Here is a 144,179-nt window from a genome sequence, read left to right on the forward strand (position 1 = left end):
AAACAAATTAAATGTTCCTTTAAGAACCACCGTTCACAGTTTAAAAATATAAATAAAAAAAAATCACATAGACTCCATCTACTTTATATTTCTCAGTTTGTGTTATGCTAATGGGAATATTGTAGCGTTCATCCTCGGTTCCAGGGACTGGAACGGTGAATAAAGGGCCAGCAGGCCAAGTTATCACCCCAATCGAAGCGAGAGTGCATAACACGATCTCTGGATCATTAACCCCCCCTTCGACTCCTAAAATGGGGGGATGAATGCCATTAACAATCTAGATTTCCAAAGCAGTAACCCGTGCTACTAAAAAAGAGTATTTTTCGTCCTAATCCGGGACGCCTGTGCCGTCCCGGATTAGAAAACAAAATCCTTTTCCAAGATGGCCACCATAGAAAGGGAAAGTGGTGGTTCCATACAGGGCCCCTCTTCGCTTTCCATGGCAGCCTGCAAAAAGCAAAAAGGAAACCCTGTTAACATATTACCACAAGCACTTTTTTCTTCCCTTTCAAATGTATCCTAATGTCGAACAACTTTACCACAAAACCAGTCCCAGGTGGACATGGCCACTGTAATCCTATCTTTTCTCCCTTCTGGTCATGGCCAGTAGCCACATTGTGCGGATCACGACCTTATACCATGACCCCGACATTCTGCCCACTCCCCATGGCTACAGCCTACCCCTCAGTCAGTAAACCTATACCGCTATGTTTTTTAACTACATTACAACACTTGTCTAATACGAAAATACTCCCACATCTCATTAGATAACCAACCCTAAGGATCTTCTACACCTTTTTTGGATGACGTTCCTGTCCAGCGTAGCCAAATGCGCCCATAAGCACCTACGTGCCGTGACACAGAACCTGAAAATGAACACACAGCGGCGTACAACGTAGCACGGCAAATTTTGAAATAATAAACTGGTTTTTAAAAGAAAACATTAACATTTTAGAATTTGTAAAGTACTTTTATTTCACAATAAACTGTCCAAGACCATCGGACTATTCCCATTTTCAATCAAATAGTAACTTTGTTTCTTCGGTCGTCATTGAAAATGCTAATCGTGAGGCACATGTTGTTCTTTTGCCATACACAAAGTATCCGTTTTCGATGAAGCAACAGTGATTTCCAAGACGTCGGCATGAACTTCGGCCTACACCACCATAAAAGATTTTATGTTACTCCTAATGGCCACTGCAGCGTACGGACAAATGGGACCTGCGCGATCGTCCCACAAAACAGTGACGAATAGGCAGCCGGTCACGAGTACGTGCATCTGACGTGCAAAAAATCCATCACTTGGCATCTGGAATCCATGGCAATCACAGTAAGGCAGGATGTAGCTGTTCAGAAAACATAACAGAAAATACGTATCAATACCCAACCTTTAGCAAACAATTTAAAAAAAGACAAAAAGAACATGGAAACTGATACACAAATCGATGTGGTCATACAAGACATTTGAAAGAAATATTAGTGTTGAACATGGGTGAATCTAGTGATAGCCTACAAACACCGAGAATCTACATTCTCCATAACTAAAAAAAAAATGACAACTACACATAAGGATAGTACTTCACTTACATTGCCAAAATTAATGTTCAGGTAATAAAAAATTAAATCTCGTGATTTCAAAAAAGACAAAAAGAACGTGGAAACTGATACACAAATCGATGTGGTCATACATGACATTTTAAAGAAATATTAGCATTGAACATGGGTGAATCTAGAGATAGCCTACGAACGCCGATAATCTGCACTCTCCATAAGTAAAAGAAAAATGACAACTACACAGAAATATAGTACTTCACTTACATTGCCAAAATTAAATGTAATCTCGTTCCGGTGTAGAGTCGTCAAAAGTAAACTTACACAATATTCACTGTCTCCATTGCTTTGTGAAACTCAGACAGCAATGTACTTGCACCAAAGAATCTTCTGTAACTGATATTAAATTTGCCTTACAAACGTTTTGAATACATAACCTTATCAAATGGTATTTTGTGCAAACTTTCACTCCCTGCATTCTTACTGAATGTTCCCTTTCGCTCAAGGTCAAAAAACAATTGACCCTTATGGGTTCAGTCGGATGCGTGGGCCTATTAAGCTTGCAACCAAAAAAGCAAAGCAAGTGACCTTCACTCAGAATGCAAATACATTCTAACTTTGCAACAACATGTCTCAATGCATTCATGTGAACTGGTACTCCCATACACTTGCAGACCCGTTGTTTCCATCAAACAGTGCAGGTGACTGCCTCAGATTCCAAACTCTAGGACACCAGTCTTACTGCAATATTATTTTAAATGCATTCTAACACAGACACAGTAATTCTTCGCCTGTACTTAATGGACACTATATTGAGCAGAAACTTCCAATTTACCGTATGACTTTGGCGACAAGAAAACACCACTTTTTGACTTCCTGCTGCCACATCCCATCCCAGCCTCATTAACTCTCACCTTCCGAGACAGTATTTCATATTTTTAACAAGTGCAATGTTGTGTTGTTTTATATGTGTTAGCGGCGATGTCCGCGTACACCAAAACAGGAATGAAAGATGGCGGGCGCAGCGAAACAATCTGACGCACTTCACGCTGTTCAACATCCAATCAGTGAACGCGTCACATGTCCGTGGACATGATGCTATGGATTAGCCAATCGGTATCTTGTCCGCGGAGCGAACAGGGAAGTGTGACCGTGGAGCGGACATAGACATCACTAATTTTTTAGACATACTTTTTAAAGAAAACTACTGGACGGATTGGCACCAAATTTACAAAAGCATGCTTTCGGGACCAAGCTCCTGCCGCAAATTTGGTGAAAATCCGTCCAGCGGTTTGCGCTGTAGGCGTAAGCAAAGTTTTTCTCCATTCAGTCTATGGAAAAAAAAAAATTTGGGACCCCCCTATAACTTTGGCCTGCCCTTGACGAAACTTCACCAAACTTTGCATAGAAATTCAGAGCGGGCCATATACTTTCTGAAAAGTTTGGTGAGGATTCGTCCAGGTGGAGCAAAGTTATAAACCGCCCAAAAAGTGCTCTTCCTATGGGTGTAGCAACTTAACCATAACTACTGGGCCGCTACCGCAGGCCCAGTAATGTAAACAATCTGCAAATCTGCCATAAAGGATTATTTAGGCTGCGCATACAAGTAAGGACTAAAAGTAATCTGTAGGGTGCACAAATAGTGTGTGGTATAAATAGTACAACACAATATGAAAGGACAGGAGGCTCCTGTGTACCAAGAAGGTGAAATATAGGGAGATAAGATGCTGAATACATGGGAAGATAAATTATCATATGGCAGCTATACACAATGGATAGATGCGGCAATAGGTTGCTAATATGGAGACAGGAAAATTGAAGGGCAGCCTTTTCCTAATGCAGCATGCCTAAAAGCCAGCAAGGCCTCAGGCGAGATGCTGAATTCATTAAATGTGTTTATTTGGGAGCTCAGAGCTGCTCAGACAGTAGCTTGCAGCAGCCGCCAATGTTAGAAGGAAACAGGGAGTAATGGATGAACGGAACACAGGCACCAGATAAAAGTTCTCAAGATGAGAAGTGGAGAGTCCTCAGCTAATCAATTTTAGTAAGAGCACAAAGAACCAGTTATGTGCAAGTGCACAAGATCAGCAATACAAAATTCTTTGTAAAAAATAACTGACCAGCTCCATGAGTGGCCACAAAGAACACAACATGTATGTTAGAATTAGCTAAAACCTTAATAAATAGAAGAAAACACACTCTCAGACATGGTACCTTAACATTTGATACAACTCCTGAAGAACTCCCTCAGCCTGCGCAAAGACACCAGACACCACACAAGGCCAAGTTCAAAGAATAGGAAAGGCCTCATCACCTCAGGATAATTAGGAGTATTCTTTAACTGAAAGTATGACAGTCCATGGAAGTCTCTTCCTCCACGTATGTCTCGCTCATGTCTTGAAGCCATGTCAGGGTGCCCAAGGTTGGTAAGCTAGATGCCAACCAATGAAAAATCCCCCTCATTGTTTGAATAAAGTTGGGTTTTGACGTGCACCTGTGTCCTCCATCATTGAGTATTATTTGGCTAATTGTGTGATCCTGGGCACATTTGAACAATTTGATACTAGCACAATTTACAGAATGCAAATGCCATCATCTATCTGGACTCCATCATTGGCAAAATGTATATACAGTACTGTGTTCCCCCCTGCACTGGCTGCCAGTAGCATGGCATATCAAGTCAAATGTGATTTGACAAGTCCACAGTTCCATTAACAAACTTCTTACGAAACACATTGTGTTTAGGTGTATTATAAATACCCAATAAATAAATAAAATACTTCCCCAGTTGTGCCAGAGGATCCAGAAAATTGCTTCTGCTTTCTACAATGTACACATTGGGCAATTGTGAAAAATAAAGAAGGGTATTTCTCTTTGTGTGGGAGTAGGGTCAACCTAATGATATTAAATAACGTGTTCCCACACAGTATATCAATCAATGCTTTCATTTAAGGAACACGCCTCATTATACAACATAACCTAACCTGTTGCATTTGTGGTGTATTACGTTTAAAATAAATGTATTACTTATCTTTTAAAGCAAAAGCATTGTCTTCAAAATCAAACTCTTGCATGATTTGTCTGTATAATAACAACATGTGCCTGCATTACTGCACAGTTACATCATGACATTATATATATAGTTGGAATATATAGAATCACACACTCCAGCTTATCCATGTTATATTATACATTCTGCTGTTTCCATTTTCAGTACACATACTCATTCAGATTGCATCTACACATGTCAACAAGATGTTATATGTTATGCAGTCCTACAGTGGACTTCCTTGTTCTGTTCAAGTGTATTTTCATATTGCCTGTTACTATCTGAAGAGCATGCATTCTGAATTCAATATTGCCATCAAATGGTAACTCTGCCCAAGAAAAGTAAAAATCGATTTCCTTTTATTTCCAATATATTTTGTTATTTCCATGTATTAGATATTAATCTATCATGAATCTTTATATCTTTTAATATCCTGATAGAAATAGAAAAATCTAGGGTAAGCTGACTTCTGCCTCTTGGACAGAATCCTCCACTCCACATTAAATTCTATATGATTACCACTTTTAGTATTCATTAACACAAAGAGGCCACAATCATCAAGAGGATCTAATGTGGTAAATAAGTAAGGCTCACAGTTTTATGGTATTTACTAGCTGATCCCAGTGTAACATATGCCCGTCTAGCACATTTTAAAGGTAAATATCAGTCAGTAATTCATAAGTTCACTTCTGTCCCCCTTCTTAAATATCAGAAATTGCCACTGATCGCTTACAGGAAGGGGGGTTTAGGTTCCTGTGACTTATTAATGATCATTAAAAAGGCTAAACATATCAGATGGATTGAGAGGTATGAGCGGTATAAAAACAGTATCTACGTTCCATCGATCACATGGGCCTCTATGATGTGTCTTTGTAGATGTGTAATTGTCAACCTTCTTCCATTTCCGAGTCCACTTGATGGCATAAGATTGTTTGGTAGCATAACTTAAAGCTCCTACTTTCAGTTTTGCATGTGAGGAGGCATTCAACCTACAGCATTTCGCTCTTTAGAAACTGAAATGTGAATCCAGTAATTACATGTTCATTGACACTGGAACTGCAGTGTTTTGTGTGAAGATAAGAGTGGGTGGAAAGAAATAACTTCTGAATGATTGCGATAGTGGAAGGTGAAGGTGTCTGCGTAGAACCATGCTAATTCATTTGATGGAATGATAGCAGTTGTTGAATGGGTGCACTTTGTCATTTGGACAGCAGAGGGCAACCTAACACTGATAAATTGCATCCATATGTTGAAATGATAGCTGATGTTGAAGTGGGTGCACTTTGCCATTTGGACAGCAGAGGACAACCTAACACTGATAAATTGCATCCATATGTTGATATGATAACTGATGTTGAAGTGGGTGCACTTTGCCATTTGGACGGCAGAGGGCAACCTAACACTGTTAATTGTATCAGCTGAGTACAGAAACATACCTAAGCATTTTATACATATATAGATTTTTGCATGTTTCCATCTGTATTTATCCATATGTATTTTTTGGTACTTTATTCTGTATTTATCCACATTTATTATTCTTTTTTTTTTATGAAACAAGTTTTCAATGCACTGTTCATCACCAGTGGGGCCTGGTGGCTGGTGTGAAATTGCTGTATTTTGCCACTTCCTGTAGTAACAAAACTGCAGCACATGGAAGAAGAAGTAAAAAGACCAAACGTGATGATGGAAAGAAAGAAGCAAATATAGGAAAGTGACACACAGCCCCAACAAATTGGTAAGCTATGGTTCAGGCATGATAAAGATAATAGTACCGTGCCATACAAACTGTTTCTCTGGAGGTCTTTTGGACTATAACTCCCATTATACCTCACCATGGGCTTTCCTTGCAGAGCTGTTGGGAGTTTCTGTCCAAAACATCTGGCGAATCTACGGTGGCTGACCCTCGCAATGAGTACAGCAGGATTCTTCCTGTACAACACAAACCAACAGCATAAACCTGTAGATTATTACATCTGATAATATAATATTGGCAGAAACAGCAGAATTAAAAAAAAAATGTCAAGTAAAAATAGGCAAACCATCTCAGTTGCTGAAAGAACAAACTGCAGAGAGATGGTCTGGATGGAAATTGAATAATCACACATGCAACAACAACGCAGGGGAACATTGATTTGGAATGTAATTAAATATTTGAATGGCTACTCGCTGAACTAAACAGACTCTACTGCCGAAACACACTATTGCCATCCTGGTGAACGTCGGACGTGGCTGGTGAAAGTTCATGTTTATTTTGGTGCTGGTGCGGCCTGAAGCCAGTGGACGTCTTTGGGCTCTTTCCTCTAAGCACCTGCAATGTCGGATGATCGTGGCTGCAGAGTTTCTTTTCCAATTCCTCGCCCAGTGAGTCACGGTGGTTGGGTGCTGCTGCCTGGGGCCTCTCCCACTCCCCCGCTTTTTTCCACAACTGGCTACATTCCTTCTACTCTCCCTCTACCCACATAGGAATTGGCATCTGGGAAGGCACTGTGTAGTGGTTTGACAGAATGGAGTGGGCTGGAAAATACTGGTAATTATCAGTATCCTGGAATGCTGCAGAAATTTTCTGCAGAGTATGATGTGATATGGTTTTTAATCACAGACCTGGGGATCGGACCTGTGTTGCTCCATGTTGCCTTGCCTCCAAGGAGAGCACGTTGCTCCTGAGCTATCCTCCCGAAACAAATTGATTCCCTCTGAAAGTGGTATGCAAGTAGTCTACTTAGTTGCGCTGGTGAAAAGGACATGACTACATGTCCTCGGCGAGCAGTAGAAAAACGAATTCACATTTGGGAAGGTGACGGTTCATGGTTTACGTTTCTTTATTTTTTCTTGTTAAATAGTGAAGTAAGAGTGTTCCTCCAGCTGTATGTCGGCTCTAACTGTACTGCAATTTGTTAGAATAGCCCCTGCCAAAGCCTTCTCTTCTGGAAATTATTTCTGGATCAATATTGCACTTCTCTTGCCTGGCAGTGCTAAAGTCTTCTTACAAACTAGCACCAGTGACGCTAAATATGGCAAGTAAGGCAAGCTATTTGCTCCATAGCCATTCAGTAGCGATGGGTGCTAATAAGCAAGTACAATCTGAGCTGCAAAATCTGGGATCTCCAAAGGTTCTGGTGAGTGTAGAATTGCGCAAAGTCGTCAACCAGGTGTTTGAAACGCCTAATCAGGGCACGCCCAAGTCGTGGTTCCGGAGGACAAGGGCATCATTGAGGACAATCTGATGCTAGGTGGGTGACTGGGAAATGGCCGCTCCGAAGAAGATCTGGCGTCTGAATTGAAAGCCATTTTGGGAGAAGCCCAAAATCCTACTATAGAAGGGGGAAAAAGTGAAGGAAAAAAGGAAACGTCCTGATGTGAGTTTAATGACTCCGATAGTTGGTCGAAGATAACAGATGTATTTCCCAAACCAGGCACGAGAACTAAAGTGCGTCCACTAATGCCAATTCGGGCTTTAGTTACAGCGGACGGCTATAGCATCATTGACCAAAGTCTACTAGAGGCAACTAGCGAAATGTGGTGTCTGCGGCCCGAATTTGAATTGGAAGTAAAATGGATGTGGAGTCCACAAAATGGCTTACTTGAAAATCCAATCTCTCCAGTTTGTGGTAACGCTCGCTCCGGGACCCCAACTGTTTTTAACAGAGCTAGTATCAGCCTGTAATGATACTTCAGGCCTGAGTGTTTCAATGCATCACACTTTAAAGGAAGTAGATGAGAGAATTAAGCTCACATCGCTGTCTATTTCAGCCCTGAACTCATGTGTTTGTTCAACTATATGATAACATTAGAGATTAGGTCAGAGCACATACTCTAATACTAAGTGACATCAATTTGAAAATGTAATTATTGAAAACCTCGCCATGTTTAGAGAAGTTGCTGCCCCAACAATCTCCCTCCTTGCCCGGTCCTATTTTGTTGCCCTCTATGCGGAGTGGAAACATAAACCTGACGTTTTAAAAACAAGAGCCTTTGGAGACTGGGGCCTCACACGACATTTGTGGGAAGAAAGGGAAAAGTTGCCAAACAGTGGACGATAATGTTGAGTTAGCATCCGTGACACCAAGTCCCAGTGGGGTGCCCGCAGCTAACAAAGGAGAAAAGATGCCAGTGGAAAAACAAGGGAAACGCAAATGCAAAAATAAGAATTCACACGCGGTTTTGCGGTCGCTACATTCCCCCGAAGCTGCAGCTTTCCATACAAACTAAAAAGTAGTGCAGAACAGCTGCAAGGCATATTCTCTGATATTCAGTCTGCCCAAAATAACTCCAGCTGAAACCCCTGATACTAATCTACCCAGTGTACAACTAGTATTCCAAGGAAATGAGACTCCGTTGCAGGAGGATTGTATGGTAATAAAGTGTGATTTTGGCACTCTAACAGATCCTAAGAAAGAGGGCAGCACGGGGGGCCATATTGCCCGGTTTGTTCCCGAGGCGTGGCTTAATACTGTGGCTCAACATAGAGTCACTGTAAGTAAGAGAACTATTGGTTGTGGGGTGCAGGTAATGCCAAAGGACGGGTGTACCAACCAGCCTTGAAGTGGCAACCCAATGTATGATAACAAACCAATCGATTTAGACAGACACTAGTGTAGTGGGAAATTGAGCACAACATTTAGCAGGAAACAAAGCAATTGCAATCCAATGTGAAGAAGCATCTTTGCTCGAATCTGCAAATGTGGGTTGCCACGGAGAGGGGCACTTTAACTTATTTTATTTATTGTGTATTTATAATGTGCCTATACAACAAATGCTGTTTCAAGGAGCAACAAGACAGAAGGGGGTGGGGGACAGATGAACAATAACAAAAATGGTGTGCCGAGCAGTGTGTTTGGTGTGCCAGTGTTAGCCGTATCTCCTGGAGTCTCTTGGAATCTCAGATCACCCACTTTGCAGCTTGCAGTCTTTTTACTCTTTTTACAAGCAAGGAGATGCACTTGCATAAAATCACCACACCAGCGTGGATTATGGCGCGGTGTGCAGAGCAATGTGTGTGGTATGAGGGTGTTGGCAGTATCTCCTGGAGTATCTTGGAATCTCTGATCGCCCACGTTGCAGCTTGCAGTCTTTTTACTCTTTTTACCAGCAAGGAGGTGCACTTCCATAAAATCACTACACCAGTGTGCAGCATGGCGGAGTGTGAGGAGCAGTGTGTTGGTGGCTGGTGAGAGGAGCCTTGGGTCAAGCTACAACAGAATTATCTTCCTGGTGATGAGAAACTACTGTATTTCTAAATCTATATATGCAGCGCTGGTCAATGGTCCGGCTCTCGCCGGATCCGAGATCTGGCACCAGATGTGTGGCAGATCTCGGGATCAGGGCCAGCCTCAACGCCAAATAGGCCATCACGAAACAAAGCGCTTTTCACACTACGGTAGCGGGTGGGGGTGGAGCCGCACACAGCACCTTGGCGAGCGCTCTTTTGCCTCCACCCCCACACCTAGGTCACAGGCAGCAGGAGCCAGGGCAGACCCTCAGCGAACCTGAGGGCTCACCTCTGTGACCTAATCTGCTCTATGTGAGCGTACTGCGCACAGTCACTGTTGCCTTTCCCAAATGAATTCTGGTATTTGTAGTTTGGGGTGTCAAAATACATTTTGACACAGATGGTGCTGGCAGGAAAAGTACACAAGCCATAGCAAAGTATGCTTACTATGTTTTGTGTACTTTTCAAGCAATTAAAGAAACCGCGCCATTTTTAAAATATTATTTTAACATTTCCCGCTGAGTTCAATTGTCAGCCCAGCCCCTTCTGAACTCCACCCCCTCCTCCAAACTCTGCCCTCACACCGGCACTTGTGGGATCCACCTCCAAATCTTTTCCATTTCCACCACTGTATACATGCTTAGTTTGCCATTGTTCGTTGACTGGATTACTTGGGCCCCAAGAGTTCATGGGAGCGTGAGCATGCACCTCACTCATAGCCCTTTTCTCTACCTGCTTCGTATGTCATAGCATTGACTTTGACTGTTGAACGACCTAAAATTGTCTTGAGGCAGTCTGGGAGTGTGTGTCCTTGAAACCGACTCATAGTCCTCTCTCCCACACTGTTGTACGTTTAACGTTGCTACGGTTATTGAATTATCCGGCGTTGGGTGCGACTGAGGCTGAGTGTTCTCGCATTTGGACAGAAAAATGGTAAGGCGGACTTAGGCTTAGTTACACTTGTTCCTTTTGGTTATTAGGAATATGTTTATGTTTGCAAGAGCCTACTCATAACCCTAATTCATGGAAGTGTTTTATAATGGTGCAATCCCATAGGAAGACATTCCATGAATCAGGCCTATTAAATAACTGGACGTGCCTCTACCGTTTTTACTTTCTATGTACTTTCTTCATGGTGGGAAAGGAATGGTTCATCCTACTTTAACTAACTCTGCTCATATATCAGATTTTGACATGCTTCATCCGTCTACCCCTAGCCCCCTCGCTGATTGAAAACTGTCTCTAAGCCACGTCACTGCAAATAATCCCCTCCCCAGTTTTAATTCAGAGTGAGAAGTTATGTCAATTGGCTGCCACTCAGGAAGCAGATTGTGTGTGTGAGACATACCACCCAAATCCAAGCTACAAATTCCATCACCACTGCCTGGAGAAAAAGAATTATAATTGACTTCGGGCATTGAGCTAATAGCTCCTGATTCTGTTTCCCAGGTGGCTGTTTCATCTAACGAGGTTGGTCAGGAGGCCTTGGTTTTGGTTGAACCCCAAGAGGTGCCAGTAGATGTTTACACACACACAATGAGGACAGCTTTATGTTGGATCCTTCGCTAATTTTCCTTTTGAAAAATCTGTGACTGCTGACACCTCTTCTTCTTCTTGTCAGGGGTTTTGACCCATGTTCGAGTTATTATGCTGCAACATTTGGTGCTGTGGGCTTAGGAAATCCAAGATGGCGGAAAAGCCCACATTTGCGCCAAGATCCAGGAAAATCGCGCAGTTTTTGCGCACATCAAAATGGTCGCCTGACCTACCACCCACCAGTGCGAGCGTGATGGGCCAGGAGTGCCATGAGTGGAATGCGTGCCAAAGGAAGGACAGCAGTGCCTGTTAGCTCAAAAAGTGCTTTGAAATCACCTTTGTTTCTCTGAAATGCAAGCTAAAAATGCCTATTTTAAACATCGCAAGATATTAAAAAATCTCAATGAACACCAGCAGACATTTGGCAGAAGGTAGACTTGTGTGCATACAAAATCTGGAAAGAGAAAGAGCCTAAAATAATGTTCATAATGAAACTGGCTGAGCTGTGGATGTCAGCAGCCTAAGTTAAATTGGACTGAAAGACGCTAAAATATAAATGTTTAAAATAAATGATTGACCTACTGTTGGGTGTCACATAGTTTGCAACTGTTAAATGTCATAGTTTTGAACTTAGAATCAGCGTTCTAGCTGCATGTGTAAAAATTGTAAGTTTGATTTGGATGAAGAAAAACTGGGAACAAAAGTGACATTTAGCTGAAGCCTGGCTTAAAGAGATTGAATTCTGCCTGACAACTACCCCCGACTGGAGTTGAAACTTGCTCAACAAATGTTCCCAGGCCTGGCCTGCATTCTCCTGCCCTCACCAAAGGGAGATGACACCTCTCTGATTGGATTAGGGGAAGAGCAGCTGGGGACTGCAGGAAACTGAACAATGAGCCTTCCTTGACTCAGGCAAATGTTAAATGAGGGGGGGTCGTAAATGGCTTCCTCTTGAGAGAAACGGGGAGGGGCAGTGCCTCTGTGAGCAACTTGAGTTGGAGGAAGTGGACAAACCAGAAATGCTTTGGGAAACCACACCCCTCTGGGCCAGAGCATAATTTTAAAAAGATGGATAATTCATAGTACGGACATGTCAAAATTATATAATTAATATCATTATTCTTGTGATTTTCCTGTGCACATTTTAAGAGGTGTTAGAACTCTGCACCATGTTCTGAGGCAAAACCCCATGAATTATGGAGATTGCAGACACGGGGTTGACTCTAGAATAATGAAAATTAACTGGAATATTTGTCGAGACATGGTGTACATCTGGGTAATTTTTGGTAAAAATCCAATATTGGTAAACCAACTAAAAACGAAAATAAGTTGCCATTTTTGAACCCTGGCTCTTAGAAACATCAGAGTTGGAACAGAGACTACCTTATGTGATATATGATATGTACATGTAATTTCAACGCCGTGTGTATCTGGGAAACCTGCTAGTTATGAAACATTCATTTTCTAATTAAAAGCAAAGGGGCGTTTCTTCAATAGACTGTAATACTCTGACTCACTCTGACTCACTGCTCCCTTCTTAAATTAGGTAAAAGAGAAATCCTTGACCTATCAAATCGTGAGGGGGTTGGGCAAAGAAAGTTAGCATCCACACCCATTTTCAAAAGACATATAAAGAGTCACTGGAAACCAGACAGGGACATTCATTTTCCAACCTTCAACTGAATTCCTGCGCAGCACGCTGACGGAGAACTCCAGAATAAAGAACTCCAGAACCAGAACTCCAGAGATCCAGACTAACTCCAGAACAAAAACTCCAAAGAGCTGAACTCTTCAGCAGGCCTCAAAATCTTTTGCAAACTATTCAACTGCCGGGCTGTGCGGTTTGCTGCTTGCTAATAGTCCTGTGTATCCAGAACAGAACCAGTACCCAGAAAGCAGTGCTGTATCCAGAGAGACCAGACCAGATCGCTGTGAGCAGAACCAGAGACCCAGACCAGACGATTGTGAACAGAACCGGTGCCTGATTGACCCGCCGAGCAGAGAGAACCGCAGCTAAACTTGTTGACCAGATCCGTGACAAGGCCATTCCTTTCAGATTTATAGTGTGAGTACCCAGCTAGAACTGTGCAGAACCCATCTCTTAGCTTAAAATAATCTGATTCAAAACATTTGAACCTGTCTCCAGAACTGCATCATAGAAATTGTGTGTCCCTTCTCCGATTTTAAACCTGTAAAGTGTCATTTTGCCATTTTGAATCATTATTACATTTCTGAAAAACTACCTTTACTAAATCGTCCGTATCTCTTGAACCGTGTGTGCTAGGAGCGAGTTTTAACTTTCAGAACCGACTTTCTATTCATTATACTTTTTCCGTAATCGCGCTCGACGCACTCGGAAAAAGTGCAGCGATTTGCGATTTGGCTCAAATTTCTTCACTTGTCAAAATAGCAGCTTCTTGCTATCCTTTGCTGAAATTTGTTTGCAACCTGACAATCATTCATAGAGCATTGCTAAAGTGATCCTGAACTAATTTAAAGTAGCTATCACCCACCCTGAATCTTTTATAGGGAATTAAAATCATTTTTAGCATATTTTTCCCTTCTTTGCAAACCACATTTAAAGTATTTTGCCTGTGTTTCAAAATCATCCCTGGTGCTATAAGCTTGTTAGGGGGGAACTGAATTTGTATTGTACTGTGATTGTATTCCTGAAGACTATGTGTGTTTCTTCCATCTCCTTACATTGCATAGGGGGAGTGAACTGTCAGAGAAAAAGTGATCACATTATCTTTTGCTGAAATCATATCAAGTTTATTTCTGTACTGCATTTTATTCATCTTTGCATCTCCTTGAAACCATAAAGCATTCTCAGCTACATTGTTCTTTCCATACCAACTCCTAAGTAATAAAATAAGTGTGCTAGTGTAAGATTATCCATTGTTGATCAACATCATATTCTTAAGTGTGATATCAAATATTAATTTATTATAAAAGTGTTTTATATATATATATATATATATATATTTTAATTTTCAATAAATCTTTTAAATTGCAAAACAAACCTACTTCTTGGCTCAGTGAGGTCAGGGGGATTCTAAGAGAGGGGCGTTATACAAGGGTTCATCATCCAGATTATAACTTGTCATAAAAATATATAAATAAGGGCTTCCCTTGAGCAATCCCAGACAAGGCACTGTCTTAGTGGGAATGCTTGATTGGAGTCATTAACAGAGTGGGGCCTCGTAGCCGGGGATTCTGGATTAGATCTATCACTTGTGCAGATTAATACAGTGTGCTAACTGACAGGATATATAAATTCTGTTGGATCACCACGCCGTGTTACACTGTAAAAACACCCCCCAAAGGAACGCTCTAAGGAAACGGTCTGTTTTGCAAAAGTTATAACCTTATTTGGCCTAAGAAAATCATACACTTGGGACGCAAGTTTTCAGGTAGAGATACATTTATATTTTCCTACCTATTTTACCCTTTTTGGTATTGAGGGCTAGGGCTAGGTGAAGTAATTCAAACCTGTGACGCCCACATATTGATATGTTTTTGTGTTGTTTTGTTGCACCCACAGATTTTGGAGTACTATTATTGAAACTAAAGAATAGAATTTTGAGTGGAAAAAGATTGCCACTTCAGAGCACAAGATACATGATTGCCCCTGAGGAATGTCCAAGTTAACACACAACATTTAGGACAGAAACTTATATAAGTCGGGCTATGATGGGTACAGTGTGGAGCAATAACAATTAATTTGGCTCTGTACCTTGTTTTCAGGTTCTAACCTTTGTTTCCTGTGTTTTTTAACGTTGAAATTTGCTTTTTATTGCGTTGTGTATATTGTATTGTAACATGTGCATATGCTTTTTAAGTGTTTTAGAATTCTATGTCAGGGTTTTGTAGCTTTGAGTTTTTTGAATATTAAAATATGTTATATGTAACAATTCGAGGACATATACTTTGAGAGTGTCTGGTTTATAAGGTGATGTCCAGGTACTACCATTGTGTGCATTTTGAAATGTTAATGTATATTATGGATTAATGCTCCTAGTGTAAGATTATCCATTGTTGATCAACATCATATTCTTAAGTGTGATATCAAATATTAATTTATTATAAAAATGTGATATATATATATTGTTTAATTTTCAATAAATCTTTTAAATTGCAAAACAAACCTACTTCTTGGCTCAGTGAGGTCAGGGGGATTCTAAGAGAGGGGCGTTATACAAGGGTTCATCATCCAGATTATAACTTGTCATAAAAATATATAAATAAGGGCTTCCCTTGAGCAATCCCAGACAAGGCACTGACTTAGTGGGAATGCTTTATTGGAGTCATTAACATTCTTTATCATCAAATTCGGATCAAGTGCAACTGTGTTGAGTGTCTCCATACAGGCATGAACAGCAAAGTGTATGGTTCACAGCCAGATATTCTGACAGAAATAAATCATGTACTTTGTGTTCGAGTAGCTCCATATGAGGGTCTAGAACTGGAAACTCAATCACACTCTATCATGCTAGGATCTATTTTATTTAAATTAGAAAATCTGAATGTGCAATCTAATCTGAAAGCTTTTTTACTTAATCAGAGGGACCATTTGTTCAATCCTGGTGTTGTGTGTAAGGACTTGTCTGAACAATGTGTAGCTCCTTTACGGGAATGTATTAATGATATGGGAGTGGTGGGGGAGGGGCGAAGAGGGAAATTCACCTCTAATGATGGAGGACTCGGTGTATAAGGTTGGTCTTAATACTGCACCTTTCACACGTCCCTTGAAACCTGCCAAGAGGTAATGGAGCGGGCAAATCCAAGGGGATGATACGGAATGATACAATGATGACCATGGAAGATTCTCCGTAACATACCATTTTACGGGCTTCGGATCATGTGAGAGTAACCTTGGGCTCCCCCGGTAGTATCGAGGTGGAACCCGCTCTTCAGGGCCGTCCGCCTACTGATGGCTCACAAAAGGGTTTCTTCAAGTTGGGTGGCAAACAGACAAGAAAAACAAAAAATACTCAAATAAACAGGTTGAATAAGCAAGCCACCAAGAAGGTCTTGAATTGCTTTTTAAAACAGTCCATATTCAAAAGAAACCCTTAAGTGTGCAAAGTTGTTATAAGGGAGGAGGCAGAGAATGTCGGAAGCAGTGGGAGGTTGAGAGACAGGGAGAATTATTGGATCATGGTACCAACCTGCACCAAAAGCTCTGCCCCAGAGTTGGTAGGGGTACCTCTTCCACACTGTCCTCCGAATAGTGATCAGGTTGCCATGTCTAGTGGGGTGCGACCACTAGGCTCTGTGGTGGTTAGGGATTTGCAGATCCCTGAGATTTCTGCTGCTTGGGTGTCAGGTTATCCCAAATCGCCTACAAGTGAGGTAATGATTACTAAGGTCATTGCAACACCTAGCCAATGCACTAATCCCCTTGCTGCTCCCATTCAGTGCCCAAACCTTCATGTTCCCCATTTAGAGGAAGTATCACAGGGTAAGAATTTGGCCTTTTGACTTCTTGTTTTGGCTGATAACCATCCATCTACCTCACGTACTGAGCCAAACTGTCTAATTAACAAGGGAAATGAGCCACTTTTGGAACCTCAATTGGTGACATATAAGGCTCTGAAGGGTTCTAAGGGTAAAGATATTGTGAATGACAAAAATATATGTTATACACAGGTAAGAACCCAGGAACCAAGGTCACAAAAATGTTTGGGGTCTTCAGGGGACTTGCCCCCAGATGATGAACTCAAAGTGTCCTTAGAGAGTGTGCTACAGGAAAACAAACACATAATTCTGAATCGTACTAAAATTCTTCAATTAATGCACGATATACCCGCGATATACCCGACCTTAGCACGCTGTCATCATATTGACAAGACTACTATGGTTTGTGTCTGGGTATGAAAGGGAGATGTTGTGAAAAGTTGTGTGAGGATATGAAAGGGAGATGTTGTAATGTAGTCTTGTCATGTGATGTCACTGGCCTGGAGTGCTTGTTGTCAGAATGTTGATGCATGAATGCAGCTGAGGAGAATGTTGTGTGGATCTGTGAGTGAATGTTCTGAGAGTGTCAGTTGGTGGCCTGAGCTGGGATGGTAGGATGGCCGGTGCGTTCTCTCCTATGTATGTTGGTCCAATACCCCTCCTTGTCCCTGTCCTGTACTTCAAGTCTTCTATATAGCTGAAGAGTAACAGGATTAATGTATATACTGTACATCTGTAAAATAAAGCTACCTGGAACAACTACTGACTCCACAGCAGGTCTGTGCGTGAGTGTCTGCTATATTAATCACAAAACAGACTTTATAACAGACATCTTGGTTGTTAACATTTATTGCCATCTTGGTTGTAAAGAATTAAAAAAAAAATTCAGCCTCATAATGAACACAATCCATGAGTGTCACGACAAATGGATATGTGGTTTGATCATCCTATCTGGTGATCCGAATGCCGCCCGTTCTGAAGAAGATAGCTCTAGAACTACCATCACAGGTCTCAATTGGAAGGATTACTTTGGGTATTCATGGGTAAAGGCACTTGTAGGGGTGGGATTGGTGATGCAGAATGGAGCTTCCACGGGGGCCCTTCAGAGCTTATTTACATGGTTTACTGCTTCTTTTACATCAACACTGGATTACATAGTCACAATTCCAAAACTATTTGAGAAATGCCACCTCATGACGGTTCTTCGAACTGAATTCAGTGATCATTAGGTATTGAATGTGGAGTTTGATTTGGACGGGAGTAACGAAGGAGAGTTGGCTCAGATGGACAAGGGTATCTATTTAAACACTTCGGGGACCAGGATTGGCTGAAACGCTATGAGTGTTCGCAGTGTTAATTTGAGGTTGGCACAATATTTGCAAACCATTTCTGCTGGAGAGTGCTGGTGAGTGGAAGCATTGTTTATGGATTGAGAACTTTGAAAGATCGGTTGGGTACTTAATAGATATTTGTTTGTTAAGACCTGGTGCCCACACGATAGTGGCGTCGTGTAATCATGCACACCTCTATGATTTAGAGGTAGCTACCGGAAAACGACATCTGCGAGCACATATAAAAACTATTAATAGAGCCCCTTTATTTTCAGTGAAAGCTGAAGGGGTGGCTATTGACAAAGCCAGGCAGTCCTATAAGAACTAGCTGAAATCCTACCGTGCCATCAGATGCCAATGGGAAGCAGAATAAATGCTTCAAGCATTTTGGCACCTGCCTAATGACCCTGGGAATCTCCTATTGATATTGATATTTTATTTCTACCGCGCTGGTACACAAGTGTTTCAGAGCGCGACAAGGCAAGGGAGGGGAACAGGGGAGAACAAAACAGCGATCTTACTGGCCCAGTGACATTGAGAAGTGTAAAGTGCGAAACAGAGGAGAAACAGATAAATAATAATAAATAAATAATAAAGGCAACAAACAGTGGTAGTGCAGCCAGCAATTCGCAAGTGCTAGGTTTAAGGCAGCAGACAGGGTAGGTCTAATAAGTGCAGGAAGAAAAAGGGGGGGCTGTTTGGGTACGGATACAGACTCCAGTGCAAGGGGTGGCCCGGAGGCAGTGCGTTAGGGTGGCAGGGTGAGCAGGTACCTGGGCCCAGAGGACAGAGGGTGGCCAGGTGCACAGTGCAAAGAGAGAACAGATCAGCAGGGGAGAGGATGAGCAAAGGCAGAAGAAAAGAGAAAGGTCTTGAGGTGCTTCCGGAACCGGAGATGGTTCTCCCCAAGTTTTAGAGTGGCAGGTAGTCTGTTCCAGAGAGAGGCTCCAGCCAAAGACGGGGATCTACCCCCAGCTCATTTCTTTGAAAAACGACTGACCCTGAGGGAGTTAGAGGTAGAGGAGCGAAGAGCTCAAGAGGGGAGGTGTTTGCAGAGGGATAGCTGAAGGTATTTTGGACCCAGGCCCCAGAAAGCCTTGTGGACAATGCAGAGGGTTTTGAATTTAATCCTTGCATCCACTGGGAGCCAATGGACAGATTTCAGAGCTGGAGAGATACAATCCCAGGGCTTGAGGCTAAGGACAAGTCTCGCAGTCCTGTTCTGGATTAGTTGCAGAGGGCAGAAAGTAGAGGCAGGTAGATTTAGAAAGAGGCTGTTACAATAGTCCAACCTGGAGAGAACTAGAGCTTGGGATACCATCAGCTTCTGGGGGAAGGAGAGGAAAGGCAGAGTACCTCTGAGGAGGTGCACTAGGAAGTTTGACTTTTTAGAGACCTCAGAAATGTGGGCGGAGACGGAAAGGATGGAGTCAAAGATGACCCTGAGGTTCTTAGCCTCGCAGGTGGGGGTAGGAGGAGGGCCAAGGGAAGCTGTCCAGAGAGTGAGGGGAAAGGATGGTGAAGGTGTGCCGATGAGGAGGATCTCCATCTTGCTGGCATTCAGACAAAGATCATTGTTGGCACACCAATCTTGAATGGCAGTTAGGTAATCAGAGATAAGAGAGGGAAAGGGTGTGACTGAGGGCAGCCTGAAAATGAGTTGAGTGTCGTCAGCGAAGCACTGGAAATTTGAGCAGGAAATGGCAATGCAGTGGGTGAGAGTTGCCAGATATTGGTTGAAAAGCCAGGGCGAGAGGTTAGACCCCTGGAGAACACCACAGGTAGAGACGAAGATAGATGATAGGAAGGACCCAAGTTGAATCTGGGAGGGTTGATCAGAGAGTAAAGAGGTAAGCCAGGCCAGAGCCTGATCAGTGATACCCAGGTTTTCATGGAGACGGTTGAGCAGGATGGTATGGTTGACCGTGTCGAAGGCAGAAGAGAGATCGAGGAGGATGAGGACAGAGGGAATGTTAGAGTCAAGGTTGGGGAGCAAATCTTCACGGATGTTCAGGAGAGCAGTTTCCATGCTTCTGTCAGTTCTGAAGCCAGACTGGTGGTCATGGAGACAGCCAACAGAATTGGAATGAAGGTTAATCTGAGAGATGGCCAACTTTTCCAGGAGTTTGCCCAGAAAGGGAGTAATGGAAATTGGGTGATAGTTAGCTGGACAAGAAGGATCAGCTGTGGGGTTCTTGAGAAGAGGATGCACAAGGGAGTGCTCAGAGGGGAGGGGAAGGATCCTGACGCAAAGAAGTGGTTGCAAAAATCAGCAAGGGCCGGAGCAAGGGTGTCAATGTGGTCCTTGATGGTTTTAGAAGAACAGGGATTAACCTTTTTTTTTATTTTTATAAACCTGTTATTAAGGTGATTAACCTGTTTTGACCAGGCTTTCATAGATCGGACTAGTCTAGAGACCTCGACAAGAAGGATAGTGGGGGGGTGGCTAAAGGAGGGTCAGCAAGTACAGATGGAGAGGGAAGAGGAGGGATGGGAGTGGAGAGGGTGGATAGGATAACCGGATTTTTTAAATGAAGTGAGAGGCAAGGGCCATGCAAAGAGCCTGGGAGGCAACAGGAGGGGTAGAGGCTGCAGCAGGGTCGGACAATTGTTAGATGCAGCAGAGACACAAGCTTGAATGTGGGCTCTCTTCTTGGTGAGGACAGAGTCGGTATTACCTTTGTAGCAGGTGACAGGCCCGTTTGTCAGAGGATGAACAGGAAGCCCTCCATATCCTCTCAGCATCCCTACACTTATGTTTAAGTGTAGCTAGGTCAGAGTCATACCAGGAATTGGACTTGGCTTTGAACTTCAAATGGATCCTCAGGACAGGGGCAAGAGCATCAAGAGTATCGGAAATTGAAGAGTAGAGCAGAGACAGGGCTGTGTTGGGATGTGAGACACCCAGAGGTGGGGGGAGAAAGTGGCGGCAAAAGCCTCAACTGACACATGCTTCAAGGGACGGATGTCCGAGAAGGTAGGTGGCAGTGTTGGGGTAGGCTTGGCTTGGGGGGAAGAGAGGGAGATATGAGAGGAGAGGAGGGAGTGATCACTCCAGGAGAGAGGAGGGGTCAGAAGGATGGAGAGGGGGAGGTCAGAGGAGATCAAGACATCAAGTGTGTGCCATGCAGAGTGAGTCGGGCCAGAGGGGAGAATGGACAGGGAGAGGGAGTCACAGAGGTTACGGAAGAGTACCGAGGAGGAACAAGGAGAGTCTAAATGTATATTGAGGTCCCTGAGGAGGAGGAGTTGAATGGTAGAGGCCAGGACGGAGGAGGAGAGGTCCACCCCCTCAGAGAGTAATGAGGTGATTTGACCAGGAGGCCGGTAGATGGTAGCCACAGAAAGAGAATGGGTAGGCGAGAGAGAAAGCCTACAGACAAGGCATTCAAAAGAGGAGTAGGTCTGAGTGGGAATGATAGAGGCAGAATTCCTCTCCGGAAACATCAGGGCTACCCCCCCCCCACCGGACCAGGAGGATCTGGGTGCGGAGAGAATCTTATAGACATCAGGGAGGAGAGTGTCAAAGCTTGTGACAGAGCTGGCCGTGAACCATGTCTCAGTAAGAGCAAGGACATCAATGTAAAGTTCTTCAAGGGGGTGGCAGATGTCAGAGGAGTGTTTGACAGCAGAGCAAGAGTTGAGAGTGGCAATATGAAGAAGGTTGCCAGACTTAAAGACCTTCCAGGGAAGTGTACAGATCAAAGGTACGCCCTGCGGAGGAGAAAGAGCCCTAGGAGGGGCAGAGGAGGAGGAGGAGAGAAAGGGCAAGGTAGCCAAGGAGGGAGAGAAGGGGACAGCAGGAGATGAGAGGAAATTGATGAGGCGAGGGTAGCGCTAGGGTAGGGTAGGTTGGCCTGAGGGCCTTGGACCATGACAGTGCCATTTAGGTAGACATTAATTATGACTTTAGAGGAGTCGAAGGAAGCCATGAGAACTTCCCAGCGAGTCCACCATTAATGGGAGAGGAGGAAATAGGACAGAGCACAGAGATCATATGAGGAGTCCATAGATCTGGTGAAGGAACGACAAAGAGGATGTCAGTGAGGGTCTCTCTGGAGGAAACATTGGAGTAGGTGTCGGCGATAGGAAGACCAGGGTTAGAGGCCAAGATATCCTTTTTGAAATTCTTCCTACCAGGCTTAGTGAGAAGGGAAGGATAGTCAATTAGCCCAAGAAGGCCATTATATATACTCTGGAAGGAGTAAATCCCTTGACAGCCTGATCAGGCCCACCTCATCTGGCCACCTCAGGTGAGTGCAGCCAGGTACAGTGCAACCCTAACCACGCTATTTAGGTTTCACTTTTATAAAGCTTTTGTATCCAATGCTCTCTGGTGCTCGTAGCCCCCTCTCTGCTCCCACTGCGGCCTGCTTCCTGGTCTTGCTGTATTGCCCACCCCCATCCCACCCAATACAATTCAATTGGCCCAATAAGGACATTTAATTTTATTTTATTTTATTTTATTATTAATATACATTTAGCCAAACCGGCTTTGTATATATAGTAACCAAACAAAACAAATTACAAAAATAATGTATGATAAATAAATATACATACTGTTAAAACTAACAAGTTACATCAAAGAATAACTTATAACAGATCTACAATAGACTACCAGACAATTCTTCCAGTATTTCAAAACATTTAAGATAATACTTGACCATGTGATATATACAATTCGCACACCCTACCATGGGCATAACCTGCCCGGACTGCCCTTGGTGAGGAGAACTAAGGCAAAGGGCAGCTCCTGAAAAATCAGCTCCAGTCCAAGTTTGCCTGTGTACCCCAGGGAATCCTGCTGCAGTCAACAGCAGCGACTGATAAGGTAAGTGTGGTCTGGTCAGGAAGTACAGCTATTACTGCGCTCCAGTAAAACCCCACCACTCTTATTACCGAAAATCTCATACCTACTTGCACTTAGTGCTTATTAAGATTAGCCTCATCTGGCATGTAGCCCCATCTATATACATAAAATGCATAGGTATGTATCCGTACTCTGCTGATGCAATTTATCAGTGTTTGGTTGCTGTCTGCTCTCCACATGGCAAAGTGAACCTACTTCAACAACAGCTATCATTTCAACATACAGATACAATTTATCAGTGTTAGGTTTCCCTCTGCTGTAAAAATGGCAACGTGCACCCACTTCAACAACAGCTACCATTTCAACAAACAAAAGAGCATGGTTCTACGCGGTTACCTTCCCCTTCCAATATCGCAAAAATGTCAAAGTTACTTCTTTCCACACCCTCTTCTCTTCACACAGAGCATGGTGGTGCCAGTGTCAATGAACAGTGAATTACCGGCTCAACATTTCAGTCTCTAAAGGGCAAAACTCTGTAGGACAAATGCCTCCTCATGAGCTAAAACTGAATGTAGTTGTGGAAGTTTGCTACTATGCAGTCTTTTACCATCACAGGGACACTGCAATGGAACAATTAAGCGTCAAGTACACGTCTACAAAGACACATCATAGAGGCCTGTTTGATTGATGGAACTTAAATACTGTTCTTATACCATGCATACCTCTCATTCCATCTGCTACATTTTGCCTTTTCAATGAACATTAGCAGGTCACAGGGACCTACGCCCACTTCCTGGAAGTGACCAGTGGTAATTCCGATATTTAAGAAGGAGGACAAAATTGACCCTATGAATTACCGACTGATATAGACTTTTAAGATATGCTAGAATGGTTTATGTTACGCCAGGAACTGTTACTTACGTAAATAATCCATATGTGCCCTAACCTGAACGTGCCTAGAAACACTGGTGTACAGGTGTGTTATTAATGACTTATCATATAATATCAAGGCACTCTCACATCTACTCCCTAGGGATCTTCTGTTCAGGTGGCAAGGGAAGGACCATCGCTTTTGGATCCCGACCCTGGGTTGAACAAGCGAGGTAGGATCACCTGGGTTGAAGGTCCTTGGGGATTGAGGAGAGGGTGTCAGAGAGGGAGACATGGTATCCCCTATTTACTGACAATGATTCACCTTAACCTCCCACAGTCTTTGCAGGTTATTGCTACACAGATCCAACTTTTCCCCCTTAAGTCAGACCAAGTACTCAGGAGAAGAAACTAACCCCAAGAGTAATGAAGATTACCTATAGGAGACACCATTATAGTAGTGAGATCAAGTAGAGTGGCACCCTGAAAACTATAGAGCTGAATGTCAGACATGTCCTGTTAATTGGACTAATTGTGGTCAGGCAATTGAACCTGGGATTTCACACCTGCAGCCTGTTAGAGACTCACAGGTGTATAAAAGGTGGAGTCCACAAACATTGAGGGGAGCGAGAAGCCTGTGGAAGGTGAGAGCAGGAGGAGAGCCACCCCAGCCCTGTGGGGTGCATTCAAAGGCCCAAACGGAGGTCTCTTTCACATTAAAAGCAGGATTTTTCAATACTGACACACAAACTGCTTTGCATGTGTGATTGCAAATAAAAACTGGTGGGCCATGTGAAAAAGGCCTACCTTTCATTAGCCAGGGAAAAGCAGCATTTTTATTCACAAAGCAAGTAGAAAAACCAAAGGTCCCTTTCAAATGAAAAACTGGATTTTTAAACACTATCACAAAAACAGCTAGGCATGTGTATTTGCAGTTTAAATGTGAAAATTGTACCACTGCTAACAGGAAAAATGTCAGGGAAAAAGACATGGGGCCTCATTACGACCCAGGCGGAATGGGTTTAACGGCGCTGGTAAAAATGCCGGCGACGTTAAACCCATTCCGCCCTATTACGAGGTCCCCTTGTGGGACCCTCTCTGGACGTCTGGTCAGACCAGACATCCTTTGCGGGTCCCGCAAGGGACCAGGAAGCTAACAACGGGCCCGTTATTAACAGGCCCGTTGTTAGCTCCATCCCCATTCCCTTTGAGCCCTTTGGGGGCTCAAAGGGGAATAGGGATGGGTACATTGAATGAGGAATTACCGGGTCCTCCAAGGTTGGAATGGCCCGGTAATTACTCATTCAAGGAGCCCAGACCCGGACCCGAGTTTGGAGGCAGCCATGCTCATATTAAGGGCATGGCTGCCTCCAAACTCGTAATGAGGCCCATGGTGCGTGTTGACCAAAAGTAATACATATTATGATTTCATACAAAAAAACTGTGACATTTGAAACTCACTTTGTTTTCCATGGGAAATGTTTTGCATGCCAGAGCCAAACCCTTTTGCAGGCTGTTGGACACATGTCACAAAGAACTTAAACACTGAAAGGATGGCATCCTAGTGTTTATAACTGCAATAGAATTTGGCTTCCTGAAAGGTGTTGTCCCTGAAGGCTTGGGTCTCTGCAAAGAAAAGTGGGCTACGTTGGAGCATGACCAGAATGTAGACAGTAGGTGTGAAAAGGGAGGCTGAATCTCCAACTTCAAGCAAGCAACCAACTTCAAAGAGCAAGCTGCAAACACAAAGAGAATAATAAAAACTCTGGTTACAGGCTAACCCAATGAGACCATATGGCCTGACGGCAATGAATTTAAAATTACTATTATAACTTAGGCTGTTTCCACAGCAACTATAAGGCAGATTTTCTTCATTTATTTACAGTATTTTAGGTAATTTCCAGGAAATTTTGGAGATATTCAATTCACCCACCTGTGACTCAGTGAACAGTAATGGCCATCTAAGATGTGTTTCTGGCTGATCTGAAAATGTTCCAAATGTGAAAGTTGGTGACCTGGTGGAGGGTCAAATTTGGAATATGGGCAATAAATTATATATTCATAACTGTTACACTTTTTATGGAAACGGCTGAAAAATTGCCACATGGCCGTGCAACATGGTGCAGACCTTGCTGTCAACTTATTTAATTCCCCATGATTAGCTGAATCAGAGAATATGTATAATATGGCAGTTATTAGTAAAATTATTATGTTTTGCAACATAACTAGTTTTTGCCAATATGTGACATGAAAACAAATGGGGCTTGTAAATTAAGCTGCCCTATGTCTGCTCCAGACTCTTAGATGAATCCGTAGAGAGGGGCTGGAATGGGGAGAAGAGAAAAGTGTATGTGTCCAATCCAAGATTCAAGAACTCTGGCAGGGTACTTCCCCAAGATTGTAAAATTGGTGTTGTCATTGCTGCTATAAAAGGGGGAAGGTACTAGGAGGAAGAGACAGAGCTTCTGAAATTTACCATCAAAAGAGTGCTGCTGCAACTTACAATCTGACAGCTGAAAGGAAACACCAGAGGAGATTGCTGAGAGTTCATCTGGGTGAAGCTTTATTTCTAGGAAAGCCTAAACATCGACTGGGTCCTATGGTGGGGAGCGGGGGGCCATCTTTGAGAGTGGAGTGACCAGACCCCTGCCTTATCTTCTCAGAGGGTCCGGACATGCTGCTGGCTGTCCTGAACTTTAAACAGAGGCTTTCTATAAAAGCATACTTGAGCCCTGGGAAACCAAAAGATGGGAGAATCTGCCGCCCTTAAATCCTTTCCCTTTTAGTGGGCGAGGAGGCAAAACAGTAAAGATCCTTAGCCTGTTTAACCAAAAGGATTAATTTAATTAAGTCCCCATTTGATGGCTATACAGCATAGATCCTTAGCCTGTTTAACCAAAAGGATTAATTTAATTAAGTCCCCATTTGATGGAAAACTAAAGGGTGATTTTTGTTAAAATATGAAATTAACCAGAACTATATCCTATAATTTAATTGGGTAATCATTTTTGCCCTGTTGATCCTGACATCTTTAATGAAGAGGGGTGCCTTTGTTCTTAAACCAGTACAATCTTTTTTGCCCAACTTTTCCCTAACCCAGGCCTTTCAGTGGAGGGAGGTCTGAAATCCAAAATTCTCCAAATCATTCCCATTTTTCTGGCCGACTTCCCCAACACTGACCAAAGTAGGGAGGGGTCTGAAAAACAAACCGCTAAACCACCTTGTGTTTATTTTAAACCAAAAGTGTGGGTGAACTCATAATTGCCATATGTATTTGTTCCAATCTTGAATCCCTACAGCTGGCCTTTTAAATTGCACAGCACTACATTTATAATTGTTTTGATTATTGTTCGGTTTAATTATTTCTTGAAGTGAAATTTGTAGAAAGCAAAGAATTGGGATTTGTGTTTTTATTTCTTAACTAATTTGTATAATTGATTTGTGTAACAAGAAGTTATTGGTGAGCCACAAAGAAGGTAGCTTGTGTAGTTGTGTGATTTCTATTACATTTAATTTAAATAAATACAAAAATATTTCCTGTACACCGGCCTCGTTCTTGGCTCATTGGTAGCTCAGGGGGAGGAATCCAAGGGACATGTTGTGCATCTGAAGTAGAGTTGAATAAAATAATCTGTTAAACAGTTTCTTGCATGACACCTTGTGTGGGGAGGGAAGGAACTCCCCGTGTTGAGGGTGGTGTCTCAATAAACCATTACAGCCTGCGCTAAGCCAAAGAAAAAGAGGATGCTGAGACGGTGAAGGATGACAGAGTGAGAAAAACTGTCATTGTGTGGTGAGGGAGCCATGTCTGCAAGGAGCCGGAGAAGGGTACTGTGAAAGGTACCGGTCCCTTTGCTGTGGCCAGGAACTGCCCGTTCCCCTGAATGGCAGTAACTATCCAGGGGTGTTGGAGGAATAGGAGGTGAGACCCTGACCTCAAATCCCAGAAAGCATCTTACTGAGGAACTAAAGAAAAGTATGTTGGAGCTAGTGAGTTTCAAGAGAATGCAAAGAAACCTGGTGCGCCTATAAATGTAAATGAATTACATTGTAGCCAAGTGGTCGCATATGATCGGCACATTCTCGAAAGTCTCTGAGTAGAGTAAAAGAATAAATTAAGACAAATGCAATACTTGAATTGGATTTTGCAGAAACATTGTGTTGAGTGGTCATGTTTTATCTATACGTGTTCAAAAGTCTCTAACTAACAAAGGACATTTTGAAAGTATCATGAAATAAGAATACACTGAATAAGAGAGTGAATGCAATGAACGAGCAACCTGAGGGGATCCAGGGAAGTTTGAGCAAAATGATGATTAGACAAAACTAAGCTGTAAATGAAAGTCAAGCAAGTACATTATAGAAAAGTGAACAAAAGTAGTATCAAGCAAGGCAAACACTGAATCAAAGAACTGGAGAAACCCTGTAATTCGCCAAAGTGGTACAAAGCTAGGTACAGACAACTGGTTGCGTGACCTGTAACTGGTGGGCAATGCAGCATGTTAATTGCGCCTAGACCAGGATACCCCAAAAAGAAGAAGTACGAAAGCAACTTTGTAATACAATAAAGCTGAACATTGGTGTTTTGAGAATCAGTATTTTAAGCTTGGGGAAGTGAACCCCTGAGCTCCTTTGGAACATTGTTGTTTTGGAAATCAATGCTTGAAGCTTGGGGAAGGGAACCCCTGAGCTCCTTTGGAACATTATTGTGTTGGTGAAACAGTGCTTAAGCTTGGGGAGGGGAACCCTAAGCACCTTTTTGAACTTTGTGGTTGGAACTGTAACCTGAACTTGGGCTAGAGAATGGTCCAGACTTTATGTTGAACACTTTCTAAGTTATAACATCCCCACACTACATTTCTGTATTAGACGTGAGGACAAGCATAGGGTTTGACACAGACAGACTTTTGAGTTGAACTTACAGACTTTAGGTAGGGCTATTCCCACCATAGCTGTAGGGCACGTTAGGCATTACACCCATCCTGATATTTTAATACAGTTTTTTGAACTGTTACATCTGTTGTCTGTGTCATCTCTTGATACCATGCCTATTTCACATACGGTGCCAGGAGTGGGAGGCAGCTCAATTGAGACAGGTTAGGGAACCTTATAAATATAACAAACTGAGTGACAGGGCATGAGACTCTATGGTAGCCACAAAAGGCTCCAATGGATTTGACATCTGTAATAGTAGGCAGGAGACTATTCATCCAGGGAAAAGGAAGTTGATACCTACCGATTTAGTCCTAATACCACCTCCTGGGACTTACATTCAACTGGCACCCAAGTCAGGATTTACCTGGAAGTTCGGGCTAGATGTTCTGGCTGGGGTTCTTGACCCAGATTTCAGAGGAGACATAAAGCTGTTGTTGCAGAACCATGGGAGGGATACCTTCCAAGTACAGCCCAGAGATATAATCGCTCAAGGCATACTTGTGAAGGCAGTATTTCCTAGGTTGAGATTTCCCTCTACGAACCAACACCACTCTGCAAATCTTAAAACACCTGCTGCCCTTCTTTTCCCAGGTGGGATTCCCCAAAGAAATATTAACCAATCAAGGGTCTAATTTTGTGAGCAAGCTTATGGAAGAAGTTAAGGAGTTACTTCACATCACCACACTGCAGACCTCTGTACATCATCCCAAATGGATGGTCTTCTAGAGAGGTTTAATAAGACACTGAAAACCATCCTACGGAAACCAGTGGACCAAGATGGGAAAAACTAGAATCAAATGATTCCATGGGTATTATTCACCATCAGAAAAACTCCCTAGGCCTCCACCGTTTTTTTCTCCTTTTGAATTGTTATACGGGAAAGAACCCATGGATGTCCTAGACATGCTAAGGGAAACAAAGGAGGAAATGGAAGAGGCCCCAATACCACTCTCTCAAACCCTTTCCCACCTCAAAGAGCACATAGCCACTGTTCGATCACTGGTACAGACACATATGGCTAATGACCAGGAAAAACAGAAGATGTCTTATAATAAGAAAGTGGTACTACGATCATTCTCTATGGGGCAAAAGGTGCTAATGCTCCTACCTACATCGGATAATAAGCTAGTTTCCAAGTGGCACGGTCCGTATGGGGTGGTAGAGCAAATGTGTCCATGTAGTTATAACATTTCCCAGCCAGACAGCCAGCAAAAGACCCAGGTTTACCACATAAGTCTTTTAAAAGAGTGGAAGGAGAACCCCTCTGAGTCCAACGCTACCATATTATCCTGCTTGATACCTGAGGCTGTGGAAGAGGTCATTTTAATTCTGCCTAATCTCACAAACAATCAGAAACAAAATCTTTCTGATCATGTGAGGCAATTTCCTGATGTATTCTGTGAAGAACCTGGCAGGGATAAAGATATATATCACCACATCTGGACACCCACATGCATGGTAGTGCATCTTAGACCCTTGAGGTTACCTGAATCCTGAGAAGATATCATCATAAAGGAAGTGGAACAGATTCTTGAAGCAAATATAACCAAACCTTCAACCAGTTGCTGGTGGAAATTCTGTTGGTGGCAAAACCGGATAAGAGTTGGCGTGTTTGTATTGATTTCAGAAAGGTAAATTCCATCTCAGCCTATTAGGCTTACACAATGCCATGTATCGACAATTTGATCGATAGATTGGGTAATGCTGTCTATTTGTCAACACTGGATCTTTTGAAGGGGTATTGGCAGCTTCCACTGTTTGTACCCAATGAGGAAAAGACTACCTTTGCTACTCCGATAGGGCTGTTCCATCTCAAAGTCTTACCATTTGGCCCCCATGATGCTCCCGCAACATTCCAGATACTTATGGATCAGATTTTACAACCTTACTCAGTGTTTTAAGGAGAATATATTGATGACATTGTTATCCAAATTAGGACATGTGAAAACCACCTATGACACCTGCACCCTGTGTGAGAAACCTGACGGTATCTCCCTAGCTAGTCCCTGGGGATCTGTCATCCAGGTGGTCAGGATATGGCCATCGCTATTGGATCCAGCTCCTGGGGAGGAACAGCGAGGGAGAATCACCTGGATGGGGGGTCCTTGGGGAGTGGGACACTGACGGGTGAGATGCTGTAACCCCCTTCTTTTAACACCTTTTCCCCATCCAAAATACTGCTCCCCTTACAAGACACATTTTCGCACTACATGAAAGACAATGGACTAACACCAGAGCCATTTACTTCACATGTCCCAATACACGGTTCAGGCAAAGTCAGGCAATGGACCAGCACCACACACACCTGATGGCCCGTTCCCTTCCCCACAGGGATAAAAGGTTTGAGCATGAGAGCACAGGAGGAGCAAGGCACACGGCACAACGTGAGGGCTACCTCAGCACAGCAGTTCAAAAGGAGGTGAAAGACGGCGAATACCGACAGGGTGACAAGGAGAGATGTGACCTTGCCCTTTCTGATCCAGGCCCATAAAACCTCTGTGGTCGGAACATAAGACCGCAAACAAAGGCCAGTGTGTGTGTTGCAACAGATGTCTACGGTACGCAAGACCCTCCTCAGCTGATAACCAAGCCGGGGAGAAAAGCTTCTATCAGGAGTACCAACCTTGACTCGAAGGAGACGAAAGCCAAGCGGTTCATCACATCCGAGTCGAGTGGGGAGTCAATAAGAAACCGAACTGTGTTGAACGAAAAGTAGCAAGAGCTGATTTGAACTTTGAAAGGAACTATTGAGAAAATAGGACGGAAATCCATAACAGAGGTGACCGGCACCACGCGGGTGCTCACGCAGGAAACTCTGGGTGATTACCCAATGATAAGAGACTACCGTAACCAGAAGGCCTTGGGAAGAGGCGAAGAGAAGTCAAAGTGGTCATACAGGGGTCTTATAAAATCCCCTGTACCGTTGAAAGTCTTTGACCAACCAATAATTGTGAAAGAAGGGAAATTAATCCTGCATGTAGAAAACAAGTTCATGAACTGTTTGTTAAACGTTGGCAAGAGTGAACCCGGTGGAGGGATGCTAACGATAAGGGGTGAAGTCTGAAGTCCCATGATGGTGAACTGTGTGTAAAAGTTGGCAAGAGTGAACCTGGCGGAGGGAAGCCGACAATCAAAGGCAAAGCCTGAATAACTGTTTAAAAAGATATTTAGACCCGTGAAAGTAAGAAGCATTTGATGGCCAGGGGAAGTGAATGGTCCCCCTTGTCAAGTGGGTCCGAGCCCGGTCGAGGGAGATCAAAGGGTGAAAAGTCCTCACCCAAAGTCCATTGAGAAAGGAACTTTTTGTGTGTTTGTTTGTTGTTGACCACATCAGGCCCTCAAAGGCAAGAGACTTTTTTATTGAAAAGAGACTTATCCATCAAAGACCCTGATAGCTGGAACGGAACTGTTAGACTGTGCTGAGAAAGCTCAGGTGTGTTCTGTTTTCCAAAGTCCCACCTTGTCCTGTGCTAAAAACGTGGGCAATGGAGACCCCCGGTAATCACATTCTTACTTATTATTTGTGAACACTTCTTTCTTTATTGAACTCTTATCCCACTTTTTTGTAATTAGTTGTAAGGAATTGGCAATAGGTTTTTCTTAGTATAGGCCCTTTTATTTTGGCACAACACCACAAGGCTGCCTTTTTTTTCATTTGGTGGTCGACGCTTGCTAGGGTTAAATGGGATGCAGAGGATTAACTGTGTTAAACAATTTCTCGGTAATCCAATTAGAACCTTTGGCAATAAAATGGGTAATCTTAAAACTGAAATACTATTTACTGTGTCGAAAATTCAGACTGGTCACAGACCACTCTCCCTTTGTCTGGATAAGCCAGAGTAAGGAGTAAAACCATAACATTATGTGGTGGTTCTTAGACCTGCAACCATACTGCTTCCCAGTAGAACATTGAAAAGGGCGTGACCAAGGTAATGCAGACTACCTCTCGAGGTTCCCCTGTGAAGCACCCAGGTCTAACCTGCATAGGGGAAGGCTATGTCAGAAACCTGAAGGCACTCTCATACCTACTCCCCAGAGTGTTGCTGTTCAGGTGTCCTGAGAAGGGCCATCGCTTTTGGATCCTGACCATGCGGGTAGACTAGCAAGGGAGGATCACCTGGGTGGAGTGTTCTTGGGGATTGGGGAGAGGGTGCTAGAGGGAGAGACAAGGTATTCCCCAATTTCCTGTCAGTGATTCACATTACCCTCCCTCAGTCTTTGTAAGATATTGCTACCCAGATCCTACTTTTCCCACTGTAGTCAGACCAAGTACTGAGCAGAAGAAACTAACCCCAAGAGTAATGAAGATTACCTATAGGAGACTGCACTAAAGTACTGAGACCAAGAAGAGGGAGCCTGAAAGGTATAAAGCTGAAGGTCAGGCATGTCCTGTTATTTGGATTAATTGTGTTCAGGCAATTAAGCCTGGGACTTCACACCTGCATCCTGTTAGAGACTCACAGGTGTATGAAAGGTGGAGTCCACAAACAGCGAGGGGAGCTAGAAGCCTGTGCGAGGAGAGAGCAGAAGGAGAGCCACCCCAGCCTATTGGAAACCGATGGAGAATGGGATGCCGAGCTGCAGAAGGACAGCAGAGTGAGATAAACTGTCATTGCGTGGTTAGGGAGCTGTGTCTCCAAGGAGCCGGAGAAGGCGGGAGAAGGGTACTGTGGAAGGTACCGGTTCCTTTGCTGTGACCAGGAACTGCTCGTTCCCCTGATTGGCAGTACCCATCCAGGGATGTCTGAGGGGCAGGCGGTGAGACCCTGGCCTCAAATCCCAGAAAGCATCTTACAGAGGAAACCAGAGAAAAGTATGTTTCAGCCGGTGAGTTTCAAGAGAATGTAAGGAAACCTGGTGCACGTATTAAAGTGAAGGAATTACATTTTAAGGGAGTGGTGGCATGCGGTCGGCACGTTCTACAAAGTCTCTGAGTGAAGTAAATGTACAAATTAAGACAAATGCAATACTTGAATTGGATTTCGCAGAAACATTATGTCAGAGTGATCACATTTTAGCGATACATTTTGAAATGTCCCTGACTAACAAAGAGCATTGTGAAAGTATCATGAGCTATGAATGCAATAAATAAGAGAGTGAAAGCGATGAACAAGCAACACAAGGGGAGCCAGTGAAGTGTGAGCAAAAAGCTGATTAGACAAAACAAAGCTGTAAAAGAAAGTCAAGCAAGTATATTATAGAAAGGCGTACCAAAGAAATATCAAGCAAGGCAACCCCTGAATCTAAGAACTGGTAAAACCCTGTAATTCTCCAAAGTGGTAGAAAGATGGGTAAAGGCACCTGGTTGTGTGACCTGTAACTGGTGGGCCATGCCGCCTGTTCACTGCACTAAGACCAGGGCACCCCAACAAGGAGAGGTATGAAAGCAACTTTGAAATACGATAAAGCTGAACATTGGTGTTTTGAGAATCAGTATTTGAAGCTTTGGCAAAGGAACCTATGAGCTCCTTTGGAAAATTGTTGTTTTGGAAATCAATGCTTGAAGCTTGGGGAACGGAAACCCTGGGCTGCTTTGGAACATTGTTGTTTTTGTGCAACAGTGCGTAAGCTTGGAGAAGGGAACCCTAAGCACCATTTTATTTTGTGGTTGAACTGTATCCTGAACTTGGGAAGGGGTCTAGAGGCTGCTCCAGACTTTATGTTGAACACTATTAAAGTTAGAACATCCCCACACTACAATTCTATATTAGATGTGAGGGCAAACATAGCTTTTGACATAGACAGACTTTTGAGTTGAACTTAAGGATTTCAAATTATTTGTATTTGTATTTATTACATTTTTATATAGCGCTTTACGCCAAAGCGCTCCTTAGTTTATTTAGGTGGCGCTATTCCCACTATAGTTGTAGGGAAAGTTAGGCATTACAACCATCCTGATATTTTAATAAAGGTTTTTGAAACTGTTACATCTGTTGTCTGTGTCCTCTCTTGATACCATGCCTGTCTCACAGGGGTAGGTAATGTACTGCACTTAGATGGATTGTTGGGCGTAGAAAATGTATCGCACTTTGATGGATTGTTAGGGGTGGGAAATGTACCGCACATGGATGGATTGTTGGGGGTTGGAAATGTACTGCACCTGGATGGATTGTTGAGGGTAGGGAATGTACTGTACTTGGATGAATTGTTAGGGGTGGGAAATGTACTGCACTTGGATGGATTGTTGGGGGTAGGAAATGTACTACACTTGGATGGATTGTTGGGAGTGGGAAATGTACCTCACTTAAGTAGACTCTTGAGGGTAGAAAATATACCACACTTAGATGGAGTGTTGGAGGTAGGAAATGTACCACACTTAGATGGATTGTTGGGGGTAGGAAATGTACTGCACCTAGATGGATTGTGGGAACATTAATGTACTGCACACAGATGGACTGTTGGGAGTAGGAGGTTTACCACACTTAAATTGATTATTCATTTTAATTTTATTTATATATTTATAACGCACCAAAGCTCGCAAGCATCAGGGTGCGAACAAAAACACGTGGACTGGCTGGGACACTGACAACGAGAATAGAGGACACATGTGTCCGAAGAGAAGAGAGGAATAGTCACAAGCTCAAGTGCTATTTTAAGAGGGCAGTTTTAAGATGCTTCCTGAATTTTAGGAAGCTGCTTTCAAGTCTGAGATGGCAAGGTAGCTTGTTACATTTAGAGATAGCTTTGGAGGAGAAGGCTCTGTCTAAACCCATGGCTTTTTTTCGGGGGCCAATTTCCAGCAGTCTGTGGTTTTCTGATCTGAGCCTCCGACTGGGTTTGAACAGTTTGAATCCCTGTTTTAGGTAAGATGGGGCCGTTCCATATAGGCAACGGTGGACCAGTGTTATAGATTTAAACGTAATGCGTTCCTCAATTGCCAACCAATGGAGGTCCTTTCTGTCATTCATAATATGTTCTCTTCTGGATTTGCCTGTAATGGATCTAACAGCGTTGTTTTGTTTGTTTGGCATTGTTTAATGCATTTCATGCTTGCTCCCAGGAGCAGTGCGTTTCCGTAGTCGAGACGGGACAGACGTGACAGAATAGTAGCCGAGCTATCGTGGCACTAATCCGTTTATTCAGCAGTGGCCTGATGCGGCACAACAGCCTTTGATAATATTGGCAGTTACGCTTAAGATAGGATATTTGGGCTTCTGCTCCTAATGTTGATTGTAGTAGATTCCCAGTGTCTTAACCTTGTCTGATACTTTGATGGCACAGTCTTTTATCAGAAAGGAGGAGTATGCTGGGTCTAGCTTGCTTATGCCTTTAGTTGAACCGAATGTCAAGAGCTCTGTTTTTGAGCCGTTCAGGCACATCCAGTTTGACTTCATCCATATTTCAATGGAGTTGTAGATGGCTGAAAGTCTGTCTTTATCAATGGTGTGATTTCTGCACAGTTCCATGACCAGTTGTGTGTCATCTGCGAAGTTCGTAAAATAGACCCCCAGTTTTGGCAGTAGGGAGCAGAGAAAACAAAGATAAAGGTTAAAAAGCAGCACTGAGAAGCTGGCCCCTTGTGGAAGGCCACAGTCCACAGGCTTAGATGTGGAGGAGTGGCCTCCCCATGTGATTTTTGAGCTTCTATCTTCGAGGAAAGCAGAGATCCAGTCGATAGCTTCTTTAGAGCAGTGTCCTGCTGTATTCAGGGCCTCTCTGAGCTTCCGATGGTCTACCAAATCGAAAGCTGCCGAGAAGTCTAGAAGGATCATTAGGCCTGTCTTTCCTTTGTCCAGGATAGCAAGCATCTTGGTTTGCAAATCCAGTAGTGCGGATTCTGTGCTGTGTGCACTTCTAAACCCGGATTGTTGTGAGTGAAGAAGATTGTTTTTGTCAACGTAGTCCTGCAATTGATTAGTAGCTATTTTGTCAAGTATTTTTAGCAGAAATTTACAGTTTGTAATTGGTCTGAGATTGGATGGGTCCTGTAGATTTAAACCTGTTTTCTTTACAAGGGGGGTGACTGTAACAGTCTTTATTTCCACTGGGACTTTACCATCCCTAAAAGAGGTGTTTGTTAAACGACTGAGATAAGGGGCAAATATTTTCTAATATGAGTTTTAGAGGTAGAACGTTCTCTGGGCAGGAAGTGTAGTTTATGGTAGAAAGAACAATCATCAGGTCTTCCAGTGGGATTGAAGAGAACTGGAACCTTGAGCTTGACGTGATCCTGTAATGTTGGAGAGAAGTGTGGTGGGTTTTTAACTTTACAGTTTATATTGTTTCTCTGGCTTTTTTGATCTTGTTTTCAAAAGATGGTTTCACATGTTCACAGTCTTCAGAGGTGGGCTGGAACGGGGTAGAAAGTGTAGGTGGTTTCTTGAAGGATTTTAAGATTTGGAATAATTTCCCAGTGGAGTTTGTGTCGGAGGATATCTGATCGTTATAGTAGTTTTTTTTTTATTTCAGTTAGTTTAGTTCTAAATTAAATCACAAGTGGCTTTGTCCGTCATGGTATTCATAATGTGGGTGATTCCTTGTGATAGAATGGCTGGTGTGATTTGTTTTTAGATGTCTGCCTTGGATTGTCTTAGAAGTGTTGTTAAATTTTATATTCCTGTTTATTAGGGAGAGACTAGCTTCTACTTTGTAGTGGTCTGTCCATATACAGGGTAGGGTGTCTGTCACTGATAGTTCCACCTTATTTGCTATGATTCAGTCCAATTGATTTCCTGATTTGCAAGTGGAGGCTTTATTTGCTACAATAAAGTCGATGTTTTGTAGATCCCTTTCTAAAGGTATGGCTTTCTTGTCTGAGACATTTCCCCTCCATCTGTTTAGCTCGCCTATGAGCAGGGTCCCTGTATTTGGTCCTTTAAGGTTGTTCAAAATATGACAGAGCTCATCATTAAAGTCTGTCATTATCGATGGGGGCCTGTAGATGACAATGAAATTGATACAGTGATTTTGAGTGGCGGTCATTTCTAGGTGTAGTCTCTCACATTGTGAGCAATGAATAGTGGAAGGAAAGAGCTTGAGGTTTTGTCTGGCTATTATGGCAACCCCACCTCCCATCCCAGACTTCCTGTTTGAAAAATAGATATTATAATCTGGGGGAACTGCGGTATTGATGGTGGGTCCTGTTGGTTCTTGTTACCAAGTCACAGTGAGGAATAAAACATCTAGGTTCCCCTCTATGATGTAATCATACATGTCCTGAGCATGTTTGTTAAGAGATCTTGTGTTTAGCAGTGCGATTTTACCGTGTAGGTGAGGCTTATCAGTGTCTGGGAGGGATTGCGAGGTTGTGATCACTTTTTGGCTACCTACGTCAATTGCAGTGGTGACTGATATAGTGGGTGAGTTGTCTGGGGTACTTTCAGTTGAGTGTAGATGTTTTATGAGCACTGTGCTGACAGCCGTGAGGGGGTTTTGTTTGAACCCTGTCACGGATGCCGCACCGGGAGTGTTCTCTGGGGCATGTAGGCAGGGCGAGATGCTTTTAGAGTGAATAAATGTTTGCTCTAGATGTTGATTGTGAATCTGGTTTGCTTGTGCTACTAGGTGCAGTGTCCTTAAGTAAACCATTTCTTACCGGGCTGTGCTGATATGGGAAGGAAACTGAACAGGGTGGTGTGCCAATATGCCGATGTCCGCCGTGGACCGGCGTAGTCCAGCTTCATCGCGGAAGCACAGGTGCTGAAGCGCCTGATATTTTCTCTTTATGCAACGTTGGTGCTTCTGGGAACAGTAGTTCCAAAGTGTTTGTATTGAGCGCCGCACATGTTCAAGCCTGAACGGATGGTGGTTCTGTGTGCAAAAAGCTTCAAGTAAGTTGAAGGGCAAAGAAACAGCACATGATGATGGAGTTTAAATCTCCTCCAGCATTCACTCGTGAAAGTCTAGAAATACCTGTAAATCAATTCAAAGTGGCCGTAAAGACAATGGTAATCACAGAGTTACGCAATTCACAGATCTGATAGCAATTTTCAAGTAAGTTACCAGAACGTGCTAGTCTAGCTAGAGGAATTCTGGCAATATTTGTGGAAGATGCTACCTAAGATATGGCGCGCTGCTTCGCAGAGTTTGCCTACAGCTGTCTGACAGCAACTAACCATTGTTTGGGGTAGGAGAGGTACCACACTTAGATGAATTGTTGGGAACATTAATGTGTCACACTTAGATGGATTGGTGCGGGTAGGAAATGTATTGCTACTAAATAACCACACTAAGAAAATCAACATTCTGCATACCCTCAAACTCTGAACTAAACACATTCATACCTCTACCGCAACACAAACCGCGCCAACTTCACAACACCCAACATGAAACCAAACCACACACAATCTCACCTCAGCACCTCATGATGGCCACCAACCAACGCTCAGTGACCAGTTTCTCCGAACTGAAGCTGCCAACAGCACATTAAAGCTCTGGCTCTTTTCCCGCTCAATCCAACTAACCAGCCCTGCCACCCCGCTGCCATTGCAGATCTGCTTGGGCACCAAGGGCCAATGCAGGTGGCAACGGTGCGGGGTATCAGAACCTTTAACATAACATAACATGTGGGCATTGAGGGGGTATTCGCCATCTCAGGGTTGCCTACAATGGGTGGGATAATGGCTCGATTGGGGGTTGCCTGCAATCAGTGGGATTATGGCTCAATCGGGGGATTTCACTCGATGCAACCGACTCCCCTCTAAGATCTCCTACCACCTTACACATAAACCCCCACCGCACCCTACAGCCTGCTGACGCAGGCCTAGCCATGAGCACATCAACACTAACCAAAACACAACTGATTTTTCCTCTTTAGAACTATCACACTCTCCCAAATCAGCAGCTGACTAACCTAAAAATGCTGTAGTTATCAGATTTTTGGTCCTTCCTTATGGCTAAAATACTCTCTGGGTTCTGCCCCAAACCCACAGAGAGCAGATTGACACACAGGGACCGGGTACATCCGGCCGGTACGCATCAATACCACAGGTTTCACATCTGCCTCTCACACCAAAAGAAAGATAATTTTATTATTTACAGATTTGTGCAGAAGGGTGCTATAAAAGACCACTTACATTATACTAGTTTAAATTACACACGACATGGATAGAGAGAGAGAGAGAATAAGGAGAAAGAGAGAGAGCGAGGAGAGAGAGAAAGGAGAGAGTGGAACACAGAGTGAGAGAGGGGAGAGAGAAAGAGAGAGAGTGGCAGAGAGAAAGACATTCAGAGAGAGAAGAGTCAAGGAAACTGTTCTTTTCAGTGTGTTGTTACTGCAAGAGATACAAAAAATAACCAAAGGTCACAGTAATGATTAACCTTGGCGTGCCACCAGTTTACTGTTTACTGGGTTCATCTGCTCGCTTGGCCACAGCAGAGAGACGCATGCTGGGGGAAGAGGCCCTTGCGGAGCGGGAGGTAGAGGGGGGATCTGTTTGACTTTTGCACACTCCAAGTTTGTGCAAGATCTAGTTGAAGTGCGAACTCAGCAGGAAGACCTCGAGCGGAGCAACACATCAATACGCAAGTGCCAGGTCAGGAGCAACTCGCTTCCACTGGCAGGGACGGGTGCACATCAGGGCAGAAGAAAAAGGGTGTTGTGGAGCGTTCATGACACCACTTAGGAACACTCAAGGGGAGGGTTTTACAGCAAAGAGATGGAGAGGTATACTTACCCATTCACTGCCATTGAATCATTGATATGTAAGAATAGAGGTAGACAAAATACTGAAAATATCCACATTTTTGGTTGAAATCACATGAGAGACTCCTGATGGGAAGAGAGAATTGTCCTGTACGGATAAATTGAGGGGATACTGAAAGCATAAATCGAGACACGAGACACCCTGAACAAAATACAACATAAATAGCAAACCAAGAGAGTTCTAATTACCAGAATAACTCAGCGGTCGAAGTGAGTGGGAACGGTCGGGAGCAGTGTTCCACTACTTTTCTTTCTTTTTCTTTTAACTGCTCCACTACTTTTTGCAACCATCTTCCCCATTCCAGAACTTTTCTTTATGAAGTTAAAGCACACTTCTCCACCGGATATCAGTTACGGCTAAAAAGAAATCTATTTCAACTCAATTGGCTGTCAAACAGCATGACTGTAACCCGTGAGAAATATGTTTCACGTTACTCCTTACCTTCCTACTTTGTCCCCTGCCGGAGTCACAGTTCCACTACTTTTTCTGGTACACTTCTATCACTGGAATAACTTCTGGCTGCAGCATGTGGAAAGCACGTTGTGCCATAAGTATTTAAAATGTCGAGCAAGTGAGTTTGTCCTTTACCGTATTCAAGAAGCAGAAACATATTGTGCTATAAGAAAATACATGAATTATCACTCTTTACCTGGGCACCCTTAGTCCACATCGCAGCCTCAACAGAAGAAGCTTCACATCGTGTGTGGATTGGGTAGATACAGAGGTAGCCAACCAATCACCCTCTAGATATGCTGGCCTACAACTCCCATCAGCCCCCCAATATAGTGATGAGGGACTTACGGGGTGACACGTTGGCTAGGTCTGGCCGAGGGAGCCTGGTGCAAGCAACAATTACCCAGTGATCAGTCAAACTGTGAACTTCACAAGAGAATTAGAAAAAGACACATTTGCATTTCATTTTGAGCAAAATCCCAAAACACACGTTTGTGAGTTCCGTTCCTTGCTCCACATTAATGAGTGCAATGCGTATATCTGTTTTTTTGGGTCTGTTGAAGTGTACATATGTAAAACCAATGTGACAGAAAATGTTACCTGGATCCAGACTTCAGTATATTCTGCAATGCAAAAAATCAGAACTCAGTGGACCTGATTGATGGCATTTTTTGCACAGTGCAAAGTGACTTTTCACTGGTCAAAGGTGACTTTGCACGGCCAACAAAAAACACCCTAATTCGTGGAACAGTGAAAAGTGTCTTTTTGATGTGGAAAGTCATTTTGCACTTCAAAATGATTCTTTGTACGGCTCCACACTTATTCATGGAGCAGTGCAAAGTGCATGTTTGCAGTGCAAAGTGAATTTGCACGGAAAAAGGACACTGTGCACTGTTCCATAGATCAGTGTGTTTGTTGGCACTGCAAAGTCACTTTTCACCAGTGAAAAGTCACTTTGAACCCTGTAAAAAAATTCAAGAATCAGGCCCAATATTCCTTTCTCTTATAAGTGCAATAAGCAGGCTGCCGAGTCTCTGCTGCAAATGCCACATTTCCTGAAAGGACTGGGAATGTCAGTGCTTGCTTCAAAGCCTATCTTTTTTTCCAGAACGCAGTGATATAGACAGCCTGGGCCAGATAGCTATAGACCAATGCCTGATGGGCTGGAGCCGCATGTCAGTTTGGGGGTGCTTTGTGGGCCACAATGGGCCAGTTCAAAGACCTGTGCATCTGGTAATGTTGAACGTTACCAGACGAAATGTGCTTTAAAGAGCACGCATCATTTTACAAAAAAGTTACCAAACATGGGAATCCGCGTACCCGCCTGTTTGACGATTGACTAATTTGGTCCTTTTTCTTTCTTGCGATCGAGCAAAGCTATTGTCAAAGTCCAATTCTGTAGGTAATTCATTAAACTGCCAGCCCCAGCCTTCCAGCGGCCTGTCTCTTCTCTCCTATAAATTGCAAAGGTTTACTGACACCCTTGGTTTCTGCAGTCCTCTCATGCGACCCGCGTAATACGTAAACCTCTTGCTACACAGGCCCTCACGCTCTTGTTGATGGATGGGAAGGAACAGCTTCTTGTGCTACCAGCAAGAGCTTTTCCCTGTCAGCTCGTGCTTCCAAAGGCCGCCCCTCAGCTAGCCTCGCTCCTGCTTTCTTAGCTATTTGTAAATATAGGGTTCTCTTCGCCGCCTTTGCCCCCCACTCATTGTCCTGCGCTCTACGTTCCTGTGAGTTTTCTCTTTGAGCCCATCTCCTCTTTCCTCTGCCTTCTCGTGGAGCTCTCTGCCGCAGAGTCTCTGATCCATCTTAGCCTCAGTTACTGGTTTCTTAGTGGGCTGCCTGTGCCCTGTAGCCTCCCACTAACCCTAAAGCACTCTGCCTGATCAAGGACTACTTGAAGTTCAGAAAGATGTTAAAAGCTCGGCTTTGGGGTCAAGCATTTTAGGATTTTTGGTGCAAGCATTTTATAGACTTTAAGTCTTTGATTGGTTTTATGTAAGTCTAATGTCATTTTAGACAGCGGCTATCAGGGGAAATGAATTTTAGGTTAGGAGACTATTGTTTGTATTGTATGGTGTGTTTGCTGTTTGTTATTGTGTAAACAAATAGCTTGTGCTCCCCTTTAAAACATCTGCCCAAGGCCCTTGCCACGTTCGGCCTGTGAGACTAATCTATCGCTTTGCAAGTCCACTGACTTGTTTAGATCTCGCTTTAATTGTATTCAATGTCCTTCGGTCTCTTTCAAATGCGGCTCAACCTGCGTTCATCAATTCCAGCCCTTCTTAGCTAGTTAGACTATTACACAAGGTTAGACTATGTCACACACTGCCAGATCTTGCTATGGCTTGGGGTAAACTCAGGGTCGCAATGTGTAATCAACTGGCCATGGCTGACTGCACAATGGCACCTCACAGCGATTTTCCACAGGGCGCCATTCAGTGGTGACGCAATATGAGCAGAGAATAGCAACTGGCATTGTCAATCATGCACCACATCACAACCTTCGCCATCACAACCACGATGGCATCTGTGGCAGGGCTGATCTTTGATTTGATTTAATTTTATTTATAAAGCGCAAAAAACCAGGCCCAGGGGCAACCGGGCGCATTGTATTGAATTGTATTGTGATTCATAAAGCGTGAGCCATGGGCCGAACGCATCTGGGCCATGCCTTGACCAAAGCCTATACTAACCACAAAATAGCCTTTCGGCACCAACCCGAAACAACAGCACATCCTCCGGAACCACCATAACACTGGAACACTCCATGCCAAACATCCTTGTCCGCAACCTCAAAGCACTCACCATGCATGCATGAATCCATCTAGATCACCCCTCAAACTAACACTTGATAGCAAACATACCTACGCCAGGGTATGCAGTAGCTCAGCAGTGAACACATGGGCCTCATGATAAGTTTGCCGGTCCGGTAGTAACGGCACCGGTAAGCTACCGGCGCTGTTAGTACCGGACCCGCCAACTACAAGTTGTGCTCGCGGGTGCCTTTCTGCCCGCCAGGTTTGACCTGGCAGGCAGAGCAGCAACCGCGAACACAACTCGTCGGATGCACAGGCACCATTCACGAATGGTGCCGGTGCATCCGACCTCCCCATTCCCATTGAGCCCTATGAGATTCTCTGGTATAAACCTTGGACCTCTCTACATCAGTGCTCAGTGGACAAACCAGGCTGCCTTACAGAGAATCCTGTTGGCAACAGGAAGCCAGTGCAGACTCCCAAGAGGCGGTGGCGAGTGTTGACATGAGCCCTTCTGCTCAACTGTAAAAGCAAACGGCAGTCGTGTTCTGAATTAGATGCAGAAGAAACAGGGAGTGGATGGGTGTTCATAAAGGTGCACCAATCGGAGCAAGAAAGAGGCAGCGTTCTACAAATAGTCACACAGAGGAGAGCCCACGAGAAAATGCCAGGACAGTATCCCTTAGGGTATAATGGGTTTGAGGGTGAGATTTGAGGGAATGTCGGGGCATTTTGCACTGGGAGACGAATACGAGTCAATTTACATTTGCTGTTGCACTACGATGAGAGTAAAGGGCAGTGTGTGGGAATTCATATTTCGATGAGAATTCTAGACATGTCCTACACAGGGGGTAATAGAGAGAAGGTGTGGTGAGTAAGAGGGCGTGTCTATCAAGTCATAATTGGAGGCGTATAAGAGACAGTGTTCTACAGGGAATCATAGAGGAGGGGTCTGGGGTTCCTAATTGAAGTCGAATAAGAGAAAATGCACTATTGGCAGTTAGAGAGGGTGTGTGGAGTACGAGGACGTGTCCAAGAGTTCACATTTGGAGGCGAATAAGAGTCCTACAGTGAAATATATGGGGGGGTCTCTGCGTGTTCATAGATGAAGGAGCATAATAGATATTGTCCCAGGGACGGTATAAGAGAGAAGGTGTGGGGAGTAAGTGAGAGTCTAGGAGTTCACATTGTAAGAAAGAAAAATAAGATGCCATGCCCAGTACAGAGCCATTGGGGTATGAGAGAAAGAGCCAGTGTCAAGGGGGGTTCCCTTGGAGCGAAATACGAGACGATGTTGCACAGGAGGTCACATGGCTAATAGATTTAAAAGATGCATACAAGAGGTTGGTGCATACATGGATTCCAATTTCCAATAGTCGTAAATTCCATCGAGCAAAGGCAGAGAATATGCGGTGTGGCGTGTGTCCCTCTTCAGGAACGTTCGAACAAAATATTCTTGCTCTTCTCTGGGTGAAGGTCCCATCCCATGATCCCCAAAATATTGGGCTCAAGATGAATGAGAATTTGATAAATCGCTGTTGTTTATTTTTGGCGGATGGTGGTTTGTGTCTTTTAGTGTGTCTGGGAGGTCAGCTATATGTAATTTAGAGATGGTTGCAGCCAATGGGCATCCCTGCTTGACCCCTTTTTTGTTTGTATTTCTGCTGACAATGCACCTTTGTTGTTTGTACGTACTTTTGTCGAAGTATAACTATGTAATGCTGTGATCGATTGTAGTATCTCTTCGGGACAGTTACATTTTTTTAATTTTTGCCAAAGTTTTTCACGATTAACTCTGTCGAAAGCTTTTTTTAAGTCTACGAAGGCTAGGTGTAGTTTCTCTTTTGCTTTCATCGTGTTTAACTTCAATATAGATAGTAAAAATAGGTTAAGTTCTGTGGCAGCCTCTTTCGTGAACCCTGATTGTCTTGGATCGATGATACTTGTTGTTTTTGCCCAATCTGATAGTTTTTTTCTGTAAAAATTACACATATAGCTTTCCGATCACGTTGAGAAGCGTTATTGGCCGGTAATTCGATGGGTCCTCTCGATGGACTTTTTAAAAAAATTGGAACTATCATACTCATTGTCCATGATGTTGGAATTGTCTGACACTCTTCTATTTGTTTGAAGATTGTTACAACAAATGTTGGCCACCCTTTGGGCTCCTTTTTAAATTCCAAGCTTGTTAGCCCATCCAGACCAGCAGCTGATGAGTTTTTAAGCCCTTTTATTGCCTTTTCAATGTCCTTGTGATCTATTTCTAAGGACCGTTGCTCTCTGTATGTTTTTTTCAATTTTGTTTATGTCTGGGTCGTTGCTCCCAAATACTTTAGAGTGATGGACTTTCCAGTCATTTTCTGTTACCCCATTGTTTAGTCGATTCTGTTGGTTTAGCATCTGGTTGTTTAGTAATGTCCACAAGTCTCTTGTTGTTTGTTGTCACATAGCTTTTAGCATTAGTTCGTCTTGTTCTTGCTCTCACAGTTTTCTGAATCCTATAAACCAGTTTTTATAGTGTTGACTTTAATTTGGTTCTGGTTCAGTGTAGAGTTCTCACAGTTTTTCTTTTTTTCCCCTTTTTCCCGTTTGAACTTCCCCCTTCTGGCTACAACCAGGTTGCGATATTGATGTTTTGGTTCCAATAATGGTAGCTTCATACCTGTTTTTCTTGTTTTATATTGCATCAACAACCATTCGTATGATGTATTGTCTCCATGTATTTTTGTTTGATCTTTGTATTTGTTTGTCATTGCTGTTATGGCTTGTTTGTTTAGACTCAGTCGATTTCCTCCATGATATATTTCAATACTTTCATTTTTTCTATTTTCCATTTGTTTTTTCTTACAGTTCCATGTTAGTCTTACGATCTTGTGGTTACTGTGTTGTTGAGGTGAGATCTCGAGGGGTTTTACTAGGTCTAGATGATTCTTTGTTATCCATATATAATCAATTGTAGGTTTTTGTATTCCATTTTGCCACGTTTCTTTCCCGGGAATATCTCCCATTGTCCGTCTATTTAACATGAATAGGTTATGTGCCTTGGCCATCTGCGCTCATTTTGAGTTGTTTTTTTCCCCTGTCCTCAATTGTTCCAGGCATGGAATGCCCTGCTTAATGATATGATATGATATGATAGGTTATTTATAACGCGCTTAATACCCTGAGGTTTCTAAGCGCGGACCCAGGGATCGAACTCGTGTTGCTCCGTGTTGTCTTGTTTCCTAGACGAGCATGCTGCCGCTGAGCTATCCTCCTGGGACACGAGACATTTGATGTTCAAGTCTCCGAAGGTAATGATTATTGGACTGTTCTCCTGTTGTTGTGTGTCTCTTATTAGTTCCATTATTGTATTTATTAGCATTACAATTCTTATTTTGGCAGGGTTACAGTAAATATTAATCACCATTACAAGTTTGTTAGTTAGGTGTACGAGTGCACATCGTACAAAGGGGTTTGGGTTCCCAATGTCAATTATTGCGTGTTTTATTAGGATATGTTGACCTGAGTAGGGTCTTCTCTTGTCTCCTTTTATTGCTGGGTTTATTATGACTTTGTGTCTCTCACTTGTCGGAGCGATCAGTAGCCATGTTTCTGGTAAGTATATTATTGTTGTGTTCTTTATGAGTTGATCTGTCTTATTTAATAGATGAGTGTGTCCTCTGGTATTCCAAGATATCAGTAGGTCCTCTCCTTCCTCTTCTTCTGTTGTTTGATATTCCTTATTTGAGTTTGCTGGAGCTTTTGCTAACCATTGCCAATCATTCTCCTTGGTTGCTTTTTTAAATGTCTTTTTCCTTCATGTGTCAACTCTTTTTTTCATCATTCGATTGATTGTCAAAAGTCACTTTTATTGGGTTTCTTCTTACGTGTTCCTCTGTATATGTTGTCTTTCCTGTTCTATTGTCCTCTGGTCGATAGTTCTGTTGTCTTCTGTGCTACGTCTTTCTCGTGGGGTCTCCTATTAGTGATACTTGTTCACTTCACCTGTAAACGGTGCTTTCTAAATCGTGTTTTTTCCTCAATAGTTGTGTTTTCACTTGCTGCGAGTTGAGATGTAGCATTACTTGATCACTCGTTTTTTGTCAATATATTCAAAAATTATAATGTCGTTAGACGAGATGTTATTCAAGGTCGAGATTTTGTTTAGTAGATGAACTATGTTGTTCCTGTTTAAGTTGGTAGATTTCTTTTCTTTGGATATGCATTCAAGTCTCACTTTGAGGTTAGTTTATTTATTTCTCTTCGTTTTTGTTTCGGTTTTCAAGTCGAGATGTTTTTCTTTGGGTCTCCTGGCTTGGCCACTTTGGTTCTAATTTGAATGTGTCTCACGAGTTTCTTTTGCCTTTCTTGTTTGTGGCTCTGGGCTTTTTGGTGGAATGTTTTCCGTTTTTGCGCTACGGTGAGAAATCGGTCTTCCTCAAAGGAGGTGTCAGTATCCTGGTCGCTGTTTTCAGACATCTCTTCTGAGTGGAGCTCGATTTGCCCTTTTTCATTTCTTTGAACTTCGCTCTTATCACTGTCCTCTTCATCCTCGTTGTTTTCTGTTCATGACTCATTTATTTCTATATAAAATGATGTATCTGCAATTAGGTAATGTAACTCCTCTTGTTCGTCTTCTACCTGATCTATCACACTCATTTCTTCTACTGGTTTTGATTTTGTACTTTCCACTCTCTGGTCTCTCACTTTTTCTTGATTTTTGGTCTTTGCTGTTGTTGGACCGTTTTCGGCTGTTGTTTGTCGCTTTGGTGTTTGGATATTTCACACGAAAGCTTGTGAACCCTTTGCCTTTTATCTTAGGTATGTTTTTTATGTTTTTCGTCTTTTTTTCTTTAGTATTGTCATCTGTAGTTTTTTTTTTCTTCTTAATTGTTGACCTTCACTGTTATCTGTTTCTTTGGATTGTTTTTTATTTTTTGAAACACGGAGTACGTTTAGTTAGTGCTCTGTTCAACTTCTTCCTCTTCTTTCTCATTTCCATTTTTTCTTTTTTCCAGTTCCTCATCTATAGTCACTTTTTTTTTTCTTTTGAGTTTGTTGCGTTTGAGACTCCTTCTGTTTCTGTTTTACTGTAATTGGAATTTCTCTCTTTTTTGGAAGATTTTAACAACTTTTTGGACTCACTGTCTTTTCATTTGTCTCAGCTGTTTTATGAGATTAACCAGTCATGTTTATAAACTTACTTTTTTGATTGATGATTTCTCCTGGTTCTGTTGCTTGAGTTTCCGCTAGACACCCTTTCAGTTCAGTTTTGGGTTCAGGTTCCTCGGTTTGCTGCTTTGTTTCTCTTTCCTGTAGTGATTTGTTATTAACATTTTCCATTTGTTGTTGACATGTTTGAGACGTGATCACTTTTCTCTCCTTTCGCTTTGCTGTTTTTCTCCTCCATTTTATCGTTTCCATCAAGTCAGCCATTATTTCATTTCTTTCCTCCTGTTGGTTGGTTGTCAGATCCCATCATCTTCGCTGCCACAATACTGATGCTTCTGCCTCTTGACTCAGTCTCTCAGCAATTTTCGTCATAAAATCCTCCATTTGTGTCAATTTATTTTGTATTGTAGCTAATATGTTCGTACTGTCTTTTACATTTTCATTAATGGCCTCATAGAGTTTTGTGTATGGTGCTAATGAGATGGGTATCCCTGCTGCTGTTGATAGTTGTGATTTTTCTATGGTTATTGTTTTCACGTCTTTTGATATTGGTGGTTCACATGCTTTATTCCCCCTTACGGGTGGGTCTGAGTCCACTGTTTGGTCATCACTGTCCCCTGTATATACTTCTTCTGATTTTTCTCTACGTGTTGTGCTTTTGTTGTGCTGTTCCTCCTGCGTGTTTCGGTTTTCACTTGTTTGATGTTTACTGTTCCTTGGTTTGTCTATTGATTTTAATTGGGAAGCTTTACTCTTTTGCAGTTTGCTCTTTTGTTTTCTCCCCACATCTAATGTCATGTTGTTGGGCGTGTCACACTGAACGTGTTCTCCATGTTGCTGTGGCTTTGAGGTGTAAGGAGGAGTTTGCCTTTTTGGTATCCATGCATCCCCTACTTTCATCTTCTCAATAAAGCTTGATTGTCGCTCAATTTCTCTTATTTCGTCGGCTAGTGATTTCTCATGATCATTTTCTTTTCTGGCACTTTTCCTCTTCCCCGTCGTTGGTGTAGACATGTATATTTCCTGCATGTGAGAGTTTTTTTCCATTTTTTCTGTTGGTCTTTGAGTCGTCGGTTGCTTGTTATTGTCTTTGTTTATATCCATAACATATTTTTCGAAGACTTCATCGTCGCCTTCTATCCTTGTGTGTTGACCATAATCACAGGGATTTTCGAGTTGTATATCCATGTTGCTATGCCTTACGCCTCGTGTTTTGCGGCTTCTGGCAGACTCTTTTCGAGTTCTTCAAAGTCTTAGTAATCAGATACCGTTGTTGTTTTTTTTGTTTTAATTGAGTGATTTTCTGTGCTATTAGTCACTTTGCGTTGTTTTTTCCAAAATACATTTGGATTATCGTTTCCAAGTTCATTGATTACAGGGATCTTTTCCTGTATGTTCTCTCGCTCTCTTGATATTTCAGTTAGGCTGTTTGTGTCACCTTATTTTAATCAAATTAATCGACATGGTCTATTCGGCGTTGCTCTGTCCAAGAGTTCTACTTCACTAGTTTTTTTGTTTACTTCCACGCTAGCACATGCGTTTTCTGTTCGCTTTCTATTGTCTAGATCGGGAAGATCTTCGTTCCCTTTTTTCGTCGGAAACTCGCTCGCGATCTGACTTTCGTTTAGGCTACACTCGCCAACTGTGCTAGTTGCCTCGTTCTCTCGTGCTTTCGCTTTTGCTTTCTTTTCTTGTGTGCTGGTGTGCGCTGGAACCAGTGAGGCAGGTTGCTGACTAAAGGACTCTGCTTCTGGCAGTTCTGCATCGGTAATGTCTGCGTTGTAATTCAGGACGGAATCGTGGGACAAGTGGATACTCAGGTGAGTGTTAGAGTGTGAGGCTATGTATGATACAGCTTGTTCACTGTGTATGAGCAGTCCTTTAATGCTTGGTGCTCCACAGCTGCAACCTCCCGCACTCTCACTCTCAATCACAGTCGCGTTCGCACTTACTTGGTCGTTTGTTCTCAGTCCTGGTTTCGGACGCCGCATCTTTGTGTTGACTTCAATGAGATCTGCTTTCTCCACATCGCCTGCACGAGGGTTCGCTCTCGTACATGGGTGAGTGGTGATTGCACTCAGTTCCATAATGTCTGATGCTCCAGTCATACCGTTTCAATACCGGGGCAAGACTGGGTTTAGACTGGACTCCTGCCCAGACTATGCACCTGCGATGTGTTTTTAAAGGAAGTCCTTTCACTTGTAGATGGAATTAAAGTGACAGTGAATTTCCAAAGCACACTGAAAAGCGCTAAACCTCGGCTTTCATAGAATGCTGGGGTTAGACTGGACTCCTGCCCAGACTCACTGCTAGGTTCTTCCAGCAAGCTTCTTAGGTGTGAAGTGCCAGAGAGTCTCTTAACAATTGGCAAGGCTGTTGCCTGCAAACACTCTCCTCAGCTTTGGGCTGTCCGCTTTAAGGATGACACGAGCCCTGCGACGAAGCTCAGAGGAGTGCCATGACAAGCATAAACCAGCGTTCATCTTTTAAGGACATTTTTTCAGAAGTCGAGCCCTCGAACCGTGACTGGCTGCACCACTGACTGTTGTCACGCTGCACCACTGATTGGCATTCCAGATCCACCAAACAGCACAGAGAAAATTATTCCTGACCCTGAGCCACGTTGTTAGCCAGCCTGCAGCCATCCGTCCAGCCTCCCTTGCTGAACTGCCTGCTGCCTGATACCCTCAGCTGTCTCCTGTCTTGAACTCTGCTGCAGGAGCTACAAAGCATCCTGTAACCAACTCGATGCTGTCGAGCATCAAGATCATCTCAAGCACCATCTACATTGTGGTTCTGTCCCCCTGGTCCTTCTCCGAAGGCCCCTAGTGACATTTATGACCCCTGGGGCTGATAGATGGCTTAGGAACCGATATTCATCCCTGGACCACTGGTGCCCCGGAAGTTGATTCATCACATTAAGTGAGCTGTGTTTGTCCGGTTTGGAGATCTGTCAAGGCTGAAAAGTGTCAGTTTCTCCAGTTAGTTACACTTCACAGAAGTGAAACTGACCTGAAAGTGATATTGAAGCTTCAAAGAAGCACACTGGACCATTCTGAGAAGAATGTGCTGTTTGTCACGCTGCAACAGTTTTATTTTATTTATTGGGTATTTATAATGCACCTATACACAATGTGTGTTGAAGCGCAACAAGACAAGAGGGTGAGGGAACAGGGAAGCCAAAACAAAACGATCCTACTAGGCATTGTGGCTTTCAGAACATGCAAGTGCAGTAAGAGAAGTGCAAGGGAGAGGGGGGTGGAAGGGGCCCGTGAGAAAGAAAGAATGCCAGGCGAGGACAGGTGGACAGAGCCAGAGGAAAGCAGAGAGTGCAGGGGAAGGAAGGTCCACAAGCTAAGTGCAAGGTAACAGGCTGGAAGGGCTACACGGTTCAGGCCCTGCCAGGCAAGTGTGGGGGAAGGGGCCCAGAAGGGCATGTGCTGGATGAGGGGTGGTCCGTGAAGACCAAGTGCAGGGGTAGACTGGAATGGGGGGGCCTGGCTTAAGTCAGAGAGAGGTTTGGAGGCCATTCCAGAGGGAGTCACCTAGGAGGACAGAGACCTATCCTCACACTCTGCTTGAAAAAGCGTCTCATCTGCAGAGAGTTAGAGCTAGAAGACCGAAGGGCTCTATCAGGGAGTTATTTAGGGAGGGAGAGTTGGATGTAGAGGGGTCCCAGGCCACAGTAAGCCTTGTGAATGATGCACTGGGTTTTAAACTTGATCCTCGCTGCAACCAGGAGCCAGTGGATAGATTTTAGGGCTGGAGAAATGTGGCCCCTGGGCTTGAGGCCAAGGATAAATCTCACAGGCCTATTCTGGATTAGTTGAAGGGGGCAATGGGAAGAGTCAGGTAGATTAAAGAAGAGGCTGTTGCAGTAGTCCAGTCTGGATAGAACCAGAGCTCTGGAGACATTGAGTTTCTAGGGGAAGGTTAAGAAAGGGAGAATGCTCTGAGGAGGGGCAGCTGAAAGTGGGCCTTCTTGGCAAGGTCTGTGATGTGTGGAAAGAAGGAGAAAGAGAAGGCGAAGATGACACAAAGGTTTTTTGCCTCACAAGAGGGTGAGGGGAGGGTGCCCATGGAGGGCGGCCAGACTGTGGGAGGGAAAGAGGGAGCAAGGATCCCAATGAGACGGATCTCTGTCTTACTGGCATTAAGGCAGAGATTGTTTGTACCGCACCATGCCTGAATAGCAGACAGACAGTCAGGAATGAAAGAGGCGGAGGAGGGAAGCTTGAAGGAGAGATGCATGTCATCCGCATAACACAGGAAGTTAGGAGAGAAGGTGGAGATCAAGTGGGCTGGATGAGCCAGGTAGATGTTGAACAGCCAAGGAGAGAGGATAGATCCCTGAGGGACTCCACAGGTGGAGCGTGAAATGGTGGAGAGAAAAGAGCCCAGTTGAACCTGGGAAGGTCGGTCCGAGAAGCAGGTCAACCAGTCCAGAGTCAGGTCCATGATGCCAAGGGTATCACAGAGCCGATTGATTAGGCTGGCATGATTGACCATACCAAAGGCAGAGGAAAGATCAAGAAGGATGAGAACGGAAGAAGGGATGGAATGGGATTATAGAGCTGGTCTTCACAGGTGTTCAGAAGAGCAGTTTCCAAAACCTCGGGCAGCTCTGTTGCCAGACTGGTGGTCGTGGAGACAACCAACAGATTCAGTGTAGTGCATAAGCTGGGAGATGACCAGATTTTCCAAGAGATTGCCCAGGAACGGGGTAATGGAGGTAGGGCGATAGTTTGCCATACAGGAAGGGACGGCAGAAGGCTTTTTGAGGAGAGGATGCACAAGTGAGTGCTTGAGGAGTAAGGGGAATGTCCCAGTGCCACAGAAGTGATTGTGGAAATCAGCCAAAGCTGGAGCAAGGGAGATAATGGGCCTCATTACGGGTATGGCGGTAACCGTGCTGGTGACACCAGCGGATCCCGCCAGACCTGAAAGAATTACTGGTGCCTGACTTCCCGGTAACACTGGGGTATAACAACACCAGCGGCCAGAAAGCCAGGCTCCTGTAATTCTGTTAATCCCCATTCCCAGTTATTAACGGTGCCGGTGCTTCCGTGATGTTCTGCCTACCATGGCTGCTGTGCCCAGCAGAGTCAGACCTGCCGGGCATAGCAGCTCCGGCAGGCAAACCCATAGTGTGCCGATCCGGTAACAACGGTGCTGATAGGTTTACCGGCACTGTTGTTACCAGACTGGTACACTTGTAATGAGGCCCAATGTCATCCTTAATTTTCTAGCGGTGCATGTGAGCACCTGTTTGGATGAGACCTTCATAGAGCGGACTTGTCTAGAAACCTCATTTTCGGGAGAAAAATAGGAAAGTAGGAGGGGATAGTGGGGCAAAGGGAGGCCAGAGAGTGGGTGAGGGAGAAGGATGAGGAGTAGAGGAGAGTGAGGCCAAGATGTCCTGAGTTTTAGAAATTAAGTGAGAGGCTAGAGAAGTGCGAAGTGCCAGGAAAGGCAGAGGAGAAGTGGAGACTGCAGTAGGGTTGGCGACTTCCTTGTAGATTTTGAAAAGTTCAGCAGTGTTATTAGTGGCCGCAGAGATGCAGGCTTGGATTTAGTCCCACTTCTTCAAGCAGGTAGAGAGTCTGTATTGCCTCTGGAGCAGGCGGCAGGCCAGTTTGTCAGAGGATGTGCTCGAGGCCTGCCACTTCCGCTCAGCTGCTCTGCACTTGGGTTGCAGAGCGGCTAAGTCGGAGTCATACCAGGAATTGCATTTGGAGGCAGGTTTCATGCAGATCCTCATGATTGGACAATCTACAGTATATATAGTATATACAAGTTGATAAAGGCTGCTGATTATCCAGAAGACTGCTGCCAGCAAAGCAGAGCATACTTTCAGCCAAATCATCCAGGTAGATTCCTATTTTAGCCACAGGTCCATGCATAACCATTGTCCTTTTGATTACAAACACAGAATATTACAGCTTTATAGACCCAGAGATTGGGCTGTGCCAGGCATTATGATCCCTCACATCTTGTAAAAGGACCAAGCACTTGGTCTTTGTGCACCAAAATGCCCAGAGCGACCATCTATGTTATTCTTCCTTTACTTTGAGCTCAAGGGGTGGTTTCTCTGGTTCTCTCACATTTGGTCTATGCAAACAGCATTTGCTTTGGACCTCTCTAGATGTGTGCATCGATTGGGTCCCGCACTTTGCTTCATTTTAAGAGGCCTTAACATATTATCCCTTACCCCTTGGGCCAATATCACTGGCTGCAGTTAGTGGGAAGAGCATCATTTAAAGCTGTATGCATGGCCACAGATCTTTCTGAAATCCAGACTCCAGTCTTTTTAGGTTGGAGCTACTGCATTACATTACCAGTCACCAGCTGAGACCTGCCCCATCTCATCTGATGAAATTGACCAGGATAAAGCTAGCCAGACTGGATGGACGTGCCTTCTCCAAAGAGGCCAAAACGATTTGGAATGAACTCTTTTTACCAACCACTATTGATCACTTGGATTTCAACAGTAAATCTAAAAACACTCACTACAATATCAAAGTGTACCGAAGCTTGGTTTGTGCTCAATAATTACCCTACTAATAATAATAACTCTACTCTTGATTACCTAGAAATACCAGAATAGCAGGTTTGTTCACGTGGCTATGTTAGGAAGCCCCAAAGCTGTTTACACAGGTATGTTGGAACAAATGGCTTTGGGCGTATGTCTAGTGTGCAATGCTCTGCTTGTGAACCCATGAATACTAAAGTGCCCGTCCCTTCATATCTGGGGGCAAATGTACAATCCTGCAAGCATTTTATGTAGGTTTTGTCATGGGTCGCAGTTGCTAACCATTAGCAGCATCTCTACTCCACTGACTCTCAGCTTTCCAAAGAGTGGTATCCTGTGATGGATCGATATTATGTCATGTTATGCCAATTTGTTTTTATACTGTGCCTTATGACCACCGTAGTGTCATCAGCGCGCCTTCGCTTGTCTATGGCGTGGTGCACTCGGCCCCCCAGCCGGGGTATCCAGGTCTTAGTATGCTGGAGGAAAGAAAATGGGTGAGGGGAAGATAAAAGGATGGCAAAGCAGGAAATAGAAGCTACAAACGCAGGAAGGGTGGGATGTAGCAGGAGAACAATGGTTTGTGAGAGCATGGATGCACCCCAGTCTTGCTGGAGGCCCATAGGTCTGCAAAAGCAGGGTGGTTGATGTGAAGAAACGTCTAAATCTACCTTGTTCGAATGTGTATTTTTTAACCCTTCTCTTTCCCTTTATTGGAGGGGGGGGGTGGGCTCCTCAACATGTCCCCCACCCATTGGATTCTGCCATAGTCCCACCTATTGACTCTTACTCCAATTCCCGTTATTTTTGGGACACATACAAAATTGGATTTTTTCATTTTTTTCAAAATTGTTAATAATGTCTCCCCTGTCTGACTGTAGCCCCCACTCACAGGCCCAGTGATAAGGGGTTCTTAACTTGTATAGCACCCTGTGTTCGCACCCTCCACAAGGAATGGATGGACTTGCATATAACTAATGGCATTGTTGTCACTTTGGGATCGCCAGGGCTTGTGACTACGACCCCTGTGTTCCCGCTTGTGTGGTCAGCACGATCTGATGTCACTTCTTGGGATTTCCATTGGCATGCAACGTCACATCCGCTTCCACTGTGACTGTTGATGTTGCAAGCAGCTGTGAGTATGACAGCCCCCTTTCACTGTATGTCTAGGGTTTGGTTTCTTGACTTGTACCTATAAGAAGGATGTTTCCTTGTGTAACTAGGGCAAGGTTTGTAGCTCTGCAAATAGTGCAGCTTTGTTAATATGTGGTTAGATTTTGCGAGTTTTTAACACCTGTTTTGGTTTTCACACACAGGTTGGATTTCAAACCTTTGCCTAATCGTGTAAAACGTGTGTGCAGGGTGGCCAGAATTAGGCGCGCTGAGGCTAAAGAATTAATCGAATGAAGAAGGCTATTGACAGTGACTGCTTTGTTTAAAATGGAACGTTCGGTTACCCAAACCTAAATTGAAACTAGAAAACAGACTGGTGTTCCATAAACATGCACTGTCACATGACACATTGAAGAGAGTCCAATCAAATCACAGAATAAAATACCAAGGATATACTTTCTGATTGGACTCACATTAATGTGTCATGTGACAGCGCATGTTTATGGAACACCAGTCCGTTTTATTTGCATAATCGTACCTAACATTGCCATGAATCATTACATTCTAAATTAATTCCGATTGATTGTCCAGGAGCAACCAATCTATGGACCATGTTGATGATACATTGTTTAGAGAACAGCGCATCACCTAAGAAAAAAGTCAATGCATATATGAAACAAATTATCTGGCTACGACTCTCCAAAATGACACTGTCCAAGCTCTCCAAATTTCTGTTTGTTGTTTTATTGTCAAAGTAAATATATTTTTATGAACAGCCAAAGAAAATAAACAGATTTGTACTCTGTGTACACTGCTGCTTTCTATAGTCTTGACTCCAATTTACACCATTTTTGATACTTTATTAGAAGATATTTTATAAAGAGGCATCTATGTACACTTTATTTACATACATTCATAGGATGTGAGATAAACCAGTTAATACAAGCAAATTCATGTATATTAATTTCTATAGAATAGAGGAATGCATTGCTAGATAAGATGATCTGAAAGGTTCCTATGGACGGTATTTCCCCCCTCGCCCCTCCCCCCCGGAGATGCAGTGTTCAGATACTGATCCTTCTCAAGAAACCTGAGAGGGCACCTGCCCCTGGTGGGTTTAAACCAGCCCCGCATACCCAAGTCTGGCAGCTGTTACCCTCCTAGATTGCAAAGAAGCTGAGATGAAAGGTAGGCAGGTGAAATGCATGCACATGAGTGACGCGCTTATTGATGCATTATTTCCCCCGCTGGGCCCAGAGTATTGGCAAGAAGCTGGGCACGGGCCAGCACACGCTGTCTGGTATGTTGGTCTTCCTCTCTCCCATTGGTTTATAGACACATGACCTGGCAGTCAATAGACCGAACACTTTAAGGTAGAGGTAAAGTAGTGATGTAGCACCAATCCACTGAAACCATAGGGGCTCCACATAGGCGCGCAAATGCACTGGATATGGGACACCTCAATAAGTGCCTCAATCGTTCAAGTTCTTTGTTCAGACCTTTACAATGGCAATGTCCAATTATACAATCCATCCAATGAGTGCTGGTTTCTATGAGGCACATGGAAAGCATATGAGGTTTGCTAGATCACATACACGCTGTCAGTGGGCGGCCAGGTCTCAACTTTTGAACCTGCCATGATGACATCAGTACGGTTATACATATATATCAGCCCTGAAGGACCCTAATGGCTTATGGCATATGGCATGGCTCAATTAGTGGAACAGAGAATACTGTCAAGTATTTGTGCAATTGGTAGCTAGACCAATCATGTATTTTTGGTACACAAAGATGCGGTAGGGTGTTCTGTTGGAGAGCTGCATTGGCTGCACCACAACTCCCTGGGAGTGGAAGCTGGATAGGATTCTAAGAGAAACAGGCTGAGCAGACAAGCTTGTTACAACCGTGTGCCCGCACAATAACTTCCCTGTGTGTAAAGAGTCCTTGCAGGAGCAATTGTCCTTTACTGAACTAGCAGCAACATGGCCCACACATTCGTAGTGCGAAAGAATTCAGTCACATATAAACCCCTTCGCCATTCCAAGCTGAGGTTCTGAGATAGCAAGAACATACTAGACTATGAACGTAGAAGTCCTCCGCGAACAGGTTCCTAGGGAACAAACATTCATATGTGGCGGCGTCAAGTAAGGTTGTCGTTGGATCACGAGGCAATAAGTTATCACGATGCTGAACGGACAAAGTGCTGATGGTGGCTATTCTCCATTGGATAGGTGGACGTCTGAGCTGATCAGTTCGGTAGGCGGGGGGAACGACTGCTTCGGGGGAACCGGTGCACTTTAATGTGCTTTGATAAGTGGTCGCTCCGGGCAAATTTCTTCTCACAGACGGGGCACTGGTAGGGCTTCACGCCAGAGTGAGAGCGCCGGTGTCTGGAGAGTTCGTCCGATCTGGAAAACCTGTGGAGGGATAAAAAAAAAAAGCAATGAGGAGAGGTGCTTAGGTGACAGGTTCAGATCAGACAAAATAGAAAGAGGCACATTACGTTACAGTTGGCCACACAGCAAACAGAGATATCCACTATGGTACTAATAGCAAGGTACGGAGGCGCAAACCTAGGGTCTCCCACTTTCCACCCGAGGTACTCAGGTGCGGAGAGAAACATTGATCAGGTCAACATCCCAATGAATTAAATGGTGAAGTGGGGATTTAAATTTAGCCACAATTCCAAATTCATGCCCAACAGCGACTAGACCGTATATATGCCCTAAAATGGTGTCAAGCTTGACTGCCATTTTCAAGCCCCTTCATGTTTAAGCTTTGTGCTTGAATCCTGGCTAAGAGGAGCTGCAATTGAGAAGCTGAGCTGTAGGTTCCGCGTGTGATTGACTTTAAGCTTAAAAGCGGAATGAATGCTTGATTTTTGGATTGTGCCTCTAAGTAAAGTCTATCTATGAATGGGAAGGGTACAGTGAGAAACATAAGGGGAGAAGGGAATACAGAGAGTTACTTGCAGTGGCTACAGGTTAGGGAGGGAAAGGAGGACCCAGTCTGAGTCGGGGAAGGAACAGAGATGGGAACAAGTCAAATATTATGTAAACCAGTGCAGACTATTTGAAAGAAACGGAATGGAGTGGTGTTACCACTACACTACAACATTTGTCAAATTTCTCCTGAAACAGTATGAAGACACAGTATTGAACACTGCAAGTCCGGCGGTAACCCTGCCGGTGTTACGGACGGGTTGCCGCCGGACTTGCAATATTTAACAATGCCTGGCTTGCCGGTAACACCTGGGTATTACAACCCTGGCATTACGGGAAGTCAGGCGCCGGTAAATTGTTAATCCCCATTCCCATTTGTGTCCAATAGGACTCAAATGGGAATGGGGACCACGGAAGCACCGGCACCACTAACAATGGTGCCGGTGCTTCCATGTAACTTTGCGGGCGGGTGCCGTTCACACCGCCAGGTCTGACCCTGATAGGTGGGACGTCACCCGCCTGCAGAATCAAACTGTGCCGGACCGGTAACAATGTTGCTGGTAGGCTTACTGGCACCATTGTTATCGGACCGGCACAGTCAGAATGAGGCCTTCACTGTTGCGAATTTACAGACCCAAAAGTCAAAAATGTTCAATTGCGTATCCCTGATCTCCTTTTTCTCTTTTTCTTTAAGGTTTGGCATGGAGAGGTTTTGTTTTGGTCTTCTCCAATTTGAATTGTCTTTGTTACATTGTGCCCTAAATTCCTCAAAAGGGAGAAGGCATAACGTTTAAAATGGGCACTAATACGTATTTGGGAGATTATTCTGGCAGAAGAAGAAGCATGTCGCTGAGTGGCTTGCTCTCACTATTTAGAAATATATTTCTTTAAAAGTATTTTTTTTATCTGGTCTACATTATTACAGAAAGAACAAGAATGTGTAGGACAGGGTGTAGAAACCACACACATGCCACCATTATCCAATTCATTTGGGAGACATTAGTCTAGTCCTGATTTTAACTTTGCATTCTGGAACTTGGAGACCTGAATTTATGATGGAGAATCCAGGACTACAGTCCCAGAATTCAAATTTAAAACCAGGACTGGATGAGCAGCTCCCAAATGGAATAGCCAATGTGGCATGAATAAAACCAATGTAAAAAAAACTGTAATATTATGAAAGAATAAAATAAACCAGTTGATGGGAACACGCCAATCTCATCCTGTCAAGGCCCATATCTCTTGCAAATCCCTCTACTTCCAACAGGAGTTCATTCGCAATAAGACCTACAGACACCACAACAACAAATCACAATGGTGCACCATGGCAGCCCTCAATGTCCCTGCGATGACGCAGGTCCCAGAAACTCAAGCAGGTCCTATGGAGGAAGATGCTTGGCAGTACAAGCTGATTGGCTCAGGAATTCAGCCAGCCATGTATCTTTCTAGAGGATTAGGCAGAAACTCATCTTGCCTGATCTTGTTTTGGTCACTCCCACTCCGGAATCAGTTTGCTGAACTGCACCGTGCAGGTCCATTCATTAATCCTGCTTACAGTGTGTGCCGCGTGTTACAAACATACATCTGACTGGAAAATGCTTTCTCACTTGACTCCTCTGTTTTTAAACCGCTCTATTTGCCACTTACGAATATGATTTTAATTCTGTTACACTGACAAGTGCGCGTGTGTGAGTGTGTGCACGTGCCTGTACTGGGTGTTTGCACAAAAGGAATAACACAGTAGCGCTGCGTTGAGTTGCAGATAGTCACCCCGTAGCTGGTGCATAGTCTCAGAGTCTCGGTATTGTCAAGGTGTGACTGAAATGGCCAGATTTTCAATATGGTTTATGCTGACTCACGCAGCCCTATCACTGATGAAGCAAAGATTTTTATTTTTTACATATGTAAAGGAAGCTACACAGGTGCTAATGGTATTTAAAAAATAAAACAAAAAAAAGTTTCTTACATGTGCGGAATTGCTGTTGTCCCCTCAGTCCGTTTTCTATGCCGATGACGTCAAAGTCATCAACAAGAAAAACGGACTGATGCTTTCAGCACCACTGTGCGGCCTGGTCGTTGTCACACAGGAGAGGTACTTTTTTATTTTTTATTTTAAAAAAACATTAGCACGGTGTAGGGAACTTTGTGGGTGTTAATGGCAATAGGCCCCTCTGTGGTGGGCCGGCCCTGTGGGTAACTCCCCACCACCCTCGTTAAGAGACCCTCACTATGCTCGGCCCTTAACTTGGATGGTGGGCCATTACCTACAGGGTTGGCTCGCCACCTCGGGTTATATCGCCTCATCACACAGCTTATAAAAGGCTTTTAAGACGGAAGGGCCATGATGAACGTCTTTTATGAACATCACATTTCAAGTGAATGGCTTTTGTGATAGGAAGAAGTGTCTGTCTTTTTGTGACCTCACTGTTCTCATGAATATTGTTGGAGATGTCACAGTCACAAGCGAATGGCTTGTGGAGCGTCGCAAACCTTATGGACGGCTTTTGTGATGGTATATCCCTTTTGTGAGATCGTAGCCTTCATGAATAGATTTTCCTACATTACAAGCCTGGTGAAATGACTTTTAGGACTTTCAGGAGGGTTGCTCTTGGAAGCAGAAATTGCAAATCTTTTTCCAGGGATTGCAGTGCTGCAGTGTCCAGTAATGAGAGCCATATCTGTAGGCTCCAGTTTCAATGCTGCGCTGCACGCTCCCATGATATGAAGGAACAGCCCAGGCTTTCATTTGTTCTGTGAAGGCCTGTGTGTTGGAGTGTGAGTAGTGTAAGGGAGCGGGGCAGTTTGGGAGGGGAGACGAAAAAGGACTTCATTGATCTCAAAACAAACTCTGATTCATTCAACTGCCATGGACTTCGGTACAGGTGTGCTGCGCCCCTGATTGATTTCAGTGCTGCAGGCCTCAAATAACACAATCTGGGATCCCACCTATCCACGTCCACCTTTTCAGAAAGGCAGAGCTATAGACGAGTCCCCATTTAGCCCTACTAACCAGCATTACACGCCTATGTGTTAAATGGTCATGATTTCTTTTTTTTTCATTTAGTTTATTACAAACTTTTAAAAAGAAAAGAAAAAGTAGACTACCGTACATAGAAAAAAAATCATAAAAATATCTAAACGTTACTACACGACGTATCATTTAACTAGTCCTGTTCCTTTCATTTTTTGTATTTTTTTTCCTTTTGTTGTTGTGTTCTTCCAGGAGAATTGCTTCAGATTCCAGCAGCTTCTTGAGCAGTTGTTCAAGATACAATGATAGAGCTATTGTTATATGTTGACATTCGCTGCCATGCAGTCTTTTCCACCACTCTTCGCTGCTATAGGTCGTGACTTTCCCAAGCTCTTGGCCTCAGTGGTTCTTAGCTCTCTCAATTCAGTGCAATATAGCACTAGATGTTGGTCATGATTCAAGCCCTGCCAGTGTTGCCCCTACATCAATGTATGTGTGTGTGTGTGTGTGAGAGAGAGAGAGAGAGAGAGAGAGAGAGAGAGGAAGAAAGGGAGAGAGAGAGTGTGTATGCATACACACGTGTGCGCACGTGTGCGTGCGCGCTCTTTACTGGAATCAAGTATGAGGCTGCAGGCAGTCAGGTATAAATTGGTTCTTCCTTTATAAACCCGGTTACACCTTCAAGTATATCATGCAATGGAGAGTACATAAGTACACGGGAGCACCTACCGGTTCATCTACCCAAGGGAGGTATACAGGGGCAATTGACACTCTCAGAACACTCACACCTGACAAGTGCCAAGGGTACCATTCATCATTCCAGCTGTCATATCACACACACACTGTCAAACAAGCAACCAATTGAAGCCTTGTAGAAGTCAAGGACATTGAGGACGGCTGATCATCCTGAACATGGTTAGTGACAGTAATGTACATATGGCTCGAGACATGCAATCCGTCAGTGTCAATGATGACCACCGATCATCCATGTAACCGGTTAGTAATAGTAGCATACCCATGGCTCCATGTCTTCCAGTAGTCAATGCCATTGTGAAGCTCTGATAACCATTTGCAGGGTTATTGAAAATAAAGTGCATGTGTATTTAGTGGTCAGCACCAAGGAGGACCACAAGTCATCATTAACGCAGTTAGTGATAGCAGAGGGCGCATGACTCTAGCCCTTCTAGCAGTTAGCGGCAATTTGGCCCGAAGATCTTCATTAACATAGTTACTGATAGTAATGTGCATGTGGCTTTAGTGATCAGCGCAAATGTTGACCACAGGTTATCATTAACATGGTTAGTAATAGTGGTGTATGCATGGCTCCACAGCTTTTAGAGGTCAGCACCATTGAGGACCACATATCCTTATCATTATTAGCACATTTTGTTACGCTAATGGGCTTGTGCGTTTTAATGGTCAATGCCAATAATGACCGCAGATTGGCTTTAACATAGTTAGTGACAGTAGTGTATATGTAGCTTTAGACCATTCGTTGGTCAGTGCCTATGATGATCACAGATCGCCATTAGCACAGTTAGTGACAGTAATGTGACTGTGGCTCTAGCAGTCAGCGGAAACGATGACCGCAGAGCGTCATTAAGGCTCTCGATTGATTGATTATTTATTATGTACTTAAACACAAGTGTTTCAAAGCGCACCACTGTTAGTATAGCAGGGTATGCTGGCTCATTGACTTGTAGTGGGGTCAGTGTCAATGATGACCGCACATCATCATTAACACAGTTGTGGTAGCAGGGTGAGCATGGCTCTATGACTTGTAGTGGGTCAGTGTCAATGATGACCGCTCATCATAACTAACACAGTCAATGAAAGTAATGTGCATGTGGCTTTAGCGGACAATGATGACCGCAGATCATCATTAACGTTGTTAGTGATAGCAGGGTGAGCATGGCTCTATGACTTGTAGCGGGTCAATGTCAATGATGACCGCCCATCATCATTAACACAGTTAGTGGTAGCAGGGTGAGAATGGCTCTATGACTTGTATCGGGTCAGTGTCAATGATGACCGCACATCATCATTAACACAGTTAGTGGTAGCAGGGTGAGCATGGCTCTATGACTTGTATCGGGTCAGTGTCAATGATGACCGCACATCATCATTAACAAGGTTAGTGGTAGCAGGGTGAGCATGGCTCTATGACTTGTAGCGGGTCAGTGTCAATGATGACCGCACCTCATCATTAACACAGTTAGTGGTAGCAGGGTGAGCATGGCTCTATGACTTGTAGCGGGTCAGTTTCAATGATGACCGCGCATCATCATTAACACAGTCAATGGAAGTAATGTGCATGTGGATTTAGCGGTCAATGATGACCGCACATCATCATTAACACGGTTAGTGGTAGCAGGGTGAGAATGGCTCTATGACTTGTATCGGGTCAGTGTCAATGATGACCACACATCATCATTAACATAGTTAGTGGTAGCAGGATGAGAATGGTTCTATGACTTGTAGCGGGTCAGTGTCAATGATGACCGCACATCATCATTAACACAGTTAGTGGTAGCAGGGTGTGCATGGCTCTATGACTTGTAGCGGGTCAGTTTCAATCATCATTAACACAGTTAGTGGTAGCAGGGTGTGCATGGCTCTATGACTTGTAGCGACAGTGTCAATGATGACCGCACATCATCATTAACACAGTCAATGGAAGTAATGTGCATGTGGATTTAGCGGACAATGATGACCGCAGATCATCATTAACGTTGTTAGTGATAGCAGGGTGTGCATGGCTCTATGACTTGTAGTGGGTCAGTGCCAATGATGACAGCAGATCATCATTAACTTGTTTGGGCAGTTCTTTCCAACTAGACCTGTTGGACCGATCCCCAGCTATTACTGTTGGCTCAGAACCTCTTCTTTCCCCTGATACAAACTTCACTGGCGTGTGACCATGGCCAGGAGCCGTGGTTAGGCAATGCAATTAGAGTATGGCCCAGAGTACCGATTCATCATACATGAGCTGCTCTATGAAACTCCTAAGTGATTCACTCAAATGAAGTTTTACCGCTGCCTTATATACAGAGTACACTTCCAATGGCCAGGAAGGAAGGAAGGAAGGAAGGAAGGAAGGAAGGAAGGAAGGGAGGAAGGAAGGAAGGAAGGAAGGAAGGAAGGAAGGAAGGAAGGAAGGAAGGAAGGAAGGAAGGAAGGAAGGAAGGAAGGAAGGAAGGAAGGAAGGAAGGAAGGAAGGAAGGAAGGAAGGAAGGAAGGAAGGAAGGAAGGAAGGAAGGAAGGAAGGAAGGAAGGAAGGAAGGAAGGAAGGAAGGAAGGAAGGAAGGGAGGGAGGGAGGGAGGGAGGGAGGGAGGGAGGGAGGGAGGGAGGGAGGGAGGGAGGGAGGGAGGGAGGGAGGGAGGGAGGGAGGGAGGGGGATAGAGACAATTCACTCGTCTGCAGTAATTGTGAATGGAGGATAGCACAGGGAGGGAAGGAGGGAGTGAGGGAGGGAAGGGAGGGAAACACTGCACTCCTCTGCAGTAATTGCGAATGGAAGATAGCACAGGGACAAAGCGATGGTCTTGGAAGCAAGACCGCACAGAGCAATCCGGATCTGCGCTAAGAAACCGAAATGAAATATGGTATTAGGCATGTTATAAAAAAACAATTAAATAAATAATTCATTCTGAACTCAAAACAGTCCAAGTAGAATACGCCAATATCCCACGTGCCATCTTATCTGCTCTCCCATCATTATCTCAGGGGGTTTCAGAGCAGAGCGCCCAAATACCATATCTACTAAGATCAGAACTAAGAGCCGTTCTATTGGTTGCACGTTTGCAACTCCCTGAAAAAACATTGTTATCCTTTATGGGAGTTCCGCCCCATTCTCCACTTTGCCTCTTTCCCAAACTCCTCTTCCTTTCACTTCCTCACTTCTTAATCCTCTTTTCTTTCCTCCACTTTTTCCTCACTGTTCCTTTTAATATCGAAATCTATTTTGCAATGTGATGGTTGTTGCTCTATAGCAGTTGTCTGCAACCTTTGGCTCTCCAGATGTTTTGGGCTACAACTCCCCAGTCAGCATAGTCAATGATGGTGGGTTAAGGGATTTATAGTCCAAACATCTGGAGAGCCAAATGTTGCAGATCCCTACCCTATAATTAAGGGGAAACCTAAGACCCATTGACTTTGCAAAATTTCTATTGCTAAAAACATTTTACACGTTTGAAGTAAAGCTGTTTTCTTTCCCGGGCCCCCAAAGTTTGTACATTTGCTGTAAGTGTGTGCAATGGTTTACAAATTACATGTTGAAAAAAAAATGTCACCACTTGCTTCATATTTGAAACAGGTTTAGCAGAAAGCGGGGCAGTTGTGCATTTTGGTGGTTTGCTCCAAAATCTATCCAGTGGGATTTTTGAAAAAATTGTCAAAGACATGGGTGCTCCAGCACCCTCCCCAAAACTGCATGCTCACACCAGGAAAACATGTGAGTGTCCCGATCAAGACAAAGCTGTAAGCCTCACCTCCATAAACAGCACTGCCTAAATTAGTATATGATGCATGTGGTTTGCAGATGTTTACTGTTAGTACTGTTAGGGCGAGTCTTGTGACAATGAGAAGAGAACCCAGCTTGCATTAGGCGGTCAGAAGGGTGTCATGCTTGAGTCACTATCACAGACATATGTGAATGTGGTAATTCTTATTTTCCCAAAATGCACCTTGCTATTATGCAAATTGCCAAGACCCTCCTTCGGGTGGACCCCAACAGCACTTAATTCGGTTCCTTGTGGAGACTGGGCACTGCTCGGCATGGGCAGGCTCTCCAGCCCTCGGCCCCACCCACATCCCTCTGACCACTCTCCACTCCCCAGCGCAATGGTGGGAAAGGGAGGCAGAGCATGTTTGGTCCCTTTCCAGCACTGTCATTCACAGGTCTTCCTTCCCCGCCAATCATTGCCCCATCTCTCGCTGCTTCTCCTCTCTCTGCCCTTCTTCCCCTCATTATCCTTTCTCTGAATGCCCTTCCTTTTACTGCCCCGCTCCTCGCTGTCCTTCCCCTCCTCCCACTTCTCCTTTTACCGCTCTCCACTCATGCTGCTGTTTGCATGCTGTACCATGGTTTTTTAATACAACATCATCTAATGGGGCCTTTTTGGCACCGTAGAAAGAAGCATCATTAATTCACTTATTTATACTCCAACTCATTAGTTCACCCACTCGTTCACTCCACTTGCCTCCGGATTGTTTTGCAGATTAGGGCTGACTATGTTGTGGACTTGGGAGATCACAGGGAAGGTTGATGGCACGGAACAAGGCGCCATTTGAATTGGGAGGTCCACTAAGAGCCGTGCTTTGGGTTTTGCGGGGAGGAAGGATACAAGTTAAAATTGTGAATGGTCCAACAAAATAAGGACTACATTTAGGCATTAATCACCTGGGTGGTGAGCTATACCAGCTGGTAGTGCCCCGCTTCCTGTGTGGTCGATTACCAAAGGTAGCTGCAGCATTACCATCCAATACAGTCTGCCACCCAGATGATTATCACTATTAGAACACTGGTATAACATCCAGGCTGCATTTTTTGGAGGGAGATGTTTCACACGGGCAGCACCATGAATTTTCCTTCCTCAAAATAATGAGAAATGAAAAAATTCCGAAAGGAAGGCATGAAGGGTACGAGGCAGAGTCCCTTTTTGCTTTTCATGACAGCCAGGTAATAGATGCAGAGACATGTCCAGAAGCGGAGGTTCTGGGGAACAGAGGCTGTCGGTAAGTAGAAGGGTTTTCATAACTTTTGCTAATATTGGGTGGATGGAGTAGAGCAGGCGGGTGCAGGAGGTCCTCAGAGTGAGGCCTAACCAGCAAGATGGGCGCATTAGCACTCAGACTGCTCAAAATATAAGCGTTCACCAATAAAAAATGGACTGCATTACAAGCAGCCTGATTTTCTGTCAATTTGGAATATTAATATTAAAACGTTTGTATCTAGAGCGTAATGCTGAAGTACCCCCACTTCTAAGCACGGTAACAATAGTGCTTGGTATTATAAAATGTAATGGTACTAAAGTTAATAACCTCAAAATGAGATTCAAACTGAGAAAGTGTGGGTTAGCCCCATGTCAGAGATGAGCACTTAACCCATGAGCTATCCAACCAGCAGTAGGTCAACTGGAACAACAGGAATCCTATCAGGACACCAGTTGTATGTTTTCAATTGAGGGAACATGCCAGCAAATCAGTCAAATTCTTGCACTGAGTGCAACAGTTTCCTTTGGGGGTATCATCGCACTATAGACATATAACAGATACCTGTGGTTAACCATATCAATTGTATTCATTTTCACAGCCTCGGAAGGATGAGTAGACATGCCTGGATTCCGACCGCGTCTGTGAGGTCAAGCACATACTGCTGTACTGGGAGCATTAGTCGACTGAGCCATACTCATGGATTCAGTCCACCAGGCTATAGGCTGAGCAACGACCTGTTATTTTGCCCGAAGACTCCCATAAATCATGTGAAATCCCAGTGAGACGTTTTCAAATACTTGTCTAAATTTTTAGACCAAAAGATCATCTTCAAATCTACTTCTGCCTATATTCGGAAACTAAAATAAAGATGGGTGAATTTAGGGACGTGAAGCTCTGTGACGAAGACTCATCAAGCACTCTCAAACGAGTGCCTACCTGTCTACTACCAGCTGATCTGAAAAGGGGCAAGTCTCTCACCACAAAACACCACTGAGCAATGGGACACCCCACCTCCACAAAAACAGTAAAGGTCTCCATGGTCCTCCGCTGATGGGCACGATAAACGAGAACAGGCTGGCGCTATCAGTGGACCCAGCAGTTTCTATCCCCCTTATCAGTACTAAACACCTGACTTAAAATAAAACTTGTGGAGAAACGAAAAACCTACAAAAACAACATCATAGAACCGAAAAACGGGTAACTTGAGAATGCCCATCCCCCATTCCCACGGATCTTATTAACTATTCCCTGACACAGACTTCCTTAAACCTCGCAGTGATGATATGCTGAGGGTGGAAAAGCTTTGTTTACCGTCAGAATACAGCACTGGGGCCAATCCAGTCTCTCTTTCCCTTTGAGGTTATCCTCAGTGCCAACTCCATCCTAACTAATGGTGATGATTGCCTTACGCGCCTCTACTTCTCTGTAGCTGTTGACAAGATTGGCCAGTTCACGCCTGTAAATACCCTAAAACCCTGTATAGGCACCGGCGCTGCTCTTGAATGGCTGACCACCATCCTTCAAAATGGATTCATTTATTGCCGCCTGGAGTTCCAATCTGTGCTTTTCGATCACCAGGTTACCATCAACCTATCTGAATTCCTCAAATTATATCAAATGAGTGCGTTGCTCCCATCGAGGTGGATGCCCGAACTTGGGTCCCAAGCTTGCTCTGCCCAAGCTACACCTACTGGTGTCTCCAAGTAAGGCAGAAACATAACTGGGGTAGCTTGTGGTCTCTAGCAGAAGGGATGCAACCTAGAGGTTTTGCCTGTACGTACCCCTGTTTGGGTGCCATCAGGCCTGATTCATATGTGATCTTTTCCATTATGTAACCATGTGAAATGTTTGGGGGGGTTGCCCAGAGCTACGCAGTGGAGTAAGATGTATTCAAAACCTTCCAGCCATCACTCGTCATGTTTTCTTTGGTCAGACATCTTATTTGAAGCAGTGTGTTTCCGATCGCAGCTGCAAAATGTTGTATCCCTTCTGGGCCAGCAGACTGAAGGGGGGCCCAAATAGTTCTCAGTGGCGAAGACTTCATACCGCAATGCATATCTCCACATACCTAAATGGACCATGTCTTCAGCTTGCTCTTGTTGCATTTTTAGACACATAACGGGTTGCCTAGCCCTCATGATTGAAGCACATTCCCCTCTGTGAAACAGATAAAACAATTTCAACTCTGTGGGCTCCTGACCACCACCTTCCGTAAGACCTTTCTGAACTTCCCTGTATGATAGCTCAGCTGGTTAAGCACTCTCTGCTGAGATATGTGAATAGTCTACACGTCGCAAGTTCAATCTTTTATACTTCCAAAGTCACCAAATGAGATTGAAGTTCCAGTTGGATAATAATAATTTTATATAAAAACATTCTATGCAAAGCACGTTAGTGATATCACTATATAAATAACAGATTCTGATTTGTGAGCCTTGTGCTTCAAACGTGCTTTCAATTGCTTCATTATTAAGTACATTTGGGAAATGTTCATTTTTGGTTTCCAAATCTACCATTCCATCTGTGACCGTATGCTGAATATTTTACCTTAATTTTCTTGTAACTTTTGTTTACATTAAATAAAAAGTGTTGAATCATAATGTACATTTGGAAAGGCACAGTGAGTAAAAGCAGTGGCTGCGAACTCTCAAGTGGTTAATAACCACTGAACAGGTTATCATGTCTGTTCTTGCGAGAGAGGGGCGCCCGCTACCTTTGTAAAACTACATTGGACAATGGTTGACACTGTCATGGAACAGGAATTTACTGAACCTTATTGCAATCTGGGGTGTCAAAGTGAACACTCCAGTTTTGTGGCGTATTAGGGCATGTGGTATTTCTTGGAAAAGAAGCTATTTAAATATGTACTTGTGGCTCTATTAGTGTACCTTCCAATAATAACATATAGAAGAAGTAATTAACTTTCAGCAAACATTGTTGATGCATTATACAGATATCAGAGATTACCCTCACTGGGAATAGAATGAACTGGTTGAAATGATGTGTCTCTCAATAAATGATTGCTAAGGTATGATAATGTAGAGATGCAGGTGGAGACGTCATCCTTAGCTCCCGCCCCCTCACCTTCATCATACTGGAACAGCAGGAGGAGAGCCCTATGTCGGACAGCAGGTATCATCACAGTACCAAATCGAAAGTATATGAGAGACCATATGCACTCAAACAACCATACTGAATGTACCCTTGCATTGAAGTGGTGGAAGGATGTCAACATACACCACTGGACAACCTGGGGTTATAAGTGAAATCTAACAAAGGCAGAGTGACGTCATGAAGGAGACATATGAAAAAGCACCATATGAAAATACTTAAATGACAAAGTGTAACTGGAGTAACAAGAGAAACATGAAATTGAATGTGAAGAAATCATATATGCAAACAAGATAAAGTAACCTTTTGACTAATAAGTGCATAGATGCAAAAATGCAAGGTAGTTGAGACATATAGAAGCTTGCTGCAGAAGAACATAATATGGCTAGGGCAGCCATGATGGAAAGATGGATGCCGGACTCGTGTTGAAACTGATTAAGCAACCTCAGAGGCACACCAGGGCTGCAGAGTCAGGAGACGTCGAAAAACAGCTTTGTCTGAGGAACAAAGAGGAGTTTATTGGCCTAGGGTCAAGGATGCGTATTCCAGGAATAATTGCAAGGCATAAGGGGAGTTAAATGGATAAGCCATGTACGCAAGACACATTTCTCTCAGATTAAACACAAAAGAAAACATGTGCAAAAGTCAAGTATTTAACAATTAAAGATGCAAAGAGCCTGTACGAGGTGGAGTGAGCTAGTCTCTAGAGGCCGCAAAGAGTCACAGCACCCAGTACAATTGAATCAAATAGCAGTAAATAGAAGGTCGAAATAGACAAATTCATTGTCTCCTCACACGTGATTCAGACGTCCAACACAAGGGCTATTCATTAAGCTCTAGACGAAGATAGTGGTGTACCTGCATTCCCTTAAAAGTCCATGAAAAGAGAGCTGGCTGCAAGGTCAGATCAAAGGAGAAGCCTTAACTTGGGGCCGGACCGATGAGAGATGATGGACTAATTGGGAAAGTGGGGCGTAGTCTGAGGTTACTCGCAGCACCTGGGGTTCATTCTGCTTACGTGCTTCTAAACGAGCCGAAGGTCCGAGGTTGGGAAAGCAGGCCAACCAATCAGAGGGTCTATGTGGCAACATGCTATACAATGTTGCAAAGCCCAACCCACTGCCATTAGTTTGCAATAATCAGTACTAAACGTACTTAGAGGTAGGTTGAGGCATGCCTAACAGATAAGAGGCAGCCAATGGTGTCACTAACACATATACATGTAACCAAGGAACCTGATTACTGCCTAATCTATTATGATCTAGAACCCGAGAACTGCACACTGTTTTGCCTGCACCCAAGTAAATATGCTGTAACAGTGCCGTGATGCCCTAGGGCGCTTTATAAATGGAAATAAATAAATAAAATAAATATATAAATATACATATTATAGGTATATATGTTCCCTTAACCAACCCCTCCCTTCAATGGGTTTTACAATTTTCCATGTAGGATGACGTCATAGCTGACGCACATCGAAGTATCAAACCTTTGTGTAATCAAATTTGGTTGTGAATGTGTGGACTACAGCATGTGGTTCTCAGGTTTGCCCTACTTTATTTTATGCTAATAATAAAGTAGTACTTTGCCATATTCTTTGAGTCTGTCTGGTTATTTGGGTCCAAGATCTTTATTGTAAATTCCATCTAGCACATGAGATGCTTCAAGGTGCTAGAGCACAATAACAAACCTCTGGTGATAGTACAATCGCTGACTGGGTCAATCTGCCCTGTGTGGGTGTGCATGTGTGAGATATATATGCCCGAGTGCCTCTATGCCCAGGACTGTGTTACAGTCTACCCTCTCTTTTCTCATATATATATATATATGTTGAAAACCCTGACCCAGGAAAGGCGGAAGGCACTCCGGGAAACAGTCTTGCTTGCAATAATCACAGCAAAACACTGAGGCAGGAAACCAGGTTGTGTCAGCCAAAAAATCAATACTTTAATTCATCAAATGTCCAGGAAAGGAGAAACAAACACGAAAAATGACGCGTTTCGCGGTAACAGACCGCTTGTTCACGTTTAGGGCAACAGACACAATAGAAGTACTATTTATACAGTCATCAACTCTATGACTTCTGTGTAGAGAGTGGTGCACACTTTCTTTTCTGTCTCTTATACAAGTTCGCCATCTTGAAATGGTTTAAAGCGTGTTAGAACTCATTAAGCTTAATAGCAATGAAAAACAAAACATGCTTTTTCGAACATGCTTAGCTGACCCAGGGCGAACGATTATAGTTGTCAAAAACCGCTTAATGTGAGGTACGTTCTAGTAAAAATAAATAAATAATGTCATGCAGTATCTAAAGACAAGATCTAAGCATGCCTCAGTCTGGGATCATCTTTGGCAGATCAATGTTTTGCTTAGATTGCTCTTGAGCCCTATCACGTTCCTAGGAATCTGTATAATTCTTCATCTAGGTTGTGGCCCTGGGGTTTCTTGGTCTCATAGTCCATGTCATTGTATTCATACATATATATGAGACCGAAAACAGACACAGAAACTGTGTGAAGACCACACTCAAAGGAACACTGAACATCAGTGAAAAACCACACAGAATGTCAGATCCCAGTTGATCAGGACCTTTTTATTTGATGCAGGTCTCAACAAGGAAACGGGAAAAGCAGTAACACATTTCACAACACAAAGTGCTTGATCACACGTATATATTCACTGGAAGAACCTTAGTTAAGTGCAGTTAAGTTGTGCAGATGTATTGCAACAAAACCCTTGAAATTCAGCGGATGTGGGAAGTCATGACCAGCTTAACTCAGCGTGCTCCCGTTGATGGCCCCCATAATGCCATTTCGTATGTCATTGTGACTCCCTTTTCTTATAATATGCATGTGCTCATGGGCATTGCAGTGGAGGTGTGCCAGGTAATGCTGGTCATGACTTCCCATATCCACTGAATTTCAAGGGTTTTCTTTAGTTAAATCTGCACAACTTAACTGAACCTTAACTAAGGATTTTTCAGTAAATTTCAAGAGTTTTGTTATACCGTTGTTTATTTACTTTATTCAATATCTATCTCGTCCCTCTGACTCATCTGATCTCCTCCTCTCCTCATTTCCAGTGTTATGCCGATGGCACACAACTTTAATTGAAACTTCCCTGTACCACTTTGTGCTCCCCATGTTGTATCCCTGATTGTCTGACTGCCATTGAGGGATTGTGGGTGGCTAACAATCTCTATGTCAATGCCAGTAAGATGGAGATGTTTCTTATTGGGATGCCTATGCCCTGTTTCCCTCCTACCCTCTGGCCACCCTAGTTGGGCCCTCTAACCTCACCGTCCTGTGAGGCCAAATACCTTGGGGTTATCTTTGACTCATCTCTCTCCTTCAGTTCGTACATCTTGGACCTTATCAAGAAGTCCCACTTTTAGCTTGTCCTTCTTTTAGGATGTTTACCTTTCCTCACCTTCCCAATGAAGCTCAACATCTGCAGAGCCCTGGACCTGTCTAGGCTGGACTACTGCAACAATCATTTCATCAACCTCCCCCTTTGTTCCCTATGTCCTCTTTAGCTAAGTTAGAATAGGGCTGCAAGACTAATGTTGACTCCTGGTGGCTGTAAGAATTAATTTGAAGACCCTGTGTATCATCAATAAGGCTTTCTTGGGTCTAGGTTTATGCCATCTTCAACTTTTCTCTCCCTAAATACTTCTGTGCTAGAGCCCTCCACTCGCCTAACTCGAATTCTCTGCTTGTGAAACGCTTCTCCAAATAGAGAGTAGAGGCAGGTCTCTTTCTATGGAACAGCCTACCTGCTCCTCTAAGACTTGAGCTAGACTTGGTTAAGTTCTGGACATTTCTCAAAACTCTGCTGCTAACTTATACCACTGCCACTGAGACTCGTGGCCTGGTCCCTTATGAACTTCACAGGTTCTATGCTGTATGCCTAGTCGACACCAGCACCACACACCCCTTTCAGCACTGCCCTTGCGGGCTTACAACCCGGTGGCTGTGCACCACACACTTGGGAGTCCTCCACCCCAGCACTTATCCAGTGTCCTCACACCTTGGCATTACTTGGCACTTCCCTCCCGGGCTCCCATAAGCACTTGCCCATCCCTACTACCTTTTCTATTCATGCATTTCTGTTACATCATAATGCATATGTGCATATATAGCAGCACAGTGCACACTTTATTGTATATGTAAGGGAAATACAGATAGAAAGGATCCCTAGAACATTGTTAAGTGGTGGTTGGTGTGTGGAAGTTTAATATGTTGATAGGGTTACATGTAGAGTTCTTGGAAGTGATTGGTGGATGGATGTGTGACTATTTGAAAGAAGGCGATGAGGGAGTGTTGCAAACATAAAAGTAAAAAGCGTAGAAGGACTGTCATGAGCAATGGTGTGTATGTGCCATCCAGGCTTTTAATGATGGCTGTCTTGGAAAGGGGACTGCAGAGACCACAAATAGTTATGAAGGTCCATGGATTATGGTTCTTCTTGTATGCTAGAGAAAGGTATTTGTGACAGAAAATTGTTTCTTTCCTTTTTTTCTCTAGTATACAGTTGCCCTTTACTTCATTTAGCACAGTACAAAATGTTCATGGAAATGTTGGTGAATCTTATTGAATCTAACTACTTTATTGACAAATGTAAAGCAGATGGAATCTATAAGATTTGTGTTTCTTGTTCTATTTTTAACTGTGAAAGGTGGCTCCAAAAGCAACCTTTTTTGGGGTGTTTTTTGATGTTGTATTATTTTTTGTTGCTGCAGGAGATGCCAGTAAGTACGGTGGGTGGAGGGGAATGATAGAAAGGTCACCAACCACAGATACAGTGGTGTAGGTGGACAGGGGTAGATGTTGGGCATGCTTTAAATCTAAGGTAAGGGGCAGGGTTTCTCATGATCTTTGATTACAGCCTTGAACACACTTTGAAACTGCCCCCCCAACAGAGTGGTGTGTTTCACTGTTTACAGAGTACTGTTGTCTTGGAAAGATATGGATCAATAGCCTCTTTTATGACTTGCAAGGTAGCTGGTGGGGTCTTCTGCCCCACAGGAGTATCCTGTGTGATGGTAGTAGCGATTGATGAAGATGAGGTAGAGGGAGACAGCCTACTACTTCCTGAGAAAGGAACAGCCTTTCTTAGAGCACCTCGGTGGTATGAGCGGGTGTGGCGGTGAATGGACGTGGTACTGAAAGAGTACTGCCCGTCTTGTCCGCGACTGAGTATGATTCCACACTCCATGCATTCAACATGGGTATCCCAAAGCTTTGGTACCCCTCGTACGGTCTTAAAGAACCGCCACACCTATAATTCTCTCTGGGTGCTGAAGGTAGGCATGTCCTCCATTTCATCTTCCAGGTCCACTTGATCTTCCACTGCATCATTGCGCCTCTTCCTTTGTCCAGGCCACCCATCTGGTGGTGGTGGTGTGGGTCGTAGTGGCTCCTGGGCAGGAGGAATGGCCAAGGTGGATGCCATTTTTGAAGTTAATTAGCAGGTAGGCTAATAGTCTTCCAAGCATGTGCTCTCTCCTGGATCAGTGATGTCATTAATGAAATTTGTGATGTAATCTTTGATGTGCTGGGTGATAGTCTTAGCAGAAGTTATGGTTGCTTAGCTTACCATAACTGGTGAATTTCTGGTGGTTTTGAGTCTTACTTGTAACCATAACATCCCCTTAACAACGTTTTTTCACTTAATTCCATAGGCTGTAATTAGTGCAACTTAAAACATAACGTCCCTTTCACAATGTTTCACAATGTTTTTTCACTGACTATATATGTATACATAATATATATATATATACACACACACACACATAGAGGCATAGAGGTCTAGGAAAGTTGAAGGAATATAAAGTGTATATTAAAGAGAAAGCCAAAATGGCAAAATATGTTCACAAAAGTGTCCAATTAAACAAAGTGGAAGTGATATTTAGTTCAGCTTATGAGGACTATTCTGAAAACATTTAAGAATCATTTAGAATAGCAGGAAATCGCATTTGTCAGTACAAACCACGGTGAGATAAAATTACAGCTAAACTTATTGTGCTTAAGAGAACAATTGTAAGCATTAGTCGTATGTCAACAGTCTTTGCAAGAAACTAACATCAGCTAAGGCATTGAAAAACTGTCTCAATAGAATAAGAAGCTGGGCCTCAAAGTGTGTTGAGAACCTTCAAAACAAAGGAAGGCTTTATAGCTCTGTATGAGTAAAGATAGTTGTGCTGAACCCCGCACTGCAATAACCAATGGAAAACTGGACTATGGGCAGTGAGAGGCACAGCATGAAGCATGGCAAGTTTTAAAAGATTATCACCTTGGCACACTCGCAGAACAGCAGGATACTGGCAAAGATCTAGTTACAAGGATTATATAAGATTATTCCAGCTTGCGATATGATCCGGGGCAGAGGTCTGAAGTTATTACCATAGACCGAGTTTCTATAAGCTTAATTTATGACGATAGCGGCTTGTCCTAAGGCCGCAAGATGGGCAAGGTGGTGCAATATACAACGCGAGGAAAATGGTGCATTGTGGTCTCTTAGAAGAAATCAATATATGGAAGCGGAAGAGGGCAATCGCAATTAAGGTAGACCTCCATAGAGACTTGCTGAGTAAAAAGGGAATTTCTTGTTGATATCTGGTGGTGGAAACAATTTTGAATTAACAAATCCTACGACTTCACAAGGTAGTTGTGTACTTGGGAATTGATAACAAAACTTGGGAATTGATAAGACAATGTCATAAACACTTGTATGACCTTTTTGAAGCAACAGTAACGTGACACAGGTAATAATAACACCACAATCTTCTCAATATGTATCAATACAATTTTCTTGATAAAGTAAAAGTACAGATAATTTTGAGTGCACAAAAACAACAGGTATAGTCCATATCTATCTATGCTTTTATATAAACAAATCAATGCTGCAAGCTTGTCTTCTGGTGTATTGTTTCTTACTGTTTTTCATGCTTCAATATGAATGTTACAGTCTTGAATGTGTGCTTCACTTGATATGCCTATGTGCTAAGCAACGCTAAGTGTAATTGTGAGATGATTTAAGATGGGTTTTTAAGCTAACATTAGAAATTATATCCTGATGAAATCTTTCAAGTGAAAATATAAATTGAAACATGTTGAACTTCCTCACAGTTGATTTGCACTTAGCTCTGATTCAAGAGCAGCATTAAAAATGCAGTGCCTAAACATGGAATTGACAAATAGTTTATTTAATACATCTAATTTATTTGTGTCTCTGTTTCTGTACAATTTCAGCCAATGTGAGTTCTGGTACCTTGAACATCATTGTTCTATTTTATTTGTAAATAGCTGTCCACTTGTTTACACATAACGCAACTGGTGTTATTATCACCGTAGGCTTTTAAAAGCACTGTTCAGCATTCAAAAAAACTTTGACCTCTGAATTCAGAGCTTACTATGGTCAGCGACCTGTTCCTTGAATCACTGTGAATAAATACACTTCTATGGTAGCAATATGTAACTTAAACTATTCCACTGCATAGCTAACAACATACCATCTTTTGGTGGGTATGTCCCTGAGTTTGCTCAAATATTTAAGCCTAAAAGATAAAATGTTGGATTAAAGTCTGAATTGCCTTATCCAATACATGTGAGGGCAGGATTCTAGCATTGAACAACAGTTGAGAGCTATAATGGTGTTTGTCATTTTTCCGTTCACTTCTTATTTTTGCAGTCTTATTTCTCCTTTTTTCAATAGATAGTTGGGATTATATTTCTTTGGGAATCTTGGCCCTATAGAAACCCCTAGGACTACCCCTTCTCCCTCAAGCATTAAGGACAACATTGTCTCTCTCGCCCCCGCACTTACTGATTTCTACAACCACTCTTTTGCTACTTGATCATCCCCCTCCTCCATCAAGCACTCCATTGTGTGGCCACCCCTAAAAAAACCTTCTGCAGACCTATCTTGTCCAGCCAACTACCGCCCGATATCTATCACCCCCTTCCTTGGGAAACTCATGGAGAAGCTGGTCTTCCCCCAACTGACCCAGCATGCTGAACTTGTTGATGACCTACAAACTTCTCTTCTGAACACCCGTGGGGAACTGCTCGCATCTCTTATCTCCAACTCTCCAGCTGTTCTCATTTTACTTGACCTCTCCTCTACTCTACATTTGATATGGTCAACCACTCCATCCTCATAAAACGCCTCCACGATACTCTAGGTATCTCGGAGCGGGCAGTGGACTGGCTGACCTCCTTCCTCAATGACCGTCCCTCCCAGGTTATTCTGGGCTCTTTCTCCTCTGACATCTCTATCTCCACCTGCGGCATCCCCCAGGGCTGCAACCTTTCTCCCTGGCTCTTTAACACCTACCTTGCTTTGCATGCACACCTCATTTCCACCTTCTCTCTCAACTTCCAATGTTATGCAGATGACACAACTCTTCGTCAAACTTCCCTCTGACTTTCTCCTTACTTCCTCCATCATTCCTGACTGCCCATCTGCCATCCAGTCCTGGTGTACATCCAATAATATCTGCCTCAATGCCAGCAAGACAGAGATCCTTTCTATTGGGAACCTGCTCCCTCTTTATACCCCTCACTCTGGCCATCTCCTATGGGCTTTCCCCCTTCTCCTTCATCTGAAGGCAGAAATCTTGGAGTCATCTTCAACTCCTTTCTTTCCATCCTCTCTCACATTCAGGACCTTGCCAAGAAGGTCCATTTTCAACTGCCCCTCCTCAAAGGAATTCAACCTTTTCTCACTTTCCCCTGGAAGCTCAATGTCTCGAGTTCTCTGGTTCTCCCTAGGCTAGGCCACTGCAATAGCCTTTTCCTTGATCTACCCTCTTCCTCTCTACGAGCCCTCAAGCTAATCCAGAATAGAGCTGCAAGACTTATCCTTGGTCTCAAGCCCAGGGACCATATCTCTCCAGCCCTAAAATCTCTCCACTGGCTCCCGGTTGCTGCAAGGATCAAATTCAAATCCCTCTGCATCATCCATAAGGCTGTCTGGGGCCGGGGACCACACTATCTACAACTGACTCTCACTAAATAGTCTCCCTCCAGATATTTACGTTCTTCCGGCACCAACTCTCTGTGTGTCAAGCGATTCACCAAACAGTGAGCTGGTGGCCGATCACTTTCCTCAGCAGGCTCCCTCCTATGGAACAGCTTCCCGCTTCCTCTTCGTCTTGAGTCGGATCTCCTCAAATTCTGGAAGCTCCTCAAGACCTTCCTTTTCACCTCCTCCTTCCCTTCCTCCTTCCTCTGCTAAACCCCACAGTTGCTGAGATTGGGTACCAGGGCCCTTATGTGTCCTCCTGGGTCCTGGCCTCCCACACCCAATCGCCTTCAGCCTCCGCCTGCTCCCAGCACTTGCCTTGTCACCCACTGGCCTGTGACCACCACAGGCCTGCATTTACTTATTTATTGGCAGTTGACCACTCTCTCCAAGTCACTTAACAGCTGCCTACTCCCTAGTACTTCCATTTTGGTACACGTAACACTTACCCACCATCCCCCATCCATTCTCCATCTCTGCACTTGCACGCTTTGAATGCTCACAAGGCCTAGTAGGTCCGCCTCTATCTTTCATTGTTATATTTGCCTCTCTTTCCCATGTTCCCTCCCTATAGCCCTTTGGGCGCTCTGAAACACAATTTACTTGATGTATAAGGGCCTTACAAATGCACAATAAATAAATAAATTAAGACCCTCATTGTAGATGGCCGGAAACGGCTGAAGTTGATAAATATGTCATTTGTAAACTTGTATAAAAATGAAGAAAGTGGAGCTCCAAGCCATCGGGCAAATCTAGGGTACTCAGTTTATGTCTCCTGCACCCCTGGGGGAATTCTTGAGAGGTTTGCCTAGTAATGCATGAGCATGTTATAATGTATGCTACGTCTTTGCCTCAACCTACTGAAATGCCAAGGTTGAGGGTGCACTAAGAGAACAGTCTAAATAGGTAAGCTAGTGAAATAAATCGTTATATGTGTGGTTGCAGTGTGTGCAGTAATGCAGCTTCTCATTAAGGAATTAGAATTTGCAGATCTTGGAATATTTTTACTGATCTTCTTTAGCTGCGTCCCTTTTCAAGGCAGAGGGGAAGCAGCTGCGGAAGCTGCAGATAAATCTCTCGTGACGGATCCCCCCGCCCCCAGGGGGAGCTGAAGAGGAATTTTTCTTGGACTAGAAATGTGCATTCCATAAATAGGTCTAACACTTGTGCTGTTTGCGTTGCCCAGCAGCGAAGCAGGTTTGTGGACTACGGCTGAAATGTGTTCCTCCTGTGTTAAAGGGGAACAGCGGGGTTGATTTTCTTTAAACTCACTGCAAAGAAATTAAGGTCCTTAACTTCGAGTTAAACAGCTGATGGATTCGATACTAGGTGTGAGTGGCATGTCAAACCATGATTTACAAATGAATCGAGTGAGTTTAGGGCAATTAAAATGAAAGATAAGGATATTGGGCCTCATTACGACCCTGGTGATAGAGTGATAACGGCGCTGGTAGTGCTGCCGGCGACGTTATCACTCTACCGCCACATTCCGAGTTCTGCTTGCAGGGCTGCTCTTCACGCCTGGTCATACCAGACGTTACGCACGGGTCTGTTATTACCATCCTCCCCATTCCCATTGAGCCCTATATGGGCTCAAATCGGAATGGGGGCGTACCGGGTCCGGGTCCCGCGAATGGGAATTACCGGGTCCGCAAAGGTCGGAATGGCCCCGTTAGTCCCATTTTGCGGGACCCTGACCCGAGTTTGGGGGTAAAACTCAGCATGGCTCCCTTCAAACTCGTAATGAGGCCCATTACGTGCTGACCAGTCAATTTTCATTATTCTATCAACGATGGGGGAGATAAGTTGCTTGAAAACCCTATTTTGACAGATATTGTAGGGCAGGAACATACTGCGATTTGTCGAAGATCACACCATTGTGCTGAAGTGAGGGAACCATATCAATAGCAGTGGCAGTTTGCTTTGACTATCTAGAATCGCCCAACGTTGCCCCAGAGGAATAACTCAAGAGGCGTACGTCGTTAGCGCATGTTGTCTTCTCTGATGGCTTTTCAAGAACTGATCCCATTCCCACTGGGAAAGAATTCATCCCAGGCCCACCGGGTAGTGGACCGCGGTGGTCACTTTATTTCGTATTTCCAACTTCAAGTGCTGTCTTCCTCCAGCCCATTGGCATCTGACTCTTTCAATTAAGTAACATGGTGATGTTTCGAAAGCATAGGTGGAAAGAGCGCGTTCTGCATGGGCTCGGTATTGTTGAATGCTGCACCTCCACATAGGGGGGATTTCAAAAAGTTATCGAAGCGTTGTCAGGGTGATAGAAATGTGTCCTTTTTCCCAATAAATCTGCTTGTGGTTTTGCTCCCCAGGGAATCTGTCCCAGTGGTGGAACCAGGGAAGGGCAGAGGGTTGCCCCGCTACTGATCTGCCCACCACATGTTTTATCTCCAAAAGACCAATACCATGTCAAACTCTGCCCCCCAAAAGAACCTCTAACAGAAGACAGGCCTCTGAACAACGGTGATGACTCTTGCTCATGAAAAGCCCGGGTAGCCCGGGTCAAATTTAGACCAGTGGCCTGGCAGTGCTGGTCCTCTAAAGGGTCTACTAATGGTACAGTCCTCAAGCCAAGATAGCAGCTCATTGAAATGGGGGTCACTAAAATGACTGGGGCTCAGATGTTTAAATCCAGATGCCCAATTCATGTTTGCCCCAAACTACAAGTCATAGAAGGCACTACATTGCTAAATGAAAGCAAGCGGCTGGAAAAAGAGGTGCCATCCTATGTCGATTCTGCAAGAAGGATGAAGTTGTAGTTTTCACTTTGTGAAGCTTTTTATAGCGAAAAAATGTCTTTCCGGTGGCAAGAAGCCAGCAGCCTAGAAGGCATAGAGGATAAAAATACTGCAGAGCGCGAGGAGAGATGTGATCGCGATAAGATCGCGCGACGCGAGAGTATCACATGTGTTGTTAGATGAGCTGCAGCGTGAGCTGGCATGTTAAAAATACACATCCTCCGATACACACGCGCTACAGGCCAGCCATGGGCATAGGGCCTGCGAGACAGCAGAGTTACCGCTCATGTTTATAGCTCAGAGAAACCCGTCTAGGAGCTTGGCAAATTGAGCCACCGCATTAGCCAAGTGACGGAAGCGCCTCATCTGCTCGTGTGCCTCTGGGCGACTACAGAGTGAGGCTAATCAGGCATGGAAAGGCATTCTTATAAGGAAGAGGGGGGTTTAGTACACTGTACAAATAAAGAAATGGACTATCCCACCCACCACTCTTTCCAATTAACTTGCAATGCTATGACACTGCACCAAGTGCCATCCACAAACAGCCAGCAGAGTCAGGGACGTCATTGCACCAAAATGACAGGGGTAGAGGAAGTGACATCAGACGACCCTTGGACATCACAGGAAGTGTCATTTGACCTCCACCCGAAATGACGTCACAGGAAGCGATGGAACACGACCTTTCACCCCTTGACAAAACAGTAAGTGCCATCACATAGCATTGTTTCTAAGTACACAGTGTTAAATATGGTTATGATATCACTGCAAAGAGATATACATTTAATGCAAGAATGGATCAGCATATGTATCACTAATATCAGCGCCTAAAGGGCCATTTACCAAATTACTGTGAATGCAAGCAGACGTCCAAAGTCAAAAGATAATGAAGTGTAATCATCTAGCACTTACGCTTAAGCGCTTCATATAGAACAAATATACATACAATATCACCAAACGTGTGTTGGTACTCATTTATCAATCTCCCAGGATGAAAGGCTGAGTTGACCTTGCCGGGAGCTGAACCTGTCACCTGCAGATCACACGCACATTGCAGCAGCGAGCGCTCAACCCACTGAGCTATCTTGACGGCTATAGCTATCAGAAAACCAGCCGCCACTCCAGAAACAAAGAGCCACATGCTGCTGCCATAGCCCAGGAGCCTCAATTAAAAAAAATGAAATAAAATAACATTAGCAAGTGAGACCACAGGGGTAGCAAGAGAGACCGCGGGGGTCGTAGGGAAAATAATGAGGAAAATATACACAGAGAGGGGCAAATGCACTGAGGAGAAATACAATGAGGCCTGTCATACACTCTACCGAGCAGGGACATGTACATAGAGGTGGGATACATACACCAGGGAGCACCATTATAGGGGGTGATCTGTTCCCCCACTGTTTCCTTCTCTGGTTACGTGTAGAGCTCATTGCTGGCAATTGCCCCCCCTCACCTGTTCTAGATCCCCTCTCCCTTGTTCCTATACTCCCGAACCTTGTTCTTCCTCCTATGATTGTAAAGCGCTCTGTAGCTTCCTAAAGCTTGGTCCGCACTCAATAAATACCCTAATAATAATAATAATAATAATAATAACAATAACAATAACAGTGAGCAGGAGTATTTTAAATGAGGATGAAATGTATAGAGGGGGCACATTTGCACAGAGCCCAGTAGAGAGAGTACACACCAAGCAGGGACATATACACAGTGAGGACTACCTTCACCAAGCCCAGGCATATACACCGGGGATTGAGGAATAAACTCATCTGGAACAATCCCACTGAGGAGGGGGACACATATACAGAAGAGGGGCATACCTGCTGAGGAAAGAGAAATCCATAGGGGCTCGTAATGAAGTCCGAGCATGAACATATATACACAGAACAGCGATATTGGCACTAGCAGGCTCATTTTATTGGATCTGTGTGATATTTTTCCCCCGCATATTTCAACACACTTATATGTGGGTGAGACCCCTGCTGCCTCCCCATTCTCCCCTTTCAATATGTATTACCCTAACCCACCCCCCACATATAAATGCATTGAAATGCGTATTTCGAAATTCGGCATTTTCGGCCTTGGGATTTCTGGCTGCAATATATTAGGGTAATACCCAGATTATTTGAGGGGTGAAAGCGAGCATAGTAGCCTGTGTCCGCATCCGCGGCCTGTTCTGCTGGGCAAGTAAGCACATTGTCACTTTTGCCGCACAAAATGACTTTGCACGGATATTGCACGGCAAAAATACACCCTGCACGGCTCCATGAATCAGGTTTTGTGTCGGCAGTGCAAAGTCACTTCAGTGCAAATTCACTTTGAACTGAGCAAATATTCCATGAATCGGGCCGTAAGTGTCTCTGCACTGCAGAATCCCTACAGTGCTCTAAACCAACGTAACCTGTCTCGAGTTTTCTATCTAACCACTGTGGTACAGCACAGCGGGGTGTACAAGTGAGCTTCCATTGTTGTTGGAAGCGTAAGAGTACATGGAGGCAGACATTGCAGTTGCCCCGGTTCGCTTTGAACAATATGGGAAGGAGTGTTGTCCCCCCCACCCATGGAGATTCCACAGCCAAAAACCAAAACAATCAATATTGAGTGCCCTGTGCATTTAAATCACTGGATGTGGCAGGGCTTCTGGCTCCTCCCCTGCAGGGCTCAGCTTCCGGGTAGTGTTAGTATTCATCTTGCAAAAATTAGCAAGTGCAAGCTCACTTCAAAGTAGGAAGGCCGCCACATCAATGTTTCACCTGAGCATTGATTGCTGCAATTTCTTTTTTTTTTAGGGGACATGCTAAAGTAGGGTATCCTAAAGCATAATGCTGCACAGAGTCAAGACTGGGTCTGCATGTAGGTAAGACATTTTTTTCAAAGAATTATTAAATGTGTGACTGTAAGATGTATAGGTGCAGATGTGAATGACTGTGTGAATGTTGTGTGTGAATGAGCAAGTGACTGTTTTGTGAATTAATGGGTTTGTGCTGGGCTGTGCCGGGGAGCATATTTTGGTGGGTGTGTGGCCGTCGGTTGGAGAGGGGTTGCTGCAACAACAGGATTTTATGCTGACAATGGTTGATGGGAGTTTCAGTCTAAAACATCTGCAGAGGCAAATGTTTCAGACCCTTATTCTATAAGAAGACTGGTATTTATTGGTACAGTCTGCATGGAAATATGTTTGGGCATAAGCAGTGTAAACATGTTTAAACTGGCAAATAATGTGAAATATTCACACCCCTCCAATTACAAAATTCACCAACAGACCTGTCCGTTACCGCCATTGTTAACTGTTACTACCATACTTGTAATACTACCAAACTTGTAATAAGTGTTTAAACTGAATAGTAACTGCATTCAATCTGAAAGATTACCAGTTACGTTTATCCCCCATTATGGAGGAATAACCGGTAATTCCGCGAGCGATAATTGCTAAAAAGATTCTGAAAGGAAAGCCTTCAGCCATTTGTTGTAGCTATGTCCCCCAATATAAATCAGTACTTCTAATCTGGCTGCGCGGTAAAAAGGGAGGCAAATACATTGCTTCCATTTAAATGTGGGGGAATGGGCTCACAGCAATCCCGCCTCCCCAATTAACGCTTATTGGAAAATAATTAATTGGAAGATTTTCTGAAGGTATTTCTTTCAATGATTTTTAAATATAAGAATAGGATGATGATATTGTTGCTTTGTATTTAATAGAATACTCTAGAGGCCTATATATATATATATATATATATATATATATATATATATATATATATATATATATATATATATATATTTAAATTTGTATTTTGTTGTTCAAGGTGTTCGAGTAGTGGCTTTAATTAAGCATAAGTGCCCTTGGGATATGGCATCCTAGGCATTAGACCCGGAAGCCTGTCTTAATGTCCTCAACAAAGGTATTTAGGAGGGCTTCAAGCACCTAGTACCAGTAATTCCACTGCCCCAGGATGGTAAGGTTATTAGCACCCATCGGTGGCAGGGCCGGCCTTAGCGACAGCAGCGCCCTGAGCAGCAAAACAAAAATGTGGCACCTCCCCACCCCTCAAGAAGCCCCAGGTCAGGCGGGGTGCTGTTGTTCCAAATTTTACAATAGGGCCCCTGTCACGCCTTCTCCCACCACGCCAGCTCGGGGGAGACCTTGAAAGACTCCCCCGGATATGGCGTGGTGGGGGGCTAACGGCAGGGCAAACCGGGCAGTCGCCCGGGCGGCCCACCCCTAAGGCCGGGTCTGATCGGTGGCATGACTTACTGAAGAAAACAGGTCATGCATTGTGGGGGTGGGAGCAGTTTCCAAACCCCTTGGTGTGGTGATGGCAATATGGCTATGTCGTTATGGCTTCGCGTGCCATGATATGGCATGAAGGGTCAGTAGGACGCTGAAGCAAGTCGGGAGAGCAGGGGAGAAGTCCAGCCAGAGGACCAGGAAAGGCGGACAGGGTAGGTGATGAGCGCCTTCGAAGGTGGAGGGAAGGAACAGCAGTATGCCCCAGAGCTTTGAGCTTGGCTCAGCCAGGCACGAAAGGGAATTCCAATCAAATACCAGGTAATAGTGCCCAGAATTGGCTAAGAACCCTCGTCCCTGATGGGCTGAGTCAATTGGACCATTCCAATAAGCAGGTCAATGTGTGTTTAGGATATTCTGATTTCGGATGTTTTTAAAGTTATTTGAGTAGATGTTGGTTCATTGTGGCAAGTGTGTAGGTTTATCATTGGAATAAACTGGGTATGGGGGAAATACCTACAAAATGACCAATGACAGAGTTATAGTTGCCAAAGTGACTGCCTGGAGAGTCTCGGGTTGGAGGTGTGAATAAAAGTTGTAGTGTTTATGTCATTAGCCAAAGCCAGGCACAGTAACACGTGAAGATCTGGGCGTGTTCACGCACGTTGACATATTAAACTATATACATTGAAGGGAACAGTGAGTGGTGTTGCAACAGGACTGATGCTCAGGCAGGGGCATGCCGCCGCATGCCCATAGGCCTATTATGCAATTGAATAACCGCGTGCAACCAAAGCGCTTGCACACACCCAATGCAAACAGTACATTCTATGGGGCCGATTGGTTAGGGTTCAAGGTCCTTTTAAAATGATATGGCATATTTTGAACTGTTACCTTGATTGTGGCTTGTGAGGTAGGCCCCTCACGATTGGTGCACGCTCGGGTGATCTCAGCAGAACAGGGGTATGGGCGTTGAGTTACGCCGAAACTCTGAGAAGTGGAACTCAAGACTCCTTCTAGGTAGCAGGACTTTTGGCCGACTGCCCTGTGCATTGATGTTTGCCACATATGAGTGTATTGTGTTACATATTATCCTCACAAGACCGGAGCTGGGCGGGCCGGGTGCCTTTGGCTGTGCAGAGGAAACCTGGAGGCCGGCTGGGGCTATGTAGCCTCCCTTGCTTATGAAATTGGCCATGATTGGAGTTCCCTGCAACCTAGAGTTAGAGGACCATAAGCACTAACTGGGTGGAGGCCCCCGCGGAACACAAGGTTGGTGAGCGGGATGGTGTCTGCCAACCGATTGGCTGATCTGGAAGTGTACAAACAGGAAGCACTATAGAAGCAGCTGAGCCGTGATTGGAGTAACAAGTGGCTAGATAGCGGTCATGCTAGCAGTTCAAAGACTTTAATGCGTCTCGGGAGGATAGCTCAGGGGCAACGTGCTCGCCTTGGAAGCAAAATGACACGGAGCACCACAGGTTCGATCCCCGGGTCTGCACTTAGAAAACTCTGGGTATTAAGTGCGTTATAAATAACCTATCATATTATATCATACCAAACTATGCCATAGAAAGGGAACAATGCCATATTGTATTATGTATTTGTATTTTAGTGTATCTGTGTGTTTCTGAGCTATCTTCCTTTTCTCCTTTATTGAAACTTGAATATGTATTGTATCGTCACCATTTGTTGGACCTGTAGTTGTCTTTTGTAAAGAGGTGTTAAAGTTTTATAACTATACACACAATAAAAAAAAAATTAAAACATGATGTATTATGGAGCTAAACGACATGCACTGCGTTTTGTGAGTCACAATATGGATTGCAAATGATTGTAACATTTACTTTGCTTCAGGACACATCAGCTCTCTTTACACTGCCAGAAACGTTTAGTTAATCTGCACTTTCTGGTTCACCATGCATCCTTCTCACTTGGAATGACAGCCCTTGAAGAAGCTCCTAAAACATTAAGACCGTAAGGTTAGGAATTATTTAAGGTGGGTTGTCGAGGTGTCTGCAGACACGTTCTTCTGGGGGATGCCAAGCTGACACCATCAAGGTGTTTTGGACTACTACTACCAGAATCCCTCGTTATGGAGTATGCTGGCTAGGGCTGATGGGAGTTGTAGGCCAACACTACTGAAAGGTGACAGGTTGACTTCCTCAGCTCTACAGGCATAGCATTCACGGAGAGACTAGAAGAAGAGCGGGAAGCCAATGGCACATGTGCGCCCAATGGACGTCATTTACACTCTGAGTGATCATTAATAATGCTTTCCTGCGGCCAGTAGGGCAGGGACCCGATCAAAGCGAGAAGGCAAAGCTGCTGATGCTTCAGAAACAAGACCAGTGAGATTCCTTTGTCATTATATTTTAAGCACTGAAATGGTTTAGAAGTGTGTGCTATGGTGCCCTTCTAGAAACCAATAGTGAGAGTGTCACTTTAGCACTAAAGTCAGCTTTGGTGGTGCATGCAGCTAGCCAATAAAAATCTATACTTTATCTGCACTTAGCATTCTGGCTGGCTGACCTGCCCCTACCTGACGTCACAGAGGTCAGGTGCTGAAGGGCATAGTGCATGTAGGTGACTCTAGTGGCGCTAGATTTATGACGCTCCTTTTTAGCGTGCCTTTTTGCCTGTGTGTGTGTATGTGTTTTTAACCGTTCTTTGCCTGCTAAATTAAAGATCATGACTTTATCTAACTTTATATTCTACTCAGTGGTTATATATCCCCTCGATTTCTAATACCACCATCTATATGTGCATTATTTCTTGCCATTTATCTTATTACAAACCGTGTGATGCGGTCCCCACTTCCAGTGCCGGATTACCCATTAGGCCAAGAAGGCACTGGCCTGTGGGCCCCGCTCCTTATAGGAGCCCTGCAAAAACTGTTCAAAATAAAGCAGTGCAGAAAATTAAAAACATATTAGGAGATCATTTGCCTGGGGGGCCTCCACAGCATTTACTCCGGCACTGCCCACTTGCTTTAGTACTGAGTGCTGCATTTTTGACACATATGAACTGGTCTTCCTGGTGTACAATTTTATCTTAAGACGCTAATGCCTGCTCCTTTAGTATTTTTTTTCCTTAGGGATGTGCAGTCATTTCATGGTTCTTCAAGTTTGTCAGTCACTGGATCCGGGTTAGTCCAAGGGGAGCATGGAAGGAGTGGAGCTCTTGGACAGTGCTTGGGGTGTCAGTTTCCTTTCTCTCACAGTGGCTTGGGGACTTGCGTATGATGTGGTGGGAGTATGTTGGTTAAGTGTTGCATATCATCTGTGGTTCCTACTTGGGCTATTGTTGTGCCGGCACAACACATTGCTCATTTCTTAACACTTTGAACAAGTCTTACATGTGAACGCTGCTATACAGATACTATCATACATGCCAATGTGCCCCATGTCATTTGAATGGTACGACATTCATTTACCGACAGTCATTTTTTCAATGTGTTTTTTGCCAAAATTGTTTCTCTTGAAAAAACTCTTTGAAAAACATAAGGGGTAGTGGGGAAGGGTATACAAGGGGTAGGAGGTAGGGAATAGTGTTAGACAGATAGGGGCAGGGGGTTAGGAAGAACCCCGCAAAAAGTTAAAGAACAACAATGCGATTCGTTTTAAAAAGAAATAACTTCGAAAAGACCCGTCGATAAATGAACATAGGTCCCATCGGAACTGCCAGCTTCACTTGTGACATTGGATTCCTGGTGCTTGCACTGCTGTAAGCGGGGAAGAAGGCACATCTTTGCCTTCTGGGAATTGTCGTTCTGCTATTTCTATTATAAACCCAGGATTGTTAAACCTGGTTTTATATCTCTCTTAATCCCAGATTGAGAGGATGCTTGTTGCCCCAATTTCACCTTTGCCAATTTGAATTTTTAGTACGAACACAAAAGTGCAAACGCAAGGGGGAAAACGGGGGTTAAGCTCAATTTAGTGTAGGTTGATGGCAAAGGGTAGAGCGGGTCAATAACATGTGGGGGGCGAATCACCCACCTTCAAAGAGTGAGGTAATAAATGTAAATTGCTGAACGTGAAATTCGTAAAAAGACAACTCGTTATGATGTTGGCTGAAATTCAGCAGTAAATCTGCTGCACGACTCCCTGAATTGGTGCGTGTTACCATCACTCGGTCGCGTAGATTTACCTCTGGGTTATGTGCAGTGGCAAGACAGTATTAATTCCCAGTTTTGGGGTCCATCGTGAGGATTTTGGTAGAATTACTGCAAGCTATAATTCTACCATAATGAGTTCACCGATTTGTAGTGGTAAAGCGGAGTATCCACTTAACAGCATTTTGTTGGCGGTGCATCCTCCACTTTACCGCCAAACTCGGAATTCAGCGGTGCAGTTAAAACAGCAGTTATTCCGTTACTGCCAAAAAAGTGTTCGAAACAGAAGAACTACAATTTTTTACCACACCGCCTAACTCGTGATGAGGCCCTATATCGATGAATTAGCAAGCAACCAGTAGAATAAATAGAAAGAAAAAGAGGACTGGGTGTGGAAAACCCAAAAGACACATGGGTATCTGGCATACATGAGAGAGAGGAAGTAATCACTCTTGTTCGAGCACACGTGTGAGTGTGAAAAGATATTTCCTAAAGGCTGGTTCTTCATCATGTATTGATGACTGTTTGGGTGATGCTATTAAACTATTCAAATATATTGTTTAGCTATATCAACAAGTACAATAAGTATACTGACCTCCAGCCGCAGCCAGGCCACGTGCACGCAAACGGTTTCTCTCCCGTGTGCCGCCTCAGATGGGCTTTGAGGTGGCTGCTTTTGGTGTACATCTTGGTGCATCCAGGAAAAGTACATTTGTGCATTTTGATGAGTTCTGCGGCAGGGCTCCTCTGAAACTTTTGGCCCACAAGGATCCCCGCCTGGCCCTGAAGCCCACTGCCTGGCCCAACTGGCTTGGCCGCGATGGGGACGGGCGCTATCCGCACAAACTTGGGCGAGAGGTTCGAGTTGGAAGACGGGACCACCTGAGGCACAAGGGCAAAGGTCTGCCCTTGAATGTTGACGAGAAGTTGTGCGATCTTAATGTTGTCCGTAGATTGTGGCTGGGAAGAAGGAGCCGTGCTCGACTCTTGTTTGATCTGTACAGGCTGAATTTGAAGAATAACCGGTATTCCTCCTTCGACAGCTGCCACTTCACCAGAGGAACCGGCATCTTCACTTGTGGTAATGGATTCCTCACGCTTGCATTCTTTTAAACAGGAGTCGGGTGCACTGTCATCTTTAGGTCCCTCCCCAGCCGCAGAAACATGGCTGAAAGTTCGCACATCCTTGGACGCCTGTTTCGTTTCTCCTTTTACATCCAGCTCCATATTTTCCTCGAGAAACTCCTCAATTTCCTCAAGTGTTGGTTGAAATACCCTTGAGTCCTCCATATCCACCGAAAAATCAGGAATATTGAAATTCTCCTCTTTCACTACGGGACTTGGCCTCCTTGTCTCCCACCACGTTTCGCCCGTGTTGCCCAGCGAGGCCTGCGACAGCAGGTAATCCAGGATATTGTCCTGGCTCTCTGCACTGGACGAGCTCCCATAACTGGAACTCAAGACCTGAGAGTCAGGACTGGAGCAAGAGCAAAAACTTGAGGAGTCGCTGTCGTCCTCCGACATGGGTGAAGGCAACATCTGGTAGGTCCGCCCACTGGTCAGCATACCCCCAAAGTACCTGACGGGGGACGCTGCAGACGAAAAGGATTCATCCAGAGGAAGCAAGTGGTCTACCATTCCTAGAGAACGCCTCTTGGAAGTCCCACCTCCCTAGGCCAGAAAAAGCTCCAGAACAAGGCAAGGAACACCTGCAGAGAGAGAGAACACAAAGAAGCTGTTAGAAGTCAGGATACTGCATTTCCTGCCACTTGCACGCACAAAGTAACTCTGTGGTCCAGCTTTGCGGATGCAATGCTCTTTACATGCAAACTTTGATACAATCTATTCATTGCTTAACCTAAGCGATTTACGATTGCCTCAGCTTTTCCAAAAGTTGCACCAACTTTGCAACATATTTCTTTCCAAAATCATTTCACAACAATGAACTTGTTGAGCTGGTGGAGTCACCCTTATCCAGCGACGCAGTGGAAGTGTTACTGACTCAGGCAGTGACATTGGGCCAGGCAGGAGCCCAAGTCAAGCAGCTCACGGTGGGGGGTTGGGGGGCAAATGGGGGAGGGGTGAGTGGGAGGTTGACAGTTGCCTCATGTTATGAAGCATGGTAACGCTAGCTGGCAAGTTGCACAGAAATAGTAATAATCAGCTAACTATGAACCGTGTGTATGGTATGGGACGCAGTGAAAGTACTGCTTCAAAAATGAAGGAACCTGAAAATAATAGACAAACATAATTTGCTTCAAAAATAGAAACTTTAAACAGGGAGACAATAACAAGATGTTAACATTATTTATCAATGAAGAAAAAAAACATCAAATCAGTGATGTTTATGCACTTGCATCCACTGAATTTGGTTCTCTGCATTTCCAAAGGTGTTGCTCATTTTTCAGGGAACAAGCAGCAAAGATGTTACAAAAAAATAAGGGCTTACCAAAACATAAAAATGGAGGTGAGTTCGGTGGGGGTGGGTTGCACCCCGTTTTTTTAAAAAAAATGATTCAAATGCTCAGATGCAAACACTGGTAATGCATGCAGATAGAAACGCACAGATGCAAAGACTGGCAATGCATGCAGATAGAAATGCACAGATGCAAAGACTGGCAATGCATGCAGATAGAAATGCACAGATGCAAAGACGGGCAATGTATGCAGATACAAATGCACAGATGTAAATACATCACAACCAATAAACCCAGGAGCAGCGTGTGGAGGAGTGATTAAAGGTGGTGGTGGTGAAGTTTTTTCCTCCATATTTGGAGTACCCCTTAACAAATTTAAATAATGAAGTCAGAAACCAAAAAGTAATTTTTCATACAAATACATACACTTTGACAAACTTCCTTTTTTCGTGAAAAAAGGAACACACTTTGTTTTACTATGTACATTGCATCCAGTAGAGTGTTAGCTATCTATGCCTCCTCATTATTAGTGCTTCATTTTTAACCTAGTCTATTACAGCTAGTGCAACACATTTCAGGTTTTTGGTGTTACTTCAATAACTAAATATGCAAACTACTTCCTTACAACAACCTCAAAGACAAACAAGTCAGCTAGTAAAACAATCTGTCAACATACCAAATAAAACTCTTTGGCGTCGACATTTTTATTTGCGTTGAGTCTAGAGAGGCAAAAGCAATGTGGAGGTAATGGTGTAGTTAATAACTACCTTGGCATGGCCACTCGTTTGGATAATATAAGTTAACCAGTTAATCAGTACTTATTTTATGAATCATGGAAGCTGGGATTCAGACAGAGTTTCTTTGCCCTTTCATATGTTTAGTACTTAAAGTCCTTTATTAACTTAATGAATCACTGTTTCTCTCATATCTCATTTCTCACAGGCATTTAAAGCCAGCAGGACAACTCTGTGGATTAAGTGCTTTCTTCATTGGGCTGAGTACAACCTTCAAGCATGGGTTTGAATCCTGGGAGGGCTGCCTCATCCCTTTACCATTCCGAGATTGATAAATTGAGTAAACTTGTATTGATAATATATTAATCAGATCTACTATTAAAGAGTTAGAAGCAGAGCAATGTGACTTTACGTAAATTATAAGAATTCAATATAAATGTAACTCATTGCTTTTTACATCATCACAAAAACCTGACACTACATTTGAACTTATTGATACCCTTATTTGGATTCTAAGCAGGGAAGCCAAGTATTGAATGGGTAAGGTATCTATGCTATTCTGTCACCCATAGAGCAGCAAGTGAATACAAAATCTGAATCAGCGTAGCAGTCTTGAGATTTCCAAGATGTCAATGGGGTCCCAAAAGCTGCAGTGTGGCCCCATGCCAAGTTTAGGATAGTGCCTACATTGCCCAGTGTAGAGAATGCTGTATTCTTAAAAGGAGCCCATAAAGGTCAACAGTTTCATTGCTAGCATACATCTCCATCCCAACCCAATCACAGCCCCAGACATAGGGTCTGCGCATTGGAGCAGGAGGGCATAAGCTTTAGACTTGCAGGTCTTCATTTCACGCCCAAGCTTCTTCCATCTCCCTTCTCATCTACGTTACATCCACTTTTCACCATAGCTCTTTGAAGCAGCCTGTCTGGTGGTATTTAGCGCTGGGCAAAAACGTCCAATGAAATTAAGATCTAGTTATTACACTTGAAACTAGGGGTGCACCGAAATTCGACTTCAAATAATTATTCGGCCGAATTCCAGCTGAAAATGAGATATTCGGCTTCGGCCGAATGCTTAATTAGTTACCACTCGAAGCAGAATAGTTTCCTCTACAAAATACATGAATCATTCTTTTAAAAGAATCATTAAAAAAATGCTGCTGACAATAGTTTTTGATGGACTACAGGCAGAGAGATGTGAAAGTGCAAAGTCCCCACCCTTAATGTGCTGGACAGACTTTTATCTCTTGACTTGCTGGGGAGGAGTGTGCTGAACAAGCACTCTCAAAATTTGAATGCATCTCTGGTCTCCCCTGTATTTACCAGTTAAAAACAATTGAGCTGAAACAATAGTTTATGGAGTCACTATTGGAAAGTAGTATTTTTTAGGCACTTAATGATTTGCTGATGAACTGTGTGAGAAATCTGAAAGGATTCCAATCCCACCAATTCCCAATCCAAATAATATAATTAAGTGGATTCATATATATGTTGCAGAGATACCAATACGTTCCAAAACCTGAGCGAAATAGCAGCAAATAATTGTATTCAGCCTGCAGGCCAAGGTTATGAAGCATGTAAGATGGCTCAGTTGGAAGTGTGCCTGCGGCAGAGATGTGCTTGAAATATCGAAACATAGGTAACAATTTAGAAACATTGAACCAAATTGAGGTAGATGTGAAACAAATAAGTAAAATAAGCATGCACATGACAATTATGGATCTGAAAATCAGTACTGTCCCTTACTTATAGGGTCGGCTGAGAACTTTTGAGGACTCAGCCATCCCTATATACTTAAACATGCCCCACCAGAAAAAGAAAGAAAACTACTATCTATTATTGAAAAGACATTTTTCAGATGCCCCATTCCTAATCAATACCACAGGTGAAAAGCATGGCTTTAGCATCTCAAAGGTTTGTTCTCAGTAGCATGTCAGCAGTCAGCAGGGGGTCCGCTGATGTCATTGCTCCTTTTGTGTTTCAGTGCCTTGCTGGAGCCAGAAGGCTAAAGATGGGGGCAGGTCCAAAGGGAACATTTGAAAATAGCAGCAGACACGTCCCAGTCTCCCCTCACAGTGTTTGCATACATACATGCTATACTTTTGGCTAGTCTTAGTTACTTGGGCCCTGCCCAACAAGCGGCACCTATTAATGCACAAAAATACAAATTGTCCTGTCATTGAATAATTTTTTTTCTGATAATGTATTCCTTTCATGGTTTTCACAAACATCTTCTATAGACAACAAAGAAATGAAATGCAATTAAAAGAAGATGTACATATTTTAAAGGGTGTTTTTAATTAACAAGGTGTTTTTCTTATCTACAAAACTTTATTCATTGAAATGGCCACTATGCGACACCAGCTGAATAATTTTCCAGCTATTCGTTATTCGCCTGAATACTTAAATCTACTATTCGGTACACTCCTACTTGAAACTAATTTTGGTGGGTCATCAACTCCAAGGGTGTTTCTCTTCTGCAAATAGGTAACTCTGGCATACGCTGGGCTTTAAAGCGGCAAGCGCGTAATACATGTAATAAGTGTCACTCAACTGTTTTGTTGTGTACATAAAGCAGAGCGATCCTGGCAACCGGCACGTGGTGGAGTGCCTCCCCGTCTGCTGCCCTGCAGAATGTCCTCGTCCTATGGTGAATTCTGCTGCCGCTACGGAATCTTTCCGTTGCACCTGACCCATGCCGTCTGTAGTGCACTCCGGTTACCTACTACTGCGTCCGTGTCACTTAACAATGCGAAACTCCGTTCTGTAAATGTTCTGTTGTTCATATAGCGCTTAATGCTGGGGGTGATCGTGTTTCTAAACGGCAACTCTTGGCTGCGACTCTCTGCCTTACTGTCCCGCGGCTGCACGCTGTCCTGCAGAAGCCTTCCCAAGAATGACTTAAGTGCGCAGCACTGGTGGACCTTCATTGTTCTGTCGCTTTCCCTTGTTCTGTCTCTTTAGTAATTCTTCCCTTCCCTTGCGCTTATCTGATCTGAATGTTACAAGGCTGTGAAGATCTGTTCCCCTTCCTCCCCTTTCCATTTGGGGGTCTACGAAGTGGCTGTGTTCATAGATTGCACCTTATGAGTCTCCAATAATTGAATGAATAAACAAAAAATGTGTTTCCCAGATAAGTGTACTGAGGTAGATGGTGATAAAAATGATTTTCCCATGACCACATAGTTTATAAAGTGAATTAGAACCCGTGTCTCCTGGTACTACAACTGACAATTCCCTCACTAGGCATTGGTGAAATTCCTGTGGCTTCCAGTTACATTATGAAACTGATTTCTTGCGCCATTTGATATTTTTTTACTGGTGTGGAATTTAGCTACATTGCTTGCAAATGTGGTTAAAAAACAGGGGGGCTTTTTACCTGAATTATGGGCCTGTGCCACATGCTGCATGTGAGGATGCATAACTGACCACCTGAAATACCTTTATTGCATTAGCAATTCGTCTCGGAAGGATAGCTAAGGGGCAACGTGCTCGTTTTAGAAGCAAGACGACACAGAGCGACACGGGTTCGAACCCCAGGTCTGCGCTTAAAAACCTCTGGGTATGAAGCGCGTTATAAATAACCTATCATATCGTAGCATATGAATTAGCCAGCTCCGTCACTGGCTTGCTCCTTTCCTCCTTCCCCAATGTTTTCCCTCTCTTCTTACAGCAGTTATGTCTCTGCTCATTGTCGGGGCTTTGAATGAGCTGTGCTGTGGGAGAGAGTCTAAATGCGTATACAAGTAGTTACAGACTGCAATCTGGGGAACCCGATTGGCTATCTGCCCAAAACACTCCAATAAAGGAGTTAATATAGCGTTGTTGGCCGTAGAACTGGTCAATAACACCTGCTGGTGCTTCCTTTCTTATGTATCCAACTGAGACATGAGTGTGGAAACGTAAGGAGAGTAGGAGCTATCTCAGAGCTCCTTTGATTGCATAAGCTGCGCCTCGAAGTGTTTTCGTTTCAGTTTAAGGCACGATGGCTGGCAGTATTGCCTAGCTTCTAGGAGAATAATATTAGTGAATGAATATGCCAGTGCTTACATCTCCTCACTACCTCTCCTCTTTCCAAATTCATATGTATATTGTAAGAGCATCAGTTTAGGGCCTATAGCGGTAGTAACAGACTGCATTCCGAGCATCCTGATTGGCTGTCCTGCTCTCATCATTTCAATGAATATTCTATTGTTGGCTAATTAACAGCACAGTTTCTATTGTCCTGTGCCAGAATTCATAACGAAATGTCTGAAAATGCAAATGGTTAACAGGATAACTGGTGTATTGGACTTTCTACTGGGGTTAAACATGAGACCTTGGCAGCCCGCCATGCTCAGGGCTCCCCCAAACCCCAGATTCCACTCACGCTGGTCCCTTTTGGCTTGTGATGGATTCTGTTACTTACTGCCCTCCAGTCTCCCCGTAGGCTGGACATGCCTTGTATGTGGCTGGCTTTTCTCCAGCCCTACGGCCATTCCGAAAGCATCAGACAACATCATAATGCACACATTTCATCCCATGGTTCATGAGTGACTAGCTCTACCCAAACCCATCATGCCTTTCAAAGGCCGCAGCGCCTAACCCCCCAAAACAGCCCACAGGTAAACACTGAGTGACGTGCTTGACTCTGCCCCAGCCTCTCGGGCCTTTCTAACGCAATGGCTGTCACCTAATCCTCCGAATTCCTCTGGGTCCAGCCCACCTCCGTTACATGTCGCTGGCACATTTCTTCTGGGCTAAACCCACGACAAAGCACTGCGTGACGTGATTGACTCTGCCCAAGCCCCTCGGGCCTGTCAAACGCACTGGCTGTCACCTAATCCTCTGAACTCCTCTGGGTCCAGCCCACCTACTGTTACATGTCGCTCGCACATTTCTTCTGGGCTAAACCCACAACAAAGCACTGCGTGACGTGATTGACTCTTCCCCAGCCCCTCTGGCCTGTCAAACGCACTGGCTGTCACCTAATCCTGCGAACTCCTCTGGGTCCAGCCCACCTCCTGTTACATGTCGCTGGCACATTTCTTCTGGGCTATTTGCGCACGTCAAGGTGAGAGAGGGGAGAAAGGACGCAGCGGAAAGTTCTTTCCACGGGACGGTCGTGTGACACGCCGTGCTGTCACCCGATCCATGCTTAAGCGTGTGGGTGTAAGTGCACCCTGGGGGGCACCTGTGCTGGTGTGCGCCTTGCCCCTGCATTGCTACAATGTAGATAGCCCTGGGGCTTTGGAATACGGATTCACATCGTTGTTTATTCCGAAAATCTGAACTCGAATCCCGGCTTCTGAACGTCACCAAGCTCTATGATCTTCAATCGCTTTATCTCTGCGAGGTGCAGTTTCCTTGCTTACAAACACGTGGAGTGTCCTGAGACCGGAAAATCGCTGCTGAAAACGCAGTCAAATGGGGCATTTGCACACGCACAGCAGTAGGTGATTGAGGGCCGTGAATGCTGAGCTGAAGTGGCTATTTTCCCAATACAGACTGTGATTTTGGATGAAGTTTTACCCATCCGGGGAAAAACAGACTGAGACACCTGTTGGGTTGTTATAGTGAAGTCAAAAGAATACACCAAGGTGGTTAACAGCTGCAGATTCGCGTCCCTCCAGCACGTTTTCTCCACTTGCAACTTACCTAAAAGCTGGTTTCGGTTTTAAGGGAGTTTTCCTCAGTGCTTTAAATGGGCTGGTCCTCAGTATCTGCATTTCTTATATTTGAGTACCTGCACTTCTCAACGCCTGAAAGAGAGTACTGGTACTCAACTAAGCAGCAAAGCGAAAATGAAAACATTTCTTTACGCTTTATTGCAACTTAAAGGATGAGGAAAGGAGTGCCCTCTCCCTGGTCCTCAACCCACCACCCGCAGTGCCCATAATGCCTCCTTCAGCACCCACTGTGCAGAACACAAGGAGAGACAGACATGCCGCTTCTGCGCTCTCAGCACACTAAGTGTGGGCCACTGTTTCCCAAAGTGGGCAGCAACTTTTCATTAGTGGAGCTGGGATTGATATGGAAAGCCTGTAAAATTACTTTTTTAAGACGTTTCTTTGTTATCAGTAGGTACATATTCTAAAATGTAAATGCTTAAGTAACTGGAGTTGTAATGGAAGTTTGTTGTCTGAAAGTGTGCCCACAGCTCCGGTTACCTGTCGAATTTCTTATTAGGCAAAGAAAGCGAGCAATAATAAAACTCCCCTTCTGAAGTTTAGTTCACAACTATGATATCTGCTAGCTTGATATACAAAAATAGAAAGTCTTCTTTAATATAGATATTCAAACACTCTTAACAATGCATAAAAACAAACTGGAAGTGTGTGTGAAAGGATCACAGATACACTGCTTTACCAAAGTGTGTGCTCCTTGGTACATCATGTCATCTCACTGGGCATTGCCTTCAAACAACAGGAACAGGATGTGCCTAAAAGGGACCTGGGCCCAAGGCCAGCGCCAAAAGCACTGTGCTGGAAGGTCCGGCTTTGTAGCTTGGTGAGTACCTGCACTTCTCTTTTTCCATTTAAAACACTGGTTTTGCTCAATTTCGATTTGATTACTGTTTTTGGACATATTGATTGGAGGGCTATTTCCCCTTTCATCTTTCTGCGATCCATCAAATGAGTACCTCCAGTTTGGTTATGATAGCAAAGTTATTAAACGAGGCAATTCACTGTGTGGCCTGTACCAACACAAACAGACAACATGGTATGGCCCACCTCTTGTTCCCTGCTACTGGGCCTGATTCACAGAAGCATTTTATAATGGCGCAATCCCATAGGAAAACGCTGTGAGAATCAGGCCCACTGCCTCTTGGCTAGAGATGGCCCACGGGTTGAGGGCCCTGCTACAGAGACCTGTGTGTATGGTTCCGGTCACACGTTCAAATATTGTCATTGGCGACTCAGCATTTTATCCTCCTTATGTCAAGTAAATGAATATATGGAGGATTTGTGACTATGCCGCTTGCTGGTCAGAGAAGGGTTGAAGGCGACATTAAAAACAAGTTGCAGGAATCATCAGCCTTCATGGGGTGAAAACATTAAAAGTACAGCATTCCCTATGACCTATTCTTTGGTTTAGTAATTTAAAAATAAATGTTTTTTTTGTTTTTATAGACCTGAAAAGCAAAAAGAAGAAACTACCCCATTGACCCCTTTGTGGGCAGTAGCACACGCCACACTTACTACGCCCCCAAACCCCCTCCCTATCCACCCTCACTTCGCGTGACCATTGCCCCCAAGAGTTCTGGTAGTGGGGGCTGTATCCCGGAGGCTGCAGCTACGCAGAGGGCAGTCTTCTGCCTGCATTCTCGCCTGTAAAGGTATCAACAGTGCGCTGCCCTTTTCCTCATGGCCTAGCGTAGGCCTGGCCGAGGGCGTGCCACTTTTTTGGGATTTCTGCCGCACAAGCGCGAGAGTTGCGGTTTGCTCAACGGGCCGCCTCGTGAGGGCCACGTGGGGCTGATCCGGAAGTTCAGCGAGAGGTTGATGACGCCCTCTTCCCGCCCTCGTGGCGGGTCACCCGCAAGTCAGTGGCGATGGTGTGCTTCCTTCCGACTGACCTGCAGTTGACACCGAGTTTATGGCTTGTTTTGCATCGTGCAGAACAGCAAAATATTAATGATAATACATATTAACCGCCCATAAAACAGAGGGGGCGGGGGTTGGGGCAGCTCGGAACTCGCGAAATGATAATTACTGTATTAACCACAGAAGGATGAAAGAGCGAGGAAGTGCTGGGAATTAGACATGTGTCAAGTAGGTTACAAGAACACACACCCACCACTGTCTTGTACTAGTTCGCTGTTAACATCCGGAGTGTGATGCAAATAAAAGAAACATAAGCATCACTCTTCTCTACAGTAAGTGCGTTCATCAACCAATCTAACTTATCAAAACCCAGGAACACATTTTCGAGTGTACTCGGACCAAAGTGACCTTTGTCTTCCTGATAAATAAAAGCTGCATGGGTTACTTAACATAAACAGTACCCATTATATCCATCTCAGAAGCATGACATCCTGTGGCATTGTAGAGACGCACTTGTGATTGCAGGTTAATCATAGATCTCTGCGATAATTGCATTAGTCTTCTGAGCTATATCAGCACTAGACTAGAGAGAAAACGATGAAGGCCTAAATGGAGTTTTTTGGGATATGGTCTGATCAAACAACCGTCCAAGTGACATTTCACTCTCAGCTCTTCGTGCGAGTGGGCCCAGTCCCTCGTGCGTGTGGGGGCGGTCCAATGGTCTTAGGTGATCAGGTGAAAGATCTTCGAAAGGTAACACTTTTAAGGCTTCCTTGAGGGCTCTTAGTTGGAGGTCCAGTGGGATCCAGAGACGGGAAGCCTGGTACCCTTATTGTTCCTCCTTTGCACCGCTATGGCCCTTAATTGGCTGGCAGATGAAATTGTTGTTGCTTGATCTGCTGTTCCTAGATGGACCATAGTCGGGGCTGTTTGACTTGAGTAGATGTCCCTTTACCCACATGAGAGTTGACTTTCTTGCATTTTCCGGCCCTGCTGGTTTTGTGCTTAACTTCGAAACTCTATTTGAGGTAAAGTATTGCCCTTAGCTTTTAGGCACCCCTTCTTCAGCTTTGTCTTTTCCGGCATCATTGAGGGCCTATTGCCTGTAATGTCCTATTCCATTTAGGCGAACCAGCATCCACATGGGATGGTGTTTTCCTCTTCTTTTTCTTCCTACTGAAACCATAATGTGGCGTTTCTATTCAATCATTTACTTTTTCATTTACTTTAATTATTTTATTTTTGGGCTAAGAGTTACACACCCTTTTATCCCTTTAAAGCACGATTCTCTAGTGTATGTTGAATTACCTCACACTGAGATCGGGTGTGTTCTCTTACTCTCCCTTTCTGTCCCAGCGGTTACATTGATTATCTGCTTAGAATATAGCACTTTCAAATTATCCATTTGCTACAACCCTGGGCTAGGAATTGGAATGCTTTTAAGTATTGTTCAGCCATCGTTGGGTGGCTCTTTTAACTTTAACATCCCCCCTTTATCATTTTTGTCTTTTTTTCCCTAGGGGTTAATGTCTTACACATCTGACCTTTGGTCCTGAGGAAGGCGTTTTCTGTTAAAGTCTTTACGCCGAAACGTATTTGACCACACCTGGTTGACCTTTTTCGGCCCCCAGAGGTGATATCTGTGCCTGCATCTGTTAGGCCAGATCCTATACGTAGACCCGAGCAGTTTTGTAAGAAGTGAAACCCGAGCAGTATTATCTGAGGTTTTCCATAATTGAAACAGGATGGAAGCAAAGTGATCTCAGAACACTTCTTGGATATAGAACAAGAATGTATTTTTTGTGACATTCAGTGTCTCTATTGAAGGGAAAATTTCTTTTTTCTATGTTTAATTTTTTCTTGTTTGTTTTTTCAAAATGTATAGTTTTTCTTTTTGCAATTGATGCAGGTCTTGTTTGGATTATTATCGTTCTGTATGGGGTATGATTTATTGAGATATTGTTGATCTGATTGTCATATGTTTTGAGCCTGATACATACCTAAAAAAAGGGAAAAAAAGTGTCTAACAGCTAGTGAAATGTCACAGAGGCTCATGTGTAATATATTGTCTTATGTTCTTTATTAAATAATTGAAAAAAACATCCTTAATGTATAGGGTGTAACTTCATATTTGGTTAAGTGACAAAATCAAAGTAAATGATCCAATTATATATTTTTTTGTTTGGTCAGAGAGAAAGAGGTGTGTACAGGTAATACATATACCATATCACCAGTTTATAACCTGTGGGGACCTTTTTTGTTGGTTTTTGCTGACCCTTTACCCACATGTGCTTTACAGGTAATACAGAGGATTCGGAAAGTGTTGCATTGTTAAATCAGTAACCAATAAAATGCTTAGAAGGGTATCCATCTCAATTTCTAGTTCACATTTCTAAAGCACTAAGAGCCCGTCAGGCATCCAAGCGCTGGGAACAGTGATCGGCCTGATGACCATCAAGGTGTGATCAGACTTGCATAGGTTTAAAGAGAGCCTGGATACCCATCTCCATTTCCTTTGATGCCTCGGTAGGTCCTTCTTTGGGGCCACTGTGGATACTGAGGGTGCAATCATCAAACCATGGCAGTATGGGAAACCGAGTTATGTGGGTTTGATGGTAAGTTTGAAGGAACGGTAAGACTCTTCTGAGGATAAGGAGAGGAACGTTGGGATTTTTCACAACAGCCGCTGTCTGTTGGGAGAAAGAGAGATCAGCATCGAGCCAGACCCTAAGATTCTTTGCTTTCTCCGATGGAGCAGGAGCCGCTCCCAGGGCCTGTGTATAAATGAAAGGTAAGCGTTCCACGGTGGTGACGATCAGTTATGAGGATCTGTAAATCTTTTGCCATTTAGGCAGAGCTAAATTTCCCCTGTCCAATAGAGGATTGGTTGCATCCAATTGTTCATGCTTTATCGTTGTTCCAGATCCTTATCCAAGCGAGTATGGGTCAGCATACATTTGCAATTGTAACTGATGGAATGTGATGACCTCAGCTAAGGTTGAACGAAAGTGGCGATAAAGCAGAGCCCTGGGGGACAGCACAAGGAATATTTTTGCATGTGGATGAAAAAGCGCCAATTTGAAGTTGTTATCTATGGCCGGTGAGAAAGGAATGCATCGATTTGAGAGCATTACCGGAAATCCTAACCCACTTCCGCAGTGGGTCAATGAGGAGTTAACAAAACACAACATGATACAGCATGCCAAACCATAACATAATTGCACATAAAAGGAAACAACATATCATGATCTTACAAAGCATGCCCCCATGAGAGAACATAAAATAATGTACCCTAAACACAGACTATACATTTATTAAAACAACATAGCATAGTCATGCATAACCACGAAAGACATAACATAACCCAAAACCACATGATCTCAAATCACAGAACACAAGATAACCTTAAGAAAACTCCTAACATTGTATGTTTTACATAGAGCAGCATACCAAAAATTCCAATAACAAAAGACAAAATAACCTCACATATGATAACACATGAATACCTAGCTGAACAAAACATAAATAAACTCCTATAACACAACAAAACACAACATAAGGTCACATAACAATCCACTTCCGGGGGGACCCCACGCATGTTTCCCCTTCTTCCTGACCTTCCAGCATGTCCTCCCATGGCACCACCTACAGGTACTAGGCCGGTTTCTCTGCCATTCCTATGTTCCTTTTCACCACCACAAACCGGGATGAAGTTACCGCAGGTGTGAGTCCAATATGTGCTCCAGACAAGCCTTGGCGCTGGAAGACCATTATACTGGTTGCTGGTGCTGGAGGAAGGATTGCTCAGGGGCAACGCGCGGAAGCAAGACAACACGGCGCAACACAGGACTCGAATCCCAATCCTGCGCATAGAAACCACTCGCTGGTATTAAGCGCGTTATAAATGAACAATAAAATAAAATAGGCAAGTGGCCATTTACTTACATAACACACCAAAACTTTACCTACAATGACCTGAAATATCAGAAGATAATCTCAGATAACAGCAGAACTATAACGTAAACTCACGCAACAAAAAACAGCTTTACTGTAGCCTAACATAATACACAACATTAAACTTGGCATAGCATGTCGTAAGATACTATGCCATAAAAGATACACTCCCCAGGGTTTCCTTATCCACGTGGCTTACTTTTCTTTTTTCCTTTGAAACTGTAGACAGGAAACAGAGCAGGACCAACAACACGTGTGGCAACCGAATTCGAGAGGCACCTCACCCACTGGCTGTCGGTATTTGTCTTTCTTTCCATTGGTGCTGGGTTTGGATGCATGCCTTAATAATAAGCCAGTTGTATGTATCACTGTCAACCATTATTGCCCAACACACGGCACATGGAGTTCAAGTTAAAGGCTGAAACAACTGAGGTTTGGGCTCCGGTACGCAGATCTATGCAACAAACATACATGACATCCTCCTCCGTGCTTCTCATCACAGTCCTTACTCTATGAAGGCAGATATCAAGGACTGTGACGAGGAACATGGTAGGAAATGTTGACTATCCCAAACCCCCAGGCTCAGACTGCCTCTGGAGAAAGAGGGTCGAATTCGCAGAGATTTTTCCAATGGCATTACAGCATGAATTTTGTCCTGAATGCTTATAAGCTCTTCACAGAAATAGTTGAAGCCTCACACCCTGTTCACAAACTGTACAAATTGGTATATATGCCCTGGAATGGAACTACTTTTATTGGTGCAGTGAGTATTGTGACAAATGAAAAGAGCACAGATGCAACTTGCATTACTTCTAACAAAGGGTTTCGTGCTGAATCACTATGAGAGACATGTTTCAGATATAAAATTGTGTGCATTCTCATGTTCCCAAAATGCTCTTTGCTTTCATGCAAATGACCTGCCTTGGGTTCCTTGACGTGATTGGGGTTTTTGTATGAGCTGGACTGAAGCCAAACCCTTTGATGATAAGATATGATTGGTTATTTATAACACGCTTAATACCCAGAGGTTTCTAAGCGCGGACCCGGGGTTCGAACCTGTATTGCTCTGTGTCGTCTTGTTTCCAAGGAAAGCACTTTGCCCCTGAGCTATCCTCACTATGCTGTCCATATGTACCCCAACGCCACCAGCGAAGTAAGAGGGGGTTCCCTGAGTACATTTGTTCCCTTTCCAACACTGACCAGAATGACCTGGACTCGTAATGAAGAATACTGGCAACTGCTCAGGCCATTACCGCCTCACCCATCGTCCTTGTCACAGTCCTTACTTTACGAAGGTAGATATCAAGGACTGTGATGAGGAACATCTGGACTTGGAGTGATGAAGATTGCTTGTGAGTAATCAGGTCATTACCCTAACAAGCTTTATTCTTGGGCCTCACATACCTTGGTGCCTAGGCAGCTAGAAACGAGCACAGGTGCGCTATCTTGTCATACTCACTACAGCGCCACAAGGCCCCACCTGTAGCAGATGTGCTCTGCACAAATGGCAATTGGCAAAACAAGTATTTCATGTAAAACGACTCTTTGTGAATTCCTTTTTAATGTTCAAGTCATGTGAACAAGTCCCCAAGCTGAGCTCGGACTAAAGCAGCACTTGAAAGATGCGCCAATCGCCAGGCAACTTTTCCAGCAGCGCACGCATTTTTGTTTCACCCTTTTATCTGCTGTACATTTCTTTACCAAACACGACACTTATAAATTAAGTATGAAAGCCTCCGGGTTCCAGCTTTGAATCAGCACCGAGGTTTAAAACCTTAAGCAACCTGTTTTTACAAAATCCTAGAAAATAGGCCCCTGTTCTATGCAATACACTATTTACATACATGCCTACATGTCCTAATCCATTCTGAATACGTTAGCCCAAACCTGATTTGAATGGTGCATTCTGGGACTTGTAGTCTTGAGTATATCATGGGGCTATCCAGGCCTACAAGTCCCAGAAGGCAAAGTTAAAAACAGGCTGGACTACCATCTCCCGAATGGGAGAATAGGGCATGTTGCCATGAATTCTATTAAAAACTTTTCAGCTGTGCTACAGTACTCAGCTGCTCACATGTGTTCCTTTGGCAACTTGTACAAGATGCTAAGCACACTAAGCGCTCGGTGTGTTGGCACTAAGTTCATGGGAGCGCAGTTTAGAGGAATGTTTCACTGATCACCTGCTGGAGCATGTCAGGTGCCTCACTCCCTTGGGTGAAACATGTGAGGACAGGCGAGCCCGGCAGCATGTTGATGTGCAAATTGGATTGTTGGCTTTTGGCCAAGTGTTGTGACGTGCCGACTCTTGGTTAAGCCGTCTTCTAATCAACTTGGCTACTTTTCCGGGGGACGTGCCAATTGTCTTGTGATGATATAGTCTTCGTGTCGTTTTTTCTTTTCCAGTCCTGGGCTTTCATTTAACAAGTTAGTGTGCTCTTGGAGTTGTAGCCTTGGTTAGTTTCAATTAATCAAATTGATCTTACACATCTGATGCCAATAATTTGTAAAAGAAAGCAATATTTCACAGGAAGGGATACGCGGGTTATTTTCGGAGAGAGCGTACTGGCGGGAAAAACAATAAACTAACAACACAAATTAGCATTCTGTTTCGATTCAGGCAATATTCTGGTTACTTCACCAACCAATCATTAATCAGTTAACTGTTTGGTAACAATCCCATCTACCTGAAACAGAGACTGAGCTTCAAATAATATAGTTGTGTGCTTAGATCAAGTGACAGCAATGTGTCATCTGCGCCATGGTACAAATTGGACAGAGCAGGCAACCGCTCCTTTGACGTTCTTGCTCCAGACCGTTGGAACGGATTGCCTTTTTGCATACGTTCTGAGGTTTCTCTTGATCATTCTGAGAAAAGGCTCAAAACGTTGTATTTTACATAAGATGTTCTTTTAACTCGGTTTTACTTGTTGAGTCTGTTCTTACGCCTTCATTTTATCCCGTGATTAACGACTTCTATCTAATTGTTAAGTTTATCCTTGTTGCCGGTCTTGTCCGCCTTTTAACTGTGTTCTTGTTTACTGGTTTAGGGCGTTTTATACTGGTTTTCACATGTGTATGGTCTTTGTTTGGTTATTCTTGTTTAACCTTTTATCATACAATGTTCGTAGCGCCCTTTTGCCTATGGACCTACAGTGCTGTATAAATGTGTAAATAAATAAATAATCACAATAATACTTGACTTTTTTTGTACCAAAATGTATTATCACTTTTGTTCCATGATTAGCCCATCTTAAAGCAGTCAATTTCAAGCAATCATTGATCGTTGAGTGATCAATACAGATCATAATATCCCAATGATTTAAATACATGTCACAGGTGTCTGGAAAATACACCTCCCCAGATGCGTTGGACTACAACTCCCATGATCCTTCACCACTGTTTACGCTGGCTTGGGCTGAAGGGAATTGCGGGAGAAAACCTCTGGAAAGAAGGCCTATGCTATGTCATAGCCTAGTAAACCATGGACATAAAATTGAAGAAATGTTATGGAGATCAAACTATTGGAGTGGATACATTCCAGTTATAGTTATTACCATATGTCCAGGTGACCCATAGCTCTGTAATTGTTTATCTAAGCAGAAAAGCTGGAATTCCTGGGGTCAGCATTTACTGAGAACAAACTATGGTATGTTGCCTTCAGCCTCCTCCTCCCTTTGCCATGCAGAGGAGAAATATCATTGTGTACAGCCACGGCGTTATTGTGCCTAGTGTATGGCCCGGATGTCCGGGTCAAGTTCAGGGTCACGGCTGGGGGCAGGCAGGGCAGAGGACGCTCGGATCCCGGAGAAGATCCGTCTGTGCAGCGCCTCGCGCTTCCGCCGCTCCCTCTGCGCGGCCCCAGTGCAGTATGACCGGCAGTAACCCCAGTTCCCGAGTTCCCGCTGTCAATATTATTATCAAAGCAGAGTGGCATTGAGCGCGGGAGCGCGGGAAAAGAAGGAGAAGCAAAGGGGGCAGGGAAAGGAGGGCGGGCGGATAGGACGGGGAGGGGTAAAATACAGCGAAAGCGCTGGAGGAAAGGGGGAGGGAGGGAGGGAGGAAGGAAGGAAGGAAGGAAGGAAGGAAGGAAGGAAGGAAGGAAGGAAGGAAGGAAGGAAGGAAGGAAGGAAGGAAGGAAGGAAGGAAGGAAGGAAGGAAGGAAGGAAGGAAGGAAGGAAGGAAGGAAGGAAGGAAGGAAGGAAGGAAGGAAGGAAGGAAGGAAGGAAGGAAGGAAGGAAGGAAGGAAGGAAGGAAGGAAGGAAGGAAGGAAGGAAGGAAGGAAGGAAGGAAGGAAGGAAGGAAGGAAGGAAGGAAGGAAGGAAGGCGTTAGTATTGCGCTTGGTTCAAAGTTGAATTTTTCTTGCGAATGTGAATACTTGACGCGTGCGTCGGTGTTTCGGTTCATTATTTGGTTATTCTAGCACCAGATGTATGATTTCCAAATCTTGACGAGTCTATTCCAAGCATGTCCTAAATAAAATAACAAGATCACTTTGTCCACGTGACCTACGGGGACTCGCGGATTTATGTGACACCCCGCCCCGCCATGCACATCTGAAGTGTGCAGGGGCTGGCTCACCACCACGAGCACTGCTGAGCAAAGACTGAGCTGAAGACAAGCCGTGCTGATCTATGTGGCAGGAAAAGCTGATCACAACGAGAGCTAATCACCACACAGGCTGCGCAGACGACAGCCCGAGCTCTCCTGCAGCAGTTCACAAACAGGGCTGTTCACAACTACGAGTGCCAACTTTTGATTTTCGCGAACGCGCAGAACCAACTTTTGATTTTCGCTACAGGGCAGACATTCCCACACCTGGCCAAGTGAGGGAGCCGTACCCAACCGCGGGACGAAACAAAACGTTTTGCAGCAAATTCACCTGCGGGAATTGGAAGAATGCCATCGTTTTATAGGCACATCTAAACATATAACATCTTAGCAACAGTCGCCAAACCTGCTGAGCTGTCTTTTTGGTCCGACCCCCCACCCACCACAATAAAGGCTGAGATGATGAGGGGGCATTCCTACCATTGCATGTTAACACTTCACCCAGCCTGAGCTAAGCAGGAGAGCATTATACAGCCCTGCGGAGTCCAGTGTATTTACAAAAGCATGGCACTCAGTCAGATATGCCTGGGAAAGAGAGCGACCCCTCTTGGGATCATAGCCAGAGCTGATCGCACACCAAAGTTGATCAGAATCAGAACTGATTGCATATGCCTGGGAGAGAGACCGACGCTGCTTGTGATCAGAGCCGATGGCACACCAAAGTTGATCAGAATCAGAGCTGATTGCATATGCCTGGGAGAGAGGCCGACGCTGCTTGTGATCAGAGCTGATGGCACACCAAAGTTGATCAGAATCAGAACTGATTGCATATGCCTGGGAGAGAGGCCGACGTTGCTTGTGATCAGAGCTGATCGCACACCAAAATTGATCAGAATCAGAACTGATTGCATATGCCTGGGAGAGAGGCCGACGCTGCTTGTGATCAGAGCTGATCGCACACCAAAGTTGATCAGATTCAGAACTGGTCCCATATGCCCGGGAGAGAGGCCGACCCTGCTTGTGATCAGAGCTGATCGCACACCAAAGTTGATCAGAATCAGAACTGATTGCGTATGCCTGGGAGAGAGGCCGACGCTGCTTGTGATCAGAGCTGATCGCACACCAAAGTTGATCAGAATCAGAACTGATTGCATATGGCTGGGAGAGAGGCCAACGCTGCTTGTGATCAGAGCTGATCGCACACCAAAGTTGATCAGAATCAGAACTGATTGCATATGGCTGGGAGAGAGGCCGACGCTGCTTGTGATCAGAGCTGATCGCACACCAAAGTTGATCAGAAGCAGAACTGGTCGCATGTGCCCGGGAGAGAGGCCGACCCTGCTTGTGATCATAGCCAGAGCTGATCGCACACCAAAGTTGATCAGAATCAGAACTGATTGCGTATGCCTGGGAGAGAGGCCGACGCTGCTTGTGATCAGAGCTGATCGCACACCAAAGTTGATCAGAATCAGAACTGATTGCATATGGCTGGGAGAGAGGCCGACGCTGCTTGTGATCAGAGCTGATCGCACACCAAAGTTGATCAGAATCAGAACTGATTGCATATGGCTGGGAGAGAGGCCGACGCTGCTTGTGATCAGAGCTGATCGCACACCAAAGTTGATCAGATTCAGAACTGGTCCCATATGCCCGGGAGAGAGGCCGACCCTGCTTGTGATCATAGCCAGAGCTGATCGCACACCAAAGTTGATCAGAATCAGAACTGATTGCGTATGCCTGGGAGAGAGGCCGACGCTGCTTGTGATCAGAGCTGATCGCACACCAAAGTTGATCAGAATCAGAACTGATTGCATATGGCTGGGAGAGAGGCCGACGCTGCTTGTGATCAGAGCTGATCGCACACCAAAGTTGATCAGAATCAGAACTGATTGCATATGGCTGGGAGAGAGGCCGACGCTGCTTGTGATCAGAGCTGATCGCACACCAAAGTTGATCAGAAGCAGAACTGGTCGCATATGCCTGAGAGAGTGCCCGACGCTGTTGTGATCGCAGCCAGAGCTGATCACAAGCAGAGCTTTTAGCAGAGTCGATCTAACGCGTCAGCTATTCCTGGAACGCAATCCACACGCTCTGCCTGCTCCCAGGAGCATATACTGGCTGCATTCCTCCGCACGGATCTCAGGCCGCCGCGAGCCTACCGAGTCCGGGAGATCTCCAGCACTCTGTGAGTGATCAGCCATTCATGACTGCAATACGAGAGAGAGTGAACTAACATAACAAATGCCAATGTCATGGGCACGCACAGCAGAAACACGGTGAAGAAAGCGTTCCCTGCAGCGTATACAAGAACACGACCAGCCGGGTGCACGTAGAAAAGGACGTCACAGGTGCACCAAGGTAAAGCACAGCGTTTACTGAAGTTCTATCATGTTCAATAACAAGTCCCCGACTCAAACTTAACTTGAGTGCGTCTTGCCCCCCCCACAGCGGATCATTGTTCGCATTATAAATGCATCTAATCGTTGAAAACATAACCTCGATGTAGATGTTCAGGGGCCCAGTACATCCAAAGATAAATAAACGAATTAGTAATAACTTCCCATCTTGCAGCAAGGAGGCGCACGCACCCGTCAAACGATTGCGACCAGCTTCCCGTGTGTGCAACCATGCCACGGTGTACATTAACCCTTTGCCGTAAACAGAAATATTGCCACGTTTAAAAGTACCATCTCTTTAAAATGTCCCAGTGCATCTGTATGCACCCAAGTCGCTGTCGCCTGTCTCCTCTCCACCCACCCTCCCAGTCATCAAAAACTGCCAAAAAAAGTCAAACGCACCCCAATACACCCTTTCTGTTTGAAATGTGTGCCAGAAAATGCACATATATACGACATCATATTAGATCAAAACAAGAACAGGAATTAAGAAATCCCCTTCCCAGCGCTGCTGCGGTGTGATCTTCAGCGCCACGCCGCCACACTGTTAACAGCACGCTGCCATATGCTTCCAGGGTTGCCCCTGTAAGACACGTTCTCCGCGCGCATTACACCATCAAAACATCAGCATGAATGTATGCCTACCTGAAGGCTCGGCCAATGAAAAGAAAATCCAAAATGCCTTATAAAAAAAAAGAATAATCAGGAAAGCCCGCGGTCCAGGTGCGGCTGCTGCAGAGCAGGCTGGTGCCCTTGAAAGTGAGGCGCGCGGCGGCTGCAGCGGGCTGCTGCGTCCTCCAGCTCCGGGTACTACACTGTCGCCGTCACATGACCGCGCCGCGGGTTATAAAAGTAAAAGCAGGGGGGAGGCTCGTGGAGGGCTCGACCCGGCGCCTCCTCGCCATTGGTCGAGCCCCCTTGCCATTTGTCGTCAATAGAGGACCTGGCAGGCCTGCCTTCTCAAGCCACGCCCCTCCCCGCTGAGAGCAAAACAAGCCGCAGGAATTCCTGGATCGCCCCCCCCCCCCCATGCCTCCAGCTGTGAGAGGCCCGGGAGGAACATGGGACGGTTCCTGAAGAGCCGGTAGAGCCGGGGCGGAGAAGGCTACATGCCAGACATGTGTCTATAGTTATGCTGGCCATACAGTCTTATTCCTAAACGAATAGGGTGGTGTCTCAATAGGCCGGTGACCCCGAAGCCAGGAGTCACGGAGACTGATTTACAAAGCGTTTTTCAATGGGATTTCGCCATTGTTAAACGCTTTTGTAAATCATGCCCATAGAGTTACATGGTATAAAGGCATATTGGGCAGAAGGGACAGACAGCTGTGATTAGACTAATGGAGCTGATCAAGTCAATCGGGCTGGGGTGAAGTCAGTTAAGTAGGAGATCCCCCAAGATGGGAGCCGCTGAATAACGATTGTGGCTTCGGGTTATCACGAATAAAGGGATTTTGGACGGATCCACTAAGCGGGTCCACTAAGCCATTGCCTCTGAGAGGACAGTTACTAAGGTGCAGGGTAAGATGCCTGACGTGACTGTGTTTGCCACATTCCTACAGGCGTTTTAGGGGGACCAGCCCTCCTACCCGGACCAGCCTTTAAGCATCTATTCCCGTTTCCACATAACCTGAACGAAAGGGCTTTAAGTGAGTCGGGGCTTAATGGTGCGGAGCCCTGGCAGGCTCAGAAATATGGTTCTGAGACGGGGCCCTTCCGGGGCTCCCTCTTATCCCTTGGCAGCCAGGTCGGCTTCCTTCTAAAGCCTGAAGCTCTCGCACATTTATGAGAGCTTCAGGCTTTAGAAAAAAGCCCTTTTTCCATAATGGTGGTGCTAGCATCAGAATTGCCATGTGCTGATGCCACCATTATGGAAGAAAAGGTTATTGAAAAGGTGAGGCGCTGTCCCCCGATAGGTATCCCTTTTGTTAATAGATGCTGAGATCAGCACCCTCTCCACTGCAGTGGAGAGGGTGCTGATTTCTGCAAAGGGCTGTCTGGCTGGTGTGGCGAAGAGTTGTGTGTAACCCATTGATCCGGGTTCCACAATGGTGGCGCTAGGGGCTCATCAAAGGGGCGTGGCCCACCCCGAGGCCACGCCCCTTTGATGAGCCCCGTCTCGTTTTCTTTTGCACATAAGGCACTGCTGGTGGGTTCCGAGCGTCATAAACGCGAGGTAGGAAAGCTTCGTTCCTGGACTGGCGGAGGGCACTGCATTGCTCAAGCTTTGCTTACATCAGAGCTCGTGAAAAGCTGCAGCAGGCTGCGGCTCAGCTTCCACGGAAGCCAGCACTCCCGACGCGGAACAGGTGCTGCAGCGCCCCCTTAAGCCATTAGGAGTGGCACGTGGTCTTGTTTTTCGGCCATGTGCTTCATTCACCAAGAAGCTGGGAACATGCCGATCCGTGTGCAGACGCGAATATAAAGGCACAATGGCCACCTCTAAACGACGAGTGGCAATTTTCTCAACAATTATTATACAGTTTATCAGATTTGATTCCTAATCTCTTTCCCGTGTTATGCGCTCCATAGGCAATGCTCTAGCGGCTGCCCACCCTTCATACATGTTCGTTTGCATATAATTGGAATCTCTTTTACCCTCTGTCTGTCTTTCTCTCTGTATTTCCCTCCCCCTCTCTATCGATCTTTCTCCTCTGGCGCTCTCTCCCCATCTCCTCTTTGTATCTATCTCTCTATCCCGCCTGTTTCTCTCACTCACTCCACCCCTTTCTCGCCGTCTCTCTATTTTCCAGTTCACCTCCCCTCCTCTCTTTCCCATCTTTATTCCCTTCTCCCTCCTTCTCTGTTCACCTGCTTGCTCTCTGTCTTTCTCTATTCTCCCCCTCTCTCGTCTTCTCTTCCCTCGCTTATCTTTCACGCTCTCTCTATTCCTCACTCTTCTTTCCCTCCCTCTTCCCCCTCTCTCTTTCCCATCTTTTCTCTAGAATCCCTTCTGTCTCCCTCACTCTTTACCGCTCTCTTATTCTTTCTCTTTCTCGCCCTTTCCCTCTTTTCTTCTTTCTCCCATGTTCTCTCCATCTTTCTCTCGTTCTCTTTCTTTTTCACGCGCTTCCTCTCTCTTTCTCTCTCTTCTGCCCCCCCCCTTTCTCTCTCTGTCTCTCTTAGTCTCACTCTTCTCTCTGTACAGTCTTTCTCTGGCTCGCCTGTCCTTCACACTTTCCTCCACTAACACATCTCTCTCCACTGTCTCTGTACCACACTGTGCACCTGTCTTTCTGTCTCACATCTATCTGTGTTCCCATTTGCTCAAAATGGTTCCAATGTTTCTCCCTGCCACCTGTTCCCCTTTGCTCTGTGATAAGGTTGTATGTCTTTAATACAATCTTTGTCTATTTCAAAATCCTCTCTCTCCTTTCCTTGTCTAGCTATAATGTATTTGTGCACTGTTCTCTGCAAAGCCAGTCTTTGTAGCCAACAACTCTGTGCATATCTTTCTTTCTGAACCTACTGAACCACCTCTCTCTCTCTCTCTCTCTCTCTCTCCCTCTCCAACTCTCTCATTATCTATCTCTCATGCTCTACACTGTGTGCCTGCCCTGTCTATATGAACACTCTTTCTTACTTCACCCTTTTCTTCAGACCCCTCTTTCTTTCCGCTCTATCTCAGTGGCATCCGCCCAGCTGTATGTCCTCTTTATTCCCCCAGTATGCCTATGTCCTTGTCATCAGCCTGTGTGCCATGTGTCTCTCTGTGCATTATGTCACTGATCCCTCTGTCTCTTTTCATCCTGTCTCTGTGCCACCTGTCCAGCTGTAGGTCTGCACCCTTCCACCTATATGCCTGTGTCCTTGTGCACGCAATCTTATCTATTTTCTCTGATTTAATACCCCTACCACGACAATCCCATCCCAACATTCTGGGACATGAAAAATGATGTTTTGATCTGAATATTTTGTTTTTATTTAAAACAACAAATCAAAAGTAAAGTTGACCCCCTCATTTTATGACGAGGAAATAACCCACAATATTTTTAAGAAACACATTTCATTTCATTTCATTTCACATGCAACTTGCCTACAGAAAAGAAAAATAACCCGTCTGATATGTTCTTGCTTGCATCCACATTGCACACAAAAATATACAATATATTATTCACTTAACTTTCTCTAACAGCATCGACAAGTATTGGCATTAGTGAATATTATTCTTGGGACAATTCTACTCTAAATGTAGTGCACTGTTGCTTTGAAGTGTAGGCCTGTATACAAAATATGGGTGAGATGTTGGACTATTTTGTCCACAGGCATGGATTTAGAATAGGACTTTTATTCTGGAAAATACTAAATCTGGGTTCAGTTAAAGTGCCACACAAGAATTTAAATATAATTTTGAATTAGAACAGGAATAAACACTTCATTTCTGCTTGGTTTGAGGAGTACACTTAAGGCAGAATCCCATCTTTTCTGCGCAATGCTGACTCGAAATCTGTCACATATTTAACTTCACATTATTTGCTTGGGGGCAAAGTGGACAAACTAGCCACCTAACTATTCAAAATTAGGGATATAGCTTGTTTCAGAATGTCTGTTTTTATGTAAACTATGGTTGCTACAATTTATGAGGTTGAACAATTCCTTCAAATATGTCACCTGTTGTGCACCATCTTACAAATATATGCAGTTATTTCTGTGAAAACTTGTGAATAAACTTGTTGCGATACTGTGATAGAATATTATTTGTCCAAAAATTCTGGGGACTCTATTTTATGTATACCTTCACAACGTTTCCCTAAAGCCAGCTATTTGCCCATGCATTCTGTGGAAACTATTTTACATGTACCCCCACAAAGTTTACCGTACTAATGCCCTTTCCCCATTTGGTAGCCTAGCTGGTTAAGTATTTGTCACGTCGCGTGCGCACACGCGCGCGCCACTTACCTGTTCGGGGGGCCCGGGTCCTCGGCCGTGGCGGTCTCCTTCCTGGAGGCTCTACCCGCGTTGGCGTCTTTCCTCGCGACGACACACCGCGGCCCAAGTCGGCTCCATGGGCGCGGCCATCTTGCACGTTCTGCGCATGCGCGGATCGTCAGTATCCGACGTTTCGCGCATGCGCAGTAACGGGGACGTGCGTCCCAAGCCTCGCTTGGATTCCGGGCTATAAAAAGCCCTGCATACACGGAGACAGCGCATCTCCGTGTATGCAGCCGGTCAAGTGGCACAGCGAGTAGAGCGCTCGCTTTGACACCCGTGCAGAGCCTGTTAACGCAGGTTCGAATCCCGGCGGGGCCAAACTCAGCCTTTCATCCTTCCGAGGTCGATAAATGAGCACCACACACCGTGGGTAATAATAAGCAGCGCTCGGATACCTGAGGGTTTGTAGCGCTATATAAAAGCCTAATTATTATTATTATTATTATTATTATCTCAATGCGGTTTTCCCCGTGTATGCGCTCCTGGAGTCCAGTTCTCTCGTGCCTCCAGTCTTGCCTATTATCCTGCCTTACCCAGCCACGCCTAGCCCCCTACCTGCCCTTGACTGTCCCTACCCCTGGCCCTAGTCTTCCTTGTTCTGCTTGCCCTCCTCCTGGTTCTGGGTTCGAGGGGGGTCCTGCCTGGGTTCCTTGCCTGACCTTTCTTTGGCTCAGTCCTTCCACCTTGCCTGGGTTCCCTTCTAGCCCCATTCCTGTTGAGATCCTAGTTTTGGGAGGGTTTACCCTGTCTGTCCTTCCTGCCTTTTACCAGTCTTGTGCCCTGCCGGTACCTGTGCCTTTCACCTTCTTGGAGTCGGATTTACAGCTCTTCAACCTATTGGTTTTACGGAGGACTTCATTTTGCCTTCTCTGTCAGTGGAAACACTGTCCCGACGTCACGTTAATACAGAGAAGTGCCACCCGTGGCGTTGGGAGTTGGTTCAGTGCCATCCTGTCTATAACTGTCAGGAGGTTGTTGGGTCGATTCCTTGCGTTACAATATCATCGGCATTAGCTCTACGACAGACTGGCAACCGCAAGCCCACGACCTCCAGGAAGAAAAGGTAACCAGCGATCCCGTGACGCTTCATATAACAGTATTCCCCTAAAATACTTTACATTCTATCAAGGGTTTTAACATATTTTTGGGACATATATCTAAATGCACAGAAGTTATTTTACTCACTTTTTGTTTGTCTTTAAAATGCACTGGGCAGGTAGGGACATCAACTCAAGCAATCTGATTCTGTCTTGGGCAAGGCTTCTCCATTAGGCTCTCTCTGGAAAAGGCCCCCTTAAGGGGTATTTCTATCGGCTACATCCAAGGTAGAACACCACTCATCTCTTCTCATGTTTGACAAGCTCCTATTGTCGGCAGTCTTCCCAAGATTTTTACCCTATTTCCTGTGTGTTTGGCCTTAAATAATTGCTAATTTACACTCAGACAGCAATCATGTGACACAGCATTTTCTCTCACTGGACATAACCTGTCATGTGTTCTCTTCAGATACTAACACTTTTGTCTCTTTATTTTGATTGGTCCAATGTATGCTGTCATTTGACAATGGAAGCATTTTGCACACCCTTCTGGGGTTCGGATCATATTGCAGTGACATTTATTTTTCTGTCATAATTTATGTTATTAACTTATCCCTTTTTTGAGGCACCCCATGTTTGAAATTAGAAGTGAATTCTGAATCCAGAGACATTATTCATGTTCCAATAACTTGTAATATGAAAACATTATAGAATTATGTACATTTATTAACAATGTATACATATTAATATACCATGTTGCAATATCTTATGGGTAACTCTTTGCTAAATTCAAAGCTGGTTTTGGTTTTTAAATCAAGCATGGCACTCAAACGGAATGATCAATTATGTGATTTAACTTTGGTGCAGTCAAATCAATCCAATTATTGCAATTCATTTTCTAAGTATTTATGTGTGTTACATGTTGACATCAAAGTTAATTAATAATTTCAAAGGCTAATTTAGGCCCCCTGCAATCGCATGCAATCAAACAGACAGGCACAGATGGTCATTTTATTAGTGTACCACAGGTCAAAAAGGTCAAGGTCTGCTTGGAAACTGTTTTCTTAATGCACTGTCTTAATAAGAAACAGATACATTCCTTATGAAGGTGCATTGCCAATAAAACTGTTAGACACCAAACAAGTGAGGATTGTGGAGTGCAAACAGGTCTGTTTCTCCTTTTTTTTTTAGAGTTCACATATGCTCTGAATACCCAATCTGTAATGCATATGACAGGTTTTTCTTCTGCCAGGTGATCCCTAGTCTTGGAAATTGTGGGTTAAAATATAGCCCCTGAATGCCAGAAATAAAGAGGCCAAAGTGGGGAGTCCTATTGAAGTCTAAAGCCAGCACAGCGATGGTGATGTCAGACATGAGGCCTATTGAACTGAAAAAAGGCTTAAATCTTAAAGGAAAGAACGTGGGCTTAAATCTCAAAAGTGCGAAGATATGCGCAATGCATTTCAGCAAGAAAAAGAAAGACATGTGACTGACAATACTGTTTTACTAAATCTATCCGTAAGCTGCACTTTTTACTTAAAGAGATAAATAGCAGTGTGTACATTATCATCAATGTAATACCAGATTGTGATCCCGAATTCTCAAGTGAAACCAAGGTTCTTGCATTTATAAGAAATAAAAGAACTTCCTTTTTCCTCATCCTAAATGACAGTATGCAGAGATAAATGCCTACTTGGTTTTAAGGTGAACATGTTTTTGTCATATAACTGCCCTATATATGGGCAATCCAGAAGTGATACTTATGTCTTTTGCAACTGTTAGATTAAAGAAATATATTACACATGATTATAAGGCCCGGATGCCTTATAACATGTCAGATAAAATGCATTGTGTGTGAGTTAACAGCAATTTAATGCAGAATTCCACCTGCTGCAGGGCATTTCTCCTGAAATGAAACTTTAACTTCAAAGATCTTTCCTCTGCTTGTCCCAGATAGGGAAGACTGGTTGTCAACAATCAATCACGTCGATTGCTTAAAAATATAAAGAAATACACTGCCATTGATGGAAACCATGGTGAAAATAGATAAAGCCATAAAGCCATGACTGTTCTTTCAGCAAAAGGGACCTTGAGGTCACAAATCAAATAAAATGTGCATTAAAGATCCAGCCAGTACCATTACAAGGCCAAGAAGGCATAGGCTAAGATAAACATCTGGCTGGTCACATGCTTAAGGGGAAATGCAACTTAAGAGAAAAAAAGTGGGGATCCAGAGTGAGTGAGGCATGTGAGGCTGGAGTTTAGTTAATAGAAAAATAAATTGTATTGCATAAAACGGGCAGCGTATAAGCCACAACGCTCATTCCGGACTTCTATTAAAGGTGACAGTAACCTCTTATGAACCATGCCAAAATGATTTTTGTGGGATACATATAATACCATCTCCTTGACTATTAGCACACAGGTGGGAGGTGGGTAGAACAAACCAACCATTCCCTTCCACGGGAATCAGTACATATTTATGATGTAATTTGCCCTATAAATAAACCTGTTGGCATTAGAATAGGGCTTTTTCACTTATTCTGTGAGGTAACTGTCATGATGCCTACCCCCAGGCATCCGGATCAAGCCCATCAGCCCCGGGAGCAGGCATCCAGGTATTTAATAAAACCCCAGCAGCCCCGGCTGGGGGCTGTCTGGGTTCAGTCCTGGCGCCTTAGGCGCCAGGCTCATAATAGAAATCAGTCCTGGCGCCATAGGCGCCAGGCTCATAGACTTTACCTACCTCATGCAGACCATGCGGCAAACGAATCCAAGCCAACTTGAGGCCTGGATGGGACTATTTTACTACAGGGACTATTTTTTACTCGGGTGTGGTTCTAGGGACTTCTTATCTGGAACTACTTTGGAGGCTATTTAAACCACGCCCGAACAGCAGCACATGCTTCGCGTTATTCTGCATCCAGCAGCTTAACGCTCACCGTGCCTGCAGTCAGCATCCAGTCTTCAGCCACGCCCGTCTCAAATCCAGAGCTCCTAGCAATAGAAGAAAGAAGAAGGAAAGGTTAGAAAACAGATATTATTTCAATCCTTACCTGAATTCCGGATCCATCACGTCTTCGAACTTGAAAAGGACATTATTCTACACGCGTCGCATTGCCAGCTCCAGCGCCTCGCCATACTCACCAGTCCACACAGCATTTTTTGATCCGGCGCAGCCTCCATCATTTTCTCCGCAGAATTCCACCATCTAGGGGACAAAAGAAAAATAAGGTGAGCTGAGAGAGCCAACAAATACAACCTCTCCACCATAGACTTACCTGATTAATAACCAGAGGCATTATTCTGTAACAAACCGCAACTTCTTACGCCGCACCTGTAAGGAGAGAGAAAACAGCAATTAAAACACACGCATCTTTTGCCGGACAGAATTGGGTAATACAGACTCTTACCTGAACACCATCAGCTGCCACAGGACAATCTTTCCTTGGACCCAGCTGCAACACAAGAAAGGAATGTACAAGAGTGAACATCGGACATATTGAACTCTTTGAAATGTATACTTACGGGTTCTCGCCTGGAACATCAGAGTCAATATTCATCCGAAACTCTTCCAACGCCCTCAAACCAGTGCAGTAACTGGTATCTACGCGCCCCTGCATTCCACGCAGTATGGAGAGCTCATCATTTACAAACATAAGGCGAGCTTGCTGAAAGCGAATATCGGTGGTGATTAGTGGGGAGAACAGTGGGGTGCCATTACTAAAATCCACGGGTGGCTAAATCCCTTCCTCCACCTGCAGGAGAATACTTCTACGGGTCAAGCAGACGAGATTAGGCGGTCCAGTCCAGTCTGTCATCTCTGCACTATGCTTCACATTGGAGGAGGTCGCAGCTGTCCAGGTCCGATTGACGCCCCTGTGGGAGCCAGGTGAGTGTACCAGTAACCTGCTGCTGAACTCTTGCGAGAAACACCCGAGCAGAGAGGCCCCAAATCTGGCGTTGGAGACAGGGACAAGGAGACATAGAAGCTGACAGGGACCCCTTGGAGGAGCCAGAAGGGACTATCCTTGACTGACACCCATGCTGTCCCAGAGGGGCCCTGCTGTTCCCTGATGCCGACAACAAGGCCTGTCCTGTAAGTAAAACTATCCCAAAGTCATTGTAGGCCCTGCATTCCTCAAGTACTGTTCTAGTTATTTCCCCATAGCAAAATACCCTGTTTGTCCGTGTGGATACTAAGCATATTTATTAAAGGTAAATCAATTGATTCCGCTATAGAAATCACGGGATGTGTTTTGTTAGCAATCAAAACTAACAAGCTGCTCCCAGTATATTTTGAGCCGGTATAGACATAAAGATGTAATTGATTATTTGTATGAAAACCCCTGACTTCAGTACAGAAAGGGAGTTGGGGGGTCCTGAATCCAAGATAATTAATCCCAAAACCCTGTTTTCCAAGTGAGTGTGCAAAATGAAATTGCTCATTGATCCCCTTCATTTTAAATCAGAAGTGTGAAACTTTGTATTTCTTTTGCATGTGTGGTGGAAATAAACACATTGCCCCTTTGTTCCCATTGTGATCTGACCCCAACCACAAAGCCCTGTCTGTTCTTTTTAGATGTGGCAAAATGAAATTTACCATTGCTTTTCTTTCCCTCATATTGCATCTGTGGTAATAAGTGAAAAATGATTTTTCCCCTTGAATCCCTTTTCCAAAGAGTGCATTTCAATCAGAACCCAAAATATTGTCCCATTGTGTTCCCACTCTCTGCCACTGGTCTTCAATTCAGAGGGGTCAAGACTAATTGATGTTTGGAGAGTGGGGGTTGCTGGGAGAAAAACTATTATAACCACATCAGCAATCACTGTGTGCCTTGAATTGTTCCTTTTCTATATTGGAGGGTGATTTGAAAAGAAAGCGGCAGGACGTTTTGACTGCATATCTCAGTATTATCTCTGTGTTGGTGCCATTATGGAAGTCATTTTTGTTCTTGTTTTGCCACTGGTTTGGTGGCTGATGTTAGTCTGTTTGTCAAATTTGGTTTTAATAAATTAAAAAATCTATATTCCTACTACACACCGGCCTAGTTCCCAGTTCATTGTGGCACCAGTTATTTGTTGGGGTCGTGTGCGAAACGGGTCGGAGGCCTTGCCAAATATAACCTGATTCAAAATAATAGTACTTTGTTATGCGCCACCTTGATTGGGGGGAAAGGAACTCCTCGAGTTGAGTGTGACCGCATAATAAACCACTGCAAAACTGGGGCTTGGAGATTGGCAAAGAGTTTTTGCTTGTGACAGTGCAGTATCAGCACACTATTCATTTGGGTGTAATTGTAGTGGATGGAAAGTTGTGTTGCATGGTGATGGTACCATTCAGACCTGTACCCTAGGTTTCAGGATGGTATATAGATAGAACAGTGTTGATTTGAGTTGTCATTGTGAGTAGAAACTAGGAAAGCACAGGACCGAGATTTCTACCCTTGCATAGAGAGTATATTAGGCGCAGAACACATTTCAGAATGAGCACTGTAGAAATCAATATGGCCAGAAGGCACCTAATATCCAAATTATTAAAGGTGAATGGGTAGAACAGGAGCATGACATGTGGCAAGCTATAATTATGCAGGAGGTTACCTCTGCAAATCTTGATAGGCGGCAGGATAATGGGCTTTGACATCAGGCCCTGACAGACGTTTATATGACACAGACCAGCAGAGATGAGCACATTAAAATGGCTCAGCTCACAGCATATATGTACTTCCATATGATTATCATGGAAGAAAGATACCAGGATAGTGTAACCTCTGTGCAAAACCAGTCTGAGATTTTGGATCAAGCACAGAGAGAGTTGAAACAATTAGAGGAAAAAGTGCAACAGAGCCAAAATTTTGAGTTGAAATTAGAAAACATTATTCAGCAGCTAAACGATAAGTTAGTGACACAACAGCAAGCAGATTTGGTGTGAGAGGCTTGATTTTCTGCACTGAAAGGGGAGTATCAAGGTGTTGAAAACTTGAGCACGAGTCAACTTAAATTAAGTGAGCAGGTTGTTCACAATAGAGCCTGCTTAGAGACATGTTTGGATTTCAAACTCAGATTAAACCACTGAAAGCTGAAAATAGCCAGTTGGTCATTAGCAGTGGTGGAAATGGAAAACATTTTTTGGGGGATCCCACAAGGACCCAGGTGGGAGTGGATTTTGGGGGGGTGGTGACACAGGAGGCAGGGTTTAGAGGTGGTGGAGCTGGCAGTTGACCTCCGATCAAAGGAAATATCCAAAATAATAGTTTAAAGCTGCGCAATTTCTTTCATGCTGCTTCTTTTCCAAACTATATATCAATTCCACTTTAAACCACTTGTATGGCACGGGTGCACCCAGTCCAAAAGAGGATGGTCCGAGGATTAAAGAATAAACAGAGCAAAAGGGGACATTTGACTTGGCCACTATTTGGCTGCAGCCCCATTTTCATTTCCAGTTCACAGACAACTTGCGTATTTAGGTCAAATGTCGTTTTACATGTTGAAGAAAAAACAGAAATATTTCATATAATTACATCCAAGCAACTATTGGATATGTCGTAAAAAATGTAGTTTGTGGGAAGTGGATGAAAATAACTTCTTCCATTTCTATGCAATGAAGCCATACGTGTTGGACAGTAAACACCCGTACACTACTGTCATGCTGAATGAGCTTATGTTTAAAATGCCTCTACATTGCTCGTGTCAGACCTACTAAAAATACAGTTCACTGTAAACAAAAACATTTGATTAAATAACCAGTGTTTTTGGCCTTGTTATGTAGCCATTTTATTTTTTCAGGCGATACCTCCAGTGATAATTTGTGACTTTAACTTTTCATATTTTCAAACGAGGTGAAAGTCACAATGTTTGATCCAGGCGCACAGTGTCATGACAAACCCACCCATTTACTCACCTGCCTCTTGACGCATACAGTGAAACATGTACCGTTGGAAATCTAAGTCATTTGGTTCCATGAAATAAACATCCAGACTAATTGAAGGCCTGGTGTCCTGCTGTGCTCATGGAGGCAATGTGCGCTGCGGGCACTTTCTTTTTTCTTCCACTGCAGTGCATGGGTTTGGGGCGGCTGACTCTAGCCGGATCTCGAGATCCAGCTACACATCTGGGGCCGGATCTCAGATCTGGCGAGAGCCAGCCCATTCGCCACACTGGTCACTAGGCATGTCAATTCCCAGTGTGAATTCGGTCAGATGTGCCAAGATATGAACAGTCTGAAACAACAGAGAGAGCAGTTAAGGGAACAGAAAAGCAAATTGTGTCAGGAGAAAAGTACCCTGTTTCAGAAGGTGTTTCAGTTAAGGATGGACATGGAGAAAAGTGAATTATGTTGTCAGGAACTGACTCACATGAGGCTAGAAAATGAAATGTTAAGGGAACAGGTGAGGAAATCAGAGTTTGACATAAAGCAGGCAGCACAGGCTATAATTGAACATGGGGAGGAGATTAGTCTCCGGAGCAAGATGAGGTCTGAATATTCCAAGACAATATAAGCCTCACAGAAGGAAAAGGAGTCCCTTTGTGAGAAGAATAAGGGACTCAGAGATGGAGTATTGGCACAAAATAAAGTGCTAGAAGCTACTCAAACACTGGTAGCAGAGTTGAAAACTCAGGCCTCTATATATCAGATAGGGGCTGCGAAAGACAAATCTGAGAGATTGGAAAAGGAAATAGCCAAATACAAACAGGCTTTGAGGCACCCTGACCAGTTAGAGTATGGAAAAGCACCCACCAATCACAAAGTGTTGACCTCTTTACCAGGGACCTCAAGCCAACTCACCACCTCATATGAAGAGAGCAGCAAAGGTATGAAATCCAACCCCCCTACCAACTAGAAAGGATGTCTCAACTGGGACGATAGGTCGAACACTTAACACAAGACTTTGGGCACATGCTGAGGGCGCAGCAGTGCCCTTACCTGGAAATTGCTGCCCAGAAACAACTCGACAACCATGTCTGGTTCTCCGGGGCAATGATGGAAAGAAACCTCTGACAACCAACAGATTCCAGAGGAGGGAGACTGGGGGGAACAGAGATGAAAAGCCCTAGAGGAAGCTTCCCTTCTCACCAGAACAAAACCCTGGAAACCTCTGAACACAAATCTTCTACCCCTGAAAAGCTGGAACCTAGGGAACAGAGGGTAAGTAGGAGAAATCGAGAGCAAAAGAGAACCCACTTTGTGGAGGAAGCCTGCATCATCCCGTTTGAAGGGGAAGAATCCCAAGTGGATTCAGGGAAGAAAACCTCCTCTTTCAGGGATGGAGGGATCCCTCCCAAGGAAAAATGGGTCCCAAAAGACCCTGATTTAGACTTGGCAAGTATGGAGACTGGGCCAGAGCATGACATTCTTAAACCCCAACAATGTCACCCAGATGACCCTGAAAGTACTGAGGTTGCCTCCCCCAAACAGGTTCGGGTAACTGTCTCCCCCATCCCTTTTTTTCCCCGGGTGCAATATCTTCTTTACAGATTCGAGGACTCCGAAACAGTAAACTGTCCAAAATCACACAGTGTCAGAGTTCATATATAAGAATTAACTGCCAAGCTGGTGAAAAATGCATTTTATTTTGTCCCCTTGAAGAGAGAGAAGGAAGAATGTATGCCTCCATCATGGTACAGGGTGCATTATCAGCACTAGTGGATACTGTATCCCAAGATACCCTCCTGTCCCAATAGGCCTTAGACCAAATAAATTCAGGAAGGGGGAGAATCACCAAATTCCCCTCACATATATTCCTGGACAACGCCAAAACTTTGATATTTCCGTCGAAGGGACTGCGGATCTGGAGATCAAAATTGGGCGACATAGGGTGAAACACCCTGTGATAGTCCTCACTCCAGAGGGCACACCTTGTCTACTGGGGAATGACCTCCTTCGGAGGTTATCACCCCTGATTGACTGCGTGAACATGGTCCTCTGCACTCAGACTAACCTGCCAATCAAATTAACACAAAGTACAAATTATGTGAGTTTAAATGGCCCATGCCACATGATTGAACAATGGTCCGACAAAATAGAATTCCACTTTAGGAACAATCAATTGCCAGACATCACTTTCATCTCTGTAGGAGAACAAACTGCTGATGGGAACCCTTCTACACTTTTGAAAAGTAACCTCTCTCCCAGCTTTAAGTGGCATTCCATGCTTGAAGGAAATACTTTAAAATGTTATACCAATCCAAAATCTGAAGGAAACCCATCTCCTATGATAAAATATGATGAAAAACAAGCTGAAAGTTTGACCGACATCCAGAGAAAGGGTAAACAGCTGTTTCTCCCCATTCAGGTAAATGAGCGGGGGAGCCTGATCTCACCAGAGTATGCCTGAATAATGAAAGAAGCGTAATCAGCTAAACATTATTCCAAAACTCCCAAAAGATCAGACCATCCCAACGGTTAAGTTGATTGATAAGTGAGAAATTGGCAGGTACATGCTAAAAATGTCCATTGGTGAAAAAAGCATAGAACAGAATTGTTGTGTTGTGAGAGATGCCCACTCTGCTTTTACGGCAGTGACATTCTCTATTGATTCACAATTAATTAATTAATGACGAAGCCGGGTCCCGACTGGGGGCTATCCCCATGGGCTTTGACAACAGCGAGAAAGCATTTTGGCCAGCTCAATTGCTGCTCTATGCAGATGAAGTTCAAGTGGCAGAAGATGTCACCATCCCAGGACAGGTGCAACCATTTACAAATCCCCTAAAAATTAAGGGAGGACAGAACCTCAAAAACATGGATGGTTATATAAATTTGAATTATCACCTCCAACAGCAAGGTTTGTATTTATATCCGCACCCCTGGTTGACCTAGAACTGGTCACCTTTTGAATATTGGTGGATAACATCGACCATAGAAGTATCACTTTGGACACAGAGACCTCTATTGGAAAAGTGGATGATGCACAACATTATTCTATTAATTAAGGGAATGAAATCATTGAACCAATTCCAAATGACTGTTAGAATTTTGATGACGATATCCCTCCAGAAAAGATTTCCACCAGGCAAGGGGGGAATTTCTTGGTGTAGTCTTCCTGTCCTTACAGTGTGGAAGAGGTGACCTGTGACATTAGGAAGGATGAGGTGGTATTTTGAGTCAACAGTGACTACCTCCCATCCTTGAAAACCAAGTCCAGCCAAACACTGTAACAAGAATCTCTCCACCCAACTAACTGAAGGATACCACATAAATGGCCAAACCCGAGGTGTTTCCAGACTTTAAGTAGATGGTCGAAGAACAAATCTATCTTGCTGATGCCTGTGAGACAGAGGAACAAAAGCAGAAGCTGAAACAGGTGTTTTCAGATTTTCAGGATATCTTTGCAGTGGACTCTTATGACTTTGGATGCACAGTTCTACATTCCACCTCCATACCTACGGACCCTGAGATGGCTCCCGTGTTTGTGAAGCAATACCGGTTGCCTCTCGCGTCTATGGAGTCACTCACAGAGATTATTAAAAACTTCGAATCCCATGGGATAATTTGCCCAGTCCACAGTACCTTTAACAACCCAGAAATTGAGATACTCAAACCCAATGGCCAATGGAGACTTCAATGCAGAGACCAGGAGAGAGACCATCGGGAGTTAAATAAACGTGTCCACATGTCCAGTTGGCCCCTTCTGTTGGGTGCATTTATAGGCCTCAAACAGAAGTCCCTTCCACATGAATGGTGGCATTTTAAACACTGAAACAAACATGGCCGGGACTCATGTTTTGTTTTTTAAGTAAACAATTAAAGAACCATGTGGAAAGGGGCCTAACTGTCCTTACCAATGGATAAGCAGCATTATAATTGACACAAGAAGGAGGAATCAAAGATCCATGTCACATGGAATATAGGATTTTTAAATATTTAAAACAAAAATGGCCTGCACATGTGTGTGCAAATAAAAACAGTTTGAAAAAATAAAACTGCAAGAAATATCACTGCTGACAGAAAAATGTCAGGAAAACAAAACATGATGGTTGACAAAGAGCAATGTATATTATGTTTCACCGACAAAACTCGAGTGACATTTGAAGAGCCACTTCATCTTCATGAAAAAATGTCAGCCCAATGCAGACCCTTTTACTGGCTAAGGGCAAAACATCACAAGGAAAACTCCCACTCTCAGCCTGGATGTCACATCTCCCATTTAATGACCAACTGCAATAACATTTCCTGCTGAAAGTGTCGAAAGTCCAGTGTTCCCTAGACGTATTAGCTCTGAAGGTAGTTACTGGAGGACAAGTTCCCCCTGGCTGGAGCATGACTAAAAAGTGTGAAGACTGGGGGCTGCAACTTCAAAGAGCACACTACCAACTTCAGAGAGACTCATAAAAAGACCTCTGGTCACAGGCTAGCACAGGAATACCTCTGGCTGTGCTGGATGAAGCACATCCCCCATTTGCTGAACATACAGATATACAATTAATTTAAAACGACCATTATGCCCTAGGCCTTTCTTTCAGCCATCATCCTGCGGATGGATTTCATCTATGTACCATTTTTAAATAATTTCCAGGTGATTTTGGGGATATAGAATTCATCTTTGTGTGACTCTGGGAACTGTAATGGCCAGTTAAACTAGGTTTCTTGCTGATTTGAACATGTTCCAAATATATGAGAGTTGGTGAGCGGGTGGAAAATGAAATTAGGGATATGCTTAATAACTTACATATTCATGATTGTTGTACTTTTTATGGAAATGGCACAAATGAGCCACATGGCCGTGCTCCATCATATGGATTTGGTGGTCAGCTTATCTACTTCTCAATGATTAGCAGAATCAGAAAATATGTGTAGTCTGACAGTTTCTAGTAAAATTGTGAAGTTGTGATACATAACTCATTTTTGCCAAAAAGTTGAAAGGAGAACAAAGGATGGTGAAAAATGGGAAATACCATATGTTACTCCAGACCCCTAAACCAATCCTGACTTGGAGGCTGGGTTTGGCAGGAGAGAGAAGGCTAACTATCCAATCCTAGTGGCATGAATTATTGCAGGGTACCTCCCCAAGACTGTACAATTGGTCGTGTCATCACTGCTATATAAGGGGGATTGTACTAGGACAGGGACAGACTGAAAAAGGGAGAAAGACAGGAGGACAGAGAGAAGAGACAGACCATCAGGAAGCCTGCTGAAACTTACCATCTGACAGCTGTAAGGAGACACCAGAGGAGATGGCTGCAAGTGCATCTGGGTGGTGCAGTCTATTTCTAGGAAGACCTCAAAGCTGACTGGGCTCTAAGGTGGAGAGCGGGAGGCCATCTTTGAGAGTGGATTGACCAGACCCCTGCTCTATCTTTCCACAGTGTCCTCAGATGCATCTGGCTTTCCTGAACCTTAAACAGGGGCTTGCTATGTAAGTAGAACTGAGCCCTGGGAAACCAAAAAGTGGGGGAGTCAGCTTGCCTTGAATCCTTTACCTTTATAGTGTGATGGGGGCGCAAAACTGTGTAGATCCAAAGCCTATTTGACCAAAAATCTTAATTTAATTAATTCCCCATTTGGCAGAACATTACCGGAGAAGTTTAGTTAAAATTTCAAATAACAAAGTTTACTTCACAGTGTGTGCTGAAAACTATAGCCTTTAAATTAATTGGGTAATCCTTTTTTCCAACTGACCCCCACTTCTTTAAGGAAGAGGGGTGACTTTGCTCTTAAATCAGTCCAACCTTTTAATCCAGCTTCCCCAACACAGGGCTTTCAGTAGGGCGGGGTCTGAAAGCCCGATTTTCGCCACCGCATTCCAATTTGTTTGTCTGATTTACCAACGTAGACCAAAGGAAGTGGGGGTCTGAAAAACAAAGCAATCAATTACCCTGTGTTTATTTTAAACCAAAAGCGTGGGTGAAATTATAATTGCCATATGTATTTTTACCAATCTTGAAATCCTACTGCTTCAATTTTAAGCGCCTGCAGGAAAATAAAAATCACACAATGGTACATAAGTGCCTTCGTTATTGATCAGAGTATTTATTTTGTGAAGTGAAATTTACAGAAAGTGAATAATTGCGATTGTGTCTTTTTAACTCACTTTTGTGATTTATTTATGCTGAGAGAAGTTGATTGTGTTGTGCCATGGATACATTGTTTTTTTTACATGTTTGTGATAATTCTATTACTTGTAATTGAAATAAATACCAATGTATTTCCCATACACCGGCCTGGTCCTTGCCTCATTGTTAGCTCAGGGGAGAGGGACCAAAGGGGCCTGATATGTGTCTGAGATAAGGCTAACAAAAGAATCAGTTAAACAGTTTGTTGGCATAAACACGTGAGTGGGGAGGGAACGATCTCCCTGTGTTGAGGATGGCTTTTCAATAAATTGTTACAAATTGGGAGCATGGGCTCGGATTTAGCTTCCTATTCCTGACCCATGACACGCACATTGTGACAGTTCATTCATTTTGATGCAATTGCATTAAGGTAAAGGGAAAGTCACCTTTATTTTGTTAAATGGCCACTACGACCCCTGCGTTCCAGGGAGGTGTATAAGTACAAAATTAAGAGTATGTAAAAATTTATTTGAGTGAGGAAATCAAGCAGGATTTTGCCCTTGCATAAAGGCAATTTTATTAAAGTGCAAAAAGCCAATTGTGAAAATGACTACTGTACAAATTGGGGAAGCCAGGGAGCATCTCCTAACTAAATTATTTCTCAAAGGAGAATGGGTTCAGGACGATGCAGGAAACAGGCAAACCAGAATTGTGCGCAGGCTACCTCAGTAAGCAATGGTATTTAGCTTGAAACCGGAATATTGCACAAAGCACTTGAAGCATTTTATATGACCACAGCCACTTGTGATGAACAGATACAAATGGCTCAGATAACTGCTCAGTTATATTTTCATTTGCTTTTAGTAGAAGAGCATTGGCAAAATAGTGAGGCTAGCAGGATGAATCTGGATGGAGAGCTTTCACAGACCCAGGATCTTGTTCAAAAACTCAAAGCAGAGTTAAAAACACTGCAGCAAGAGAGTGCAGAGCATGAAACCCAGTTTCCAGCACTGAAATATTCACAAAAAGAGTGTGTAGAAAATCTGACCACACTGCAACACAAGCCAAATGACCAGTCTACTCATAATAGAGTCTTTTTGGAGGACATGATCACATTTCAATCAGAAATAAAATAATTGAAAACTGAAAAAAGTCAATTAATTATCAAAGGTGTTGACTCCCAAAATGACTTTGATCAGATACATCAGCACGTAAGTACTCTGAAACAACAGAGGACGCAGCTGGCTCAGGAAAAAGACCAATTAATCAGGATCACACTGTCTTATTACAGAGGATAAATCAGTTCGAAATGGAGGTAGAAAAGGAACAGTCAGGTTCTTAGGCACTGACCAGAATTAGAGAAGGGAGGAATGAGTTAGTAGAGTGAGTGAGGCAAAGAAAAGCTGAACTATTATAGGCAAAGAAATGAAGGGATGAAAAAGAGAAAGAGATTAGTCTCCTGAAGGAAAAGCGCCTTGAATATGCACACAGCATACAAGGCCCACAGAGGGAAAATGAATCACTTCAGCAGGTGGTGCAGCAAACAAAGGATCAGTTGGTAGCCCAGAGCAGGCTAAATGAGATTAATTAGCCCTTAGTGTCAGAATTAAACAAACAGCTCTCTGACTACCAACACCAAATAAATAAAGAGAGACACAGGTGTGAGAGCCTCTCCAAGGAAATCAAAAATTATAAACATGACCTGAGGCACCGTGACCAATCAGGATATGGGACAAGGCCCACAGATCAAGGTGTGGTGCCCCTCCAAGCAGGAGCCCCATGCCAGTCATTTCTACCCTCTCATGCACAAAGGGGAAATGACCTAATGCATGCCACCTATCCAGAACAGGGTAACATGAGGCAGTTAGACTTACCTATGTCTAGTCCAACTGATCAGGAAAGCCAGTCCCTGTCTGATATTGATGAGTATTCATCTCTACCACACGGAAGGGAAAGTGGCAGGTCCAGTGTGTCCTGTCTGGGAAGTAAGGAATAATACAGTAGGTACTTCAGACCATGAAAACTCTTATAAGAAGAGAGTCAGGGAGTTAGATTGTGTGAAGATGTGACTACAAAGAGACCGCCTTCCCAGCTTTTCTGAAGGACAGAAGCAAGACCCTCAGCCTAGGAAGGGCATTATAAAAACCTCTGTATTTTCAGGTGAAGGGGGGCATTCCCCAGACTCTCTGGTAGAAGGGATGAGGAAATTGGGTTCTATCTAGGCCTGAAAGGAACTCCAGGCGGATTGAACCCGAGAGTTCACTTTGGTCCAGGCGATAGGAGTCCATACCCTGTGGTTCTGGGAGATATTCTCCATCACATAGAGAAAGGCAGTGCCTAGAAGACAGGGAAGGGAGTACCAGTAGCAGTTCTGAGTCAGAAGGTGAATGGACTCAGGTGCATAGGAATAAAAAGACAGCGAAGCAGAGCATGGGACTTGTGAAAGACCCAATACGTCAAATAAAGGCCATAAAGAGATTCCTGACCCCAAACCATAAGAATGCCAAGCATTCAGTATGGGAGCACCTGGAACTTTATGAGCAGATGAGGGCATCTTTCCTAATCAGGAATATTATGAATTGTATAGCATTTGCTAAATGGGTTCTCACCTGAGTACTCCAGTTTCTTTGCAGGACTGGAGGACCAAGATCATCATGAATGGTCCACTTATAAGGCGGCCATATTGAAAACTTTTTCCACCCATAGGAACCCACAAGAGGCCCGTAAAGCTGCATATAACTTGCAGTGTGGGGAAGATCAGGCGCCTAAGGAGTTTGTGCAGGAATTAAAGCAGGCATTTGCTCAGACTTCCCGGTGGGTGAACACAAATAGTAGAGAGTTCATAACTACATATTTCCATGCCCTCCCTAAATACATAATGACTCAGTTGGTGCATGCCTTTCACGAGTATTGGACGATGGATTTGGGTGATTGAACAGGCCATCAGGATTTATGAGGTCCAAAGTCCTGCTGAGAGTAAAAATACTTTCAAAACCACTGAACCATTTAACACCCCTGCTGCTGCAAAGGTGGCAGAGGTAAAAACTACTCTCCATTGGATCTCGAGATGTGGGGCCTAAAAGTAACCCTCCTGTCAACAAGCAAAATGAAAAGCAGAAGGGAACTCCCAACCCAGCCCAATCAAATGGTAGTCAGGCAGGGACCTTTAGCAATGATCCCTCTTGCCCTAACCACCTATATAAGTCCAAGCTACAAGGGTACTAAACCAATCCGGGGGTATGTATACACTCCCCTGGTCAAGGGGGAGGGGACTAATTGGGTAAGTACTGCTCCGGGAAACTTCCCTCCAAACATCCCTCAGGAGAGAAGCATCACTCAACCTCCCTATCTGAACTTTTTCCCCAAATGTCCCTCAAACCAGAGCTTCCAAAACCATCCTCCTCTCTCTCCCCGGCTCCAGGACAATTAACCCCTGAACCAGGGAAAAGGGAGATTCATGATGGAAAATTATGGGGGGAATTTCCAGTATCTGAGCTACTCCAGGAGAAGGGACAGTTGCCCCTTTATGGAGCAGCAGAGTTATGACTTGAGACCTCCCTACCACCCAAACAAGGTCTTGCAACTGGAGCGACAGGTGCAGCAACTGACCAATGATCTGGGGCGCATGCTGAGGGCTCATTCACACTGTCAACCTAACCCTGCTTCCCAGAATTCCCCAACACCCCGGTCTGATGTCCCAGTTGGGAAATGATGGGTGGAAACCTCTGCCAAACTACAGGCTCCAGAGGAGAAGGCCCGGGTGGAGGGGAGATGCCAAGCCCTAGAGGAAGCTTCCTTTCTAATGCAAACAGAACCCCTAAAAACCTCTCAGCCTGAAAGAGTCTCTTCTACCCCCAAATTGTTTGAACCCAAAGAGCAAAGGGTAAGTAGGATAGGCCAAAGAAGAACTCACTTTGTGGAGGAACTCCGGATTATTCCCTTTGGAAGAGAAGAATCCCTGGAGGATTCAGGTAAGCAGACAGTTGCTTTAAAAAATGAGGGGATCCCTGCCCAAAGAAAAATGGGTCCCAAAAGACCCTGAGTGGGACAGGGTATGTAGGGAGACCGACCCAGAAACTATTCAACCCCAACATTTGAGCCACATCGAAGTGAAATGGAGGGTATCCTTTCTCCAAATAGGTCCTGATAACTGTTGCCAGGTAACGGATGACAGCAAAGGAACCGGGGAAAAGGAGGATTCCCCAACAACTCCCATTGCCAACTCTGATACAGAAAATTGCCCAAGATCACACAATGTCAGAGTTCAATATTAAGAAAATGACCACCAGGCTGTCAAATAACTCACACTTTCTTTCCCCTTGGAAGAGAAAGGGGCAGATTTTATGCACCGGTTAAGGTGCAAGGTCAGTGTGAATTATCAGCTCTGGTGGATATTGGATCCCAGGCCACCCTCCTGCCAAAAAGGGCCCTTGACCAACTAAACTCAGGACAGGGAGAGGGCCACTAAATTCCACTCACACCACTTTCCACACACCTCAAAAATGCAACGGGAATGATATTTCCTTCAAAGGGACTGCGGATCTGGACATAAGAATTGGACGACACTGGCTGAAGTTGTCGATAAAATCTTACTTGTCGCCTAGAAGATCTGAATCCCTAAAGGAGAACAGACAGAACAGAAATGGCTTCATATTAAGCAGTTGAAAAGCTGTCATCCCACACAGAACTTGTGATTGATTCAAGAACCCAGTGAGGGTAGACCCCAGGAACCATCTGGAGAATAAAAGTAAGGAATGGAAACACAGATGGAGAAAATTGCACATTTACGAGGAGTAAAACAAATTATTCTTATCAGGAATGTACCAAAAGTAATTGTCATTTTCTGAATTGTAGATGCCAAGTGAAAAGTAATTTGTATCTTGTTGTTTAGTTGTCAATTCATAAATCAATAATACTGGGGAAATGAGTACTTTATAAAATATTTAAACTCTCTTTATTCTCAGCAGATTAAATTACTCCTTGCCTCTACAGGCCGGAAGTGGAGCTACCGGAAAGGGAGGGGGCTAGGACCAAAAACCCAAAATCCAAAAAGAGTGGAGTGCAGATCAGAGTGTCACTACCTCTGGACGGGGAAAACAGCAACGCGCACTGACGAGGAAATGCCTGGGAAGAACCTAGGCCACAAGGAAACAGAAACCCCACTCTATCCTTGCTCTTCTCTCTGTCTCACTGGAAACAAAGAGACCGGATGGGGGACATGTGGGGTAAAATATAGCCCCTGAATGCTAGAAATAAAGAGGCCAGAGTGATTTGTGGAGTCCTATGGAAGTCTGAAGCCAGAACAGAAATGGTGATGTCAGAGATGTGGCCTATTGAACTGAAAACATGATTAAATCTCAAAAGAAAGAAATTGGGCTTAAATCTCAAAAGTGCGAAGATATGCAAAAATGCATTTCAGCAAGGAAAAGAAAGAGATGTGGCTGACAATGCTGTTTTACTAAATCCATGGAAAGCTACACTTGTTACTTAAAGAGACAGATAGCAGTGTGTACATTATCTTCAATGTAATACCAGATTGTGATCCCGAAATCTCAAGTGAAACAAAGCTTCTTGCATTTATAAGAAATAAAATAACTTCCTTTTTCCTCATCCTAAATGACAGTATGCACAGAGAAGTGCCTACTTGGTTTTAAGGTGAACATGGTTTTGTCATATAACCGCCCTGTATATGGAGAATCCATAAGTTATACTTATGTCTTTTGCAACTGTGAGATTAAAGAAATACATTACACATGAATATATGGTCTGGATGCCTTATAACATGTCATGTAATATGCATTGTGTGTGAGTTAAAAGCCTTTTCATGCACAATTCTACATGCAGCCAGGCATATCGCCTGAATTTAAACTTTAACCTCAAAGACCTTTCCTCTGCTTGTCCCGGATAGGGTGGTCTGGTTGTCAATAATCAATTAGATCAATTACTTAAAAATGCAATGAAATACACTGCTGGTGGAAATAGATAAAGCCATGCCTGTTCTTTCAGCAGAAGTGACCTTGAGGTCACAAATCCCATAAAATGTGCATTAAAGCTGCAGCCAGGACCATTACAAGGCCAATGAATGGGTAGACTAAGATACACATAAGCCTGCATCTGGCTTGTCACATGCTTAAGGGGAAATGCAACTTAAGAGAAAACAAATGTACCATGTCAAAAACGATTTTTGTGGGATAAACATAAAGTAATTAAAGAACATTTGATTTGGGTCTTCCCATGATTCCGAGAGATGTGAAAGTTGGTGTGAGGGTGAAGGACAAAATTATCATAGGAACTATGGAATGTCATATTTTTCACTGATGCGGCTCCTGACTAAATGAAGAAAAACCGTATCCCTGCATAGGAAGGGCGTGCCGACTTCAATTTGCCTTAAAATGTAGTTCTTAAAAATATATTCACACATGTAAAGATTTGAAAAATGAGGGTACTTGCCATGTTGATAGATTTGCAGACTTCAAACATGCCAAACCCACATGTCAGTTTGGGATGACAAAGGTTTCTACTCCCTCAGCTTTCCCAACTCACACTCCTCATCTCCTTGTCCTATTAGCAAACAGGTGGAAGGTGGGTAGAGAAAACGAACCAATCTCTTACGCAGGAATCATGACAGGTTTTTGATGTCATTTGCCCTATAAGTAAAGCAGTTTGCATCAGAACTGGGCTTTTTATTCCAGGAGGTAACCTGCTGCTGAACGCTTGTGAGAAACACCCAGGCAGAGAGGCCCCAAATCTCACATTGGAGAAAGGGACGGCGAGACATAGCAGCTGACTGCGACCCCTTGGAGGAGCCATAGGGGACTCTCCTTGACTGACACCCTTGCTGTCCCAGAGGTGCCCTGCTGTTCCTAGATGTCCACAACAAGGCATCTCCTGTAAGTAAAACTATCCCAAAGCCATAGATGGTGTAGGCCCTGCATTTCTCAAGTATTGTTCTAGTTATTTCCCGATAGTAAAATACCCTGTTTGTCTGTGTGGATCCTTAGCATATTTAATTAAAGTAAATTAATGAATCCCTGTATAGAAATCACAGGATGTGTTTGTTAGCATTCAAAACTAGCAAACTCCGCCCAGTGTGGTTTGAGCCGGTATAGACATAAAGATTTGATTGACTATTTGTAAGAAAACCCCTGACTTCGGTACAGAAGAGGTGCGGGGGTTCTGCATCTAAAATAATTAATCCCAAAACCCTATTTCCAAGTGAGTGTGCAGGGTGCAAAATGAAATTCCCCATTGATCCCATTCATTTTAAATAAGTGTGAAGCCTTGCATATGTGGTGGTAAAAACGAAATTGCCCTTTTTTCCCATTGTGCTCTGACCCAAACCACAAAGCCCTGCCTGTTCTTTTTAGGTGTGGCAAAATGAAGTTTCCCATTGCTTTTCCTTCCCTCATATTGCATCTGTGGTAATAAGTGAAAAACAATCTTTCCCCTTGAATCCCTTTTCCAAAGAGTACATTTCTATCAGAACACAAATGATTTTCTCATTGTGTTCCCACTCCCTGCCACTGGCCTTCAGTTCAGAAGGGTCAAGTCTAATTGATGTTTGGAGGGTGGGGGTTGGTGGGAGAAAAAGTATTATTACCAAATCAGCAATCACTGTGTGTCTTGAATTGTTCTGTTTGGTGGATGATTTGAAAAGAAATCTGCAGGAAATTATGACTGCACATCTCAGTATTATCTATCTGTTGGTCCCATTACGGAAGTCATTTTCGTGTTTGTGTTGTCCTAAAATTGATGGCTGATGTTAGCCTGTTTTTCAAATGTTGTTTAAATAAATTAATAAATCTGTATTCTTACTACACACCGGCCTGGTTCCAAGTCCATTGTGCCACCGGGTATTTGTTGGGGTTGGGTGCGAGACGAGTGGAGGCCTTGCCAAATTGAACCTGCATCAAAATGATAGTGCTTTGTTGTGCGCCACCTTGGTTGGTGGGGAAATGAACATCCTGAGTTGAGTGTGATCGAGTAATAAACTGCAACAGAACTGAGCTTCAAAGAATAGAGTCCAGGTTAGGCTGTATTTGAGCATTTTTCCCATGACATGCAAATAGAAAACTAGGCCATAGTACATTTTTATTCTCTGTACAGCAGTCAGCAAAATAGGGCTTTATTAACAAAATAAATTAAGCATGTCTACTGTACTGCACATTAAAATTTCTTTAATAAAAAATATTTTCAGATACATTAAAAATGAACTTTACACTGGCCGTTGGTTTGTATACCCTGTGTTTCTCTGTGCATCATGTCACTTTTCTCTCTGTCTCCTCCATTCCTCTGTGTCACCTGTCCAGGTATATGCCGGCATCCTTCCACCTGTATGCCTGTGTCCTTATCAGACTGTGTACACCAGGAGTTTGCAACCTGCAGCTCTCCAGATATTTTGGACTATGACTTCCATGACCCCTTTAGTACGACTTTGCTGGCTAGTGATGATGGGAGTTGTAGTCCAAAACATCTAGAGAGCTAAATGTTGCAGAACCCTGGTGTACCCTGTATCTCTCTGTGCATCATGTTACTATTTTCTATGTCTCCTCCTGTCGATTCTCTGTGCCAGCTGTTCAGCTGTATGCCTGTGTCCTGATCATCAATCTCTGTACCCCGTGTCTCTCTGTGCATCATGTCACTATTCTCTCTGATTCTTCATGACTCCTGTCCAGCGATATAGCTGTGTACTTCCACCTGTATTCCTATGTCCTTATTAAATGTCTGCATCCCCTGTGCCTCTCTTTGGATACTATCACTGTTCTTTCCATTTGTGTGCTCCCATTCTTTCTTTATACTCACTCTCCTGCTGGCTTTCATATGTTACATAAACAGGTTAACGGTAGTCAGTGGAGGGAAGGTGGTGTAGAGGAGCAGCTGCATACCTCTGAAGGCAATGCCACCCTCCTACCTCCTATATGTTGGAAGCCTGAGATTGTACCGTGTTTGACACCAGCAGTTGTGCCAATACAGCAGCGTATATTCGACAGAGGATACCCATTCAGACAACCCGATTGAATGTATCCCCGAATGTGACAATGTAAGAGGATTCAATTCAACACTACAGCTAAGTCAATGCCTAGTCTGGGATACTGAATGGAAACCCTTATTGATATATCTTTATGTCCAGTTCATGAGTTCTGGATGACTACCCCTATATAACACCCCTCTCTTAGAATCCCCCTGACCTCACTGAGCCAAGAACTAGTTCTGTTTTGCAAGTTTAAAAGGTTTATTTGAGAAATAAAACAAAATATAGATACCACGCTTTTATAATAAATTAATAATCGATATCGCCCTTATAAATATAATGTTAATCAACAATGGGTAATCTGACACTAGCACACTTCTTTATAATCAATGAGGAGTTAGTATAGGATGGATAAAGTAGCAAAAATACTTTTATGATTTCAAGGGAAAAGCAATGAGGAATAAAATGCAGTACAGAAATACTTGATATGATTTTAGCAAAAGATAAGATAATCACTTTTTCTCTGGAAATTCACCCCCCTCCCCTATGCAATGTAAGAAATAGAAGGAGATGGAAGCAACACATACAGTTCTCAGGAATGCAATCAAATACAATATGAAATTCAATTCCCACCCCAGCACTCTTAGAGAAAACCGGTATGAGTTTTAAAACACATGCCCAAGTGCTTTGAATGTGGTGGCAATGAAGTGAGAAATATGCTGAAAATGCTTTTTATTCCCTTTAGGAGGTTCATGGTGAGTGAGAGATACTTGGGATGAGCTCAGGCTCACTTTAGCAGAGGAAAGCAAAAAGGTGATATCTTTTTACAGGTAAAGAAATCAGGCCAAATCGCAAATCGCGGCAAAATTCGCGAGTGCGTGAATTGTGATTACGGCAAAAGTGTAAGGAGTAGCAAGTCGGTTCTTGGTTCGTTGGAAAGCTGAAAGTTAAATTTCGTTCCTAGCCCAAACGGTTCCAGAGATACGGACGATTAAATAAAGGTAGTTTTTCACATTTAAAGTAAACTCAAAATGACAGGTGATAGCTTGCAGCTTCAGAATTGACAGGTGACAGTTGTGCAGCTTTACAAATGACAGATGACACGATTTCTAGGAGGCTGTTCTACTTAGGTTAAAATAGTTTGGATTAGATTATTTTAACTAAGAGATTGTTTCTGCACAGTTCTGCTAGGTACTCACAATATAAATTTGAAATAGGCCTTGCCACGGATCTGGTCAGGTTTTGGACTGGACTCCGGTTCTGGTCTCGGCACTTCACAGTGATCTGGGTCAGCTCTCTGGTTCTGCTCACAGCGATTTGGGTCACTCTGGATCTCCGGTCTGGTCTCTGGCAATTGTTCTTGGCAAAATAATTCAAACAGCTGGCCCGGCTGTGGAATAGTTTTCAAATGATTTTAAGGTTGCTGAGGCCTGCTGAGAAGAGTTCTCAGTTTGTGGGTTTAGGCCCTTGCTTTAAGTTCTGAAGTAAAGTTCTGGTCTTTGGAGATTGATGGATTTGAAGTCTGGATCTCTGGATGTGAAGTCGTCGGTCCGCATGCTCCGCAGCAAATGGAATTGAATGTCTCTACCTGTCCCAGCAGTCTCTTTTTATGTGTTTTGAAAATGTGTGTGTGCCTGGGCCTAGCTAAGCCTGCCCCTCTCTACTTGTCATTGGCCCGATTCTCCCCTCTCCGATGATTGGGGGAAGGAAATGGATTGTCAGCATGATGAAGTCTGTTTATGGGTCAGAGGATCCTCCCCTGGTCAGTTTGCCCACAAATCTATATTTGATTCAAATACATCCTTCCCAGATATACAATTTGTTGAAATTACATGTGCACATTATATATTCCTTATGGTCCATGCTTGTCCGCCTCTGATCCTCCTGGGGGCTTGCATTCAAAAATGACAACATTTTGCGCTTTTTAACTGGTTTTGCAATATCGGATATTTACCCAAAATTACACACATGTGCGCAAGGAGTATGGACATTAATTGATGAAGTGTCAGATTTTTAACTTGCAGACATTTGGAGTGAGACCCTATTTTCCGCTAGAAACCCCCCAGAATACACCACAGGGTCCTAACGCCTCTCAAAATGTTCACAGAAAAATCATATAATATAATGATATTACTTATATAATTCTGACAAGTCCTCACTATGAGTTATCTATCTTTTTAAAATGATGCCCTTGTCAAAAAGCACTGCCCCTCCCAGTTTCCCCTAAGAGGAAGCCACTTTATGGCCCCCCAATATAACATTTGCCTGATTCCAAGACAGGCCTTTGTTCAACTCCCTGTAGTCCCCAGCTGCTCCATCCTTAATCTATTCAGAGAGGTGACAACTCCTTTTGGCAAGGTGAGTGGCTGAGCAGGTTTCAACTCCTGTCGGGGGTAGTTGTCAGGCAGAATCCAGTTTCATTAAGCCAGGTTTCAGCTAAATGTCACTTTTTGTTCCCAGTTTTCTACATTCAAATCAAACTGACCATTTTTACATATACATTAAATAATTACTTCCTTCAAGTCATTTCAGAATATAGTTTTACATTGTATCCACCTCTTAGCAAGTCTTTCCTTGGTCTGGTTTTGTTTCATTTGTTCAGTTTTACACAAAAGTCTGGTGGTTTTAAAACGCCGGCTTTCTGATAGTGGTGAGTACTGGTAATGCAACCATTTTTGGGATTAAGAAAATGAATTCCCCACAGTTCTGAGTTGCTTTTTTTTGGCAATCAGCATTGCCATTCCCAATGGTTTCAGGCTACTGTGTGTGTAGCCTACTGGTGGTTTTAGGCAGTGCCCTCCTGTGCTCACAACATAGGCACAAATGGGTGGCAGCCTATTCTTCATGTTCCCCCTTGCACTCTCTGGGGAGTTCTGGCCATCATGATGTTTTCCATGCCAGTACTGCACAGTTTTATTGTAGGGCTTGGATGCATGGGTAAAAACATCCCACAACAACAATCTGAGGGAGGGACTCCCTGAAGGAATATAAAAAGAGCAAGGAAAGAAGCCTGTGATGTCACAAGAGAGCATCAACAACGTCTCAGAATATTGGCCAAAGAGGATGTATGGATCTTACAGAAACTAATGACGAAGTAAAGAATTGAATGAACTCTTAAATATGAAAAAGAAGATTACACGTGCACAAAGTGTTGCAGAGAATCAACAGTTCAATAATTGTACAGCCGCTGAAACGCAAGGTAGACTAAGTCATCATAGAAGCTGGGAATATGTAGTGAATAGAATTCAGGTGAAGCCACCATTGTATAGAAGCTGGACATCAGTGTCGTGAATTTAGTAAACCTGGACCCATGAAGAAGAAAGGTAAATTGTGTCAAAGCTAGAATAAGCTGAAATCATGGAGCTGCATGGCGACTTTGTGTGGCTTGCAGTCAAGAC

The 144,179-nt window shown here is 44.0% G+C and overlaps 1 protein-coding gene across 1 annotated transcript; it reads right to left on the reverse strand.

Annotated features, from left to right (window-relative positions):
- Positions 1-57,138: 57,138 nt before the first annotated feature.
- Positions 57,139-113,764, reverse strand: KLF15 (KLF transcription factor 15). The gene is made up of 3 exons (XM_069643396.1): positions 113,494-113,764; positions 91,868-92,981; positions 57,139-58,827 (listed from the first exon to the last, which is right to left on the reverse strand). Exons 2-3 carry the CDS (start codon positions 92,908-92,910, stop codon positions 58,659-58,661), a joined length of 1,212 nt encoding a protein of 403 aa, XP_069499497.1. The 5' UTR covers positions 92,911-92,981; positions 113,494-113,764; the 3' UTR covers positions 57,139-58,658.
- Positions 113,765-144,179: the final 30,415 nt, after the last annotated feature.

The sequence above is a fragment of the Ambystoma mexicanum genome, chromosome 2p (genome assembly GCF_040938575.1).
Source record: "Ambystoma mexicanum isolate Mex_15411 chromosome 2p, UKY_AmexF1_1, whole genome shotgun sequence".
Lineage (NCBI taxonomy): Eukaryota > Metazoa > Chordata > Amphibia > Caudata > Ambystomatidae > Ambystoma > Ambystoma mexicanum.

What these genes read in the sequence shown, in the direction of transcription:
- KLF15 (XM_069643396.1), bottom strand. Translation starts at nt 92,910, where the DNA reads ATGGTAGACCACTTGCTTCCTCTGGATGAATCCTTTTCGTCTGCAGCG. An exon ending in TGGCCTGGCTGCGGCTGGAG is followed by an intron (nt 58,828 to 91,867) that starts GTCAGTATACTT and finishes ATCCCTCCACAG; the next exon opens with GTTTTCCAGATCGGACGAAC.